The sequence below is a fragment of the Python bivittatus genome, unplaced genomic scaffold (genome assembly GCF_059951505.1).
Source record: "Python bivittatus isolate LINGU-HERP-01145 unplaced genomic scaffold, Pbiv_v1 ctg000960_np1212, whole genome shotgun sequence".
Lineage (NCBI taxonomy): Eukaryota > Metazoa > Chordata > Lepidosauria > Squamata > Pythonidae > Python > Python bivittatus.
In genome coordinates, this window is record NW_028277124.1 from 6,398,435 (window position 1) to 6,520,330 (window position 121,896).

The following is a 121,896-nucleotide window of genomic DNA, read 5'->3' on the forward strand; positions in this document are numbered from 1 at the left end:
CTTATTAGGTTATGAACAAAATTACAGAAAGGCATTGCTGGTTAATTGAAAAAACAACTAACTGTATGATAATAAGCCTCAATGGACATATGTGGCAGACTTTGATCCTAAGGAACCAGCCAACAAGTACATTTTGAATGCAAAAACTGTAAAACATTCTGACCGCAAATGCCAAAACTTAGGTTTAGTTTTGCATTTAGAACATTATGTTAATATCAATCCTGTAGTTAACTACTTTTGTTTCCTATTCTGTACTGCCTTTATCATTCTGAAAAGCAGAATTCTGACGGATGGTGATTTATTACAGAAGGGCAAGCTGAGGGAGCTGTTTTCTGACAATATGGGCCCGCAGAGTTCAAGGAAGGAACCATCTGGTAACTGAAATGTTGGTCTGCCTAGTAAACTGAGCCAACTGTACCTTCTGACTGAAAGGGTCATTTTCCAGTGCCATGACATCGCCCTGGCTGCCAACATTCACCTGGTTTTCTTGCAGAGTATTAGGGCAGTTTTCTATTTTCTTTCCCAGTATTGAATCTGCTCTCACATCTGTGACTTGCCTGTCATGATGACCTTCCTGGGCATGTACATTCCCAACATTATCCATCATAACATCACCGGTATGTCCAAGCTCCCTCACCACTACCAGGGAATAATTCATGAAGGGGTGGATTTCTCTGCATAATTCTAAAATACAAATGAAGTATTAATGCAGCATCAGGGGTTGTGCAATATGGAATGTGAAGGTTGTGTTATATGTGTTTTATGTGTGTTATGTGTTTTATGTGTTCTATGGTTTATATATTTTTAAAGCTGCACTGGGGTGGCATTTAATTTCATTGTACAAGTAGTACAATGACAATAAAGATTTCTATTCTATTAAATGTGGACCAAGTCGTCTTAAATAATAAATAAAGCTAATGATCTTGCTTCCTGCAGTAATCCAGAAAGACCTTAAAAGTAAAAAAATTTTTTTAAGGCTTTTGATTTATTATTGTACAATAAAATCTACAGATCAGTTCTGTGGATGAGAAACCATGTGAAAACTAGCATACCATAGCATAAGTATGACAACAATATTGGATCATTTCAGATGTATATGCAATTAATAATGCTTAGTTTCTAATACATGCTAGCACTAAAACTCATTATTGTGCTCCAATAAACTTCCTTTCTCCTTCTTTAAAAAAATGTGGCTTCAGAAGGAAATAACCTGTAATGGAAAGGTGGTAGAAGGAAAAGTTTTCTCCTGATGGGCTACTCAGAATGTGGATATCTCTCTGCCCTAAACTATCCCTACCAAGATACATGAGGCTCCAGATATACGTTGTTAGGAAAAATACTAACTCTGAAACCCACAAAAGGATGCAGTTTGAGGAGTAAATTACAGTTCAACAGCAGGAACAATTAAAGGGGCAAGCAGCTTCTCATCACCCCACCATTTTTCTATTCTAAAATAATCCTTCTTGTACAAGTTTTTTGTGGGGGGAAAGGGGCATTAATGTTTTGAACCTCTCCTTTTGATTCTTTTAATCATCTAACATTGCTCTCAAACATCCAATCTATTGATCTCAAACAAAATGTTATCTAATGTGCACACTCTTTCTAAAGAACTTAATTCTTTCTGCACAGAATTCTATGTTTACTAATGCTCAGCTCCAGTGGGATTTATGCCCAGTTCCTTTATGGCTCACTGTTACAGCTGATATGATTTTCTTCTCTGAATGCAAACACTGATATTCAAATATTAAAGATAGCCAGATAGTCCTCTGAATATTAAAAAATTAGCAGAATATTCTCTGAATGTTAGCTATCTATATTTTATATCCAATTTTTAATATACCTGTTTCCTACTTTGTCTTAATAAAATCCATCAGTATTGTTAAAACAAATAAGAGAAGTTAATAAATAAACCATGACTACTATTTTGAAGGACTCTGTCACTGTAAGCTACAATCTCAATGTATTAAACACCTTACTGAACTTCTGCTAGAAAGACAGAAGTGAAGGAGGAACAGTGATCTCTTTCTCATTTTGAGTTGGGAGGGTGGATGAAACTCACTGATTTCCTTCCCATTTGGGAAGGATTTATTGATCTGCATTATAGAACTGCTGTATAAAGCACTCTCCCCTGTTTTGGGGCATCATTTTTCTGATGATAAGTTTGCTAATGGTTAGTATGATAATATTTTCATTTCATTGTGCAGAAAGATAATTACATTTTTCAGGGTTTAAGAACTGAATGTGTTGATCCAAAGTTAATATCTATGTTTTAGCATTTGAGTATTATATTAGAAATATAAATGTCAATGGGCTGATGTATCATGAGATGCAACGTATGTTATTTAAATTAAAGGAAATGAATATGAAAATTTAATACAGGTGTTGCACACAGTGTCATCATCATCATTATCTACTGCTGCAGCAGGAGAAACTATGGTAGAATAAGGAATATGGATCAAAGATAAATGAAAAAGTTCCTTCCTTGCGTTGGAAGATTTATCCTCATCCTTTCTCACCAGCTACCTATCATCATCTTATAAAACATATTTCTATAATCTTACAGAGAAAGGGAGAAAAGAAGAAAGGTTGGTTTTGAAAGCACAATGCTGCTTCACTTCCACAAAACTGAAGGACACTTTTGTTTATGCAATAGGATCTAACCATTGTTTTGCATTCATTCATTCATTCATTCATTCATTCATTCATTCATTCATTCATTCATTCATTCTGGCAGCTGGAAGAAAGAGAAACAGAAAATCTAGCACCATGTGTGTGGGAGAGAATCAGAGAAAGTAGAAGCAAAATGAAAGTTCATACAACAATGCTTCCATTCCTATGACTTTAATTTCTCTACTTTTCCTCTTCTATTGTAAGAATTCTTAACAGTTCTATCATGTTCCATGATCAGCACAGATTAAATTATTATCCAGAATCTTGCTCATCACTGGACAAGTTCTTCCAATATGCATTTAGGGACTAATGTTGAACAATGCAACTAGCAGCAGAGGAAACTGCTGTATAGTTTTATAGGGAGTATAAAAACTATAATATAATATAATAATAAAAATAATATATGAAATACTATATAAAGTATTAAAAACTGTATAGTTTTATAGGGAGGCCATGCTCACTGTCATTCATGCCCTTGTGACCTCCCATCTGGACTACTGCAATGCACTCTACATGAGGCTGTCCTTGAAGAGCATTTGGAAGCTTTAACTGGTGCAGAATGCAGCTATATGGGTAGTAAATGGTGTTAGTTACTTGGTGCATGTAACACCATTACTCCATGAGCTACATTGGTTGCCAGCGTGCTTCCAGGTGCAATTCAAGGTGCTTGCTGTCACCTTTAAAGGCCTCCATGGCTTGGGACTGGGTTACCTCAGGGACTCTTTTCCCAGTTGTTTCTACCCATCCAATCTGGTCCAGCAAGATGGGCACGCTCTGGGTCCTGTAGGCCAGGAAAGCCGGTTGGCGGGGCCCTGGAGGTGTGCCTTTTCCGCCACAGAGCCCACCCTCTGGAACATTCTCCCTCCAGAAATTAGGATGGCCCTGACCCTGCTGGCCTTTTGTAAGGCCCTAAAGACCCAGTTCTGGGCCTGGGCCTGGGGTCCTGGCTTTGTGAAAGGTCCCATCTCCTGGTTGTGCTAACAACTGTCAGTGTGACTGCTTCTTCAGCTGCTATGTATTTTAATTTTTGTATTTATGATGGGAATTGTTTTTGATTGTTCCCTGCCCAGAGTTACTTTTTAAGATGGCCGGCCATACAAATTGAATGAATGAATGAATGAATGAATGAATGAATGAATGAATGAATAAATAAATAAATAAATAAATAAGAGCTTTCTCAGTATGAATAAGATAGTAAGTAGATGCTTGTATTTCTGGTATATTCTCTGAATGTCATTATTATAATTAAACCCAGTCTAGTATCAGTACTATGTTAACTATAGAAATGAACTGAAGAGGACAGGGAAGAGGAAATCCTTTTTTTCCCCCATGACAGCAGATTCTTCTTGTTCCATACATCAGTGGTACAGTACAATTGTCTTGGCCACATCAGAAGCAGCATTTGATCCAGTCAATTCCATTCTTTAAGCAATAAATTATTATTGTAGCAGGGATATTGTGCTACTGTCCAAGGCCCTGAGTATTCCAGCTGGATACAAAATGTTTTTAAAAAATACACTGATACTACTTTAGTGGTGATTGATAGTCTCCTTATCCAAAAAGTCCTGGATAAATGTTTTGTTCTAAAGAAAGGGTATACTCATTTAGCTACACATAAAAGGATTTGCATCTCTCAATTTTCTATAAGCCATTATATCATCAAATAATTGACAATTCTAGATAAACCATTTTTATTTGAAGATAGCAATCATGTATTGCTGAAAGGCTGCCATGTTTCTAACTGTGATTGGATTTTGATTGTGAGTAATTGCACTCACCCATGAGAGTGTGCCATAATCAGATTAGATTTCACAGCTTTGTACAGTTTGTCTAAAATATTCACACATATGTACATTTCTTTAGTAATTTTCACAAAGCCAGCATATATTTAAAACACAGTTTAAATTATGATCCAGTGGCTAGAATTAGTTCTTCTTCCTTCTCACCCTTGGTCATCTGACTGGGGACCCCAGAGCCCTTCCTGTGGCCCTGAGGAGGACTAGTCTGATGACAGAGTGACATGATAACTTGCTCATTTCCTCACTTTGATTAATAGTGTCTTCTATCATCATCCAACCACCATAACAAGAACAGACAATGGCTGAATGATTTTATGAAGATGGTTTAAGTCCCTAATGAGGAGCCAGTTGGGTCTACTGTCTTTAAGTCCAGGCTAGAAACCAGGAGACTGTGAGTTCTAGTCCTGCCTTAGGCATGAAAGCCGGTTGGGTGACAGGGCCAGTCACTCTCTCTCAGTCCAACTCACTTCAAAGGGTTGTTATTGTGGGGAAAATAGGAAGAGGAAGGAGTACTAAGTTTGTTCATCACCTTGAGTTATTTATAAAAAATAATAAAGGCAGGATTTTAAAAAATCTAAAAAAAAAAAAAGCATATTGATTCACCCCAATATGTTCCTTCCTCACTTTTTTAGAGAGTGTCTTGCAAGCTTTCTCAAGCAAGAAGAGTAACTTTTTATGGTGACTTTCCCTAAGTCCAACTTCAACACTTCTCCAGAGCCTAGTTCTTCTTACAACCAACTTGACATTGTCTTCTGCCATGTATAGACTGGATGAAAGAGAGCAATGACAACCTCTTCCCCCCTGGAGAGCTTGAACTGTTACTCCCTCTGTTATTCTTCCTTTCTACTGTAATTCCAGGAGGCTCATTTGCTACTTTTGATCTTACCTCCTGCTAGTATGGGGAAAAAAACAAATCAGCTGAGCTTCTAGACTGGATGAAGGGGTTGGAAACTAGAAATCAGGGCTTCCCATCGTCAAGTAGTATGTGTACAGGGGAAAACATTCAAAGAAAAGCATATTCATTGCAGACTTCCAGTGATAACAAATAGTAAGGAATCCCAGTTACCCAGCAGCCAAAATTATTTGGACTATTGGCTGATCTCAAAAAAAAAAAAAAAAGTAAGTAGGATCAGTGTATTGTCAAAGGCTTTCACGGCCGGCATACGATGGCTGGTGTGGGTCTTCCGGGCTGTGTGGCCATGTTCTTGAAGTTTTGTTTCCTAACGTTTCGCCAGCACCTGTGACCGGCATCTTCAGAGTGCAGGAGCACAGACAGCTCCTGTCTGTGCTCCTGCACTCTGAAGATGCCGGTCACAGGTGCTGGCGAAACGTTAGGAAACAAAACTTCAAGAACATGGCCACACAGCCCGGAAGACCCACACCAGCCATAAGCAGGATCGGACTTGCCAATATATGGATGGGAGAGCAGCACCAGGAAACTTTTAAGGTCTATATTAGATCAGAAAAGGAGGCCTAGAAGCAAGGAATGGCAAACCCCTTCCTTACTATTGTCAAGAAAATTCCAGCTCGACTTAAGAGAGCCTTTACCATTTTTAATGCAACTGTATAAAAACAGAAAAATACAATATGGAATGGGCTGAACATTCATCTCCTCATTCCTGCCGAAGAACAGCAGGCAATATGGATAACATTAAAATCAATAAAATACAAAATAAATTAATTGAAGACATTATCCATATCATTGTAATGAAGAGTTAAACCTTTACCCCTATGAAGCAACTTTTGCCGCTCTCAATTCTCCTTTTGCCCCTGTGACTGGAGCTATTGTGACTCCCTTTCAATGAAACGAATAAGACCCATTTTTGTTTGTTTTCCCTCCCATTTTTTCACCAGCTACAAATTGAATATACACACTTCTAAAATCCATCACCTGAGACGGCTGTCTCATTTTCCCTCATGGGTAAGTAACCATCCGTTAGGAGCAATCCGAACAGGATTAAATGCCTGGCTTCTGTCAGTAGTGATCCATTTTAAGCATACATGCCAAGGAAAACTGATTTGATTTGCTGTAATTTAATAGTGAAGAAGTTGTTGCCTTGATTTCTGAATAAGGTTCAAGTATACAGCTGATTTCTTTATTCCCACCAACATTCCTGAAGCATTTGCTATTATATGAGTGTTTATTGTGTTGGCAACATTAGACACTATTCAAAGATGTTGTAATTGATGAGGTGGATATATTAACGAAGACCCACTTTGATTTTTTTTCTTTCAGTAAAATGTCAACTCTATTACTGGTATGTCAACTCCATTACTGCAACATCATATCTATAATCATAAATCTTTTCAGCGCAACAAACCAAACGCTCACTTCAGTTGATTATAAGACATAAGCAATAGACGGAGGAGACAATGCTCTAGGTGTTAGTAAATTTCTTCTTTACAGTACAACTCTATAAGGCTATTTTCCTTGCATTATACTACGAGTGCTCTAAGACACACAACAAAGATTTAGCCTTTCTTTGTGAACAGAGCTTATCGGGTATATGTATAATAAATTATAGCACACTTGTTTCAGTGAAAAAAAATCTATTTAGAAGTGTTATTAATATGCCATGATTAATCAATTTAAAATCTTTAATTGGCCATAGTGTGTGTGTGTGTGTGTGTGTGTGTGATGTAAGTAAAGTTGCTTAAGTCTCAGTAACAGAGGCATAAAAACTATTAGAATAACGCATGATTTTAAAAGTTAATATGTTTTTGTAATCCAAAAATCCCAGCTATAAGAGAAGCCTGGAAAAGGAATGTTTATGTATCTTTCTCTCCCAGATTATATTTGGGATAGTTAACATATTCCCATTACATCCAGAAAGTTTAAATGCAGCTCACAATGTAGTCAAGGTTCACTGCTAGGGAAATTTGGATGTGGGTTGTTTTTATATACTGCAATCAAAATCCAGGGCATCAAACGGCAGCAATGCAGTTGTAAAGATGAGTTGCAGTTTTAGACCGTTTGCCATGCCCCTTCCACCTTTGGAATTGGATCAGTCTTGGCATCTTCCCACTAATACCCAGGAACATGAATCATAGTCCAGGCCATTGTAGGAACCTCTCCATGGATCCAAAAGAATTATACTAGGAACATCAGCACTGCCTATTCTACAGATGACCAAAAATAGCTGTTCTGTAAAGCAAGCTTCTCAGACTGGTGCTCTCTAGGATGCCTGGCTACTTGAGCCGAAATTTGGTATAGGAATGGTTCCCACCATTTTCTGTATGGTCTGATCTAACAACCAGACCCTAGAGTTAAAAGCAATGTTAAAAAACCATCTGATGCTTAATTTTTTTCCAGATGAGAGGCCATATATAAGCACTACTCACTGTCCATTTAGTTTTTAGCAGAATCCGTGGAACAACCCATTGTCATCTGAAGGAACTGGATAGCTGAAAGAGTTGCATTTGTTTCTGTTATAGACCTAGCAAGCTTTATGTTATTTATTTATTTATTTGCTTGCTTTCTTGCTTGAATGGAGTAAGACAAGTTTATCATATTTGGATGGCTTCAACAGCAAATATTACGTGAGTCACTTTCTGCTCTTGCAGCAAAACCCTCACATTTACCCCCTTAATAAGATCTGCTTGTTTTATTGGGGAGGATTTAATTGAGAATTGTGGGAGCATTCTAGTACATAGTGTATATGGTATTGTGCTGAGCACATGCATACGTTATGCATTAATTAATCCTTTCTTTAAGGCTTGCTTGTAAAGCTTCTCTCTCTACCTCCTTCCTCCCAAAGCTTAGGGCTACATTAGCATCCCTCCTACTGTGGCTTAAAAAAAATCATCTTAGACCATGACTGGGAATATAAATGGACAAGCAGAAGGTGGGGAAATGTCCACTGGTCAAGGTGGAACAGCTGCATGCAGGCTTGCGTTTGCTCAGCTTTCTGCAGCAGTGATTGTGATATTGGCTGGAACTGGTGGAGGGACAGACAGAAGCCAGGGCTGGGACAAGTGATCTTTCTTTGGAAAAGGATGATAAGGTAATAATGATTGGCCCAAACTCTTCACAAAAGCACATACCCAAGAACTGAGGGCTAGTACATGGAGGAGATGTCTCCTTCTGATTCACAGCCCAGGGATGGTGGTGGTAGGATCAAGGAACTTCCAGCAGACATCCCATTACCATAACTGGTCCCAAGAGCAAATTCAAATGTGACCCATTTGAGATTTATGCTATATTGTCTGCCCCTATTGCAAGGCAAGGAATCACAAAGGCAAGGACAGAAATATTTTAGTGCAGAGCTTGCTGAAGCATCTGCTCAGGAATCATTCAAGCTTCCTTGCAAATGGATGAACAATTGTCACCAACTAGCACCAAGGCTCCTGATTTTCTGAAGCACAAGAATTGCCTTGACAATGGTTGAAGTAGTAAATGGAGTTGGGGGTCAGGCATGCTATCACTCAGATGATGGTTTTCAATAACCAGCTACTCCACAAGATGGAGGATGCAGGTGTCTAGCACCTCCTGAAGTTGCTTTACACACTAACCACTCCCCCAGCACATGTCAGCATGCTTCCATCTGTATCTCAGTGTTGTCCCACGGCTGAGACAACTCAAGGGTGGCTTAAGGTGCTATGCTTTGAAAGGGCAAATTAACACAGTATGACCTCTGTATATGGTTGAACAGTCCAACGTATTCTCATTTCAGTGTACCTCCAACATCTTTAGGGAAACCAGTAATCTGGTCAATCAACTTATTTGTTTAAGGGAAAAGAAAATGGTTTCAGGAACTAGGGCTCTTCACAGCAAAAAGAAGACAAGGAAAGGAGAAAAGATTAGGGACCAGATGAAGTCCAGTACTCCCACCTGCCCCTTTGTGGTCAGTAGGTCACAACGTGTTAAAGAGCCAGTGCCATTGGGTTCACAGCTCCCATAAGCCAGGGAACCACCAATCACAGCCCATGGAATGTTGTACATTAAAGTGTTGCATAGCACAGACCCATCCCAAATGCACAGTAAGGGCCTGCTGTGGGGCAGCAAGATTTAGGGTGGCCTGATTTCCTGCTAGCTCTGGGATGGAAGGGAAGAACAGTAAAGCAGCCCTGTGGATGTGACCTAGATGACAGCATTTCCTCACATATCACCTTCAACAGAATGGAATGCAGGGAGGAAGTGCTGGGGCTGGTGCAAGCATCAGAGTGAACACCACAATTATCTAGGTCATGTTGGACATGTGGTCAGCCCTGGGTGATGTCCATGCTCCTTACTTACCACCCACACTGATATGTGGTGAGGAGGAAGCATATGTCACTGTTGCTAGCACCCATTTTATATGGAGAACTATGCATTTAACAAGTGTGGGCTACAGCAAAAAAAAGATTTCTCTTTTACGGTGGAAAAACAGTGCCATCCCCGGTTTACAGTCTTAAATGACTAATGCATGTTTACTTACAAACTGGTTCTTTATAGATGTAAGGGAAAGACTGAACAATTGTGTGAGGATTTAATGCTGGTTTAAAAGTTGAGTTGTTTTCTGCATGGATTATGTTTTTGTCTGTCTTTCCCCCGTTTTTCTGTTTGTTTTCCCACTTTGTTGTATCTCTTACTCCATTTCTGTATATTAAAGCAAATAAAAATTATTTCTAGAAGTCACAGTTGTCAGCAACTCCATGCTGTAGAACCTAGACATAGGTAGATACTATTTCATGTTTTTGACTCATTTGTTTAATTGGGTTCTCTTTATCTAGTTTTAGGACTTTTGTGGAGAACAGATCATGCTTTAGGTCCTATTTATGCAGAAATATCGAAAATTCAAACAGGTTCACAAACTTTTAAGCACCACTGTAATTTAGTGTGCAATTCTAAACATACCTACTATGGATTAAGTTCCATATAAGGTAGAAGCACTTTATTTCAAGAACACACATATGTTGAAATTTTGCTGTTTTAAAAGCTAACACTTGTAGTAATATCATCCTACTAATTCCGTTTTGCTGAACAAAGAGTATTTAAGCAAAGAATTACCCTAGATATAAAGTATAAGAAACTAGCCTTACGTCACCTCGAGTGCTCTTGCCTGTTTGGGATGGAGTGTTTTACGTCTTTATATGCTGGTTCCAGTAGCTCAGTGGTTACTTCACATGGGAAGGAACATCCCCTTCAACTGAGCCAATGCTTTCTATGAGCATCAGTGCCCTTTAGATCTCCTTTAACTCCTCTAACAGCACAGTCAGTACACCTCTTGCCTTGCAATTTTAATTTAATTAAATCTGTTCAATTTAGGCACCGTCTGACTCCAAACTGACTCTGGATGGTGTACAGTAAAACAAAGGGTGCTGATAAAACCTGGCAAAAACATTTTTAATTGTTAAAAATTATGTTTCTTTCCAACATTTTAATTATTACTTTTACTTTTACTTTATTATTTATTTTAAATATATTTTACATTTTATTTTAATTTTAAATATTTATTTTTTACTTCATTGGGTTTTCTTATGATTTTGAACACAGTATTATTTCAGAAGTTACGATCATAGTGACCGAGGTTCAGACAAAGCTTTTATAAGAAGTGGAATAGTCAACCTCTTTGGGGGAAAAGGAGACTGAAAGAATGTAAAAGTCTTATTCCAGATATGAGTCAAATTCTGAACTGTAAGACTTACAATATTCCATAATGACCTCTAGGCTGTCCTCATTGAAAGCACAGAAATGCTATTATATACATTGATGATAATGTATATGCTAATCACTGTATTATTATTATTTATTAAATAATAAGACAGATACATTTAATTATTAATTATTAAATTTATTAATTTAATTAATGCATTTTAATTTTTAAATTTTTTAAATTTTTGATTACAAAAAGAAGAAACATGCATCAAAGTGCTTTAACAAAAAGGTGAAAAAATAAAACAAAGAGAAAAAAGTGTTAACATATCATTATAACAATAAACAGTTACAATTCTATATATGTTTACCTAATACAAATATTATTCAAATATATATATATATATATTTCTAATAGTGTTATATGGCTATCATGTTTTTTTTTTAACTCATTGTATTCTGTTTAAATGAGTTCCATATTTCACTATATTTGTCCTTACAAAGGCTACGTCTACAGGAAGTCCGCTCATAAGTAGCAAGTGCAAATGGGTCTTCAATCCATTGAATAAATGGGGCCATACATTTATTTTTCCAACGCTGCAATATCAGTCTTTTGGCCATATTAAGGGCACGGAGAATTCATTTATGTTGTCCAGATGTCAAATTCCATGTACTAGTTCAAAAGAATATTATCCTCTGAAAATTTTAGCTTTTGTTGCACAATTATATTGATAGTGTCTACTACTTTCTCCCAAAACTTAATAAGTACAAAATGTTGTAAAAACATATACTTTAAAGAGGCATTGTCTTATTACATTTCCAGCAAAATACTGTTTCTGACAATCCTTCTCTATACAGATATAGTGGAGTCCAATACATTCTAAATATTGTTTTTTGTTGTATAAGTCATAGTTTAAGGTCCATTGACACACTTACTATAGTAGTTAAAACACTCTCCCATTGTCTGGACAATATAGAAACCTCTAATTCTTTATTCCACTCATCCCTTAACATCTGCATATCAAATTAATTTATTGATAACAAATATCTATACAAACTAATAGTAGTCATTTTAGTTTTAAAGGATTTAACAAACTGTTCTAATATCTCAGGTGTCTCAGAAGCTGAAAATGCTGCTGGTCCAAACAAAGTTATTAACAAATGTTGTAACTGTAGATATTACCACTGGGTTACATCTGATAGATGAGATATATCTCTTAACATAGAATACATTAAACATTTATCTTCATCACCTATCAGTTGGTCCAAAGTCAATATCCCCACTCCCATCCAATTTTTCCATATCACCATCTCTTCCCCAATTTTAAAAGTTGGGTTTCCCCCATAAAGTCAATTTGACATGGGAAAAAAGGTGAAATCTTTTTTTATTAGGCATTGTGTTCCATAGCTTTCTAACTGACAAAATTGTTTCCAGAGATATTAGAGTTTTAGTATATTTTGATCCTAATAATGTCCATCCAACCAAAGGTGTTATATATGTATATTCCAAAGTTTCCCAAATCAGAAAATTAACACTAATTGTTGGCTTCCAGTATTTAATACTTGACAATAGGTAAGCATGATGATATAGCTCCAGATTCGGAAGACCAAATCCATTGTATATAAACAGAGAGCAACCACTCCATTCTAGCACTGAAGATGTTACCTATCTGGGTAATGAAACATTTGCAAGAAAACAGCCAAGCTCAGAGAACCAAGCTCAGAGAACCCCAAGGACTCCACAGTTCAACCCTGAGCTACAGATATTCTCTTTTATTGGTACCAAATCCTCCCTCATTGATAATTGCATTTTCTGTAAAGATATTCTTGGAATTGAAGAACCCCATAGACATTTTCTAAACAAAGAATTTATTTTCTAAAAATATTTTCCACATATAAAAACTGGAATTCCTCTCAGAATATAAATGAATCTGGGAATGATATTCATTTTGAGAGCATTCACCTTTCCTGAAAGGATGAGGTTTAATGATTCCCATCTACTGATATCTGAAAAAAACCTCTCTATATATTTTATTTATATTACATGTTGCTCAGTGAGTTATATCCTTTGGTATAAACATACCTAATAGATTTGGTACAAATACAGAATTGATAATCCTTAAATGTTGGTAACCAATTTTTCACCTCTATTGGTATCAATTCCAATTTGGACCAGTTAATAGAGTATCCTGCTATTTTACTAAAGGCATCTATCATTTGCACCAACACTGGAATAGTAGTGTGAGGTTTAGAAATAAACAAAAGAATTTCATCTGCAAATAAAACCAATTTGTGTTCAACTGAGTTGTGTACTACTCCATAGATTTCCCTGTGTGGTCTAATAGTACAAGCCAAGGGTTCTACGCAAATGTTAAAAAGCAAGGGTGAAGATGGACATCCTTGTCTAGTTCCTCTAAATAGTGGAAAAGTAGGAGAAAACATACCATTAACCTTTACTTTAGATGTGGGTGATTCATATAATATCTTAATCCATTTTATAAATTCCAAAGGAAATCCAAATGTATTTAGTAAGGCAGCAAACATATACTGCTTGAGTGTTTTGTCAAAGGCTTTTTCAGCATCTAATGATAAAATTACAAATTGATCTTTGTTCTTACTCAAGTCTATTAAATCTACACTAGCCTAATGTCTGCTGCTTGCCTAGTTTTTATAAATCCTGCTTGATCATTCTTAATAACAAACAATATCATTTGATGTAATCTATTTGCTAGCACTGCTGTTAAAATTAATCAATGAGATTGGATGATAGTTACCACACTGAGTATGATCCTTACCTGCTTTTGGTATAACTGTAATATAAGCCTTATTAAATGCTGATGATCATACTTCCTTATCAAATATCTCTTCATATACTTGACAAAGTTTTGGCACCAAAAGATTTATAAATGTTTCGTATCACTTGATGGGGAATCGATCTAATCCTGGTGTTTTACCACTTGCCATTTTTAAAATTATTTGTTTAATCTCTAGCTCAAATAGTGGAGTGAATAAGATTGGTTATGTGTATCATCTAAATATGGTAGGTTAATTTTATTTTTAAAAGCCTCTATATATTCATTTATACATTCTCCAGTTTACTATATAATTCTGAATAAAATTTTAAAAATTGACAATTAATATCTTTTGAAGTTTTATACACTTCATCTCTTTCACCTCTAATGATTGGAATCATTGCCCTATCTTTCCCCCCCCCCACTTTAAACTATTAGCCAAGATCTTATCAGGTCTTTCACTGTTCTCCATGTATCTCTGTCATAAATATGTTAGCATAAATTCTGTCTGCTGTGATATTATAGTTGTTAATTCATATTTCTTTTTCTGTATTTCTCTGTACAAGACTGTAGATGGGCATCTAACCATTTATGCCCTTAACTGTTTCAATTCATCTTTCAAATTATTTTCCCTTTTATTTTTAATCTTATTTTTGTGTAATGCATAAACAGTAATCCTACCTCAAATGTATGTTTTATATGCTTCCCATTCAAAAATTCGGGCACTTGATGTTTCTGAATTCAAATCAAAATATTGTAAGGTCTCTACCGGCATTTGTTGTACAAATTCTTTATCATTCAAAAAGGAAACATTAAGATACCAATTGCTTGATACCATAACTGGTTTCTGAAACACACATTTCAAGGTAGTTGCACTCTTTGGAAAAGACCCTGATACTGGGAAAGATTGAAGGCAAAAGGAGAAGAGGACAGCAGAGGATGAGATGGTTAGATAGCATCACTGAAGCAATGAGCATGAAACTGAGCAAACTCAGGGAGGCAGTGAAGGACAGGAAGGCCTGGCGCAATATGGTTCATGGGGTCACGAAGAGTCAGACATGACTTAACGATTGAACAGCAGCACTATGATCAGATACATAACAAACATCAATGTTACATTCTTGAATTTGATGATATAAAGTCAATGATATTAAAAAATAATCAAGCCTAAAAAATTTCTGATGCACATTTGAATGAAATGTATATTCTCTTTTAGTTGGATACATTAAATGCCAGGGGTCTACTAAATTCAATTCTTCCGTATAAGTCTTAATTTTTCCCCTCACATTGTTTTTTCTGTGCTGGTGTATTTCTATGAAGCTCAGGATCCAATATTTCATTAAAATCTCCTCCTAGTTTTAGTTTATCACAAACACCCTCATGCAAGTGTTGAAAACATTCATAAAACATAATAGGAGAATCTAAATTTGGTCCATAAACACTAACCATAGGTATTGCAATCTCTGCTATTTTGGCACAAAATTAAATAACACCCATTTTTTTTTTTTTTAATCTGCGCTCAGTCGTTACCGACTCTGCAGTGACTGCTTGGACGAGTCCTTGCAGTTTTCAAAGCAAGTGTTTCGGAAGTGGTTTGCCAGAGCCTCCTTCCTAGAGCAGAGCCCAGCTGGCGAGTGCAGGAGGCGGGGTTTCCGTTGCTTCGCGCCCTTTTTGGGCGCGCGCGGTTTTTCGCGCTTACCGGCAACTGCTCCCGACTCCTTTTTTGCAAGGCGCTGCCAGCATTTTTCCTCCCATCGGAGTGAGAGTACCCATTTATCTACTCACGTGAGTTTTCGAACTGTTGGGTTGACAGGAACTGGGGAGGAAACAGGAGCTCACCGTGCTAACGCGAAGGCTGGACTCGAACCGCTGAAGCGTCGACCATTTCGGGCCGGCAACTTTCAGCGTCATTAAGCCGCTGCGCCACCGCGCCCCCCAACACCCATTTACATCAGTAATAATGTTGTTCATCGATTGGGAATCCTTTTTGAACCAGAATGGCCACATCTTTAGTTTTCGTCAAAGTATCTGTGAGATAAACTTGTCCCATCTAATTTTTCATTAATAGAGATTTATCCTGTTCCATTAGATGAGTCTCTTGTAGATAAAAAATATCTGCCCTTAACGATTTTAAATATGCTAAGATTACATTTTGTTTGTCGGATTCTTGTAACCCTTTTACATTTAAACTAACTAACTTCATCCATAAATTTTATTTTGGCCCACTTATCAATATTCTCCCAATACCAATTCATTTTATGACCTGTACCATATTTAAATATTTAATGTAGGACCTCCATAAAGACTTGATTTAACCTTCAGATCCCATTCTTTTACGTGTATATAGAATCTATACTTAGAGGGAAAAAAAGAAAAGCATGATTATGTGCATAAAAATAAAAAAAACAAGCAAGTAAAGAAAAAATTAAAAAATACACTCTTATTTGCAAATTAATTGAATATGATATTGGAATACTGTAGTTCTATCCCTCAAAGTTAGGGTTTTTTGGAACAAAAAGGGGAAAAAGAAGGAGGAAGGATATTTTGGAGATTTTATATATATTTAATTTTCAATCAAAACAAGATAATCTGTTGGCCTTTTTAAATACAGAGGAAGGTCCTGTGTAATACTGAATGGGCCTTTTTCAAACCTTGCTGTTGTAAAACCCATATTCAAGCACTAAAGCAAGATAACTTACTAATATGCAAATCTTACTAACATTTAATTATAAAAATGTGCTACTGTATTTTTTTAGATAGAAATTTATATTCCATTGTTCTAGTGCACTGAAACCAATTCAATAAAATCAATTTAAAACTATAATACATTTATAAAACTTTTGCCTTCAATTAAAATAAAAAAATGCTGTGATGATAAAACATAGAGCAATACCTTTGCCTGTTACCATTTTAGAAAAACTGCCAATAAAAGAAAGCCAAAAAAAAAAAAATGAACTAAACAAAGCAATATAGAGATAGTGTTAATAAATGATAACCACAAACCCATGGAATATCTGAATGGACTGAACATTTTTAACTAGTTATGGACATTTTATTGTTGAAAATTAAATGAAGTGAAAACTAACGTCTTAGACAAGAATATAAATAAAAGCAGGGAAAAACTAAAAGTGATTGGAAATCTTAGCTCATTGGATTATATATATCTCCTATATCAATAATATAATAATACAACTTGTTTCTGCAATGGAAAAACTTAAACTTCAGTAAAATAACCATGGTAAAAATAACAATTATTATTATTTGCCCTCATTCCATGACCAATAAGTAAACTAAAAAGTGGCTGTTTGTTTTTATCAATAATTTTTTAAAAAGTTATGGCTCATAGTGATAATTTGCCAAAAATAATAATAATAAGAAAAAGATTGTCAAGTATTTAAACAAAGGTTGAGTAGCCATCTCTCGTGGATGTTGCAGGAGTAGCTTCCTACACTGGGTAGTGACTAGACTTGATTATTTCTAAATTCCATTCCAACCCTTCATTCTGTGATTCTACCTTTTAAAATATATATACAAACATACTTTATTGTGGCCAATGGCCCAAAACAGAAAATACTACTAAAAACAATTAAATAAGACAACATTAAATAACTTCTTTCAAGGTGGTCGACAAGTAAACTGAGTTACAATTATGGAAAACCTTGCATTAATTGGTGCCTCATTTTCACTGCTGCTGCACATTATTTTGCTACAGTCCAAACTATAGAGAGACTGAAATCTAAAAAAAATCTAAAATTAAAAAGAAGTTCTCTGTTCTTCCACAATACTGATGAAGCAGGGATAAGATAGAGGTGTTATTAAAGTTCCTGTAGGTACAACAGTAAAATAACATTTTGGACTCTTGGACTGTTTCAATATCTGCAGTTCCACAGGGGCAAACACATTTCTCATATGGGATCTTAGAATATCTTCCTAAGATATTTTGCCAACAACTATTATACTTAGGAAGTATAATAGTTCCTTAACTTGGGGAACATAAGTACAGAGAGATAGCTGGCCTTTTCTCAAAATCCCTTTGTCACCCAGGTTCTTCTTCACTGTGCCAAGCTTTTTATTGGAACTCAGTATCACTTAATGATATCTCACTGACCAGAAGTTCCATCAGACACTCAGTGTGGGATGCTATGGTTGGGTGGCCAGGACAGTGCAGAAATAATTATTACTATACCTTCCAACTTGCTGCACTACAATCTCTCTCTTCCGGAGTTAACCAGGATAACCTCTACTCTAGCAGCAGACTATCATAGTTTTTTTCTGGGGAACTTCACTGTCCACATTGAGATTGCCTAGTTAGAAGTTTCAGAATTTCATGTTAACTGTGATAACCATAGATCTGTCCTGGTTAATATCTGGCCCCATGCATGCACTAGGGCACCTGCTGTCTTTGTATGCCATTCAGCTAACACCAGTAGTGGAACACCTTTCTGCAACTCTGTTGTCATGAACAGATTACTCTCTGGTCAGTTGTAGACTGGCAGTTGATATAAACCTCAGTAGAGGTGGAGAACTGATTAAAATGGTCCAACTAAGGCACCTTATAGATCCAAATGGTTTTCTGAATGCACTGGGGAGATTTCCCACCTTGTGTGCTGGCAATATTGTTGAGGCTCTGGCTGATCTGTGGAATATGGAGATAGTCTGGGCAGTTGATACGACTGCTCCCAAGTACCCTCTCCCCATTAGCAGAGTTCAGTTGACACCTTGGTTTACCTTGGAGCTGTAATAGATGAAATAGAGAGGTAGAAGGTTGGAACACAAATGGAGGAGCTCTTGTAATGAATCAAACATGAAGTGAAGCCCTCTTTCATTATTCCATAGTAGTGGGGGTTGGGAACACAGTTTAGTTTTCTTCCTCCATTGTGTCTGAGGAGAGGACAGCCAGAACACCTGAGACTTGTGATGAGCAATTTTCATCATTCTTTGCAAACAAAGCAAATCAGTTTATTTGAATTTTGTTGCAACAGGACATGGGGAGGTAACCTTGCCCACTGCCTGTCGGGTTTATATGGATTTTTTTCAGGCTGCAGATCTTGAGGATATGAACAGTGTGTGTAAGAGAAGTGAGAGCTACCACTGTTTCCTCAACCCGTGCCCTTCACTGGCTGATTAAAACTGGCCAGATTGGGACTGGCCCCATGGTTAAAGGAGGTGATTAACACTTCCTTAAGCACAAATACATTCCTGTATACTTAAAGGAGCCAGTTAAAAGACCTTTATTGAAAAAGCCCTCATTTGACCTAGAAGATTTTCCTAATTATAAACCAATCTCAGATATTCCATTCTTGGGTAAAGCAGTAGCCCCGTAGTCATCACAAAACCTAGCTATTTGCTTGTTTATTTGTTTATTTGATTTTTATCTTGTCTTTATTTTTGGTAAAGTCAAGGTAGTATACATACCTAATGGCCTCACCTCCTATTTCCCCCATAGTCATAACTCTGTGAGGGCTTCCGGGGAAGAAATGGCCAATTGAATACAGCTCTGTCCTTTACGGAGCTGACACCCACAGCAATTAGAGGAGTTGGCATTGATCCAGCTCTTCAGAATCATCTCTAGATAAAAGAGATTGCCAGGATCACCCACAAGTATTCCTTACAGAGACCCCCTGTGAAGAGACTGCAATTTAGCAATCTCTAGCAGGTGGAGTGCTCTGGGAGTCAAGGGAAACGTCGAGCTCAAGCCGTGGTGCAGAACCTTCAAACGGACACTAGATTTGCTTTACTTCCTCTTTTAACTAACATTGTAAACTGCCTATTTGTGATTTATTTGGCAGTTAAACACTTCCTGAAAGACAAGTTGCTGTACACTGGGAGAATTTCCTACTATCTGGGGAGAAAGAAGATTAAAGTAAGTTTAAAGATTAAAAAGAAATATTTTAATGTTTGGAAACAGCAAAAGGGAATTAAGAAAGTTGTTTAGGGACAATTAAGAGGCTAGATGGATTTGAAACAGCTTTTTAAAGGATTGTTTTAAATGTTTAAGAAAATACACTAAGTGAATTTGGATTTAATTGCAAGAAAACCTGCCCTGGGAAAGTTTTGCTTCTGAAAACAAACATAAGATAAGACAAAGCCTTCAAGGTCAGAAGGAATGGAGGCTAACAATATATCTCTTTTAACATAATGGAATATCCTTCTTTCAAAGAATTTTTAGCTGTTTGGAATCAGTGTGTCCAGGAACTATTTGTAAAATTGGGGCTAACAGAGGTTGTAGAAGAAGAAAATATTTTACTGGACAAAATAGCAGTGGAGGATGACTTGAATAAGGATTCTAAAATGGACTTTAAAGAAATGCCAGATTATAAGAGAGACATGGATGATATGGAAAAAGATGCTGTGGATCTGAAGATGGACTCAACGTTGCTTGATTATGAGAATGATATGGAGAAAGAAGCTGTAATGGACTGGAAGAGTGACTTTGAGAATTATCCTATTCCGGACACAGAGAAGGGAAATACTAAACCTCTGAAACTTTTTCTGAAAATACTTACAGTATGAAGAGAATGATGAGAGATTGTTATCTTGGGTTTAATTTGAAGAAGAGACTGAAGACTGAGCTTTTCAAAAAGAAGAGAAAGGAAAGTGGATTTATCAGATCAAGGTTAAATTGTCCATGTTGGATTGTTAATACTGAATTTTCTTTTTCTGACCAGGACTGTAAGATGATTATTTATACCTGTAAAAGTGATTTATTTGGTTTACTTTAAAATACATATGTGATTATTATTCGTCTGTTATATGCTTAAGGGGAGAGATCTTTCAGATTTCACCTCTCAGAAAAAACTTAGAAGCTAAAATGCAAAACTGACCTATTTGTTTAAGCTTAAAATATATAGCTTATTATTACTGGCACTCTTAATCCTTTTGCTGATTAGATTGATTGTTGAATATCTTTTATAATTCAGTTATTGTTTAGGGATGAGAAAGGGGATAAAGAGGGTTTCTTTTTTAGTAATAATAGAGAAGGTGTTAAGTTACTGTTAATACATATACTTGTCTGGAGGGAGGAGGAAGTCATCTTTTACATTGGTTTCTTCTCTCTCTCTCTCTCTCTCTTTCTTTTTCTTATTGTTTGTAGGTTTTTAGTTCTGTATTAGTTTTTATATATATATAAACTTTAATAAAAATATATTTTTAAAAAACTCTGTGAGGTGGGCAGGGCTGAGAGAGAATGACTGGTCCAAAGTCACCAAGCCAGCTTTCATGTCTGAGGACTAGAACTCACCGTCTTCCTGGTTTCTAGTCCAACATCTTAATCACTACATCAAACTGACTTTCTCTTTTTTTTTCTGGACTTATTTCACTCAAGGTTTTATTCAGGATATCATTCTGGGACTGCTTTAGTCTCCTGGCTAGAGGATCTAAGCAGGAAACTAGATGGGGATATTTTGACCCTGCTGTTTCTCTTACACCTCACAGTGGCTTCCAATATCACTGGTCATTGCTATCATTCCAATAGCATCCATCTGAGTGGTCTAGAAGGACTGAGCCTTGGCAATCACTGATTTACCATGGTTCTAGTATTTTCTGCTAGGAAGTACCCAAAAGGTGGTGCTGGGAAACAATTGCTTGACACCTAGGTCACAGAGCTATGTATTCCACAGGATTTCATTTTGTCTTCTGTGCTGTTTAATATCTATGTGACACCTCTGAGGAATGGGTCATTCAGAGGTCTGGATCAGAATGCCATCAATACGTTGATGACACACGGTGCTACTGCTCTCTATCTTTTAATTCCAAGGAAGTATTAAGTACTCTTGAACATTGCCTCATTTCAGTAAAGGGCTGGTGAGTGAGAACAAACTGACATTCAATACAAACAAGATGAAGGTGATGTTGGTAAGAGAAGCTAGACTCTGGGATGAAGCTTCTCCTGGATGAGACTGCAGGTTCACAGTTTGACAATGTTCCTTGCACCCATGGGGTGTCACTGGCTTTGAAGGTGGCATCTATGGCAAGAAGCACATTTGTACACTTAGAGCTAATGCACCAACTATGTCCCTTCCTGAGCCAGCTGAATCTCAACCATTGCAATGTGCTTGTTTGCTTTATTTCATTTATTCATTTACTTGTTGTTATTGTTATAAGGTGCCTTGACTGTTGGAATAAAAAGAAAGAATATACATTCAGCAATAAATAAATATACAAACCATTTCTTGTTCATGATCAGAACCCAACATTTAAAGATATTCCATCCCTGAGCCCCAACATTCTGAAGCTATCATGTCTAATAGCAATAAATACAACTATGACTTCTTAACCATCTTTTAAAGCAATATACACCACCAGCTCTCATTACAAACCATGGGAGAAAATTTAATAAATTGATCAAAAGAACAACCTTATCACATTCCCTTCAAAACTGTAGAAGAAAAAAAATCCATAATATATATTTCCAGAAATGTTGCATTCTGTAATTTATCTATTTAGACTATAGCTGAGGTCTCTCTACCAATAAGGCACATTCACATTCCCACTTTTATGTTTTGTAGAGTAAGACTCTAACTAAAAACTAGCCTGTTGCAGCTCTAAGGGAGAAGTGGAAAGGTAAGCCTGGCTCACCTCCTGCCCCTCTCCAAGCATCTTCTTGTTTGAAATGAGGTTTATATCAGCCTTGATCAGTTCTGACCTGAACTGGCTTCCAAACAGCTATCACAATGACAAAGCCTTCGTCTCCCATTAATCCCAAGTCCTCTGGGTCCTTCGATGGATTGTTGCAGTGTTTCGCGTCGCTGTTTTGGGACAAAGGCCATCATTTCTTTCAGTGTTGAGATAATTCTGCAGAAAATACATCCATGGTGATGACCACAGCAGTGCCATTTTAGACTTACAGCAAAGGACCCTGTGACTTTTTATTTGTTGTGTTCTGATGCACCTGCATAGCAGAGAAGAAAGAACCCAATTATTTCATGACAATATGTATCAAGCTCCTTCTAAAAGAATAAAGCCTTGAATAGGGGAAACAACTACCATGGAGGCTGAGTTCTTTTAACTATTTTTTAAAAATAAAGTATTAACTTCTTGTGAAGCTTCTGTTAAGGCCAACTGGTCCAGCCCTGGACACTTTTGCTATCTTTAATGCTATTTTATTGAAATATCAACCCCTCTGCATTTGTTTTCAAATGCATAATTACTGTACCACATTGAATAATGGCATATTTCAGGAAAATGACCTTCATAGTTACCTCAAGGCTTTCTGACTTAAGCACTGAATTATATGCTATTCAATTCTTTAACAACAATAATTCTGCCTGCTTTGACTTGTTAACTCAATAGCTTTACCCAAAGAGCTTAGCACTTCTCAATTCTTTTGGCTTGCAATTGCAGTCTAGAATTATTTTGTGAGGATTAGACCCAAGAAAAGCATATGCTTTCAATGTGTTTTGATAATAAGCAAGGACTTGGGTCACAATCCAGTGGAAAGCTCTCTTGGGGAGCCCATTGAAGGGAGTGGAACCTGCACAGAGCTTTCTTTCAGAATTTTGTTTCAGCTACTGCTATTACATTAGCTTCAAGCTCTGTGTGAGTCTCTCCACTTATTCCTGTGGTCTGTTCCAACTCTACAATTCCTTTCAGGTAAATGCAGTACTGTATAAGGCAAACAAAAATTGCCCAAATTGTAACAAATAGGCTATGATATGGGGCATCTTTCAGGAGATGGCCAAAAACTTCTCCAGTGTAATTAGCATGTTCCCTAAGCCTGTTTAAAAAAAAAAAAAAAAAAGTAAGTTCTGAAATCCACTTTCAGTGCCTAGCATTTGAGAAGAATCCTGAAAATCATATTTCTACGCTGACTAGTGATTGAGAGCAGACCCATTCTACAGCCAGATCCATGAACTTAGGATATTTTCTCTTACACTTTAATTAGTTTGCTTCCAATCATGTCCTAAGATCTCTCATCCTGCCTGACTCCAGGCTAGTGAGTAAGTTCTCCATGAGAACATAGACTAAGAAAGATGTTGCAGTTTATTTTCTTCCAAATGCAACTTTTCCCCCTCTCTGTGTATTTCCTTTATAGATACTTTTCATTTCTAACCATCTCACAGTTATTGTGGTAAGGATAAAATGAGAGGAGACCCTGTCCCTTCCTATGCTACCTAGTGCTACCAAGAGAAAGGTGAGATATAAACATTGTTTAATCATAATTTAAACCTGGAGGTTTGTGTATTCTGACAATGTCAATAAATGGATGGCTTTCTACTGTGCCTATTTTATTCAGAAGCTTTTACTATGCAGAAAAGGAAAGTGGGAGAGGCAGTCTGCACACATCTGAGCTTCTACCTCATTCCCAAAGTAATATCAGTTATTATAGTTCCAGTAGCTTGAACCATTATTTAAATAATTCTACTATTGATGTAACTCTTAAGGAGGCTAGGGAATGGAACAGTCCCCCGATACAGACATTTAACCTCCCTCCTCTGCAAGGTGGAATATGCTGGAAAGTTCCCTTTGCTATCTACTTAATATTCACTGCTACTATCCACACATTATTACCTCCTAGCCCTAATATACCACAATCAGATGTAAAATTTATGCCTACCGAGAAGGATAGGTCCTCTTTCCAGAGCCTCTTTTGATTTCTGTGAAAGTATTCCAAGCAGTCCAACTTGCATGACTGTCTTCAGCCAAAAACATAACTAAACTCCAGCTTGTTTCTCACTGAGTGTATTTATCAGAAAATCCAAGTGGTTTGTTCAGTGGCTTTTACAAGAAATGAAACATGCAAAATGCTTTCTGACATTGTGCTAAGCCATGATGGCCAGGCTCACACACAACACTGAATCATAATAGCTGGTTTCACACATCATGCTAAGCTAAAAACAAACCACACTGGGGCTTAGCATTAAATGTGAACCAGACCACTGACTTAACTAGTTAAGATTTGAATCCTAAAAATTACACCAAGGAATTTTCCAAAGGGGGCACTTGGACTTTGTGCCAGAAGATCTCTAATACTAGTTCCATGCCACCAAAAGGTAAAGGAGGATTTCACAAATAGGTATTTCAGTGGAGGTTGGCCAACTCTAGGAGAAAGACTGGTCACTTAGAATTTTCAATCTATGGCCTATTATACATCCTTCAGATGATTCCTGTGTATGCCTATTAAATATTGTTGAGTAATGGAGTGGGAAGGTTTGCTGCTGCATTGCTACATTCACAAGAAACTCTGAAGCACAAACTAGCCAGCTGCCTTTTGTCCTAGTGTGTTATGCAAACATGGATAGTATGGCTAGCTTATTGTTCAGTGTTCTGGGTGAGCTAGCAAATTGGTTTGAGTCAACCCTAATTTACCCAGTTAACCATGGGTAAGCATGTTCGATGTAAAGGCTGAAATTAGCAAGACAGCAGCTAGTACTGCTTAGACCAGATAGAACAGTTGTAAATATGGAGCAGGAACATTCCAATAATCTCAAGGTCCAGAAAACAATGGCTTGAATTTTGTGTTCTGCAATGAGCAGAACGTCTGCATATATCATGACTTCTTACTTGTCTACTCTAAAGCAATTTATCTACCACTATCAAGTCCTTGAAGGCCTGCTGTTATTTAATTCCTGAATGGAGGATTGAATTTCTAGAAGAAGGTAGATTTATATCTCTGACTGGCCTGAAGTGTGACATTGTGCAGAAGCAATAGTTGTACAGCATTATAGATATCTGAGTTTGCCCATGAATGGGAAAGATTATGAGGGAGATGTGATGTTTCTTCTATGCCTTTCATCCAGCGATTCACAATTATCAAAGGGTAAGTTTGAGGTCATACAATGTATGTCCTTCCCCATCCAGGACTATAGAGCTGTGCAAAGCCTTTGAAAGAGATGGCCCCTCTGAGCAGTCACATTATGGGCAAGGCTCACAGAAACTGTTTCCAACTGTGCACGATCACTTTGCTCTACTCACATCTTAACTGGAAAAGAGATACTTCATAGGGCCTTTTCCTGCTTGAACCTGACCATGGTACAAACATGCCCAATGTCTTTTTCTGTGCTATGTCCTTGTGACAGGACCTTAATCTCATCCCCTGTTCAAGCAATTGAAAATCAGGTCACTGAACTTGTCCTGCCTTACAGGTTTTTTTTACTATTTCCTATCTTCTTATAATTTCAAGAAACCAGCACCTGTTTCTACTGATAGAATCTTAATTCACATTTTTACTGTAATATGGACCAATCATTCCTTTCGTGTGTCCTTGCTATGAAACAATCAACTTATTCTGAACTGTGAGAAATGCTAGAAAGATATGAATTGAATGGGGTATTTACATTCTTCATGAGGAAAGGACAGTTTTTTAAAAAAACTGTTCAACTACGATGGGGACTTGTAGAGCCAGCCCAAAATATTTCATTGTCAAAAAAGAGTACCCTATCATCCAGGGGTATCCACAGGTTATGGTTTTTTTAAAAAATGGTGGCCGCAATGGTGTGATTGAAGCTGTCCAGTCAAAACTTATAACAGCAATACTCGCAGTTCCAAGATGCATCAAGAATGATGTTTTATGGTTAGAGACGGGTCTGATTTCTTGGGTGGCAGAGCCTGGTTCTATCTCCTTAATTTCTGGTTGAGATTGATTTTTTCTTCTGTGCGTCTGGCTCCACTAATTCTCAGAGACAGTTTTAAATCAACCTGGCTAACAAAAGCTAATAGCAAATGCCAGTCCTTATGACTTCCTTTGGAAAGTCTCTGTCCATTAGGCTTGAAAATACCAGGAGTTGTCTTAAACAAAATCAGAACTTAAACTTAAAATCAATATCTGGGATACTGATTTTCAAACCAGTTTAACCCTAGTATTCAACCCTACAGTTTATGAATTCTTCTCAAATGAGCACGTGCCATCATCTTATCTCTCTTCAATTCTAATTCTGAAATTTTGTTGGGCTTTCACCTTGGCCAGGTTGGATGCACTATCCTCTGCAGTTCTGTGGGGGCAGAATAAAAACATCCCTTTTCAGCAGTGCATATATGTGGAGATAGCTCTGTGGAATCCCTCAGCCATGCACTCCTTTCTTGTTCTCTCCTTATAGGGAATCAAGGAAGATATATATGTATCTCATTCTAAAGAACTACCCTGGTAGAGAGCACAATGTCTACCTGTCACTGCTTCTATCTGACCAGGACCCTAACATATCTTTCAAGTGATTTGGTGCTATCATTTGTTGTATCCATCCTACCTACGGTTGAAGTTTAGCACAAATTTTGGTGATTGCCACAGCTATTTGTACAACATTAGATGGGTATAGGGGAGCATAAAAGTTAGTATGCAGAAGATTATATCTATCAAATTACAGAGCACTCTAGTATGACGAACTAGATGCTCGTCAAGACTAGTTTATGGCACAGGTCATCATCTGACGAATTTTAAGCACTGCTGCGCAGAACTTGGAAAAATTGTATGTTGTATCAGGGTTGGTATCTGAAAGCAGCAGGGAAGTGTAGAATTGTCCTGTTCACCCTGGGAACTTACACAGTAATGGTGAGATGAGGCTAGTATGAATGTCTCTGTAGTACAGGCACTGGAGAAGCACATGTTCTGTGGTTTCTGTGTGTCCAGAGTCACAGGGGCATTGTCTCTATGGTTAAGGGATCTTCGTGTATCGGCCTTCAAGGACAGCTGAGGGGAGGGCATCCCACCTGAGTTATTCTGCTGTATCCCAGCGCCAGCCCAGGAGCAGATGGATAAATAGGCTTCCTTGGCTATATGGCTTCAGCCACTCCGAAGCTAAAGGCAGGGCAGGTGCTTCTGGCCAAGACATGCTGAAAGAAAAAGGTTTGAATCCACTGGAAGACATGTTATCTCTCTCTTTCTCTCTCCCTCTTCCTCTGCCAAAATATTTGGCCTGACCTTTTGATTCTTCCCAGCAGAATCAGAAAAGGGGGAAATGGCTTAGGAGTGTAAGGAACAACTGCTTTGTTTCTGAAGAAATGGGAGAGTGCCCAATTCTACTTCTGAAACATTAAGGTGCAATCCTACAGCAACTGAATTGAGGATAAACTCCACTGAACTAATGGGGATTAATGCTGAGTAAACATGGGTCATTCTGTTTGACTGCTGAGGCACTAGCCAAAAACTACCATCTGTGCTTCTGAAGTACTTTTAGGTAAAGATGAAGTCTCCTTCCAGTTGAGTTCAACTGCTGATGACTTCATGGACCATCCAGGTAGTTTTCTAGGCAACAGCATGGAAGTAGTTGGCCATTAGCTTCTTCCAGGATTTTAAGATATTTTTTTTTAACTTTCCAATCTAGGGATTTCCTAGTGGTCTCCTAACCAAGTCCTAATTAATTCTGCTTAGTTTCTTCTATGTGTGGGGAGGTAGAGCCCAGCCAAGTTTGGCTATGTACCTATCTTCCTTTACAACAAAAGGATCTTATTTCCTTCCTAGTCTAGTCTGTGTTGTGATTTTCCTCATCTGACTGAAGCAGCTCATGGGGAGAGAGCTGCATTAGCAACAAAGTGGCAACGCCCAGCAGGCACACTTGATTATCAGTTTGGGGAGTACCCTTCCTTGAGTGAAGCCTATGTGTGTCTAAAGTCCCAGACAAATGCACACAGCATGCTCTCCTCGTAACAAAGTTGAACTGTAAGTATGACTGTGTTCTCAATGTTAAAGGCACCCCCCCCACAAACCTATAATGGTATCTACCTACCTACCTACCTACCTACCTACCTACCTACCTACCTATCACATTCTCTGAGAAATGCATTTGCTATTTCTTCCTTCATGTTTTCTCAGGAATAACATCCTTTAAACTTTGAATGCCTCTTTTTAAGTATTATTGTTTTCAGTTAAAGGGCTTCTATGCTATTGTGATTAATATCACACACTGCAGTATGTGATGAGATCTTTAAAAATATTGGATTAAAACGAACCAGTTTTTTTTTCCTCAAAACAATTGGGTGCTCAATGTTTCCACTCTTCCCACCCAAGCAAACTGGGAAGGAGTAGGTGTACAATAACAGAGGGTAGGGAACTTATATGGTCACACTATGAGAAAGTAAAAATTGTGTATTTGCTCCCCCCCCCCAGTGGGATTCTATGTAAAATAAATTACTACAAATGCCATCATTTAGGAAAAAGGTTTTAACTATGGGGCTTTTAATTTTAATGGTTGAAAATATTTTCAAATGCCATTGGTACAGTTTATATATCAAATAATAACAATTCTCAACCGCGCCAAATTGCAGTTGCAATTGTTGTCACTGACTTTAAGTTGAGGTAGGTATTTTAAGGTGGAGGCTCACTCAAAACATGCTTGAGGAGCAAGTAAGGAAGAACCCGGGCCAGTGTCTTCATAACGGATCTAGAAAGGGCCTTTGCCAATGAACTGGAGGCTTTCTAGGTAATAAGCAATTAACAACTGAGTGGGGCTCTTGTATGGATTTGTTTGATTTATTTGATAAATAAATCCAGGTGCACACAAACCAGTTCTGAAGTGGGATTCTTCTCCATTTCTGAAGGCAAAAAAAATCCACTTCCTCTTCTTTATCTAACTGGCATTTGGCCATTAACCACCCCCTCCCCCGCTCCCCAGACATCAACCAAATATGCAGCAAATGTCAATGCAGTTTAATGAAAAGCATGACAATTAAAATTGCTTACATGAATTTGTATTCTAGAGTTAGAGTTTCAGCCTAAATTAAATACTTTAAATGGTTTCAGTGAAACCGTTTTAACATGAGCTTCTGTGGCTCTTTAAAGCACTGTGTTCTTTTTTTCCTGCTCCTCATCCTCAAAGGAACTTAACTCTTGACTTGAGCTCTGTATCGTAAGAGTCCTGAGAAAGATAGGCCTAAGTATACCATTGTGGTACATTTTTAAACAATAGAAACGCCCATGTCTAGGCTATGCCACTTCAAGCTGTAATAAGGAGGGAAAGCTTCCTTCCACATCACAAAGACTCTGACACCCAGGAACTGGTGTGAGCCAGGGTACTCGCCCATTACTTTAAGTGACCCAGCTCCTCTCCCACCTGCCAGCTTCCTCTTTGCCAGCTTGTTTTTCCCAGTCAAATAGAGATCAGTCAAGTGAGCCCCATCTGCAACCCGAAGTACTGTGGGCCAAACAGTACTGTAGTTGCAGTCTACTGTTGTGGGAAATTGCAGAGAAGTTGTTTCAGTTGGAAAACACCGGCAGTCTCCGGGCGATTGGAAACCAACGCGGACCTGCATTCCGGGCGCTGTCCGCCGGCCAGCCATATTTTAGCCGCGCACCCGACCCGCGGTGGATTTGGGCGGCGGCGTACGGAGAGGTACGTGAGTGCGCGCGAAAGAGGGAACGCGCGCGATGTTTTTCCACGCGCCTAGCTCCCTCTCCGACGTTTTAGCGCCACCCCTTCCCATTTTGGGCCGTGTCCCTTTTCCATGAAATACCCGTGAAGTATTAATATACAGAGAAGTTCTAAGCGTGGAGAGGGGATCACTTCTTCACTTTTATATATGCGGAGACCTCACACTCGGTAAATTACAGGATACGGCTTTCTTTCAGAACGGAACGCGGCGCTTTAGGGGCTTCTCACGACCGCCAGCAGCGTGGGCATTGCCTTAGTGGTGTTTCCCCGGCCCCAAAAGCTGTTACCTTACGGTGGGTCCTTCGTATCATTACCGCTAGGTCTCCCTGCCTCGGTGACTCTCATGATTGCTCTACCAGGCCCCTTGGAATTCGTGGCAACTTCGGGAGGGAATTAATCCTCTTCTGTTCGTCCTGATTAACGAGGTTAAGACAAGGGGACTCATTAGCCGCCATAGATCCTATATCACTCAGGTTTTCTCCTCTGCTTATGAATAGTGTGGAACCCCTCGACCTACGAGGGCTGAGGAAGCCCTCCATGGTCACAGAAGTGGAGGGGGCAAAATAGAACAAAGCACCTTTCCCATAATGAGAGAGAGCAGCCTCAGCAAAACGGGGAGTCCAGCGTCTGCCTACTGTCGCTTCAGACTCAACTTGTCAAAAAACAAAAATAAAACGAGTTCTCCGCTTTAGGGTCGGTATGGTTCAGATCCGGTAGACAGCTCACATCTCGCCAGCCACTGGGTCCGGCTCAAGGCATCACTGACTGTCTTCCCACTCTCCAGCTGCAAGTTTCACAGAAAGTCCAGCTTCCTAATGGAAACCCATTCTTTTTCTCTCAGGACATCGTTCACTGGCTGTAGCTAGGCTTCTGCAGTGACAGGCAAAGCTGTTTTGCTTCCTGTTCCCGGCTTTCTTCACTAGTGGTTTAATGCACCTCTCAGCCCTCTCTGTTTGGTAAAAAGAACCATCAATATTGTCCAGATTGTGGGCAACGTTCTGAGTCTTGGTACATGTGTCTTGAACTCCTGGTTGGGGGTCAATATTTTCAGGCCAATATTTGGTCAATAAGACGGCTGATATAAGAACCTCCCCCCCCCCCGCCCCAGTTACCTATGGGACAAGGGCTGATCATTCTTCCCCTGACACCAAAAGTACAGTTCTGGTCACACCCACAATTCATCTGATCTCACCTCTGAAAAGAGGTGGTGAAGCCCTGTGTATTTTTTTTTTTTCCTCTCTGTTGTAGCAAGAAGGTTGGATGGTATAAGACTGTTTAAAAACTGGATTGGTCAGCTTGGTCTGATGGGGGGGATGTCATTGGGCTTTCCTGGACAGTCTGGTGCCAGCTACAAGAAAGAAAGGGGATTCCTACGGGACTTGGTATAAAAATCTGTGCTCAGCAGAGGTTTCTTTCCACTTAGAAATTTCAATAGTTGAGGATGCCTTTAGAGACAAGTAGCCCTTCCTTAAGGACAAGGCCAGAACAAAACCAGTTTGTTACCACGGGATTTTCTTCGTGGTATCAGCACCACGAAGCTCAAAGGTCAACTCTGTTGTAGACAGGAAGCAATATTGATCTTGGCAGGATCCCCTTGGTGACAGTCTTGTTCCCTGGCCGGAAGTCTCTTGTTTTGGCTCCAACAAACCTGTGATTGGAGTGTTTGAACCAGTGTTTCCAATACTGAATTCTGTTGCCAGTGCCACCCTTCGGTTTCCCTGAGACTGTGTCCCCATTCTTGGGTTTTCTTTGGGCATCGTGTGGGCGCTTTACACCAGTCTCCCAGCTTGAAGCTTTCCAGATGCGTGGACACAATTCCCATAATGCCTAGGCCCCTGGCAGGGAAAGGTCTTTCACACTTTCAAAACACTCCCTTTACCTACTTCCCCACTTTTCCGACTTTTCACTTCTGGAAAAGAAGTCAGGATGGCTCGGCATCTTGTTTGCAGCCAACTAATTCAAGCAGGTCCTCCTAGTTCAACGCGTCACCCTTTACCTTGTGTGTGTGCACAATCTCCTTTTTTGAGTGTTCAGTGCGCTTCGCTGTCAGCATATCAGCATCTCAACAAGAACCCTATAAGGAAGGGTGGCCTTACTGCCCCAAACTACCGCCCCCTAGTTTGCACTGTTCCCTTTTGACTGTTATGGTTGTGCTAAAGGGCCCAAAGGAATGGCCCACCCCCTTCATCAGTCCAAGCGATACTACTTACGGGGACAGGGAAGTCTGCGGAACCCGAAGGCTCGCGTTGATCTCGACTGAAGAGGCTCTCAGGGGAGCCGCCCGCCCGTCGAGTTTAGCGCCTGTCTGAATCTGGCAAAAGAAGAACAGAGGGCTCTGGAGACACCGCTGATCTCCAAGATCGGGGTGGCCAACGCACCACCTTACTTGGCCAGGTTCAGAATATTCTGTTGGACACCCTCTAAGGATCTCCCACCGGTGCGGTGCGGTGCGGGAACTGGCAGAAGGAACCCTTCCAGTCGGGAGCTCGACCTCGCAGGGGAGGAGGGGCAGGGCTGAAGCTAAAGGTCTTTGGAAGCGCTCGCCAATGGACGCAGCTGGAGAGCCCCCGACCCCGCCACACCTTGTCGGACTGTCCTCCCAGCGTGGCGCGCGGGTATGAATGAAGAGCTGCTGGGAGGGGGCCTGCCAATCTTTCCAGACTCTGGAGAAGGGAGATTCGGGGAACCCCTCCCGCGCCGGAGAGGGCGCCAGGCGAAGAATCCGGGGCCGAGGGAGTACACGGGGGGCTGGCGGCTGGGGGCAGCGGTGTGGCTCCGCCCCCGCGGTGTCTGTCGTAAACCTGGCGCCGCCGGTCTAAAATACACGCCAGTTAGAGAGAGAGCGAAGGGAGGGCTGGCGCGCCGCCGCCGTCGCCTTCCCCTCCTCTTCGCCCCCTCTTCCTCCTCCTCCTCCTGGCCGGGTTCCCGCGCAGCGGCGACGGCGCTCAGCCCCCTTTTTCTCTGGACTCAGCAGCAGCGTCCGCCGGGCGATCAGGAAGGGAACCAGGGGGCTGCCCGGCGAGCCATGTCGCTCAGCCCCAAGCACACGACTCCTTTCTCCGTCTCCGACATCCTGAGTCCCATGGAGGAGACCTACAAGAAGTTCGGCGCCATGGAGGGCAGCCTGGGTGCACCTTTGGGCGTGGGAGTGGGCGCCGCCGCCTACCGGCAGACCTCGAGCTCAGCCCTCCCGCCACAGCAGCAGCACCCCATGGCAGGCCACAATACTGCCGCCTACCACCCCATGGCCCATGCAGGGGTCTCGCAGTTCGCTCACGGCTCGGTGGCTGGCTACTGCAACGGCGGGCTGGGCAACGTGGGCGACCTGGCGTCCTATCCAGACAGCGTGCGCAGCAGCACAGCAGCCTCCGGCTGGTACGGAGCCAACCCGGATCCCCGGTACCCCACCAGTAAGCGGGGAGGGGCGAGAGAGGGAGGGACTGGATCAGCTGGGGGGGGGTCTCTTTGCCGGGGGTGGGTGTGTGTGCTCTGAAGGGCGTCCCGTATGAAGCCCTCTTTTGGGGACTGCTCTTCCTCAAGTGTCCTCTTCCCAGACCTGGGTGAGGAAGTCCCGAGTTTGGGGAACAATTGGAGTTTCACAGTGGGAAGGAGACTTGTTGGATGTGCTCAGAGGTACTCTAGAATCCCAGGGCTGAATGGTGAGGAAAAGAAGCTCCTCTTCTCCCTTGAATGGAGTACCGTTAGCCAAGAGGAACCACTGATATTAAAGTGATTAATTTTGAAACGCCACTGGTGATTATGACCGCTGGTCACTGTCTCCAAGGTCGCCCCTTCTCTGTTTCTTGGCCCTGATGACAGCTTCTCTTAACCTGTGCCTGTGTCCTCAGTTTCCAGGCTGATGGGCCCGTCCGGGGCCATGAACATGGCCGGCATGGGAGCTCTGTCAGGGATTGCGGAGGCTGCCAAATCCATGGCCCCCAGCCTTCACGCCACTCCGCGGAGGAAAAGGAGGGTGCTTTTCTCGCAGGCCCAGGTCTATGAACTGGAGAGGCGCTTCAAGCAGCAGAAGTACCTCTCGGCGCCCGAGCGGGAGCACCTGGCCAGCCTCATCCACCTCACGCCCACCCAGGTGAAGATCTGGTTCCAGAACCACCGCTACAAGATGAAGCGCCAGGCCAAGGACAAGGCGGCGCAGCAGCTGCAACAGCAACAGCAACAGCCACCGGAGGGACCTGGCCTGTGCCAGCCACCGCCCCCGCCACAGGCGGCGTCCCCGAGGCGCGTGGCGGTGCCCGTCTTGGTTAAGGACGGCAAACCCTGCCCGCACAGCGCAGCCGCCTCCGCCGCCGGCCAAGCCGCCGCCAGCCAAGCTTCTGGCGCCGGGGGCAGCGGTGGGGCGGGCGGGAGTGCCACTCAGCATCAGCACCAACAGACGCAAGGGACCTCGCTGGGCCAAGCGCCGGACCTGGAGGAGATGTCCCCAAGCCCCCCTTCCCTGCATGGCCAAGTGAGCTCTCTGGCACAGATGGACGCAGCTGCTGTCGATTACAGCGGCGGCCTGGTCAATGCCAGCTTGCTCTATGGGCGGACATGGTAATAAGTCCTCCTCCCCAGCGAATCGTCGAGGTGACTCTTCTTCCCTCTAGTACTGCAGCCTGGATCGGCAGCTCCCTGACTTCTTTCCTTCCCCTTCGGAGCTCATCCTTGGCAGAGAACCTTCCCTGCTAAACCTGGGCACTGCGGGGGAAGGGGTCTCTCTCCCGCGCCAGCCTGCCCGCCCACCTCGGCTGCTCCAGGATCTCGCTCTGGCCACCCCCCCCCCCCAGTAGACAAGGTGACCAGACAGGGGCCTTCAGTGGCCAAGTGGAAAACCGAGGTGGGGAACGTTCTTAGATGCTCTGTACAATAGGTCCCTCTCAGCGGCTGCAGGGGAGGGGGAAAGCCCCCCTTGCTCTGAGACAGTCCCCGAAGTGGGCGAGGGTAGCTCCAGAAGTCGGTTGGAGCCAGGCTTCCCTGCGTACCTAGCTGAGAAAGGCAACTAAAACAAGATCAACAATCGCCTTCTGAAGTGCATCTTACTTCTGGTGAATCAAACCGAACTACAAATAATGCTAATAATAATTTTATCTGGGAACCCCTTAAGTGCAATCTCATTATTACTGATTGAGAGCTGATTGAATTGTAACTCAAGGTCGACTGGCGAACACTATCCGCCATTTTCACAAAAGAGAAGGGGCGACACTCGCGGAGAGGAGAAGGGAGGGGAGGAGACCTACTTGTATCACTGTACCCGGTAATGATATTTTTAAAGAAACTTTTTGAATCTGGGGGTTCAGATTTAAAAGAAAAAAAAAGATGTTATTGTCAAGTATTATTTAGTAGGGATTTGGGTGTATTACCGGCAAACATCAGTCAACTGTAAAGCAAACTACAATTCGTTCCAATAAAAGGTAAATGGGCTGATGAAATGAAGAGGAAATCATCCTTAGCACATATAATGTTACCTGCCTGTGGATTTCTTATCAAAGGTACAATGCTGCGGGAAGTTCTCCTGTGGAAGGAGCTGAGCAACAGCACGAACAAACTTCCCGGAAGGGTGTACCTACCTCTAATCATTTTGAACTTTAACGTTTGTAAAAATTTACTGAATTGCTAAGGGAGTTCTTAATCAAAGGAAAAGGTAGACATTGACGGGAGGCAGAATCGGTAGAGTTCTTTGAATCATGTAACTGGCGGCATAGAAAACAGATTAAGAAAAAAGATGGAATTAGCCAAATACAAACTGTGTGTGAGGGGAGAGAGGAAATGGAAAACACTTTCATATGAGTTCTTTCTCAGACTGCACTCCTAAAAAACAGGTTCTATGAATATAAAGTATTATACCACAAAAGGCTCAAAGGGTGAGGAGCGTTAGGCTGTTATCCTATACTCATCCTATAAAGGATAAATGAATTCAGAAAGATTTACTTTGGGGCAGTTAGGAAGACTGCATTTTTTTTTTTTTTCTGTTTAAAATTCCATTAAACTTTGCAGGATAGAAGCAGTCTCGATCATGTGTAAGATTGCAGCCAGGTTGCATCTTTGATGTGGCCCCAAGCAATGCTTTTACAAAATATTGTCAGTCATTATATAATATTTTTATTATTGATTAATTGTTTATCTGCTTGGATTTTTTTAAAAAATGAAGCTATTATTTCCTAATCCATCGTTTCTAAGATTGATTTGGTCTTAATTGTCACACAGTTTGTGAATAATAATTATTCTCATTTGGTCAGGAACAACCAACAATTTTTTTCCAGAAGCAGCCTGCAGTTCTATTTGTTTCGAGATGTAGCTTTTTAATAAGTAAAATGAAAGTGAAATAAGTTTGTCAATCGCTTTGACAAACTTGAAATGAACGCAAATTGAATAAAGTAAAGTCTGGGTTGGAATCTGATCATAACTTAGTCAAGAAGCAACTGGTGGAATTCATGCAACTAATAGAAATATCAGGAATACATTAACATTTTTAAACTTTAAAAAGGGCAGGGACAAGAAATTCTCCTGTGGAAGCTTCAATTAAGGGAGACACCAAAGATCAGTTTTCTCCATTCCTGTGAAAGGCTGGCTCCTAGGTGTTTCTGGGCAGACTATAATCCTTTAATATTCCAGTTTACGAATCTTAATGGGATCACTACCACCGTACAAAGCATTTTTGTTGCTGATTTAAATAGTTTTTTCTTCTAAGTAAAGCCGTTCAGCATAGGATCTTAAGAGAACAACTCCAGAGTTGTTGTCCGGCCCCCACTCATTTCAATGATGTAAGTGAAGGAAAACTTACCCTCGGAACGTGCCTTAGGAAACACGAAGTCCATGGAAACACACTGCTGGGGGTGGAGGGGTGGGACCCTGATTCAGATGAGCTCAGAGTCGGGATAAAGATTTTAGTTCAGAATAATGACATGCACTTCCAAATGTGTGGAAGGCAGGAACTGGTTCCTTTGAAATAACTTAGAAGAGGCCAGTGCGTGCCACCAAAATGTTGGTTGCATTTGTCATATGTTCTAAGTCTAAATAAAAGTATATGAGATAATACTCACCTGAGAGCAAGTCCCATTATATTAAGTGAGGTTTACTTTTGAGTAGATGTCCTAGGATTGCACTCCCCATCTCACTTAAAACTAGTGGATTTTAAAACGTCACTGCCTGGACTGTGTCTTTCTGAAGGAAGTTGGATTGCTATCCTATTTAGAAGTAAAAACCGTTGGTCACAGTAGAACTTCATTCTGTGTAATCATTCTCAGGATTGTGTAAAACTTGGGTTTCGGAACTATTACAATTAATGGGAATGTGTAGTGGGATCAAATTATTCTAAGGCAGACTAATTTTATTTGGGTATTTTAAGTTTAGGGTCCACATATAAAAGTGATCAAATAAAGACAATACCTTGTATACCTCAACATCTTAAAGTTGGAACTCCAAATACCAATTAAAGAGGAATGTTGTTCAGAGAACTGCATCGGATTAAACATGTTTGAGGTCTGGTTGAAATAAATGTGGGCCCGCACTATTATCTGGGTGAAACTTTCTTTGAAAGAGACTTGCTTGCGAATAGCACGTACGGGATTGGTTCTAAATAGCTTTAGTCTACAGTTCCATGCACTTGTAGGAAAAAGACTGATTGAACTCAGTGGAACTTACTTACCAAGTAACCGTGCTAGGATTGTGATCTAAGCTTAATCCTCTATTTCTAACCACTCGGGAGGTACCCTTACTGGACGCAATGGGACTTTCTTCTGAGTAGACGCATGTAGGATTGTGCTGTGGTCCAAGTAATCTGACAACTTGCGAATGACAGGGTTGTATGCTACAGTCCTCTTCTTCCATTGCCCTTATTTTGTTATTGTATTTATTATGTTGAATAAATGTTGGACAAAACATAGTTTAGCTATTTACTGAAGAACACCACTATATTTTTCTTGTGTAATAACGAAGTTGCTTACTTCCTTCGGACCAACTCAGCTACCTAGGTTGTTTTGTTATGGCGTTAAAGGGCCCTCCCTCCTGTCTTTCCTTAGCTATACTGTTCTTTAATATTAAAGAATATTAAAGGAGGAGAGAGGAAGATTGTGAGGGAAGAGAAAATTAGCTGCAACTACGTGCAAGTTGGTAAATGAACAGGATCTGAGCTGGGGCGGGGTGTGTGTGCAATTATTTGATCCACTAGCTTCAAGACAGAAATTTACAGAATTCATGGTTAACTGCTTATTCGTCTACCTTTATGCTACTGCTTTGCTATTGTAATGCTAAGTGAATTTGCCAAGAACCAAGCTCCCTGAAAGGTGGAGATAATTACTCCTGAGTGAGCATGAGATTGTAACATGGATTTTTTTCCCTAAATTTGGCTGTCTGAGTTGGCTTTGAACTCAGCTCTCTGTAGAACTCATTTCCAAATACTGTAAGGGGGAATCGGATTGGGCTGCATTTGAACGTGGGAACCTGTTCCGCTGGAAAGCGTTGTGTCTGAGGCCGGAGTCTGCATCCCTTGTTTGGATTTGGGATACCTTACTCGGACCCACAGACCATCGCTTGAAACTGCAGCCAGCTCGGTTAGGAGCCAGACCAAAAGCAGTGACCAAGTTGTTCCTTTGGCAAAAACAGGTGAGATGAGATAAGCGCTCTGCCAAATGAATGTTGTTAAATTGTTCGGGGAGGAGAGGTCCCACTGAACCCAAATAATAACAGAAGAAAAGGTGAGAATTTACATTTCAGTAGACCAAAGCTTGAAACAAGTTTTCCCTGTCCATTCAGTTTTGAGGAGACTTCAATTTATGAAGGTGCGATGCTTTCAAAATTGCAAGATTTTCTCTAAAACAAGTAGTTTACCCAACTTTATTTAAATGGGCAGGCTGGAATGCATTAGAAAGGAACAGAGTTTCGCTTGGCAAGAGCCCGATGCTGGGATAGGGCTCCCGGATGCATCGGTGGAGGTTTGCGCAGCAAAATTTTACAGCAGACAATAGAAAGAGTTCGTTTGGTTGGAAGGTCTTACTTTAAGTAGAAGATTTTTGCAAGGCCTTTTCCATTTCACCAACTAAAGGAATGGAGAAGATGTCAAATAATTTTGTGGTGTCTTAAAACATTGAAAATATATCATGACATAACCTTTAGTAGACCGCCATGCCATATGAAAACATCCATGTTCTTATTCTACGATTTTTTTTAAAAGTCAGAATGAGAAGCTTAGATGGAAAGGTGAGAAAATGGTGAAAATGAGTGATGCTCTTAAAAACAAAATCTTAGGATTAAAAAAAAACTAAATTAGTTTTTAAAATAAATTTATTCGAAATAATAATGACTATTAAAGTAGTCCCACAAAAGGTTTCCATCTTACGTGTGGGCTAAAAGTTTAATTTTAATCCTAGCTCCTTTTGTGTGTCTTACCCACCAAGACCCTGGAAGGCTTCTTAATGCTCAGGACGCAGCCGCCGGGTTGGGAGAGGGGGCTGTTTTGCCAAAAGGCCTCCTCATTTCAGCAGACTGGTACATGCCCGCACAATTTAGCTGCACATCTGAAACAGACGAAGCCCGGGTGGCAGAGTTTCTGACGACTGAGTACAACCACCAAGTCAAAGACACGTTGCAAACCTCTCTCCCGCCGCATCCGAACCGAAGTCTTGTGTCTTATACAGCGCCTAGCAGCAGTTAGGACGACACTGCTGTTAAAGTGCCCCGCTTAACTGCTGGGACTCTCCAATGTAGCAAACTATTCAAATTAGTCCTGGCGTGGCCTCCACGCCTTTCTGTACGTGTGTGCGCGTATGTAGGAAGAGCGGGCAAGCAAGCGAAACCCCGATAGCTACCTCCTCTAAGCATTTCTTCCTAATTTGCTTTCCAACTTAAAGACCCTTCTAATGAAAAGCAAAGCCGGCCTATTGCGGAGAGCTGCGAGCACTTCTTCTCACGAAGCCCAGGGAAAAGCTTTCCACCCATTCAGCTGCAGCATTTTTTCAGAGCGTTTGAAAGAAAGGGTTTTCTCCGGCAATTAGTGCTCGCCAGGCTTTTAAGGCGAAGACAAGCCGGGCAGCCTTCGCGGAGCTCATTATCTGAAGAGGGGGATAAGTGTCTTTGGAGCGGCCCGGCGAGGAAGGGGTCTCAAGTGGGAACAAAGAGCCTCCCAAAGTTCCTCTGCAGTGGTGGCCGCAAGTCAGCTGCAACTCTCGGGCCACAGCGCGCGGGGGCGGGGGCGGCCTTTCTTTAAAACAAGGCCTCGATGGCGGTCCAGCCGCCCAAGAATCGGCGGTTCCCTCAGCATAGAGGCCCCGGCGGGAGGAGGAAGGCGGAAGGGCCCCAAAGGTCGGGCCCCTTCCCTTGCAAGCAGTCTTGGTCTCGGTGGGGCTGCTGGGCCAGTCGCGAAGGCGAGTAGCAGAAAGCGCGCCTCGTTTGGAGGTGATCGCTCCTGGCGGGAAGGTCCTCTCGCCGGTGGAGATCGCCTGTCGGGGTGTGAAGGAAGAACGGAGGTGGGGCCAGGAAGAGAGCCCCCTGACCTCGAAGGCGGCCAGCCTCTGGGCCATTTGGGGGTCCTGGAAGCAGACTGAGGGCGGGACAGTCGGTTTCCCCCTCGCGAAAGCCACTTCTTGGTCAAGGATTATTTGGAAAGCCCACAGCTAAAGCGTAGCGTATCTCAAGACACGCTCTTCAGGGAGTGGTGTGGCTGGTTGCTGCTTTCCACCGACTGCACTTGTATAGTAAACCCAGTTTGTTGCCATAGCATCTTGAAATCTCCCATCCACGGCATATGTAGTTCCAGAGTTTGTAACGCTCACGCTATAGCCCCGAACTAGAGTAACTGAAATTGGAGGACCTTGTCTCCCACTAGTTTATATGTGCATGCTAACGTTTACTCGTTAGTCCAACTAAATAAACTAGTCTTACTGGAGTTAAGTATGCAGACCGCTGCAGCCTCAGGCTTAATATTTTTATTATTGTAATATGATTTGGCTGAGATTCCCTTAAAGTTTTTCTAGGGAAAAGGAATTCTATTGGATATTAAGCCTTGGGTGCACAGGGTCTCATATAGTCTTCCTCTAAAATTCTGCCCCTTCCCAGATTTCCTGGGACTAAATTCCAGGGTCAAAAAGCAGCCTTGCAATTTGGGGCTTCTTTCTTCACAGGCTTTCCTCCTCCCCCCCCCACCCCACCATACCATATATGTTGGCAGTGAGAAATTAAATACTCGATACTGGGTCCTGTGAATTGCTGCTATCAATCTGCATTTTTTGGCAAGAGCTTCTGGCAGCTTGTGCTAATATTTTCAGCCCATCCTCTATTCCTACTCCTCACTGTAAACATTAAGACTTCCAAATTATCTAAAAGGATGAATCTGTTGTTCCAGAATAATGGAGATTAGTACAGTATGCGGTAGACAGGACTGTAATAGCAAAGGTGAAGTTCTTAAGTTACCGTCTCATAAATAGGAAAAAGAAGATAAAAAGGATCAATGATAGTTGGAATAGTAGAGGAAATGTTTGTTCACCTATGTTGACTATTTTGCTTAAGAGGGAATTGTTAGGATGCCTGACCTGGAGATTTACCTGCCCCTGGCAGCATACCATACTTTGAATACTTTTTTCAATGTTAACTTTTCAGTGCAGTAACTCCAACTAATATTTAGAGTTTTGTTGTTGTTGTTGTTCAGTTGTCAAGTCGTGTCTGACTCTTCGTGACCCCATGAACCACATCGCACTAGGCCCTCCTGTCCTTCACTGCCTCCCTGAGTTTGCTCAGTTTCATGCTCATTACAGTTTTTTACTAGGTTGTTTTATAGCACTGTCTAATAAAGCTGTAAACTGTTTTGGAATTTACACAAATGAGAATTGGTAAATATTTGAATTCAACCCTGCTTCTATTATTCTGATTTGATGAGTAAGTACAATATTGGAAATATTGTCATTTTTATAACCTTCCACTGTTTGCTTAAATGTGCTATCCTGTACTAAGTGCTGCATGAAGAAAGCATGTGAATGCTTAGGTCTATCTCTCTACTCATAGGCAAGCAATATATGCTAGTCCAGAAATCAGCATAGTGTCACACATGTATCTCACCTTTTTTCATTTCATGACAAAATTCATATTTATGTTTCAAAGAGCAAGTATCTGCATTTCTAAGGTATTTCACTGGAATTGTAAACTGTACACCCTCATTCAGCAACCGCAATCCATTTCAGCAATTTTGTTAAGTGAATGGTCACTAAGCGAACACCTCTTTCTCTCTCTCTCTCTCTCTCACACACACACACACACACACACACAAACACAGATGCTGTGAAGATCGCTGGTTGTTGCCATCTCATTCAGATAAAGTTCTCTCATGCAGCTATGCCAGCATTACTCTCACTCTGGCATGCATTGTTGTCAGGCACAGAAATTTGGTTTAAGTGTGCGCATTGGTTGGAAAATGATATTTTACTTCCATTTACTACTGTGGAATTTGTGAACAGTCGCTAACCAAGGTAGTCGTTAAACAAAGAGTGGCTGTATTTGTTTTTAACTATTAAAAATTATTTCTATAGATGAATACTATACCAATATTAGAAAATGTGTTAAATTTAGCAATTCCTACAACACAACCAGAATTTAATTCTAGTTCTATCCTAAACACATTTAAGCTTTTAAGTTAGAGAAGCAGGAGAACAAGTGAAATCTAGAGATACTAGAATATGGAGTGTATCTTGTCTGATAGAGGTATCTTCCTTAAAACAACTTTTAAAGGCTCTTTCTCAGCCTGGTAGTTTTCTACGTACAGGATTTTTTTAAAAAAATCCACCAGTACAATTGTGTCATCTCCATACAGTTGTAAGAACTGGACACAAGTCCGTGAAGTCCCCAGGAGTCAAGTTCAACTTGAAAGAACTCTACTTCTTTAGGTCTAGAAAAATATGAAGAGTTTCTGAAAATATGGAGAGTTCCTTACCATTTCTGTTGGGACCTGGGTTAAAACTTTTCATTTTTAAAATTAAATCTGTGTGTTTAAGAACTAGAAGGCAAATTGCATGTTCATCATTCAACTTCTCAATAGTTAATTTAGATGGTTATCTAAAAATATATCCAACTATACTCCATTTGGAAGTGACACCGCAGTGCTCTCTTAGTCGTGGACTCTTGACAGAGCTCAATTCACAGATTCACAGATAAAAGGTAAAACTATTGAAAGGGAACATACAAATGAGCCCAAATTTATACAGTTTCTTCTAAGTTTTAGTGTTTAAAACTGCAAGTTGCTTTGGGTGCTTTCTTGAAAAAATGTATCTGGGATTAAATTCTGTTACTGTATTTACACCATCTTTGTCTAGTATGTCCCATGTAGAATTTTCTTGTGCTGATTCTTCCTCTCTCTAGTTCTGCCAAGAAACTATTTGTTGAAGAACAGTATATGCAACTCATAGTGTGACCTGAGGCTTTGAACAGCTCTTACTGGACAAATGGGGTATCCCAGATATTGCAAAAACATAGCTCTCAGAATTCCTCAGTATTGGTCATGTAGCTACAGTTATTGGAATAGTAATTCAGCAATATATGGAGAACCACACATTATTCACCTTTGTGTTAGTATATACAGGTAGTCCTTGACATGCAACCATTCATTTAATGACTGTTCAAAGTTATGACAGCACTGAAAAAAGTAATTTATGACCAGTCCTTGCACTTATGACTGTTGCAGTGTCCCTGCAGTCACATGATAAAAATTCGGGTGCTTGGTAACTGGCATGTATTTATGACAGTTGCAGCATCCCAGGGTCAAGTGATCACCATTGGCGACCTTCCCAGGGGGCTTCTGACAAGCAAAGTCAATGGGGGAAGTTGGATTCATTTAACAACAGCATGATTTGCTTAATGACCACAGCAAAAAGGTAATAAAATTGGGTGCGACTCACTTAACAACCACATCACTTAGTGCCGGACATTCTGATCCCAATTGTGGCTGTAAGTTGAGGACTACCTGTACACGTCTTATATACATCATTAAGTTAGGTGAGTTTTAGATGACCTTAAAGCTCGCATGCACTGCTTTTGGGAGGAGTGGAGACAAAAAAGTGTATAAAATTATTGTGTATAAAATTCACCAATTCATACTTTCCAAGCAAACTGATAAAATACAGTCTTGATTGAGCTAAAGTTAAGAATTCCTATATTTTTTAATACTACAATATGAAATAAACTACATAAGAACCACACAGATGCTATAAAAGCTGAAATATTTACTTGGGAAATTCAGTAGCCATATTTTTAAAGGAAGAAATTAAAACAAAGCATTTTAAAGGAAATACTGATGAAGTATTTAAAGTCTTTAACTCTTGTGCTTAAGCTTTGCAAGCCAAGGTCCACAGCTACATAATTTTTGTGTATTTTTTCAATGCTATTTTTCTTAACAATGCATTCTTATTAGGCATGCACCTAATGGATACCCTGATGTGAAGTTGAACAGCATTGGCAATAAAGCCTCTACACTCAGTAAAGACAGACCTGTACTCCTGCTTCATTATTCACATCAGAAAATCTGTTCATATTCTGAAGTACAGTTGTAAATCAACATACCCATAATATCAAATCTTACTGGTAAAAATGTACACATTTTAAAAAGAAAGCTTATCACCTGAAAAATACCCAGGTGATCTATATGATTATACAAACAACGGTGGAAAGTGGCAAACGTCTAATTCCAGCTGTATCTTCCAGAAGAGGGTGGCAATGGGTAAGGTCTTCCATAACCCTGCAAAAATAAATAATATGGTATTATTTTATTTGTTCTAGTCACAGCTTTTACCACAAAAGTAACACCCTCACCCAAATATTTATTATTCTGTAATGCAAGAAGCAAATACAGGCAAATACAGATAGTCCTCAGTTAACAATAGCAATTTGGACCAGAGTTGCCACTGCTAAGTGACATGGTCGTAAAGCGCAACGTCATGTGACGCTGCTTAGCGATAGCAATTCCAGCACTTCAATATTCACATGGTGACCATGTGACATTCTAGATAGAATGACACATGGTCACCATTTGCAATCTCCTACCAGCTTTCCCATTGATTTTGCTTGTTGAAAGCTAAGAAAGAAGGTTGCAAATGGCAATCATGTGACTGTAGGACACTGTGAAGTCGTAACTGTGCATCAGGTGCTGAGTGCCTGGATTGTGATCATGTGACTGTGGGGATGCTGCAATGGCCTGAATTCTGAGGACTGGTCATAAGTATCACTCGTTCAGCATCGTTGCATTCTGAACAGTTGCTGAATGAGTGGTCATTAACTGAGGACCATCTGTATGATAAGTCTGTTGTCTGTAAGCAGTTTTATATCCCACTGATCCGAATGAATGAAAGCTTATGCTTGTCTAATCTCATTAAATCAATCAACTCCATGTTTGGAGCTGCTTTTTTCATTTAAGTAAAAACCTGTAGCAAGTACAAACACAAGCAAACAGGATAAAGAATTATTCTTATAATGCATACTTACACGTAAAATTCATAGTATTTAGTTAATTGCCTTAGTTTTGAGCTGTGTTTTTGACTGTTACATTATTTGGACTTCAGAATGAAAGTTCTGATTCAAAATAACTCTTAAGAATGCAAAGCTGCATTGGACCAGTCCAGAGGCCTACATACTCTGGTATTCTGTTCACATAGTGGCTTACTAAATGCCTATGTGAAGCCCATGAGTATCTTGTGAAAAGTCCACAAGCAGGAACCTCCTTATTAGTATTTTCCAGCAATAGCAATTATTAAGAAGCTACAGCATCTGGTTCTGGAGGTAATGTTTAGCATCATGATGAATAGCCAATAATAATCTTATCACCCTTGGTAAATTTGCCTAATCCAGGTTTTAAGCTGTTCAACATCTACTGGCAGTGAATTCCACAGGTTAATTAAATGCAGCGTGAAGAAATATTTCTTCTACTCTTTCTAATTCTCTCAGCATTAACCTTAACAGGGAGACCTTGAGTATTGTGCTGAAAGAAGAAAAAAATATGTATCATGCATAATTTTATACTATAAAATATATATCTTATGCATATTTTTCTTAGTCTAAGTTCACAGACTAAGCCCCTATTAGAGATTTTTTCCTCAATGACCTTCTAAAAGTTGTCATTAAATCATAATTTTAGTTGTGACAAAAAGAGAGAAATTATTAAATACTTGGGGAGTCATCATATTTACTGCATTTAATTTGAATTAAAATTAGTTTTTGCCTGTCTACTTTATTTTGGCCCTTTTTAGAATCTGATCCTTGGTATATCACTCAAAGGCCAAGTGTGGCTCTGGTCTTCCGGAAAGCTGTATATACTTGTTGTAATCTAAAACTCACAAATGTACTTCACAAATGGTAGCTCTACCACTTTATCATTTAAATTGCCCTTTCAGCAAACAGATACATTCTTATGAAAACAGGTTCATGGTATCAAATAATTCTATAAATGCTCTGAAGAAGAAACATTGTAATTTCACACCATGTTCATTAAACAATGTTGATGTCTCTGCATAGAAGGTTTGAGGACTAAATCTAATCTTCTACATTAAGCTTGCTGATCCAGCAACTGCCATCCCAAAAGCAAGCAAGTAGATTGTGGATCTATTAGTAAGCCAAGTGATACAACCTCCTTTTTTGTTAGGAATTATGTTAACCATTTGAGCTTGGCAGTTAACTTAAAAGAGCACCCAGAACATTTTAAAATGAAACCCAAATCTGAATTCAACAGCTTTAGGACCTGGCATTCTTTGGAAAAAGATGAAATGAACAACATATGCCACTAATAATCACTACTATCTTGAGCATATTTTTAATTCTGCATCTCCCACATCAAGCAGGAAGCAACTGCTGATGATAGCCAGTGATGCAACATCAGCTATTCTAGATACTGGAAGAAGCTAGTATATTGTAGCTAGCTATTTCTTCTCTACAACTTTGAGATGTCTACAACTTTGAGATGTGTTTGTATGCACAGGACTTCAGCTTTCATTATCAGCACCCTCAACTGATATAGACAGCAGCTTTTGAACAGAAACCATATCCCAGTGATTCTTGCTTAAGTGTTTGGACAGCTCCCCCTGTAACTGTGGTAAGAAGCCTCTACCAAATGCTTAGGACAGCTTGTCAACAGCTTGCTACAATTTCAATAGATATTCAGTATCAGGTGTTCCGGGCAGGAATTGCTGATATGCTTATACTTTCATGCAATCATCCCAGTAATGCACAAATGCAAGCTAGAGATATCACTGGATTACTGTGTTTTGATGCTAGGAATGAAATGTCAATGGATCAAGGGGGAAAAAAATCAAGATTAGGAACACACTTTTCTTTCAGATTGTGTGCAATTCTGTATTTATAAGATAATGATTACAAAATGGGCTTAGACTATCTATAACTGACAGTGGAAAGAATTTATCTTTCTAAATTTAGCTACATGGACCCATATTAGGAAAATGTTATTCAAGAAACAAGCTTTTAAGAACCAAATTCAGCATGAGAGGAAAGGCTGAAAACCCTTTATATTGCTATCACTTTCTGGCTGCCTGCTATTATAAATACTATTAAATTCAATTACAAGTGGAAGTAAAAAGGTTTTCAGTTTTGGCAGCAAGAATGTTAAAATAAAGATGCTCATTTGTTAATGCAGATGCTGATGATAACCCAGCCCAAATCAATCCTCTGTAAGATGAAGCCCTCTTCATTGAAGGTTATGGATCACAACCTACCACACTGGTCCAGTACAGGTTGGCAGATAGATGTTTTTCAACTTCCCAGTCTAGGAGTAAGACAGTGACTAGCCCAAAGTCACCCATCTGGCTTCTGTGCGTAAAGGAGAACTAGAATCTGAGCCTCCCCTCTCTTAGTCCAGTACCTTAACTACCACACCACACTCTATCATTAGTATTATTGAGATTTATACAGTGCTTTCCTCCAGGACATTATGGTGGCATACTTGGCACTCCTCCAATTCCCCCCCCCCAAATCCTATGAAATAAGACCAGGCTAATCACTGATGATGATCCCAAAGCCATCCAGTCTGCTTCTGTGCCTGAGGATGGATTTTAATCTGGGTCTCCCTGATCCTAGTCTAATACCCTAATTACTGCACCATCCGCTCTACTACATTTTGAGCCTGTAGACAGGGATTGTTGCAATATTATTAATATTTTATTAACATGAATCACAATTCCTTCCTATCACTTATTTCTAGAGACTAAAGTATTTATAAAACAAAAGTGGCTGAGAATTTTTTTCTGATTGATGTAGGTGCCCCATATTTATTTATTTATTTATACAAAAAATTAAGTTGACAGGATGAGAATACAACAAAACATAAAGCAAAACTGAAGATTAAAAAAATTGAAGTACAATTACAATCCCAATTATCAAAACTAATTAGGCTAGCCCTGTCATTAGCATCCAAGTGCCTTGCAAAATAAACAGATCTTAAGGGCCAAAAGGTTGGGGGGCAACCTGTACCTAAGAAGGCAAAGTATTCCAGAGTGTAATGCTAGATGAGAAGGAATGCTTTCAATTCTCTAACCCCTTAACGCTACATGGGGTAAATAAAATAAATAAATCTAATTGTTGCAGAAGGTTCTATCCATTTACTACATCTCTTAATTTTCCACTGATACTTGGGTTGAAATATTTGAGTTGAAATAATTAGCTGTTGCAATATCTTGAATAGAAAAAGTTTGGTTTCCAACAAGAATGTTCTTATCTGACCTGTGGCAATGTGTGCAGATAATCCTATTCCTCTCTTATGAAAGAAAATTACAAAGGAAAGAAGCATTGTAATAGTTAAGAGAGATTTCTGGTTACTCAGCACTTGTCTTTTGAAGCTCAGTGTCCTGTTAGTATTAATATTTTTTTATATCAGTTTTCTAGAATTATTCATTTATTTACTGAGGGCCTAAGCCAGCCTGGCTGCATAGCTTTGATTTGTAGTTCTTGCATAGATAAATAAAAGGCTAGCTTTTATAGCTTTTATAGAGGCATAATAGATTTAATAAACCTCATGAGTAACTGAACAGATGGACAAACTGAACACTGACACATCCTACAATACCTTCAACCCATGGATGGCAGTAATACTATCAGGAAATCAAGTCTAGAGATATGGGACCAACTTATACCCGTGCTCACCTTAAGAGAACAGGTGTACCACACTGAGAAATCAAATTCTGCCAATACAATTTTAAAGGCAAAGACCAAAAAAGGAGGTATCTTATGCACAGCATCCAATGCTCCAGCCTTTGTCTTTTGTGATGACCCTCAAACTCAGAATGCCAGTTGTAAATTGGTTCTATCACCCAACTTATTTTTCTAGTAGTTATTATATTTTGGAATAGCAGATGCTTTCAACTAGATTCTTGATTAATCAATTAAGAGATCATTATGAAATGATAAAGATGAAATGGTCACAGTAAACATATATCCCAGTAACTAACATGGCCTTAATGATAGTTAAGTTTCTTTGGCTTATTAAATCACTAATTCATTGGATTTTGAAGTATCTTGTAAAACTACTAAAAGAAGCCAAATGTTTAACATACCTAATATAGCCCTTGAATCCTCAGGCCAATAACACTATATCCTATCATGATGAAGAACTGAAATGTTACTTTCTGAAGTTTTTCCTAACATATCTTCTTAGGAGACCACCCAAACATCACACTTTTTAAAAATTACCTGTCTTCCACGTTCCCTCCGATCACTGGGCCTTTGTGGATAATTCACTGGTCCCCCTGGACCTTGATATTGATTTTGCTGGTATGGTGAACCCTGGGAATGGGGCATGCGGTTCCAGGCAAGAAGAGGAGTAGCTCCAGAATTTCTGAAAGGGGCAAAAATAGAGATGGAGATGATAGTGTATTTATTTTTATTTATTTGAAAGCAATAGTTTTGCAAATAACTGAAGGTTACTGCATTTTTCAGTTCTGATTAGCATATAGTTTATTTACACATTTTGGAGCCCTTTTCAGTTCATAAGAATAAGGTCACTCCTTCCCCATTAATAGAACATGAAGTGAATACAGAAAAAGTGAAATGCTCTATGTTGTCCTTTCACTTTCACATATCAATTAGCAACAAACACAAGGATTTAAAAGTCTTTCTCAAATCCAGATTTTAAAGACAAATTAAAAGGAACCAGTCCATTAATGACTTTTCCATATGCTTCTGTGCAGTGATATGAAGAAGAGATTTAGGATAAATCACATCATCAGAAAATAACATATCAAGAATAAACAAGTGCAATAGTAAAGCTTTATTCTCTGAACATTCAGGCCACATTTGAGAACACATTCTTTCTAGTTAATTGCAGGTTGCAAATGAATTCTTACTGCAAAGTAGTTTGAATCCAGGGTAGGAGCATTAGCTGTTATATCTGTGCACCTCCATTATTTTATTCAATATGTCAGGAGGTCTGATCAGGAAGAAACCTTTTCAAGTTCTATTGATGCCAGTTTCAATTGACCAGTGACCTAGCAACGTAAGCACTAATTGGCACGGACAGACTAACATTTGCTGTACAGTTTATATGGGAACACAAATGCAATGTCTATTATCCCTGAGAATAGCATCCTAGATTGCTAACAAGAAATGATTCAAGTGTCTAGATCAACAGGTGTATGTACATGAATATGACTTATTAGAAAAACACACATAAACGCACACCTCAGAAAAACACATTAATACCAAGAGCTCCCTGAGGCAGGAGTTAATCAGTGTGACCAAAAGCTCAATTTTGAAAAAACAAGCAAAATACTGGATCATTAACAGTGTAAAAAAACAACAACCCAGGATTAACAAAATTGGCTAGCTAAGTAATTACCTACAACTGCAGAGAGTACTGTAGATACCAGCGTACATAGTGCTTGGAGAACAGACATCAAATGAACAATTGCTATTTGGGTCAGAATTTAATCTGTAAGAAATTACCATATGTGGTGTAAGACAGAGCTAATATTTTTTAAAGTTCTTTATGGACCTCTATAAAACAAGATGACTAAGAATTCAGAGAATTCTTTTTTGTTTGGTGAATTAAAGTCAGCTTTAGACAGGGTTGGATCCAATAGCATCACTCTGTTAGTGAATGAAGAACAAATTCTATTGAACAAATTCTAAGTATTGCCTCCTCTGGTCTACACACAAACCATCCTGGAAGTAAGTTTGAGATGTGGGAGGAAAAATAATGTTAGCATGTCACCTGTGTTTCCATCAAAGAACAGAAAACTACTCTAAACTGCTCTATGCACTTTTTGCTTCTTTCACCAAGGAGAAGCCCATTGAAGTACAATCCTCATATTCTTCTACAGTTCCAACATCCCAGCAGTGCATCCCCATTAAAGAACAGGGACTTTATTTTCCTGGGTCACTGATTAGCAGTGATAACTGAGCAATATTTTCCATGGTGGGCAGACAGGGATTACACTACAGAGTTGTGGGTGCTCAGGGGCAGAGCTGTACAGTGTGTCAGTTTCAGTTTAGAAGAGGTGCTTCAGAATGCAGCGGGAGCACAAATGCAGCACCTGTCTGTGACTCATTAAAGAAGATGCATCTGTTTCCAGGATTGCACAACTACAGGGGAAGCCTCCCTAGAAATAGGTATTTTAGCAGTTGAAGTGAATTGTTTGTGCTCCCATGTGTTTCTTCCTAAATGAATCCAAAGTACTAAACAGCCCTAGTTAGTAGTGAGCTTGGATACATGGATTGTTCCCTGACTCATGATGAACTGTTTTTTCTGAAACATGTTTTATATAACAAATTGGTGCTGGATCTAATTAAAGATCCATCAAGTCACACTTTTGTTACCAAAAGCAACCCCCCTGGGACGCTTAAAAGCAACAGTGAATATAGTGGTGTTTGGCCTCAGCATCTAATATCCACAGAAATATAATTAAGCCACGAAAAGTATCAACCCCCTCAGAAATAATATTGCAGAGAGAAACCAAAATTTTGGAAATGGTCAATCCATGTATCACCTTATAGTCTAAGAATAGCTTCTACTTTGAGTTGAATTCTATGTCAGATATGGAGACTATACAGGTAGTGCCCAGTTTAAGAATGGGTTCTGTTCCCAAGGGTTGTCAAATTTGTATGTAAGCCAGAACAGTATTATTGTATAATACTGTATAAGTAGTATTGTGTAATGAACTCGAAACATTGTGTATTTAACTCAAATTTTGCTACAATAGGCTCCATTCTTAACTATGGGTTGTCCCTAAACTGGGTGTTCTTAAACCCGGGGACTACCTGTATTTCAATTTTACAGGCTTATACATCAGAATCGATTCTTAGTAATTTGTATTGAATTTATTATAGTTCATAATTTTACTCAGTGAATTATACTGTGTTGACCATGGTTCTTGATACTCACTTTTACCTTAAAGCTTAACAGTGATTCTTAATCTTTTAAAATAATAGAATATATTCAATGATTTATAACCAGCTAATGATATACTGGAAAGCTATAACCTTCATGAGACATGTCTCTTGTTTATTCGTCTGTATTTTATTCTTTTATTTTTTCTCCATGTCTCTTTTTCAGGCTTCCTTATATATTTTCTTTAAAGAGTCTAATTAAAAAATACTGCAAGTAATTATATCACAGATCCAATAATAGAAATAATTTAATAAACAACCAAAACACTACTACCTCATCAAATGTTATGTATTACCCTACTATTCTTTCCTCATAATATACAGAGTGGCACAGCCATGATTCTCATTCAAGTACTGACCATAGTGAGATTACTGATGTGTATCTGAACCATTTCAATTTGGATAATCACAGAACATTTATTTGTCAATTACCACATCTGGGACTGTTTACTAAGCCAACAGTGTTTTTAAAAAAGAGAAGACAATGGATATATAATTTTACAATAGCATGCAACCTCAACCTAGAGAAATACAACAAATATCACTGTTTGGAATATTCCATCCTTAGTATTCTGTAATCTCCACTTTCAAAATGGCATCCAGAATAAAATGGAAGCAAAATGTAAAATATAATACTTTAAAACTTATATATTACATTTCTGTTTTATCAGTCAGGCTAGAGAATGTGTCTTCTGTGATTAACTACCATTTCCTTAAATACAACACCTCCCCCAATACTATTTGAAACAGTACCATGCATTTTTTCTCTTTAAAAAAATCTCTCTTTAAAAAGTTCTTGGTGAGTAGGTAGGAGGGAAACTGCTGAAATAAGTTTTCTGACAATTATATAAACTGATACGTTAGTTTAATGTATAATTTAAAATATAATTATCAGAAGAGTTACAGAGACCTGTCATGAATACGATGCAATATGGTTAGCAAACAAAAACAAACGAACCCCCCCAAAACAAAACAAAACTACTCTCTATCTTTATATCAAATTAAAATCTTAATCATGTAATTCCCCTTTTATGTTACCTTCTGCCCCCTTTGACACAGAAAAAGAACAATTTCAGCCAAGTCAACTACTTATTTTTTCTTCGTTAAATGTAGAAAAGCTCTAGAAAAGATTAATCTTGTCACAAAGAACCTCACAATGAAAGTATCAGAGCAGCAATAGTTTTTGGATTCAGTTTGCTGATGAAGAAGAAATTCCAATTCAGAAATATTGTATTGCCTTAGAAACATATCACTCAGAAAAATTCAATCTGGGATTCAATGAATATAATAAAAATCACAATGGATTAATTGGGAAGTACAGTAATATATTTTGTTATGAATTGTTTTCTTACACAATGGAACAATGCATCAAAATATGCTCAAATTAGCAATAAGTTTAAAATAATAATCTTATTTTGCACTACAGATATACTATAAATTATTCAGAGATATTCTTTTGCAAACTCCAGGATATCTGGTTTTAAGGGCACACAATCAGCTTCTCAATGAAGGACACATATACAAGACATCCCTTATTATCAAACCATGTCACATTCTCTCTGTTCCATGGTACTTATTGGACTGCAGATTCCTTAATCCTCCCCAGAGTCCCTCCTGTATTTAATTCAGTTCAGTCTTAAGTAGTTAAAGAAACTGTTTTCAGTAGCAACTAATAACTACTGACCTATAGTGACACGGCCCTACAATAGACTTGTCAGGCCTGAAAAAGCTGTACCAAAGAAGCTGATTAGGACTTCAAGAGGTCTGTAGCAAGAATCAATGGTTGGTCTGTGCTAATACTGTGGTTCCAACACAGAGATGATAAAAGTGGACCACCATTAGTTATGCCTCATTAAGTTCCACAACTCTACTAAAAAGAAATTTGTTTAGCCTGTCCAGAACCTAATGCAGTTCTGAGCTGCCTAAGCCAAAATTCAGTGCTGAATTTCAACGAAATAGAGACCACAGCCTGAAGAATGCTATATCCAAAGCAAAGTTAATGTTGAAGTTTTGATATGTTATAGAAAAGGTTTTCCTTTAGAAAATTTCCCCAACCAAAAAAAACCTAGAGATAGAAACCATGCCTATTTGGAATAAAAAATATGAAAAGTAGAAATTATAATTTACTCAAAAACTTCCATATATAATAAAGGAAAATAGTTATTTAAAACCTAAGATATATTTTGCAGAATATATGTTTCATCATACCTGTCAAATCTTTGTGGCGGTTGTTGAAATAGAGGCGTAGGACCCTGCCAGGAATCTTGGGACCTAAGATCTATAAGCAAAACAAAACAAAACAAAACAGTGTGACATTAAATTTAAACATTAGCATTACATTTAAATTTATACATTAAAATTAAATTAACAGTGTAAACATTAAATACAAGTGATGGCATATTTTGTTATAAAACAAGAATGTTAATAAAAACCTAGTTTCATTAAATAAACTTAGTATATAGTACTGTAAATATCTGACTAAAAAAGGAAGCTTCCCTTCGTATAATGTACAAGAGCAGGTTAGTTTCCAAAATTCATGGGGCGAGATTTAGTTCCAGAAGGAAGAGAATTAGTCTCTTTACCTTAATTAATTGATCTATTAATTAGTCATGTGTTTCTAATTCATCAATTAAATATATTTACACCATCTTAATCCAAACAACAGTATATAATACATCCTTACGCTATAAGTTATCATTGTGCTTGTAACTTATAGCCTTTCAACATAACAAAAAGCAATCTTTTATTAACTGAAAGATCTCTTTAGCACTTTTTTTTTTTTTTAATGTATTAGGGCTACCATATGTGGACTGGAGAAATCTGGACAACCTCTAGAAAATTCTAACTCTTTGCTTATGCTGGTCTATGATCACAAAAAATATTTTATTTTATTTGTAACTCTTTGCTGCCGTCTTTTCAGTCCAAACATGGCAGCCCTAAATATAATAAAACAAACCCCCTACCAAAGCAACGGTGATTAATGATACAGTCTTATCTATATTTAATGATAAGTAAGTCTTATTGTATCCAATGGTACTTCATTAGGAAGTTCACACAGAACTATTACCTAAAGGTTACATTACTATACTGTATACTGCTGACAAATGACAATGATTGTTTAAACAGCCATACTGAGGCCTACTTGGAGGCTATTGTCCACTTAATCCCTACCCTCACCCTTTATTGTCTATCCAGTTTTTTCCTTGAGGAAGCTATGTATCCTAGATAATAAGTACTGTACACATACTGTGATCTATACTACAAAACTATGCAGTCAAGGGTTAAGCTATGTATTTGGATGAACTATTGCTAATGACATAAAGCATTTCAGCTATCCAAACCACTCACCACTATCCACTTAAAACTTTCCTCTTACTACAAATATAAAATATTCAACAAAAACACATGACAAGAACATTACTTTAACAAGCTGTACAACTAAATGTCGCTATTCTTCTAAATAAATGGATCTGTAAGAAGCATAATCAACAGCTTCTTGGCTACTGTAGTTCAAAACATTTAGATTGTGTTTTAGTCAAAAGCTTCATGTTCAAAAAACATTATTATCTTTAGGGATGTTTAAGCATAACCTATTCATAGTACCTGATTTTAGGAGCTGTCCACTGGATGCATATTACGGGCAGTAATATACCTGTTAAATTTTAATATTCAAGGGCATCAGGGCCTAGGGATGACTTTCTAGAATGTCACATTGCCTTTCTTTGAAACTTTAAAAACTTGGAATATCTGGAAGAAAACCTGAGCATTTTTTCCATGCTCTGGATGGCTTATATTGTAATGGTCTGACCTGAACAAAAGGCTTTCATGGAAGTACTTGACCGAAGTGTATGCAGAGCAGATATGACCGCAACCTATCTTTGTAGGATGAAATTGATTCTAGTTCAGTTTTCAACACTGGTGATTCCTGCTTTGTGTATTATTTGAGCAAAGTAATTTATATTCAACAGGCACAACAACATAGCTTTTTACAGTTTTTCTCATGACTCTCTTTTAGATATTTGAAAATCAGATTTAAGCTTACTTATATGGCAACTAAACAGCATCATTATAAGCAAGACATGGGAGCACAACCACTATTACACAAAGCATTTCATTTCTAGAATTTATTCCAAAATTGAGCCCCAATTCTGAAAAGGATCTACTTGAGTAGGGAAAAAAGGAAATTAAGTAAAATAATTAAAATAAATACAAATGCTGTCCCACCCATGTCTGTAGTGCAGCCCTCAGAATACCATGCAAAGGATCAGAAGTTGCGTATCCTTGTTCTAATATAACACATTATGTTCTGAAAATATCTATTATGAAATATACAATTCCATATTAAAAGGCAATACTCAAGTATAGTTCTTATTAGTTGAAAAAATATAATGCTCATTTAGATAATAACAATGGAAAAATAATAATAATAATGGAAAAAAATAACACAATTTTTTACTATTCATTAGGGCTGGGTAAGAAAATAGGAGGAAACATAAAAGTGGGAAACACAAACACATAAACACAACTCATGATAGAAAAAATGATAGCTAGTAATTCATTGGTCCATAAAATGCAAGCAATTCCTTGAACTGTGCGGAGATTTAAGCTGCTCTTTCTAGTAGCGACTCAAGTGACAACTTGTGCAATCAGCATGGCAATCAAACTAAGATTTCATGTTTACCAATTTAAAAATGCTTTCCCCCCCTTGATTAATGGAAAGTCAGCTAATTGACAAGTTTCTGACTGAGATGAAAGTAATAAAATCATATACTCAAGATAGCAAAAACCAAACCTGTATTCACATAGTGCTTCCAGACTCCACTTGACTCTTATAAGCTATCAGCATATAATTATTCATCAGCTGAAAATTGGTACATCAATATCAAATCATGGAATGCCACCAACCCCTACTGCTAACTGAGAGAGCTTAAACAGAAATGACTACATTACCCTGCCATATTTTAATATTGATTCACTTATAAAAACACATTATGGCTTTTAAAAAAAGAAACCAGAAGTGAAGTAGAATTGAATATTTTTTTCCAAATAGATTTTGAGCTGCATCTTGACAAGCCAGTAAATCAACAAATATCTGTAACATGATTTCTCAAATAAACATCCCCTTCCCAAAGATACATGAACAAATATAGAGATACAACAGTGGTTTTCAACAGTGTTACTAGGAATTGTGGAGTTTCTTATTAAGATTCGTCACTGCAAATTTGGTTATCTGGAAGGACAGACTTGCTTATTTTTATTGATATTTCCTTCCAGAGTGAACAACCTGCTGCTCTGAAGCCTTTTTTCAGTTTACCCAGAGCCCCAATGACTACGTGCCAATTTTCTGTGGTATAATTGCCAAAAATTGGTGACACAAATTCTATCTGTTGTAAGGCATAGAAAATTTGAGAATAATCTGAAAGGGTGGCCTCTTCTCCATCCCATTTAATACCCCTGCTCCCACCAGCCATGGGAAATTGTTGTGCACAGATAAGTTACATAAGGTTCAGACTGAGATGTAATATATTTATACTGCTCTGAAAGAGGAAGCAACATAAAATGCGTTAAATAAATAAATATTAAAACAAATAATAATGGCTTGAACTGTGTATGTATCCTAGAATATTATCCCAAACCCCTCTGCAATGTGCATGGCATTCTTTTGCTGATAAGTTGATGTGGAAGATAAGATAAGATAAGATAAGATAAGATAAGATAAGATAAGATAAGATAAGATATGTAACATTGAAAAAATTGAAATGTTTAACAAGGAAACGTTGAAAATAGGAAAAGATGGTCAGTGTTATGGCCTTGCTGGCCTTGTTTTCTGAGGAGGAAGGAGAGCCAGGGGCATCTAGCCCTGAAGGGGTGATTGCAGCACTGTTGAAGCCAAGAGCCCGCCTCTAGCTGAGGCAGGCCCAGCAAGCCCCCACGACTCCCCGCCTGCACCCACTGACAGCCTCTCTGATTTTGATGTTCAGCCCCCCAGTCCTAAGCAGAGACTTGCTCGAAAGATACAACAGCAGAGGGCTGAGCTCCGCAGGTCAGCCGGACTGGCCAAAAGGCAGGCCGGCAGGAGAGCAGAGTCGAAGGAGTAATGTGCCTCCACTGGGCATCGGGGTGGAGGCTTGGTTCGGCTCGGCTTATTTATTGGCCTCCCTCCCGGGACAGAACTCTGAGAACAGCTTTTCCAGCCTTGGCGCTTTCATGTTCACCTTGTTGTCCCGTGTTTGAAACTCTGGACTCGGCCTCACCGTGTCTCCTGGATTCGTTGCTTGTTTATTGGACTCCTGTCCTCAACCCGTGCCAAGCCTGGGACTACATTTACACTTGTTGTCTTAAGATACTGGTAAAAAGGACTTTTTTCCTCTGAAAGTTCTACCTAAGCTTTGCCTATTGCTGGACTGGAGAGGCGTCCAGCTTGCTATCTGGTTGGCTAGCAGTCGGTAGTGCCGGCACAGAAAAGTCAGCTGCAGAGCTTCAGGAAAAGCATGCATCTTGTGATTTCAGTGGTCCAACCTGAGCAGACACTGACTAATTTGAAACTCATCAGCATATTTTCCATACATGGTTATCCCAAACAAAACATGAAGCTCAGACCTGAGGCAACAAAAAAACGTGGACAACTTTTAGCCAAATCACATTAGCTTATTTTGTACCATTCTATGAACCTTCATGGAACTGTAAGTTTCCTTTCAAGGTATCAGCTGCTATCAGGAATGAGAGGGAGGTAACACTGCAACAAGAAGTAGGATCAAATATAAAAGTAAAGCTTATTTTTAGGGTACAGTCCTCCTGGAACAAGAATCTTATAGTCCTTTTCATGCCTCACTGGGGCAAAATAAACTTTAGGGGGAGGACCTTGTTGTACCCTGTTGGTACCTCCTTATCTCATATATATTTTCCTGGGAATACAGTTTCTTTAGGGAAGCACCAACAGGTGCAGAGACAATTTCTCTGAAGCATTACGCATCCCAAATATCAAATGGGTTCATACAACTGCTGCCATTAAAAAACCTTGATTAATACTAACCAAGTTTAGCATGCTGAGTGAATGCAACCATCAGGTCTTCATCTGAACCAATGAATTGGGATCCATTTTGGAATGGCATCTATAATATTTACTCAAAATCTGCTATGTGCCCACAGGTACAAAAAGGTGCAAATTCCTACTTCAGATATATCAGTAATTCTTAGAATAACCCTCTAAAGTTGGCTAGTGTGATCATCAGCCTTGTTTAAAATATGGAGTGTAGAAAACACAAGGGAGTGACTGGTCTAGGGCCACCAGTGAATTTGTGGTTCAAGTGAACAGGATAATTCTCAGATCAACTTTTCATCCATGACAGAACAGAAGCTCTTCTGTGAAAAAATGCTTAAACAGACTCAAGAGCAGGAAGCTCCAGTGACTATCACATCTGAGACATCAGTGACAATGATGTTTCCGTCAACAAAGAAACTTGATAGAGAAGGCAAATGAAACAAAAAATAAAATACTTACTTGACAGCAGTTTGGGAATCTGTTGCTGTGGCCTGCCTAGCAATGGTCTATACGTGTTTCCTTGATTGTAAGCCCCAGGGGGACCAATATTACTGTAAACCCCACTTCCTGATTGTCCTCTGTCCCTTGACATTGCATGGCTGTAATATAGGGAAGAAAAACAAAAGAAAGTATTAATTTTCTAGGAAATAAATGCATCCAAATAAGCTCAGCTCCACGCGTGCCATGAAGCACAAAGCTTGCATTTCAGACCTGCACAAAGGTGCATTCCTAAAGCTCTGGACAAAGCCAGATACTGTGGACCTAGAAATATACCTATTCTGAGTCACGCAGAACCAGTATGGTGCTAGATTAGAGCCAGGAAGACCCAGGTTCAAGTGTTTTTGGGCCAGTCACTCTCTCTCAGCTCCTACCTCACAGGGTTGCTGTTATTCGGATAAAATGAATGGAGACCCTACGCCTTGAGCTCCTGGAGAAAAGGCAGGATGTAAACCTAACAATACGTACATGCATTATGCATATCTGTCACTATGGGAAACTAACCTTATATAACCAGCTTTCTGCACATAAAAATACTGTATATGCACACTGATTTTGTAAAGTCTTCCTCTTCCAAAGTAACTGGGAGGAAATAAGATTATATAAATACAGTATTTTAATCCATACAAATAACTGAAATTATACGTGATTCTTTACTTAGGGTAGAAAGAATGCATGATTCTACTTTGTCCTACCAAGTATAAAAAAGTTGCAGAGCCCACCCTAAAATCTAAACCTTAATTTAAGTTACCTTACTAACTTATAAAAAATATAATGATAGCTATTTCAAAGGGTAGTGAATTTTTTTGGATACTCTTAGATTCATCACTCATTTGCTTCATTTTTGCTTTCAAGTGAGGAATGAATATATCCGTTATGGTTGTAAATTATGGTTTCTTTCATGGAACAGGTTCACATATCATGCCAAAAAAACCATGATACGTAAATACAGTATTATTTTGGGAGCATCTGGCCATGAATAGTGATTAATTAAAATAGGCAAATTATAAATAAAATGCAGCCACAGACATTAACAAGACTCCTTAGAACACTGGAGGGGAGGGGGTACTTCTTGAGTTTTCACACACAACAAAGTTATGGAATGCTCCTGTGCATCAGGTAAGTAATCTGGTAAAAATCTTAGGAAATGCAAGAAAAAACAAGGCAAGAGCACAGTTAGCGCTGAGATACTTCAAATTTGAGAATACTTAGGGGGATTCAGAAAACATGCTTCTTTTTCTTTTTTAATAGTAACTTTATTAAAAATTACTATCACAAGTAATACAAACTAAAAAAATTAAAGAATAACAAGAAAAAATAGAAGGTACAGAAAAGAAAAATAGAAAAGAAAAATAGAAAAGAAAGAAAAAATAATATAGTAAAGAAAAAGAAAAGAAATATATAAATAAATGACTTCCCCCTTCATCACAAGTATAAACAACTTTAGTAACGTATCGCCTTCTCCTAAAATACGACAAATGATTTCTTCTTCCTATATCCCATCTCTTATCTATAAACAAATCCTTAAAATCTCATCATTTCACTCCTGATCAGCAAAAGTCCATTAAGGGTTACCAGAGATAACAACGTATCTATTTTAATCTTGATCAAATAAACCAACTTTATAGTCCTTCATTTTACTTTTAACAATCTTGATCTTTAGTCCCTTCAAATAGTGTCCTGGAACTTGATTTCTTTTCAATTTTTCTTTGTCCCTTCTCACAAAATTTTTCAAAACTTTAACAAGCCTCTTTTGTAAATCCAATATAGGAAAATTATCCAGGTCAGCCTCTTGGTTTGTTATTTGTATATTCCTTCTAATTATCAAGACATCAGCCTGTTTCTTTTGTATGTCCAGTGTAGCATCTTTTTCCATATCATTCTCGTAGCCTGTCGTTTTAAAATCCACATTCAGATCAGTCTCAGTCTTGTCCAGTAAAACTTGTTCCTCTTCCAAAACATCTTTTAAACACAGTCTATCTATAGAGGCAGACACTCTTAAAATTAACTTCTGGGTCCATTGTTCAAAAATATCCTTCAGTATGTCCAATGTTAAAATATTTTGCTCCATTCTGTATTAGTAAGTCAAAGTTAAGTGTTCTTGTACTTTAATTGTAGTCTTTAGTTCCTTCTAGTTCCCTCTGGTGTCCAACCTTCAAAGTCCCATTCTATCGGGTTTTTTTTTTTTTAAAAGAATTCAAAACAAGAGCATTTTCCCATGGGAAGGATTCTTATAATTAATTCAAAAATCTTATTTCAAATCCATCTGGACCCTTAGTCCATTTCTAACTTTCCAAAATCAAAGTTCTAATCACCCTTTTGGTGCTTATTCCCCCCCCCCCAATTAAGTCCTTAAACTTGTATTTAAAACTTATGTCGCTAAGGATTGAAGGAAACTCATCCTGTGTTTTCAGACTTGTCGATCCAAGGGTTCCTAATAGCTGAAAAGCAGTTAATAAGCAATTTCCAAAAGTGAATTCCGAAAGTATACGAACCCAGTATCCTTTTAAAGGTGCCAACCGCCGTTTGAGCAAGGTGGCTATTTCCTTGTCTCCCAGAGCTCTAAACCTGCCAGAGACCACTGTCTTGCAGTTTCTTCGCAAGGAGCAACTGTTTAGCGCACTTGTGGGTGATCTCAAGTCCTCTCCTTGTCTGGAGAGGAATTATGAAGAGCCGGTCTACTCACTGGCTCTTCATTCTGCCATGGTAGTTGGCTCTGCTTTTAGTGAAGCCATCTTCAGTTCACCAATTTTCCCCCAGAAGTCCCGTCATTCTCAAGAACATGCTTATTTTTTCAAAGAAGAAAATCAAGGTGTTTTGTTTTGTGAGAATATGAGAGTCCTACTAGACCAATTAAGGACCTATCTAGTCTATTCTATACCAACAGTGGCTAAATCACGCTTATGAATGGAATAAAATTCTCCATGTAGTGTCCCCCAATGATGGGTAGTCAAGAGGAACTGTCTTTCAATACCTGTAATTGATATTCTTTCTTCCATGAATTTGTCTAATTCCTAACGTAAAGCCACCTGAATTGATAGCCATAGCTACATCCTGTGGATTCATCTTTCACTAAACATAATGCAAAACATTAAAAACATTCACACAGTTTTAACCTGCTCAACATAAAGTGTTCAAACAATCTTAATTACTCAACAAAATGTATCAAGTCCAGTTTCAAGACATGAACATCTTTGTATGGTTTCCCTGTTAAATATGAGCAAATAAATGTAGATGAGTAATAATAATTAACAATAAAAAAAAGCTCATAACTACTTACCCTAATGTTCTGAATGCTGACTGGTCCAAGTGAACTTGCCTCCTATCACGGTTAAAGCCAAGCTGTGGTCTCCAGGTTCTGCCATCATTATTAGTTTTCTCCCAGTCACCTGGCTTCAGAACTGCTGCAGGTTTTCTGATTGTTAAGACAAAATAGTTTAATGTAATGTAACAGAGATGGAAGAGACCAGAACCATCTGGTCCAAATTTCAGCATAATACAGTTACATATATTCAATTATACAGCAACTGGTTCAAAAACATTTTTAAATAAAGATAGTGCAAAAGCATACTTACTTTGCCCCTGATAATACAGCTGCCTTAAAAATAAAGTCGTCTTGGAATTGTGGATCTTTAAAGTTGATACTAAGAACAAAAAATATTTGAAACAATTGTGATGATTTAATAAGACTAATAATCCAGCTCTATGAACAATTCTCGCTATTCCATTCCTTTTCAAGATATACATTTAACCAAGTGAATCAGAAACCAAGTCAAGCCAGTCAAATTTATCACCTGTGCAGACAAATGTATTCTACCAATCTTGTTTGCTTGCTCCTTATTTTGCAAGCAAAACCAAGATGTTTATCAGCAGACCACCTCTGACCTGATGTGTCACAAATTCCAGAGGCTAATATTTAATAAATGATGTAATTTCATGCAGATGCTTTCTGTGACTTTTCATTCAATTGCATGTAGGTAAACCTTACAACACATACGTAGCCTTCATCTCACAGAGGTCTTCTCATAAGGTACTACTGTCAATTGTATTGGCGGATCTAACAGATATATGGATTCAAAATGGACCTATTTCTTAAGCTTATCATCCCAGGGATTCTGACCTTCTTACAACAGATGGGCTGGTACTGATGGAAATAAGAAAAATCTATTACAGATTTCTTTTCAAACAAAAAATGTGAAAGGAATATGCACCAGCACAAACAAGCACATAATTTAAGGAATCTACCATGATCACTCTTAAAATCTTTCTCAGGTCAAAACTGGTGTACAAAAATGCATACATTTTGAGAAATTTGGTGTAAAAATGCAACCCTTCAAAAAATGCCAGCTTCTTTGATAGTGAATGTGAGTCATCAAATAGCAGGTAAATCAAGTTAGTAGCTGCATTCTTCAGGTGGTCCAGAAGTCCTACCATTTTTTGTAAAACAAGGATTGGGTATCCATACCACACATGTAATCTGCAACCACTTTTTTTTTCATAGCAGCCTTAAACTCTGTCACAATTTGGAGATACAATTTTCTGCTATTTAAGAACCCTCACCCCAGCCTCTCTCCAAAAACCAAGAAAAATAGAGATACTTATAAGGGAGAAGATCAGTCCAAGAGAAGGAGCTAGGTCCTATCTTCAAAGGCTCACAAGTGAGAACAATGGTATGGCTTGATTTGTATTTTGTGGCTTTAACAACTTGAAAATAATGAAGCACGTCATCTTTGAGTCAAAAGGTAAAAAGCCAACAGATATTTTTATGAACTGAAAGCAGCCTTTTTCTTGTTTATATAACTTTAGAGAGAACAGAAACTAAAACATGAAGAGAACTTCTTTTCTAAATTAATAAATTAGCTCTCTGATCCACCCTCCTAAGCTAGAAAACAAATCTGCCCAGGACTGGTAACTTATGCCTTTAAACACATTTTAATGTTTGCATGTTTCATTTAATATGCTCTCTTTTTATGTATTTTTAATATCCTTACAATATATTCTGAATAAGATAAAACTAGTCTTTTCATTTACTGATCCTTCAAAACACAGGATAAAATAGTCCCTTACATGGAGACTCTATTTTGGGAGATGTATTATCTTTAGTCAGCAAATCTTGAGATAGCAATCTCAAAGACATTTGGAAGATTTAAATTTCCTAGAAAAGGGGGGATTTGCTATAACAGATGTGCCTGCTTGTGTGAGACAGCACCATCTACTGTAGCTATCAGGACAGATAAAAAAAAGTACTAACATATGGTCCAGACTAGCAGAAAGGTTGTTCAACCAATTCAAGAAACATAATTTGGTCTCTGAACGAATGGCTGTAACTTAAGGACGACCTGTATTATAAAAACAATATCATTGAATGATCTTTATGTAATTTCAATAAATAACCACTGGTAATTTCATTGATTTTTGTCATAATAGGAATACTTTGGGAGATTTTCGAATATATTTTAGTACATGTGGCAATCTTTAAGTCAATTTAAATGTTCCTGTTGTAATTGGATAAGAGATCATGTGTCATTCCCAAAGAAAAAACACTTTTACCCAATTTTGGGTAATGTACCCAGGTTTGGGAAGCACTGCTATAACCAGAATTGAAGTTAAACGTAATATGAAGTGTCCTTTTAGTCACTTGAGAGTAGGCCTGATAGGAAAGTATTAACTCCTCTTGTCCATGAGAAGATAGAACATTTACCATTGTAACAATCTACAACTGTACATTAGATCAAAAGAAATATGCAATGGAAAGAGTAAGAATACGGGTAGGATGCCCTATCAAAAGTGGGAACTGCACAAGCATGTAATCTTTTTGTCTCCACATCCTATTCTAGTAGAGTTATAATTAGGGTATTCTGCTTTTGCTTATGATGGGGATGAAGCCTACAGGAATGGGAAATCCCACAGCAGGATCCCTAGCTTTGACCCCCCCCAAAAAAGATTATAGTAACCTCTGGAGGACTGCGTGGCCACAAATTACTTTGGGGGAGATGCATTTGGGAATCCTGTAATACAGGGGTCCTCAAACTTTTTAAACAGGAGGCCAGTTCACGGTCCCTCAGAATGTTGGGGGGCCGGACTATAGTTTGAGGAGAGGCGGAGAGCCGCCGGACCTGGCATACCTGTCATGTAGAATAGCCCGGCTCTGCGATCTCCCTCCTCGTGCATTGCCTGCAGCTCCCGACATAGCCCCGACACTTCCGCTTCTGACAGACAGCAGCGGCGGCCAATCAGGTGGGCGGGCCGGATAAATGACCCTGGCGGGCCGTATCTGGCCCGCGGACCGTACTTTGAGAACCCCTGCTGTAATATCTTACAAAGGTGGAAGCACTGATCCCTGTTCCAGCTTTGCAGATTTCTGTCAAAAAGATGCCTGCACTCCTATATCAGAGTGCATTGTATTTCTCTGAAGGGATCAAACTTCTACATACAGGTAGTCCTGGTTTAGCGACTGCCTCATTTAGCAACTGCTCGCAGTTACAGTAGTGATGAAGAAGTAACTTTGCAGCCAGCCCTTGCATTTACGACCTTCACAGGACTGAAAAGCAAAGTAAAGCTGAAGTAAGATAGTAAGCACAGTTGAGGTTTCACTTAGTGACTGTTTCACTTAATGATCAAGTTGCCAGTCCTAATTGTGGTTGCTAAATGAGGACTACCTGTATAGGCAAAGGCTACCATTCCTCTTCCATACCATGTCACTCTGGCTTTTTCAGAGATGGACCAATAGTATTCTGGATATTAATTCCCTAAACTAGAAGCAGTTCACAGTATTCCAGCTGTGATGTTCCAGATGAAAAAAGATTTAAACAATCTACAGGAGTGAAAGCAAAGATTTAGCTGGCCCAATTGTGAAAGGAGTTTCTTTGTTCTGGAATCATTTTTCCTGGTCACTGATTGTACCCTTTTGTCTCTGCTATTAATCAAGAGAAAAGACTGAGGGAATTGCCATGATTTAGATGAGAAATAGTTTTTGATTAAGTGAACCATCTCCCAGCACTCAAGACACTTTTCTTGCTGCATTACTATTCCTGAAACTAGTGCTCCCATGAAGAAGTGCAAGTAATTCATGGCGGAAACAGGTATGAACTCAGATGCCCTGGTGAGCTTGTCATTTTAACTGTATGGCTCTCACTGGGTTTTCCATAAATAATCTGTGAATCCATGGAATGAGGCTATGGTGGGCCTTACCACAGAGCGATCTCAGTATTGCTTTGGTCCTTCATGAGTGAAGGAATTACCTTCCTCCTTGGGGACCACTGATTTGGGAATAGTTTTATCCCCCACCTTGAGTATGTTTTCTACAATACTGTGGACAGAAGACATAGATGTTCCAGTGTAAGTATCTAAACAGCATTCCCAGTAATACTGGGTAGAGACCTGTTTTAAACAGGCTGTGTTGAGGGGAGGGGGGCATATTGCCTGATGGGTTCCTATCCTATCTGGCTGATTCTACCATCAACAGGATGTTGGGGACTCAGTATATTTTGCTGGGTATGAGGATCAAGATGGTGGGTTGATCAGAACTTGGACAGGAAGTGATGAAATCCAAATTGGGGGGGGGGTTCCCTGAGTTTCCTCTTTTTATTGGCAGTAGAGTGAAAGCTAAGAGATAAGATCCATCTCTGGATCTCCCTTTGTATTTTCTATGTTTTCTGTTTTTGCAATTTTATTTTTTTTTGCATTTTCTCCCTCTTTTGCTCTAATGAGATCAAGATGAAGTAGGAGGGAATAGAGAAGAAATGGAACTCATTGGGGTTGGGAATCCATTTGTCTCTTGTTAGAGATGATTTGTCTCCTTTTTTCATCACTGGGCCCTCCAGGGGTTGAAGTTTTGGCCAGCAGCTTACTCAGTAGAGAGCAAGGCCTGTGGAGCTGCCTCCCTCGGTTGGCAGGGAATAGGGTTACAGTTAGAGTGACCTTCCTAGGCAGTGGGTAGAAAGAAGAGGGCTTTTAAAGCCCAGAAGTTCTGATTTAGGAGGACAAGACAGCATGGGGCAAGTATAGTATGAGGCAAGAACAATCCACGAGGTTCACATGCTCCCTTGTGCTGCTCTGCGGAGTTGCTGTGGCCATTTATAGCTTTCACTGCCTCTTCTTCCCAAAAGCTGGAAGGGAAAAGCCAGGATTCTCTTTCACATCAAAGATGGTGGTAGCCTGAAATATAGCTAGTCTGGCACCTCTGAATATATAAGAGGGAACATAGCTCTTAGTATCTACCCAACATTCTTGATGAGAACAGCTTCTTGGCAGACTGATCCCTAGGCAATCTGATCCTGGCAGCCATTTTTCTTCCCACCAAAGGATTACTGTGGGAGGCAAGCAAAGACTAAGGGGTTATTGTGTCTGGATAAACTTTGTTTAAGGCTTAAGCCTTGCCATCTCATAGAAGAAAGGAATTAATTCTTTCCTATGGATTCAAGAAAACATTGTTTTCTGAATTAAAATGGAAGGCACACTTCAGTCCCACAGTAGATAGATTTACTTTTACAGAGGATAATAGAAAAAATGACCACATCATTCAGGAGGCAATGGCCTTTTTCTACATGAATCACAGAATTGTATTTGTCTCCTGACATGAAGTAAACAAGATCAGAGAAGTGAATAATCTGTGGATACAGTAAACAGACTCTTCTGTAGGTGGTACTTTGGAAGAATCATTTATGTTATTTCACGTGATTCACTAGTGCAATCTTATGGGGAACACAGAATGTAAACAAATATACAGCAGGATTATGAAGTTCCCAGATGACAAGATAAAGACAGAGATAGGCCTACAAACCCAAAGCACCAAGAACCTGTAATGTAAGGGAATCACCTCTTTATTTTCTTTTCTACCTATCTGTAACACCCAGTAATCTTAGATGAGAAGCAAGCCAGAATTGGTAAAGGGGGGCATACTATAACCTGAATTTACAAATTACCTTATGGCAGAATTCTGTGTCAGATCACGCAGCAGTGGCACAGGAGATTGCACTGACCTGATGGTTAAGGGAAAATGGAAGAACTGTTAATTTAAACATAAAAACCTTTCCTGACTGCAGAGAATGGTGGAACACAGATAAATTGACAGTGGCCATAATCCAGAACATCTGCCTTTTAGAAGAGAATAGACGTAGCTCAGGGTTGAACTGTGGGGTCCTTGGTGCTCTCTGAGCTGGGTTGTTTGATTACAGATTGTTCGTCTCCTTTGTAGTTCCTTGAACACCAACTAGCAGTCAGAAGACGTGATGAAAACTCCTTAATTTCACAACACATGGACAGGCTCAACCATAGTTTCAACTGGGAAACTGTGAGCATCCCAGACCAAGCTAAATCTAAAAACCCTAGGGAATTCCTGGAAACTTGGCACTCAGACACATCAGCCATCAATAGACACATAGAGATAAACCACATTTACACACCATTCAAAAGAGACAATAAGCAAGTTAAGAAGGAAACAAAAAGGCCAGAACACACCCTCTTCAGCAGCCTACACTCAGATAAGCAGGGATTAACACCAGACAAACAATCAAGCAGAAAACAATATGCTAATCAAGGTACTACCAAGGAGACAAACAATCAAGCAGAGAAACAATCAAGCAGAAAAAAAAAATACCCTAATCAAGGAACTACCAAGGAGAAAACCACACCTCCACCAACACTGGCAGGGCAAGCTACTGTATATAAACAGGGAGCAAACCCCACACCCACTAGCACTGATGATGTTACCCAGTTGGGTAATCAAACGTTTTCAATCAAACAACCAAGCTCAGAAAGCGCTGAGGACTCTACATTTGCCTTTTGTGCAAAAGGACATTTAAGTGATCTAAGTGACCAAATTCTTTACAGATACTACAGAAATATTTTAACGTTCCTAAGACAAACATCTCAAGCAGCATAGTTTTAAATGTGTGTTACTACAGAAAGAATAAAAGCAACAGCAATTTGCCTCAATTCAAGCAAAGTGAAGATAAGTTAATATTTCAAAATGTCAGGTCTGTGATATGTCGTTTTAAAGAACAAACAGTGCACAAAGTAGAATGATCAACATTCCTTTTTAAACAAGAATATGAAAAGGTACAATTTAATAAAAACAGAGCACTTAATACCAGAGCTTCACATCAACTCAAGTACGCTATTCTTTAAAATACTTAAAGACCCATCTTCAATCCCATGCTGCAAATAGAGTCCCAGTTTGGGTATCTTCATTCTATTCTCCCATTTCTGCTCTGAACAAATTTCTTATACCACATCTTTTTTTTTCTCAGTACATATTCTACACAAATTTTTCTTGTACTTATGGCTTAATGACAGCTTTTTTTTCTACTTTATCTTTTGAATTTCCTGCTTTCATTTAAAAATCATGTTTTTGTATATACTCATTATTGTGTTCAGGAATTAATTTAATTTCCTATGCTTCTTATGATAATGGGAAAGTTATAGATGGCTGGAAGGGGTTAAATTGTGTTAATCATACAACTGTTTTTAATAAAACATCTCAACTTGTGTGCATCAACTTGGGTTTATACTGTATTATCAGCCTGAACATTCAAGAGTATGCAAACTTTTGGACCATTTTATTATTTCCATTATTGCTACAGTTTAATGATTGTACTATTTTGTGATGCCTAATAGTTTACTTTGAATCACATTACAAATAAAAAAAGTGTTTTGTCTGATCACTCATGTTTACTTACAAAATGGTTGCATCTTACAACTTCTGCAAGGGGTATGTAAACATATGAGCATAACTGTATCTCTCATGGTCTTAGCCCATCCAGTAAGATGAGGCAAAGTTGGTGTGCTTTGAGCTCCTTCAATCAAACAATGACATCTACAGTGTCAGGACCCAGGAAGTGTGCCTTCTTTGTCATAGTGCCTGCCCTCTAGAATATCACCACCCCTCACATCCATTTAGCTCCCACCCTGATGTTCTGCAAGTCTTTGAAAACCTAACTGTTCTCCCAGGCCTTGGGATAGGGTGTTTAAGGCATGCTGGTGGCTGATTGCTGTGCAGTTTGTCTGGATGCTTGGGCTCATTTTATTGTTTTTTATTGTTTTCCTATTTTAAGTATAAGCCCCCAGAGTCATCCTGAAGTCAGGTGACTTCTAAATCTACAAAGAAGTCAAGTAGGGGCAAGAAGGATGCATTTTTCCCATCTAGGTCTCAGCAGAGGCCACCACAAAAATGATGGATGCCATCTTGGTCCCATGAGTAGGGCTGAATCCTGTCTGAAAATCTGTCTCGCTGACACAAAAACATAGGCAACTCCAAACAAACAGCTCCCTTCCAGGCACCAAAGCTCTCCACTCCCTCTTTATGCTAAACACAATACTCCAGACCACTATCTCCAAAACGTTCAGAAACCAGCAGAAACCGAGGTTACCAACTCTTAGAACCTCAGAGAGTCCACTAGAGACTGCAACATTAATTCCACCACCATCTTCAAATACCAAACTTAAACTACATAGAAACACAAATGAATTACAAAAGTGCAGACAATTCAGCAATGCCTAGAACATTCGTGAAAAAAGAAATGATTCTAACTGAGTTAAAGGCTTGCAGTGTGGAGATAAGGGAGGTCAACCAATATTACTCCTGTTCCCAATATTACTGGACTGCTGGCCAGTGGCCTTCTTTAAGGTAAGAAACACTCTTCCTTTTAGGAAGAGCTGAAGGAGTAGACTCCTGCCTCACTGCTGTGACTGTTTTGCTCAGCATTTTGCTGACAAAATCATTCATAGTTGCCAAACTCTTGACTTTGAATCAGCAGCATCTGACCATGTTAGCTAGGACTCCTTTTAGTTTGTTGACTTTGACAAAGTAGTTGGGATGTTCTTCACCATGACCTCTGTGACCTTTGGATTCAATCCATACTTCTCTTGACTACTGCGGACAGCTGGAGGAGCATGATGGTCTGGACTTGGGAGATTGGCAACAACTTACTTTGGGAGGTGGTGCTGCTCATGGTCTGGGAAGGAGGCTGTGGTCCATCATCCACTGAAGAGGCTCTTCCTGGATCTGGCTATTTTTGATAACTATTGTCCAAGATGGACATTCAGCTGCAGAGTGCTCTAGGGTAAGAAGTTTATCTATACAGGTAGTCCTCCTCGCCATTCGTTTATTTATTTATATTTGAAATTTAGTCACCGACCATCACACTCAAGAGTGACTCTGGTTTAGTGACTGTTTGAAGTTACAACAGCGCTAAAAAAGTGACTTATGACCGGTGCTCAAAGTTACGAGTGTTGCAGCGCCCCTGCAGTCAAGTGAGCGCAATCTGGGTGCTTGGCAACCAGCTTGCACTTACAGCAGTTGCAGCATCCTGGCGTCATGTGATTGCCATTTGTGACCTTCCGGCAAGCAAAATCAATGGGGAACCATGTGATTCACATAACAACTGCATGATTTACTTAATGACCATTGCAAAAAAGGTCATAAAATCGGGTCTGGTCATGTGATGATTTGCTTAACGACCACATCACTTAGCAACCTAAATTCCGGTCCCAATTATGGTCATTAAGCGAGGACTACCTGTACACTTTTCAGTCAGAATTCAGGCATGGGCATGGTCCTGGTCCTGAAGCAGCATTGGTAACTCCAAAGGATTACCTTTGTTAGGACACAGATGGGGATAGTGCATCCTTCTTAGGACTACTTGTACCTCTTGGCAGCCCTTAGTACCAATGACCGTGCTATCTTTCTGGACCAACTGCAGGTTTGGGATTTGAGACACTGTTTTGCAGTACTTCCATGCTTTGCTATGGTGATTCATGTTCTCCTCACCACCTGCCTAGACTACTATAACATGTTCTACAAGAAGCTACTTTTGAATACCACTCAAGAACTACAAGTGGTCCAGAATGCAGTGACCTATGTATTGGTAGGTGCTGAGTGCTATATCCATATTACAACAATTTTGTAGGTTTTGTACTGGTTTCCAGTAGGTTTCTAAGTGCAATTCCAAGTGTTGGTTTAACTCTATAAACCATTTCAGCTTGGAATTTATGTACTATGAACTATCCCCTCCAACCAGATTGAACTTGTCTAAGTAGTCTCTCTCTCAGGACAAGTTTGTGGTTATGTGTATGGGATTAAGACCCAGACCAGACATGTTGTTTCTCCATGATACAGATCCATGGCAAGCCCAGTTGTGGCGACAGAAACATTAACTTGCTCAGTTATCTGGCATCAATTTAAGCTAGTGAGTCCTGAGGAACTGGACAGGTTACTCTGTGCTGTGAACGCAGCAACCTGTGGACTGGACCCATCCCTCCCAGCTAGTAAAAGCAGCCAGGGAGGTAACTTCCCAATGCTTTCGAAAGAGGCATTTCTCTCCTCAAGAAGCCAACCCTTGACCCAACTATCGTGGACAACTACCACCCAATCTCCAACGTGCCTTTTTTAGCAAAGATGATGAAGTGGCGGATGCACAGTTACAGAGATTTGTGGAGGAAAGGGATTATCAGGACCCTTATCAATCAGGATTCAGTTTGGGGGAATGGCTCTGAAACTGCCTTGGGGTGCCTTGCTTAACGACTTCTAATGAAATTGGGGTGCGGGAGTGCAACCCTCCTGGTCTTTCCTGACTAGTCATTGGCCTTCAATACCATCAAACATGGACTGACTGCAAAGTATTGGGGGAATGCCCTCCTTTGTGGTTCTCCTCCTTCCTGAGTGGTAGATTCCAGTCAATGATGGTGGATGGGAAGAGGTTGAGCCCATAATGTTATAGGGTGCCACAGAACTCAGGGGGCTGAGACTGAACTCTGCAGCACCCCATCACAGAGTGACTGTGGGTTCAACTTCTCTTGGCTGGACAAGTGATGCAGTGGACATATTGACTTGGTGCCTGGAGGCTGTTAGAGTCTGGATGGGGACAAACAGGCTTAGATTGAAGCAAGATGGAGTAGCTGTGGATATGGAATTCTTCTGATTCTAAAGATGTCTTGCCTTTAATTCTGGATAGGAGTCATATTTCCTTGGATGGAACTGGTTCACAATATGGGGTTTTCTTGGACTTATAGCTCTTGCTTAAACATCAGGTCGAGGCTGTGGCCAGAAGAGCCTTTGCATATTACATTTTGTGCTCCAACCGCAATCTTTCCTGGACCAGGAAACATTATATGCAGCCATTTGGGCCCTCAACACATCACAACTGGACAACTGCAATTTGCCATACATGGGGCTGCCCTTGAAGACCACCTGAAAGCTTAAACTGGTTCAGCATGCAGTAGCTGGTTTTCACGTTTAAAAATGTACATGTCTCAGGGCCTGACTACCTCCCATACTATCAACTCTGGTGAATCTGCCCATCCTGTAAGATATGGGACAGAGGTCCTGCTGGGTATCCCATCTACAAAGGAATACCATTTATAGGGGTCCCAGAGCAGAGTCTTCTCAATGATGACAGCTTTGGAACAGCTCCTGTGGAACAGCTTGCCCCCACATATAAGAACCACTTCCTCTGTACTTAGTTTATGAAAAGAGGTGAAAATGTGACTCTGGCAGAAAACAGTGGGGGGATGTTAGATTTTTGTTTACATCTGCTGATTAGGGCTACTGTTGCTAATTTGATGTTGTTAACTTTCATTTCTATTTAACACTACTCATGCTGTTTTGGAGTAGAGTGGCATTGAAATATCAGAAATAAAATTCTTGTTTGTTTATTTACGAACTTTATAGGTTACTCCAATCTAATACAACTCTGGGCAGCTTACAAAATACAACAGTAAAATATAAAATAGAGAAAACATCAGAGGTTTGGAAAAAACAATCATTTAAAACAGAACACCATCACGCACACTGTGTCAGCCCAACAAGGTAGACCAGACGAAGAAACTAACGTCACATAGATCAAGACTACAGGTAGTCCTTGACTCATGATGGCAATTGGAACTGGAGTTTCCATCACTAAGCTATGCGGTAGTAAAGTATGACCACACCACTTAGCGACAGCAATCCCTGCAGTCCCGGTTGCCATTATTAACTTAATCCCACGGTCATTACGTGAGGCAACTTCCTGCCAGCTTCCTACAACCAAAGTCAGTAGGGAAGCCAGCAGGAAGTTGCAAGTCCCATGCCTGCAGAGGGGCAAGTGACTGCTGCCGGGTGGGGGAGGAAGTGAAGGGGTGCATGGGGGTACAGGGGAGGGTTGGGGAGGGTGCGCGAGAGGTGTGGCATGGGGAGGGTACACGTGGGTGAGGGAGGGTTATGGATGGCATGGGGTGTGTGCGAGAGGCACCATATGGGTCAGGGAGGGTGCATGAGGATGGGAGGAGGTGCATGAGAGGCGTGGCAAAGGTTGGGGACAGTGCACAAGAAGTGCGGCGCAGGGAGGGTGCGTGAAGGGGAGTGTGAAAGGTGTGGTGCGGGTCAGGGAGGGGATGTGTGAGAGGTGCTACACAGGTCAGGGAAGGTGTGCAGGGGTGTGTGAGTGGCTGGCATGGTGTGAGCACAGAGGGGCTGGGGGAGGGTGCACGGGTGGGAGAGACTTCCCCCAGCAACTTGTGACCTTCCCTGCCGGCTTCCCTATTGACTTTCTGGGGAAACCAGCAAGGAAGGTTGCAAATGGTGATCACATGATCGTGGGGCACTTGGCAACCAGTCATGACTGTGGGGATGCTGGGACGGCTGGAATTCCGAGGATCAGTCCTAACCACCATTCATTCAGCACCATCGTAACTTGGAACGGTCGCTGACTGGTCACAGGTCGAGGACTACCTGCACTTTTATTATAACAGCTATAGCAACAGAATCTTGCAAGTCTGAATGCGTTTCCCCCTCCCTTAATTTATCTTCATGTGAACTAAGGAGGGACTTGTCTGAGCAGTTTTCTCAAGTTATTTTCTTGGCTTGGGCTCAAGCTCCTCTTATTTGACCATTGCTTTGGTAATGGCTCTTCCTCCTGTTCTTCAAGGTCATTCCTGATTCCCTCTATACTCAGGGCCTAGGGACAGAGCCAGGCTTAAGAGCTCATTTAAATACACAAAGATGGGAAAATAGCATTCCAGAAGGCAGGCACCATATCAGAGAAGGCACATTTCCAGGGTGTCATCAGTTTGCACTGTTTAATCAATAGGATCTGAGCATGCTGACACTATCAGACCATGTGGGATGGGAAGAAATGATGGTGGGCCCTCAAATAACTAGGCCCTATGCCATGAATGGCTTTATATGTGATAACCAGCACCCTGAATTGCACCCAGAAGCTTACTGGCAGCCAGTGCAACTCACAGAGCAGAGGTGTCACATGGGCATTCTGTGGTATGCCCATAACTGCCTGTGCTACTGCACCAGCTATAGCTTCTGAGTGCTTTTCAAGGGCAGCCTGATGTAGAGCAAATTGCATTAGTCCAACTGGGAGGTGACCAAAACATGAGTGATGGTCTAGGCATAGGTGCAACTGGTACAATAGATGAATTTATGCAAAGTAGAACCAGGGCAGTCACACTACTCCCTCCCTGCTGCATCAGAGGTCACCCACAAGTGTGACCAATGCTGTATCGGTACTATGCCCCAATATGAAACCAGACTGATAGGGGTCTAGATAATCCATATCCTTCAGGGTCCTCTGAAGCTGCAACCCAACCATCTTCTCAACAACCTTCCCCATAAAAGGGAGGCTGCAGACTGGACAAAAGTTGTCCGGAACAATTGGGTTCAGGAAGGGCTTCTTGTGGAGGGAGTGCATCACCACCTCCTTCACAGCTGTAGGTACCCGCCCCTCAAAGAAGCAAATACTATCACATGGACTCAACCACATGTCTCCTCCCAGGTGGCCTTCACCAACCAGAAGGGGTATGGATCTAATTCAGAGGTGGCCAGGGTCTTCAGCCTGAGGATCCTGTCCAATTCCTTGAGAGTCACAGGTTCACAGATAGCCAGATCAGACCATACTTAAGTCATATCAACAGGACCAGCCTAGTCAGAGTCCAACTTTGAACAAATCTGAGAAACTTGATCCACTAGATGTTCAGAATACTACTCACAGCAATCCACTAAAACCTTCTGTGACCCATCCCTCCCAAGCAAGGAAAAGTGGGTTGCCAGGTGACTACCTGCAGACCCATGTGTAGAGAAATAATTATGTTTTGCTGCCCTTATTGCCATGACATAATCTCTAATCTGGACTCTTATTTGTGTTCAGATGAATTCGCTCTTTGTCTTCCTTCAAGAGTGCTCTAGATGTCTCTTTTGATATCCCATCTTCCAAAGGTCCTTGGAAGACCAATAGGATTAATGTGCAGTAAGAAGCCACAGAGGGGCAATCTAATCCAGGGCTCCTATTTCAGGCAGCAACCAGAGACTCAAGTCAAACTTTCTATCAGAACCTCAGGACAAATCCCAAGCTCCCTCTGAAACCCTCCTGGGTCCATCAGTCACCTGGGCCGACTGATCAAATAAATCCTCTCTCTCTATAAGAGAGGGCAGCACCACCAAGGCAGAAAGCAATAAGAAAGTGATCTAACTATTGCAAAGGATTGGTGGTAAGATCTTTCACTCCCTCATCACACTGCAATTGCCCTGAGACAAAAATCAAGTCTAACGTGTGACCCCTGGTATGTGTCAGTCCTTCAAATAATTTGGGTTAGGTTCACAGTTGTCATAATAGCCATAAACTCTCGAGCTATCCTGGACTCCACGCTGCAAAAAAGCAGACTGAAGTCCTCAAAAGTCCACTACCAACCTGACAATGGAATCTAGTAGCTCAGGTAGGGACATCATTATGCAGCAGGGAGGCAGGTATAGGAACCACATCACTAGCTGATCCTTAGAGTCCAACTTTGACCCAAGGGGCTCACACTTGGTTATCTGAGGTGCAGAGCCTCTGAAAGCCATTAAAGACTTGTGGATTACAACTGCCCCCTGCACTAAGGTCACGACTGGTGTCAGACCTGGAACCCAGGTGAGCAGATCCCTGAGTGGGGAACCACCCTCTCATTCATCAACCAGGTCTCAGTTATGCACGCCAGATTGGCTGCCACATCCACAATCAAGTCATGGATGACGAAGGTCTTAATACAGACCAACCTGGTGTTCAATTTCAGCAGCTGGAGCCCAAGGCCACCAAAGACCTGATAACCTAGTCTTGAGGCTGAATTTTGAAGGCTGATCACCCAGGCTGCTAGGAATGGTCTTCCCCTGGAGGCAAGACTGGCTCTATCAGTAACAGACTTTTGGAAGATAGTTAAAACTCTATTATTCCAGAGGGCTTTTGGCTGTCAATGTGATGTTGCCAAGGTTGTGCTGTTATATTTATATTGTATTGCAAATATTCTAACTGTTGTACCTTATCATTATTGTGAACTGTCAAGAGTCACAACAGGGCACATTAAATAAATAAATACCCCCCCAAATAAATACCCTCCCAAAATAACACTCCTAGTGATTTCCCACATGGGATGCCATCTTGTTTTTTGGGGGATGGGTCTTTTACACTGTTATTTTCACAATCATATATTCATTTTCCAAATGTTCCCATCCAAAGCTGATTTTCCTCATCATTCTCCTTCTAAAGTGACTGGATTTTTAAAAATTCCTTCTTGACAATAATAATAAAAAAACCAAATCAGTCTTATCACATACATTGATTTGCTTCTTATCTACACTGTGATAGCACTTGATTCTTAAGAATGAAGCTGGAGTGAATTAACAATGAGCAATTTGTCAGTAAACTAACTGCAATATAAGCTGTACTTACTCATCTGGAAGAATGGGATTTTCATTCAAGGTAAGCTTTCCCTGTATTCCATGACACAGTTCAGGGGGTGTGTCTACTGGCTTTTGAGGAGTAAGAAAATCCTGATTAGCTTAGCCAAACTAGCTCTAATGATAATTATGCAGTTGAGACGTACTTCTTTTCGTACATCTAACAAATATGACGTACCTCTTTTTCACCAGACTTATACAGTTCAAGAATGAAGTCATGAAGCTGATGATGTTTCCCAACAAAAAGAATATCACCACCAAGACTATTTCTTCTGACTAGAGAAGAAAATGAAGTAATAATACTTCATTAATAGGAATGTTTAAAAGGAGTAAGGTTAACAAAGTAACACATAGTTTACTGTATGCATTTGCAACACAAAACACCATTTATTTATTTATTTATTTATTTATTTATTTATTTATTTATTTATTTATTTATTTAGTATAGCCGCCCATCTCAAACCAGTGACTCTGGGTGGCGAACAATAATTTAGAATACTGTAAGAATTTTGCCTTGATTGTGTGTGCTTAGTTTACAGTATAGCTCAATTATGCTCTAGGGGGGAGGAGAACATTTATTACTCTTAAAAGTAATTTCTGCTGTTTAATCACTGAGATGGCTAATTCCATAAAGTACATGCTGTCAAATGGGTGCATTATTAACACTTTTTTTACAAAATCAAAAGCATGGGAATCATACACAAGGACTTCTGATTACATATGGAGTCACATGAATTTTATACCCTTTTATAAAGGGAATCAAGTATTCAGGAGAAACTAAACATCTCTCTCCTGCACTCTCCATCTCTTGTGACTGCTTGTCAATCTGAATAACAGATCATGTAATAAAGGTGCTTGGATGCTTGTCAGAGTTAGTAAGGAACATGTCTATATTCTGCTCTGTTTTTCTTCATTGTCCAAGTATTTGACATGAAGGGCTATAAGAGGTTACTACATTCCACAATTCCAGGTACAGATTTTATGACTGATTGCCATTGAAGGGAAATATAAATAGTTCACATGTCTAAAAGTGACAAAATGCATTTTTATGTTGAATTTGTAGAACTATTTTATCAAAGATGCAAGAATAACTAATTCCTCTTAGCACTTGAGTTGAGTATTTGATGTAAACTTGATCACAATGTGATTCAAAATTATCCTAACAAAAAGAATATTCAACTTAAAATGCAATGTGGGTGGGTGGTGGGAGCATTTTTATGCTACAGATAATTAAAAGGACCAAGATTACAACAGTATAAGATTGCACAAATATTTGTTGTCCTAATTACTTGAGAATGAAACAAAAACAGATTGATATCTTGTACTTATATATAAATATCACTACCAAAATTTTCTGTTATCAAAACCTTTTTACAATCCTGCAATTCTTACTTTCTTCAGAAGTGAGGTCAGGATACACCTGTGACAGAGCAGCTCTCAGACGGCGCTCATCAACAAAAGGCAACAGAGCAACCCCTAAGAAAATAAGCAATTGGAACTTACATTTCTCTCTAACAGCATCAAGGAGAAAGAAAGTTTAAAGGATACTTGGGCAAATCAAAACATAATTGTCTTTTGGATTTCAAGAGGAAGAGATAATTAAGCACATATTTAGCCCTTCCACTAAAATCAGAGACTTGAAAGATTTAACTTAAGGTCATTGACTTTCCTTGAGGATGGGAAAAGCAGGAAAAGAGAATGCCCCCTTATCTACCATTTCCCCTTCCCAGAAATGCTAGAACAATTTTCAATAGTATTTTTTTTTTTAGTGAGACTAAACTGGCATTTATCTCTGTACCCAAACAGATCTCTTTTAAAGACTTTTTGTCTTATGTGAATAGTCTATGGAGCTAAAGAAAAAATAATGTACAATCTAAGCAAATGTAACAAGTGTTCAGTGTAATCTGGAGACATCTTAAACTACATAAATTAAGAACATTTCAAAACTGTTTGACTTTGGATTGATTATGTTCATGACTGAAGCTAAGATGTTAAGTTAAGATACACCTAATAAAAAGCAAAAAGATAGCTTGCAGTTAGGGTTAGGGTACCTATTACAAATACTGAATTTCTGAATATCCTTATAAAAGTACAAAATAATTGCAAAATCCAGTAATTTATTTTAGAGTGGCATTCAATGGGTAATTTATCAGTGGAGCAGCACTACAGCCAAGCACATTTCCCTGCTTCCTCCAGAGAAAATATGGGATGAGGAGAAAGAGAATGCAATGGAAGAAGAGAAGAGGACAGGGAAGCCCCATGTGCAAGTAAAGTCCTCTTGCATGACCCTGGGCAGAACACATAAAACACAGCATTTCATGCTGATTTTTCTATTTTAAAAACTATTCAAACAGCTTATAATTGAGTATTTAAAATGCTAAGTGGTTAATTAATTATATTTTAGTCACAGCAATAAAATGCCATATAGATACTGCTGAAATTACTATGTATCACAGCTTATATAATTTGTAACATTTATTTGTTATTTTATAAAATCCATCAAGAAAAACAGCACACAGAAATCAGTTTGGCAACTGCTAGCAAACCTGGTTAAAAAGTCTTTCCTGTTTTCTTAAAATTATTCCCAAGACTAACCATACAAATATTGACTTCATGATAAAATATTTACCTTGCCAAGCATATTTTTTCCCATTCAGATCAATAGCAAAATCTTCAGGGTAGAAATCAATTATACTTGAGTCCTGTTTTTAATAAAGTATTATTACAGTAATTTAGAAATCTGTGGAGTGTTGGATGAAGCTACTTATTTTTTTTTTCTGAAACATAATGAAAAGAGCATATTTTTTTAAAAAAGTTTACCAACTTTTCTAAAGTAGAAATTTAAATAAAAAAGTACATTTTCAAGGTGTCAGATTTACACTTTTTAACCTTAAGCCCTGAATTGGGGTCATTAAACTAGCTGTAGAAGCGTATGTATGCATTCATCAATATCTTGCCTTCCTTATGTCCCACTCCCCGCCTCCTCCCAAATCCCGAGCCTGCTTTATGGTAAGAAAAATAAACTTTCTAAGTGCTTGATAATTTGGGCACAAGTATACATTAGAGCTTGCAGAAATAGCACTTGTGGCACATACCTTGAAGAGCATGGAATTAGCAGGAGAATGGCTGGGCTGCTGAGAAACTCAGAGCTTGGTCTAATCAGATCAGAGAGGGCTTGACTTCCAATCCCTCTCATCCATTCAAAGCAAAAGGAAGGGGTGTGATCGAGGAGAGAACTTGCCCATTGGCTGGTTGTTCCCTCTTCCACTTTCATTCTATTCAAGCCTAGTCATCCCTTCAAATGTGAGCCAGAGACTAAAAAATCATGCACCTTTCTTGCCCCCTGCAGCCAAAGCAGCATCTTTTTTTTCCAGGCAGGAATTGGGGCAGAAACTATTGAAATTTAATAGCTCCTGAGTGAACATTAGTGTGGTTAAAGTTCCATTTTTATATCCTTCCCGTTATTTGTCTACCCAATGTTCCAAGAGAAAGGGTAAATTCTCATTACACTAGCAAGGAAAAAAGCCTTGCTTTCTTTCCTTATTCATCCCATGCCTTCATTACTGTAGACCTCATAAATACAATTCCTGTTTAAAAATTCAAATATTTAAAAAGTGGGGATAAAATTGGAGATATTTCCCTTCTTCCCTCAGCTAATGCTGATATTCTGAATGGCTTCACTAATTGTGTGCTGAAGTGAAATGTAACCACAAAAAAGCAATAGCTAATTTGGTGCCAGTGAACCCTGGAAAATTGAATGAAAGGTTTTGGCAAATAGTTCCTTTGGCTGCTTCTTCTGATTTACCAACCAGCTTTATTTCCCTTTTTCAGAGGATCCCATGTCCACTGCTTTTTCCTCTGTAGCCTGCCAAGCAATCTTCTTTTCTCTGTCACCCCCATTGTGCTTACAAACAAGAATTAGTGCAGAAAAATGTATTTTAAAGGGTGGCTAAACAGAAATAAAATCAATGTATCACTATCAGAATAAATCCATATATTTTAAGGAGTAATTAAGGTAGGAATCCATTTATTTCACTGGATGGACGAGAAATAAATTAATTGCTAAGTATAGTACTTTAAATGTGGCGGCCGTTTTGTGATATCTACTCTACCACAGGTGCCACTTTATGTTGGTTCTCTTCACATTTTCTCAGAACTCCAAAGGTCCCTCCCAACAGACTGCCTACAGTGGCCATAAACATTTCAAGCAGATGCAGTGGTTCAACTATATTTTTATCTTCAGCCATAACATTCCTTTGCAGGCATAATCTCAGCGTGGGAATCTAATATAGATCAAATTAAATTTGGGTTGAACTGAAACAGCCATTTGAGACCACACGAGTTCCAACTGAAATATTTACAATAGGTAGTTACTCAAATAAATAATATCCATATTTTTCAGAAAGCTATTGAAGTAGTTGAGGGAATATTAATGCAAATAATCAAAGTTTGAAGAAACAAATAAACAAACAAACAAAGACCCTTTAATTTTCTTACTGGATCAGTCATAAGTTTCCGCCATGTTGGTGGGAGGAAATTACCACTGGCAGCTGGAAAGACTCCCATCAATTGTTCAAGAGGTTTGAACTATAAAAATAAAAGTCAATAGTAGTAACTGTTTAAATTTCCCAATAAATCTTTAGTGACTGAGATGAATTATAAACAGAAGCAATAAATCTTACTGGTTTGGTTCCTTTCTCAAAATCTGAGACCATGTCTGCAATCCCTTCAAAATCTGAAGCAAATGGTGCATAGTGGAAAGGATAATACCATTTCCAGGAAGCGCATCCCTAGTTTGGAAAATGTAAGAAGTATTTATATCAAAGAAGACTCAAGAACCCCTTATTCTCTGTTTTAGGAACTTAAGCAGTGCTGACAAACATTTGACTTTTACAGCAGAATAGTAACTATTCAGTAAACCTTAACTAAACTACCTGAATTATTAGACGCATAAGCAACCAAATATATACAATTATTTTTTGAAAATCATCTTGAAACATTGGGCTACTGATATTAAAATACACTATAAAGTAGTAGCTGTAAACCTTTGTTCTCTGCAGCAAGTAATTTTACATTACTATTTGCCATAATGAAAACCTAGTGCAGAATATTTACTGTAATAAAAGAACTTCCATTTCTAAAAAAAAATATTGCTGCTTAAAAGTTTTTATCAATATAATGAATGGGTAAAATAGCAAATCTAGCAATTTCAAACAATTACAATAAATACAGATAGCTCTGTTATACTAAAATGTAAATGTTATTTATTCCTATACTTTACAAAAATATATCTGGAAGAAGCAAGACTATTGATAAAAGAAAAGAGAGCAACATAATTCAGTACCCACTAAGAAAAATTATTTTGCCAGTCTGTCTAGGCTGACCTTAAAAATAACTTAAGACTGACTCTAGTACAGGCAATCACCTCTTGGGAGAGAATTTCAGATGGATTAACAGAAATACTTTGTTTCTGCACTCATTAACAGTTTTCACTCAAATCTTTTTTTCCCCACTGGAACTGACAAACATATTACTGGATATTCCATTGTATCTGGCCATATGGCTGTAATAAACAATTTGATTTGATTTGATGTGGTATGTACATCAATTTGTTAAAATGCTGATCAAAAGCTGTGGTTGAACTGGCATTACACGTTTGCAATGGAAATATCAAGAGATATAAAAGCAAAAAGTATGTTTCCCTCAAGTGAAGTTTCACTCCTACTGACATGTAGTTTTCTTGGCAACAATACAGAAGTAGTTTGTTATTGCCAGGCAGAGGGAAATCTGGTGATAGAAAATCATCTGGAAGGAGATCTTGGGGAATAAAAATCAAATTCCAAAAGTAAGTACCTGATAATAGTATCGGAGAACCCAGCAAAGCCCTTCCACATAAGACTGTACAACTTTACGACGAAACTTCTTATCGTTGACATCAACATCAAATTTATTCTTGTAATAGCGCTGTTTCCAGCCAGCTTCCCATAACCTACATAAAAACAATTGTGAATCTACATAATGAGCAACTCAAATTTTCAAATGGCTTCAACAAAAATGTAGAACAGACTTCACTAACAGTAAAGTGGCTTAAATCACAGTACTATACAATTAAATCAGAAGATTATACAGGTAGTCATCGGGTTATGACGGCAATTGGGACCAGAATTTCGGTCGCTAAGTGATGCAGTTATAAAGCTCAGTAACCTCAGGACCACATGGGTCATTAAGCAGGAAGAAGTGAGAGTCTCAGGCAAGGAGCAGGGTGGGGTGAGGTTGTGGGCTGCAGGCAGGTGCTAGGGAGTGCAAGTGGGTGGGGGCTGCGGGCGTGCTGTGGGTGGGCCCATGCTACAGAGTGCAGGCAGGTGGGGGGTGCTACAGAGTACGAGATCCCAGGAATCTTGTATTCCGTAGTGGGGCTCCTCAGGAGAAAAGGAGTGGGAGTGACTTGTAGGAGCGACTTGCAGGAGCAACTTGCAACTTTCCCTGCTGGCTTCCCCATTGACTTTGGTTGTGGGAAGCCAACAGGGAAGGTCGCGAATGGCAATCACGTGACCGTGGGATGCTGCAACTGTCATAAATGTGGGCCAGTTGCCAAGTGCCCAAATCATGATCATGTGACCGCAGAGGTGCTGCAGTGGCTGGAACTTTGAGGACTGGTTGTAAGTACTTGTTCAATGCTGTTGTAACTTTGAATGGTCGCTGAACGAGTGGTTATAATTCGAGGACTACTTGTAAGTCACTACTAATATATACTGTTTTACCAGTTTTCCCCAAACTATGATCTCAAACCCACCCATCCATACAAACCCATGTAGGGTATGTATACCAATCCCCTACATATTACAGCAGTTCATACTCCGTAAAAGCTACTACTGTCAGCTCTGCGAGATAGACCATACAAAGAAATTTAGACTCCACAAAAGGCTAAAAACTATTTTATTTAGATTGGCCATAGTAACACAATCTTACAAGCCTGATTGTGCTTCCCCTCCTCCCTCTTTTATATTCATGTGAATTAGGGGGATGTCTGTGATGTGTTTGCAATCCTCCACATCGTTTGGATGTAAGCAATGTTTCCCTTTTTGTTGCTTTGATAACGGATCTTTCCTCTATCCGTCAAGGTCATCATCCTCTTTACTCTCTACAACTATAGATCATTCTTCAGTTTGTTACATTTTAGTACACTTGGCATGCAAGAAAGAACAGATGAAGTTACAAAGCTGTCTTATGCAGAGTCAGTCCTTTAGCCCTAACTGGTAGTCACTTTCCAAAGTCTTAGGCCTGATATACTGAAAGCTGGTCCTGAGAATCTTTTAAATGGAAGTTCTGAGAATTCCTTTGTAAATGCAAGAAGCCTGGTTTATACATAATATGTTCTTCAGTAATAGACAAAAAACCCTCACTAAAATGCTAAATGATCTGATTATAGAACTTTAAGAGTTAAACCATTCCATTTATGCTGTAGAATGAGATTCTGTTCACAAAGACTGAGCTGAATATTGAACCTCTAGCCAATCTGGTGTTTAGTCTCAAAGGGAGTAGCAGCTTTTAGGAAGAAAACCAGCATGCATACTAATGGAAACACTTAAATTTAACAGCTATAGCCTACACATCTCACTGGAATTTACTGAGTATCCCAACTCTCCACATTAATTATTGGTGGATAAAAAGATCATGGAAAAGCATTAGAAGGTGTGGCAGATGCAAGGTAAATAGTATTAATGAGACAATCTCCCTTTTGACAATGTACTAACAAAGTATGAAATGTGATACCTGACATTATCTTCAGGCTCCGGTTCACTGTCACTGTCCTCTGCCTTTCGCTTAATTCCTCCTGCTGGGGATGGCGTACCATCAGACGTGAAGCTTGAATTAGGAGAAACTGAAGGAGTCTGGGGATGTAGTTAGCATGCAGGGAGTTAGAGAAAAGGTCTCATTACACTTATCAAAATTAATATTAATGACTTTGTCATAAGGAACAGAAAAAAATATGCATCTATTTTATTTAACTATAGATACTGGAATTCGAAAGAACAATGTAGAAACTAGTTCCGTACTCCCAAGGGGATCTGGAATAGTGTTTCTCAGACAGCAAAATTTCATGGCAAGTAACAAACCATTTTTAAATTGAGGAACTTTCAAAAGCAGATTCTGATATAATAATAGATCCTGATATTCAAAAGAAAAGGAAAAGCATCCTATTAACTATCCCAGCCACATATAAGGACTACCTTATAAATTACTATTTTAGTACATATTAAAAGCCTACATTAATTAAAACCATAATGAGTGTCTATACCTTGATTTTACTTCATGTTCACAGTAGAAGTATATGCTAGGAACTAAAACAAATCAAGATGATATGTGTGCATCAAATAGAACAAAAGTTTGTAAAGTGTATTCATTAAAATCATAAGGAGCCAACCAAACTAGTAAAATGGTTTATACTTTACAGTCTCAAAGGATTATATCTAGAATAGAATAGAATAGAATAGAATAGAATAGAATAGAATAGAATAGAATAGAATAGAATAGAATAGAATAGAATAGAATAGAATAGAATAGAATACTTTATTGGCCAAGCATGAGACATACAAGGATTTACACAAGAATTCCAAACACGCATCTATAGTTTTAGCCCAGAAGCTCATCAACCATAGCTTTCCTTGCTCTTTTTCTTCCTACCCAAATCTGCTGTGAAGGATCCTCAATGAAGAGTTAATGTATGTGTGTGTGGGGGGGGGAGGGCGGGGGTAATATCCACCAACAATGTTAATTCTATTATTCAGTGAAGATCATTGGCTACAACCCAAATTAAGAATTTAGACTCACAAGTTTAATAGACAACAATATATTACCCATAACATCCTTCCCTCTGCTCCAATTCCTTTTGCACAAGTAGTTGTTAAATGGCCTGCATCCATTTTTTACTCATTACTTTGGGCTGTGGACATTAGAGGCAAGGTCAGGAAATGGGATTAAATTTCTATTCTTTCAAGGCTTTTACACTATCTGGAAAGATTAACAGCTGAACAATAACGGTCCACTTTTTAGGCAAAAAGTGTTATTTTCTAATCAATCATTAACGTTTCTCAAAGTGAAGGGATCTGGAGAGAGTACATGACTTAGACTTCTAATCTCACTTTGGGTTGAAGCCATAGTTGCAAGGAATTGAGGCCATAATGGAGTCAAGGCAGGAAAGGAAAGATCTACATATGTAAGTTGGGTTTCCTAGAAACTGAGCCATCAGTAAGCAATTTTCCATTCATTACCTTATCTATACTTATTGAAAAATAATCACTTACAGTGTTTTGTCTGTCCTGCATTCTCATTTCATAGGCTGTGTGTCTTGGATTGCTGATTGGCTGATGGCTTGACCTATTTCCTCTTCCTAATGGTTGTGGGGTATATTGTCCACCAAGCATAGAATGTTGTTCCCTCTGAAGTGAGCAGACAAAAATTAACATAAATGCTGATGATCAGTTATGAGAGCAAACATTACATAAAAGTGTAAATTGTCATGTTTAGGCTACACACTTGGTGATATTAATTTTCAGATAAATATGCAGTAGCTAAACATTCATATTGGCATATTCTATTTGGCTCATTAATAGTGTAACCACAATCCTACTGGGGTTGGCTGAGATGCAGTAGAAATGCCCTTCTGCCAGTAGAGAGAGCTCGGCTAGAGTTCAGAAAAATATGTGGATTAAATAATCGACTTGATTATAAAATTACAACTTTAAATTTATTATTGAAAACTGGCATTCATTCAGTTTAAAACTATGGACAAATACATAATAATGCTTTATTGTTATTTGGGATACATACAGAATGCATTTCAAGTAATATGCTCAAGTAGTTAACATACAGCAATAAAATAAAATATGATTAGTATGATAATAAGCACATTAGGAGCATTGGAATAGTTATATACTATTCTAGTGATTCTTGAATAGAAAACTTCAGATGGTTATCAGAACAACAGTGAGATTATATGTTATATTACAATTAAGTTGGCAGTTCCAAATCTATTTAATTAAGAATGTAACAGCATGAGTCAAAACATGTTGATACTCTAATAAGAATTGTAATTTGTATACAGATATGGTTAATCCTACAGAATTATTAGTGCCATTGAAGACCATGGTGGTTGGAGCTGATAAAAGGGCACCAGGTTGAAGAAGAATGATTCAATAATTATAAGAAAGTTTGCATCAATTGTAAAAGCTATCTCCTGAGTTAAGCTGCCCTTTACTCAATGGTATATATGAGAAAGTGGACGGACCGAGGTAAAAGTGTCAGGGTCACGGAGAGATAATAGGAATTCCCAATTATTCTCAAGCAGTAAGAAACCATATTACATTTTAAAATTATTATCAAAAGGTAGCAAGGGTTGGGAAAAAGATCCAAATGTTGTCAAAAAGGAAGATTGTGAATGATATCAAATCAATATGACCACAGGCTTATCCATAATTGTATTTGGGAATAAATAAAATTTAGTGCAGTGGAACTTCTGAGAAAATATAGAAAGCATTGTATTTTTGTGCCTCAGATGTAAATTAGCATCTAAGGACCATATACTGAATGTGTTTGTGTATTCAAATAATACTCTGTATTGCATGGAAAGTAATTTTTTAGACTGAAAAAAACAATGCAAGGCTTATTGTTCAAGTTTAAAAAGACCACATTCCTAAGCAAGCCAATCCTTGAATATATACATGTTCTTTAGAGTCTGAATTTATTCTCTGTGGCTGAGATTCAAAGAACGGTTCAACCAGTACACAGATGCTCAGGGAATTAGTGAACTCGTGTTTCTATCATAGTTGCACCCATGCTGCATTAGAAATTATCTAGTAGTTTGTAGTCTGGATCTGAGAATTAGGATTCAATAAAAAGAAGTAAAAATCCCACTGAATGAATATAAATACTGGAGTATTTGCAGTAGCTCTTTGAATTTCAGCCTAGAAAAACAGCTACAATGTTTCATTTTTATTCCTAACATAACTTTAAGACATCTCCTTCCCCTACCCCAAGGTAGCTGTTACTAAATTGTTCCAATTGTCTTAAAGACATGATAAATCAATAGGAGTAGGAGATTTATATTCACCTTCATTCTTTTTCTTTTTTCTTTTTGTCTTCTTTTGAAATTTTCCTGTGTGCCACATAAAATATATGGAAAGTATTTATTAGCCTTTGCTAGGAAATTAAAATATTCAAATAGACATTGTTCATTTTTGCTAAACAATCATTTTGCAGGAGAATCCTTTTCCGGCTTCAAAGTATATTGCTCTTCTAAACTAATCTGGAATCCTATTAGACTATATACATGCAAACTCTCAATTACCTAATTCACAGATTTTACAAAGTGGGTCATGTTCAGATCATAACACTTAACTTCTCTGGATGCAGTTAACAAACTATGGACAGTTCCATTTAGTATATTATGTCAGCCAGAGGCTTTCACTTACTCCTCTCAGAAAAAACAGAAAAATTAGCAAAAATTGGTCATAAAGAAAGCTTACATGCACATAAACACATACACACAGATTTTAGACATACTTATTCCTAACTAACCAAAGAACCAATGTTGTAATTTGAATGTTTTTCCTTAAAACCCTCAATTCATGTTAATTAGAAGCAATATAAAAACAAAATCTTGAATCCAATACAAGTTCATTAGCAGCTTACTGAGGCAAACTCACTTCCATTTGATTTACTGTAGAATAGAATACTGTAGAATGAAATAATCATACTTATTCATTTTTTTTAAATTGCTGGTAAATAAAAACACATACAACCGAGTTTCATAACAGCCCTTTCACCTCATCATCTTTTCGCTTCTTAAAAATGCTATCTTCAACTTCTCCAACAGCCAACATTATCATCTGAACTCTCTCCAAGTTGACATAACCATTTTCTGTAAGATAGCCCTGTAAATTGCAGAATACAATTGTAAGTAACTTTTCTCCTGTTTTCTCCATGTTACTATATGAAGAGGGTGGAGGAATTACTTACTCCAGTTTTGTGCACAACATTTTTATATATGTTCACCAGGCGATCAATTGCTCCTTCCCTGCAATACAAGAACAAGATTATTTCGCCCATTTCTTGGATGGTGTCATTGTAAGGGTTATATTCAAGCTGTTATTCTAGTGATGGTATGACATCTGCTGGCAGAACAAATTCTTCCTCCCTCCTCCATGCCACAGTCTCTAAATCTACTCTGGAAGGTTGGGAGATTTGGGGAGCAGATTTGGGGCACACAGAACGAGGAGAGCAAAGAAAAGTTCTACCAAATACAAGGAAGTATGCTTGTGCAACACTAAATTTAGCAGAGTTTGAACCACTATTTAACTATTAACCTGTGAACTTACTACTGACTGCCATTCCCTACTTCTATAAAGTTTACTGAGTCTAGAAGGGACAGGTACATGGGAAAATACTTAATTTAATTTTTGCACGAGGCTCTTCTAAATCCCCTGTTGCATAAGGCAAAAAGCCAACAAGCCTACACACGTGACTAAAGAGCAGCCTGCTACTAAATTAAGAAGAAATGAGCCAAGATTCACAACACACAGCGAGCAAAGTCTCAAAAAAGCTGGAGATATCATGCACTATAATTAAGCAAGACAAAATAGCAAGGTATTTGAAACTCATGCTTTTCAAAAGCCTTGTAAAGTTCACTGGATTTGGAACAGCAAGAATTCTATTATGAGCAGGATCCAAATGAGTGAACAATTAAATACTGAAAACCCAAGGGAGCTTGTGTTTCTCAAACAGCACTCTCCATTATAAAACAAGAACTTTCAAAACAAGATTTAATATGACACAGATCTAAAGAACAAGAATAATTAATCATGCCCAAGTTTTATTTTTTTAAGTGCAATAATCAATACCTATCTAACAACATTTAAGTGTTTCTAGATATAAAGTTGTTTCTCTTACCTGATCTCTAATGAGGGTAAATGAGGGAGAAAATCATTTCCCACAAAGAAACACATGAAAACCCAGTCATCGATGCTTCTTTCAACATCAAAAGTGAAAGGCAAGCTGGCCATTGTTAGCTCTCTTTCCAAATACTAGAAGTTTTTTAAAGAGAGTGAGTGAGACACACAAAAATGAAGCATTTTCTCAAGCATTAATAGAAATCAAATGTCAGATGTCTACAAGTGGGGATATTGTGAATGTATGTCTGAGAACACAGAAAATGTCGTTTCCTTTCCACCAAGCAAGCGCAGTCCATTTCTTAATCAGAAGGCTAGGAGCACAAGCAGCAATGTTCCCCACCAGCCTGAATCTCTATAGGATATTGAGTCAGAACATCAGAAATTGATTTGGAATAAATCACTGGCAAGTATTTATTCCAAATCAATTTCTGATGTTCTGAATTCCTCTCCAGTAATCTTGCATATTTAAAACGTTTCCATCTCCCAACTCTTTCTGTTAGTAGCCTAGGGGTTGCTTATTTATTTTTGCACTCATCTTTTCAAAGGAAGGTTTCATTTGCACTAAAACATAGTCCAGCCAGCAATTTGCTTTTAATTTGTGGCCTAAAAAGGCTACAAAAAGTGTTCTAAGCAGCATTTCCATCCCATAAAAATGTCCATTCTAGAATTTTTTTCCCCCACTACAGCATGCACCTTTACAGGCAAGACACTAGACTCTGGAGAGGCTATGTTTACCTTTTAAGGTAAAGAGTCAGAATGACGGAGGTGCAGGAGCTAGCAAATGGAAGACTTAGGAAGCCAAAGCCAGTGCCTAATCTAAGAGATACAAAAGGGCTACTGAGAGGGGATTAAAAGTAAATCAACTGTGGCGAAACTGGGTTTATTGGGTCAAAGGCTGCATTATTTTTTTCTTAATTTATTCTAGGAATAAAATAAGTATAACTGAAAATTTTACTGTCACAACCCCAACATTATAAGCTTAAGCAGTTTTATGGTGATGATAACATCATCTCTCTCTGATCAGCTTTTTTTCCCCTGCTAGCACAGTATCTTAAAGAGAGCCAGTTTGGTGTAGTGGTTAAAGCATCAGGCTAGAAACAGGGAGACTGTAAGTTCTAGTCCTGCCTTAAACACGAAGCCAGCTGGGTGACCTGGGCCAGTTACTCTTTCTCAGTCCTAGGAAGAAGGCAATGGCAAACCACTTTTGAAATCCTTCCAAGAAAACTGCAGGGACTTGTCCAGGCAGTCGCCAGGTGTCAAAAACGGACTAGAAGGCATATACACATAGTAACTTGAGTGTGGAGGGTAACTATAGTCTGTCCACTGTTCACTCAGAGGACCAAGTGTTTGTAAACAATTAACTCTATTTAACAATCACATTATATGAACAAATAATATGGGATACAAGTTGCTTCTGTTTTTTACCTTTCCAGTCCCTTACTCTGGTCAAGTGTCAAATGCCTCCCTTCTCACACCTCTCTCAAGTTCTCTTAGCTTCCCACCAACTTAACCCTTTCCTTTAGCAGGATTCAAGTAATTTGTCATTTCATCATGACACAGGAGCAACTTGCCTTACAGTCATATTTAGCTGCTTAATGGGAAAAATGCTGACAATGAACATAAACAAGAAGGCCAAGACCTCTGGCTTCTCTTAGCTGATTGTCAGAATTAAATTCTTGGCTACCATGGCAACCTTGTTTGCTGACTGCTGCATAACATCTCTGCATGTTTACTTAGAAGTATCTCAGTGTGTGCGATGGATCTTGAGACCCATTGCACAGGCCAGCCGTCTTTGTTCAAAATACATCCTAATATTACTTACTTCTCTCAAAACACATAAGCGAATAAATATAAATTCTTGTTCCATACCAGGAGGACAATCTGCAAACTGATCATGCTGCAGAGATGAAAAATGACATACCATTTACGCTAAGATTCATTTTGAAATATCTTGTCTTGACAGTACTGCCATAAAGTAAACCTAATAAAAATTCCTCTAAATTAACTAGCATTTGGGAAGTGAGCTTCAGACTGTGGCTTCAATTATAAATTTAAGTGAAATCTTTTTTTATAGCACAAAGTTTATTCAGAAAAAAGTCCCAGTCTGTTCAACAAAAATTATTCTTAAAGTAAATATGTCTAGGAATACATGCCCAGTCTTCTAACACTGATCCATCCTTTGTTCACTCTGGCCACACCATATTTATGTACATTTTGCATTTATGCAAAGGTAATTCACCCTCATGATCCACCAATCCAAGATGAACTCTGTTTTTATTAGGTTTACTTCAGAGCAATACTACATTCATACAGAAAACAGATAATGGCTTAGCATCAACTATGGTCTGTTGATAACATCAGTCACAGCTTGTTTCCCCTCTCCTTTTTTGCTTATTCACCGATAGTATCCCAACTATCCCAGCAGCATAAGAAGCAGGACAACTTTACCACCATCCAGCCTACTTGCCCTGGTTGGCTTTAGAAATAGCCTGGAGGTCTCCTTGGAGACTTTGTTTTTTGGAGTGGTCCACATGGTCATAGAGGCACACTTCCCTTCTCCCCTTCTTAAACATATCTTATTGGGTGCTTCCTAATTATGCTGCTTTATTTTTGCCTGACATTAGAAATAGCAACTGAAAACTAAGAAAGTTAACAGCAGTTACTGCTTCCCAGCTTTCAAGTTATCTATTACATTAGAGACTGATTAAAATACAAGGTTCTTAATACTGATTTTCTTCTCTCAAATTCTAGAGCAGGGTATAAGTTCCTTGAACACAGTTGATTTTCTAGCACTGGAGTCTTGCCTATTGATCAGGGCTCTTGGAAGTTTTGTTTTTTAACTAATAATTTCCACAGCCTGAAAAAGTTTGAAAACTCCTGCTCTGGTGGCTATGTGGTACATAAACAACGTAGGCTGCCAAGATCAGTTATAATAGTTCCCTGGTGGCAGATATTTGTTAGCTCAATGTTTTAATATGTGCTAAGCTGATGCTAGCTAAGAGCCTTGAGATTTACTTAGCAACAGAGAGAGAAAAATGTTTTACTGGTGATAAAAAGGGGACAGAAATCAGTCCTTCCTATTCCCTTTGATAGTTTATCATTTTTCATTATGTAGGCATAAAAATCAGGTATCTTTGCCAGACTGAAACAGAGATGTGATGGCAGAGGAATTCTGAAAAAAGTCCCCCTTCCCCAGTAAGGCCTCTGTTTCTCTCTCCTCACCAGATTTTTTTTTCCAAAAAGGGGGATTATGAAATATATCCCAGTACTTTCAGTTTAAATAGGAACTGTTAATAATAACAGAGCTTCAGATTCAGAAATTATGACTGAATGTAATTTAATGCAGTAAATGACAAATTCTGAACTGTGGTTGTTCTCTCCTCCCTAATTTTTCCCTGAAAATTAGATTTTTCTATATCTGTTGGATACAGAATAAGATGACATCTACAGGACATGTATTTTTGTTTTCATTTCACCATTTCTTCTGTAAATATATAATGCTGCATGTTGATTTTATTGCTTTTGTCTAAGTTTAACTGCTGTTTAGTTTTTATTGTTCATTTTTTAATGTAGCTAAACTGCACTGGTGGAGGGTACATTATAAAGAAATACTTTGTTTGTTTTATCTAATATTAGAATAATATTATTTTTTACTATTTGCCTCTCCTAAACATTCAAAAATGAAGAGGTGCTATATTTCAAAAGCAAAACTTGTTGCTTTTTTAGTAACAAAAATTAAAAACATTTTAAAGTATATTCAATAAATTTATAATAACTGTCTGAATAAACTCTACTTTCACACCAAACTTACTAATACAATCAAAGCAAATTATTCATAATACATTTTATAAAGCAATGAAGTAACACAAAGGATATTAAAATTACTTCATATATTTCCAATCTTCCCCAAATTTCCAGTTTTGCAAAATGAAAAAAAAATGGGGCAATATATATTTTCCATTACTTCAGATATCCTGAAAATTCTACACCTCTAGACCAAAGCTATGTTATTTACTTATAATCCTTGTTAGATGTTATGAAAATATAACTAGGTCCCTTTCCTCACAAAACAGAGACAAAAGGCCTAAGTAATTTGGACAAGGCAAGAAGAGGGTGGCATGGAAGGGTGAAATGGTGAAGTCAAGCCATGTGCAGGCAAGGGGTTGCCTTCTTAGTTCCATGGATCCATGAAACTTTGCTGGGACACAGGAACAAACCAGACATTAGTCACCAATGCTTGGTTCAGACATAACTAGAAAATAGTAACATTTGAACAGTTAAATACAGGACTCCTGGCTGAATCATTACAGCAAACTAGGTCTCATACATTACTGTATCTTCAAACCATGGTTTCAAATAGAGCTTTGCTGCCAAAAGATCAACCAAATTTATTGCCTGAAGTAGGTTCAGATATTCAAGCAAAGGACATCAGACTAAATGAATCCCATGATGAGCCAGGACAATAAATACTGCTAGGTGCCTCTTTCCTTACAAATGGTTCAGAACTGCTGCCATCCCATGATATATGTTAGATAAAGCAACTATTTATCAAAGTTCAGCTTCATGGTTAAACAAAAACCAGTATAAAGCACCTCTCAACCTTTCACTTTGAATAGCACACTAATTGTAATGAAAAGGAGTTAAGTAAATTCAACCTACCTCCCCTTGTTTTTCTTTTGGTAGGCCTTGACAGTCCTTAATTTCATGTCCAAATTGGTTGCAAAGACCACATGGCTTAGGTTTATTAGGCTTAAATTCTTCTCTGATTATAGTAAAATTTGGTTCATGAGTAGCTAATCCAAGCATAATGAGGTCAGCTATAAAAGAAATAGAACAAACCCCAACCATTAATAAGGGCCCAGTTCAGATGAGCCACTAAAGCTTTGGAGAACTAAGCATAAGACATGGGCTTGTTACATTCTCTTCTCCCCAACTCTTGTGAACAATTTACCAAAATTAGCAAACTATGGTTAGAAATACATACATGCCAGAAGGGAGTGTAGTAAATAAAAAATGGAGGGAAGCCATGTGCTAGGAGATACAGGAAGAAATTATAATTAGGTGGATCATCTGAACTGACACAATATGAGCAGTGGTTTAATATTTAACCCCAGACAAATGAAATTGTATTTAAAATGATAGCACACACTGAACTGGTTCACACACATTCTTCTTTTATTACTAATACAGAAAAACCCAGAAATGGACTTACCATCAGCACCACATAAACAATGGTGAGTGTTTGGGTCATGGTTTGGTTGGGCTAAAACAAAAGAACATTGATTCATTATAGAGTTCTGATATTTCTCAACAAAAGATTGTTTAGACTCATACTTAAGTCTTATATTTAAAAAGACCCTATAATATTCATAGATGCATCCCTCGACTCTCAAGAAATAAGAATGGCAACAAATAAAATGCAATCTGGAAAAACAACAGCTAGAAAGACTTTTCACTAAAAAAAATTCACTAGAATACTAAACACAATGCTATATTAGCTCCAATCACTGCCATAATATTTAATTACTGTTTTGCCATTTAATTAAGCTCCGAGTCATGGAAAGAAGTTGATCGATTATGTGCCAGCAAGTCAGTGTCGACTCTTAGTAGCTACAGAATTTTTCTCCATGATGATCTGTTCCTAACCTGGTCCTTCAGATCTTCCATCCATTTAAGTAAAAGTACAGATTTACCACTGCCTTCTCCTGTGCAGTATGAATTGATGCCTTTGCCGTTGTCACTAAAGTGATCATCTGCCTCCAGCATCTTTCTATATCACTGCTGCCCAATATAGATGCCTGCTTGTTTTACCTGGGCAGCTGGGATGACCTTCATGCTTTGGGTGACCCTGCTGGGAATATATATTCTTGGCATACACTCTTGGTGTTTTTCAATCATCCCTCCCAGGAATACCCACCCACTATAGCAGGACTCGGTGGAGTGGGGATGGAAGGAAATAACCAAGGGTTTAATTTCAACATGAGAGAAGAATCAACATAATCTTAGAGATCCATTACATTTTTCATCATATAGCACCATAACAGCCAGGTCAGCAGCCCAAGTAATTAACTTCTTCCAAAATATTCTATATTTATATAATCCAATTGATTTCTGTATGGCTCACAAATATACTTCAATGGAAATACAGTATAATAAAATGCAATATGATAACAATAATATTGAAATACATTAAAAAAATTAAGTTAACAAAACAAATAGCAGCAATGACATATTAAAAAATAGGACATGTGAAATCAGATCAGAGACAATGAGAAGAAACAAAGCATGCATCAATTTATCTGGCTAGCCAATTGTCAGTGAGCATAGATTGCCATGGATTTCAAATTCTGCTGTACGGTTTCTCTTGCCCTTCTCTGTCTGTCGATGCAATAACTTCCCTTCAAATAAGGCATTGATTATTGTTGGACAAAGATTTGAAGACAACCTTTTTACATTAGAAATACACTACTATATAAGTCAATTTTTGAATCTCTTCAATTTAGCCTACCTTAGTATTTTAATCAGAAAGACTATGCTTATTTCTTAAGTCCAACATTTTTTTTGACAGAGTGGAACAGATTTGGTTATTTTTTATTCCATTGCAAACACTGCAGAAACAATGAGATATTTCATAAATGAGAAAAATGCTCTAGAATTCTCCACCAAAAGAATATATCTGAAGAACGAATCTTCCAAAAAGTTACACATTTTTAAGTTTACTATCTCACTTCACAGATGCTTGATGCAAGTTTGTTCATACTCTAATATGAGGTATACATTAGTTACGTACTGTAAAATTGGGTATATAGTTTAAGTTGCTATATAGACTAATATCAAGAGCTCTAAGCCATTTTTTGTATTTTTAAATTTTGACTGTATATCTTTGTTTAAGCTATACATGCATTAAACCCATTACAACAGTCACATGAAGAACCTCTTATTGCTCAGCACACATTCATTGTCTATTTTAACAAATACTGATGTATAAAAATGTACAGTAATAAATTCAGATCAAACTGCTCAAAGCTATCCTATAATTCTAGCAAATTGCATATTCTGCTGTAAAAAGCATAACACCTTTACCTCTTTGCCTTCGTATGTAATCCATTATTTTGTGTTCACCCTCACCTGGAGCACTTGCATCAGATAAAATAACCTATCAATAACAAAAGGAGGAAATATAAGATGTAGGTTGAAATATTCAATACAGAGTATCATCATGAAAATTATACTAATGCTTATTTGGTACAATATTTTCCAAATTTTTGATGCCTTGGGCATTTTTTAAAAAAACAAAAATTGGAAGAACACTGTTCTTTATATTCTCAAAAATACGTATCACCTCAAAAACACTATACACAGATCTGGGAGTTCCGGGGGAAGCATGGCGAACTGAAGACGTCTCTGTGAAAGTGGAACCGATGACCGTGGCAAAGACTGAACTGAATAGACTGGTTCTTCGGAATCTCTCTGGACAAAGAGAGGACAGAAGATCGCCCACATGTGCTCCATATGGCTGCTTCTTATGAGGAGACTGCAGGACAGCAGTCTTCCTCGGGTTTGAGTGGCGGGAGACGAAGGGATTAGCCATCTTGCTTGTAATTGTGGCAGAACCTTTTAAAGGACACTAAGTTCATAAGCCTCACTTTCTCATCACTTTCGAAAACTGCCTATTAATCATCTTAAAGCTATTACAGACCTTTGGAATGACAAGTCTGAAAAGTCGCCGGGTGAGTTTAGCTTCAACTCTGAACAAAAGAAAAATTAATTATAAGCTTAAGAACTTAAAGAATTTGAAATAAACAGCAAAAAGCTAAATATGATCTTTTGATCTAAGAAAGTTACAAATGGACTAAAGGTTGGGTTGAATTTGGAAAATCGACTTTTACTGTAAGATTTTGGAATTAACTATAAAAAAATAGCTTCTAGACACTAGAGGGGAATAAAGATTCTAAGTAGAAGGGAAAAAAATACAAGCCTGCTTTTGGTGTTGGTTAGTACTTGGACTTACAAAATGTTCTAATATTGGAAATATTAAAGGAGATCTTTGAAGAATGGAGCCAGAAATTAGTAGCTACAATATCAACAGTGTCAGTAATGATGTCTGACTCTATGGACAGACTATGTTCAAAAGATGGTAATGAGGGAATGACAGATGTGGAGCTAATTTTGTCTGACAAGACAGAGAAAGTAGCAAAAGTAGAACTACAAATGACAGGCCAAGAGAATGATTTGGAAAGGATGTTTTATTGGATATACAAAAGAAAGTAGCTGAAATTTTAAAAATTAAAGGGGAAATACAAATGACAAACCAAGAGAATGACCTGGGAAATGTTTTCTTATTGGATCTACAAAAGAGGCTTGTTAACCCTAACCCTTGAAGAAGTCTGTGCAATGGAATAAAGAAGAACTGAAGAGAAATCAAATTGTATGACAATATTTGAATGAACTAAAGATTAAGACTGTTAGAAGTAAAAGAAAGGAATATAAAGTTGGTTTATTTGATCAAGGTTAAAATAAGACATATTTTGCAAAGATCTGGCAACCCTTTACAGACTTTTTGCTCACACCAGGATTAAAAAGTTGATGTTTTATGTATTTGCTTATAGATAAGGGATGGGATATGGGATGAAGACATATCTGTTTGTAACCTTATAGGGGCTGAAGAGCAACTAAATTTGTCTATACTTGTTATAATGAAGATTGGAAGTAACTTCTTTATATATTATATTATATTATATTATATTATATTATATTATATTATATTATATTATATTATATTATATATTTTCTCTTTTTCTTTTTTCTTGCACTTTTTATTCTTTCTTTCTATTCTTTTTTTCCTTTAAGTTTAGTATATATTAGTTTTTACTATTGTAATCAAAATTCTTAATAAAAATAATATACAAAAAAAAAGCACTATACCCAGATCCTTTTTGCAATTCTAAACCAATCTAGTTCTTAACTACACCGCTTTGTCCAGTTGAATACTTTCCCAGTAATACTTCTGGAATACACCCATGCCAAACAACTATAAAACAATCCCCATGAGACTCCTATGTTCAGTCAGACCATCAACCAATTTACCTAGCCTTGAAGATTTGAACTCATTCAAAGTAAAGAGGTATTCCTTTTCTAGGCTTCTATCAGTATCAAGTTTCAATCCTGCCCCTTTCACTTCCTTACTCTCTTGCTTCTGGTTGTCACTATCACCCACATAGAATAGTCCTTTGATTCTCTTCCTTTTCCAGTGTTGTTTCTTGGGCCAATTCTCACATTAACCATCTCCTTTTAGTCCAAGAATCCTTAATTTTCTATGAGCTGAATTGAGAATATTCATTATTCCAATCCTTACTTTTTCCCTGAATACCGTTTAATGTATAGATACACATTGTTTTCAGGAAGGAACACATAGATGTCACAAGCACTAAACCCATCTTCTCACACTATCCTTTACAAGGAAGAATTGTTTTCTCTGTTTGAATTTATTTGCTGAACTCCAAGTAGTTCTCCCTGTTCATTCAACTAGTGATTCAAACTTTCTCCAATGGGATTATGTCAAACAGGGAGGTTTCACTTTTCAAGGCACAGCAGGCTGTCTCACAGTTCATATGTTCTAGCATATAGTTTCCCATCCCCTTGCAATGCCTCTTCACTATGAAATTTAAGATGTTCAAAGTTATGACATTTTGAAAAGGAAAACATCTGCAGGTCTCACACAAGCCTAAATTATGTATAGTTTCCTAAGACTGATGCCTGTGCTTGCTACATTAGATATTAATTAAAAAATCTTGAGATCATATTAGTTGATTAAAATGTTATTTGATAAATACTTAAACAAAACATATTCCTCCCCACCCCCCATTTCATATCTGACATAAGATAGGGGGAAAAAAGTTCCTGAGCAACAGCTTAACAGTTATCCTATCTAAAATTCATTTACATTAGGAAATACACCTTGGAATTACAGTCAAGAGAGTGAAACTTGCCGTTATTTTTTTCCATCCTGGATCATTGTTTAAACGATCAGCGATATAATACTGAAGACATTTAGCAAGATTGTCCATAAATTCTGTTCCCTATACAACAAGAACATAAAACAATGTTTAGAGACAAGATTGGGCAATTTTTAAAATATAAATTTTAAAGCAGAACACAAATATCCACTAGTTTGAGTGGGTAAAAAAATGAAGTTTCTGAAGTTGTGAAAGCATACTACTAAACACCTGGTTTGAGCATGGGCAGGATAACTTTAAGAAAAATGAATTTTGTTGAATCCTGACAGAAATTATAATGAGCATTTTTAGCCATAAACTGAAACTGATCTTAATACTCACTCTAACCTGGCACTATAGAGTTAATGTACTCTATTAATATGAGCAGGGTTGTTTTAAAATAGTTTAACAAATTACAGGCACATAGAAAATTTTCATGCATATGAACACAGTAGGCTTAGCTTAGTTACCCCTGAACTTGCATAAACATATACAGGGGCTCCTCTCCCATAAAAAATGTGACTGTAATCTTCCCTTTTTTGTTTGTTTGTTTGACATTTTTTCAGAACACACACAATGCATTGGCTTTTCTTGAATGGAACAACGCAGAGAAAAAACTTGTAAGTACATTTAAAGTTAACTATAAATTTCCAGTTCATATTATAGCCAGAAGACACCATCACACCAGTTTGGATAATGTGGGAAATCTAACAAGAAAGCCATAGTCAGTTTTAAAAAACGATGGCTACATTGGTCCACAAAAAAATAAAAAAAGATCCAACATATATGATAAAGCAATACCTTTATTAGGACCATCATACGGCACAAAAGTATGTCTAAGTGTTTAAAGTCACTAGAATTATTCCTTAGGCAAGATGTTACAAAAAGCAACAGTTTATACCTAGCAATCAAAGACAAAAATGGATGATATTCCAGATTCTGAAAACACCAAGACTTCTAATATTGAATCTGCCTTCTGCCACAGGCAAAGCTCATATGCTTCTTATGGCAGAAAACAAGAAGAAAGAAACTGGATGGGAAAAAGCAAGCATCCAAAAATTAGGTCAGATGTATCAGCTGTGAAGTCTGCACTTTAAAAGTTGTATCAAGAAGATCTGCAGTCATGTCAGCTGGGGGAGAGTGGAAAGTGAAAAAGGAAGCTACTGGCACATTTATGGCTAAGTCATAAGCTATGGTTACCATATCATCTGAATGTGCCCCAAATGACACCTGAATCAGAAACATAATTAACTGTCATCTTTGCTGCTATCTTCTTTCATAAGATGTTCTGAAACTGAGTATTTTATTGCTATCCTGTAAGGGGGAGAGGTATAAGTCCCTAGCAAATCAAGAGATATTTTGAACTGACGGATAATCTGTCTCCAAGCCATGTCTGTACTTACCTCCAGGGTTCTGTAGACAGAAGAATTTTCTTCCCTCTCTCCAACCCACTTCACTAATCTAGCATTTTCCCTTCCAAATTAAAGATGTTATACAGACAGTGAGGTGAATTGGTCTAGAATACTCTTACTCTTATAATCTGAATCTGACAAGATCCTGTTTCCAGATTTATGAAACATGTCACTGCTATTAAATTATGACATTGCCCATAAGAACCATATGTATCTAGCATTGTGCAAACTTGAGTTTTGAGAAAAAGTAGGTTCTTATTTTAGCAATTTTTTTCTTCCTAGCGTTTTCCCACAGATGCAGAGTCCCTTTTTCAGATCAACCATATGTTGATCCATTGGTTGTGACAGGAATTTACGACTGGCTTGTCGCCTGAACCTGACATTGTGGGCTGAGAGAGAGAGTGACTTAGGCTTTTGTGCCTAAGGTAGGACTAGAACTCACAGTCTCCTGGTTTCTAGCCTGGTGCCTTAACCACTAAACCAAACTGGCTCTCCTCTTATTTTAGCAATTGATATGCTGAATTATGGAAAGACTTCTGTTCATCCTCTCTCCCCATACAAACCCAGCCCAAACAAAGTATTTGACTTGGGAATACTTTTCTCAATAGCATTATTGTCTTTTGTATGTGGCAAGGGACAAACATGTGGCAAGAGAAGGGGAGAAGTGCACATGAGAAGAACTTTAGTGATACTATGACACATTCAATTGAGAGCTAGAGAAAAAAAACAGCACAAGTGCACCTAGAGGTATATCTTTTGACCTTTTATTCTTCCATTTATGTCTTGCTACAAGTTCCTACTTGGACTTGACACTGCTACCACCGCAATCATTATAGCATCCTGAACTCTAAGATTTTTCCTAATTAGTTCTGTATGTAGCATTTTAGGTGGCACCTTCACCCTCTGCAAGTGCCAACAGTCTTCAGCAATCAGAGTCTGGGATGACACTTAGAAACCCACAGCCAAGCAGTAGTTAATCAACTAACAGACTGTGACTATAGCTATGTCCAGTCTCAGTTTGGGAGATAATAGTAGTCCTACTTACTGGAGTTATGCAATTGCTGTCAAATCTTTCCTTAATTTCTTCTGGAGGTAGAAAGCCACCTTTAAAAAAATATGTAACAGAACTGAAGACTAATCTGACAGAGAAAATTATAAGATGGAAGAAGAAAGACACACATTTCATATCATTAATTTTTAACCCATAGCATTTTACTTTACTGGGAACTCTATTACAGAACTCACAATTAGATCTGATGAAAAAAAAAACCCACCTATTATGACAGTTCTAATCCAAACTAGCTGTTTACTCAATAAAAATGTCTTTACTATTCGGTGGATCTTATCCCAAGTCAAGATGTCACAAGATTCCAGTCATAGGGTTTTAAGTGTAAATTATAATTGATATGTTGGGAGCTGACCAGAATCTTGTGAATAAAGGTAAGACAGAAACTGTGCAACTCAATCAATCATGCATTTGCATGACTATTTTGCTTCACTAGATACAAGAATAAGTAAGGACAATAAGAAGCATGAAAGAACCCCTTCTTCAAATTACCTATTAATGACAAATATTAGATTATCAATTTACCTTTCCCCAAAATTTCTTGTCTAATTCTCTGCTTCTCTTCTACACTCTCTACTCCTTCTTTTGATGCTCTGAATCTTCTGGATCTTTGTTGATTCATCTTTGCCCGGGGAGCCTAGAAGAAGAGTATTAGCATTATCAATATAACTGACATTTTTCTTATTTTTCTTCATCTTTTTATTAAACCTATGAAGTCTAGATTGAATCACCATATTTGAAAGTTTATATATAAATTATACAGGCACATGCACACACACAAACAGCAGTATTTATAGACCGCCCCAATATGAACAACTCTAGGCAGCTTTTAAGTACTGTTAAATACACAGTAATATTAAGAATATTTTATTTGCTTCAGTTAAACGAGAAAAATCATAATTATTACTGACTTTCCCATGTGCACAAGTCTCCATAAATAAATGTGCAATAATTAAATATGCTTTCACTGTAGTCTACTGTGCCTCAAAGCTTTGTCACATATAGTGAAGCAGTGATATTAGCTAGTTCACATAAGTGGAACTAAACATTAAACTAATGTTAAAATACCATTTTTTCAAATGTCTGTTTTGCAAAGAATTATTTTTTCCTAAGGCAGCCTCACATCATTCAAAATGTTTTTTTTGGGGGGGTGGGGAATGAATAAGTGAACAATTTTTTTGATACTTACCACTCCATCTATTGCCATGTAGAGAAGCCGCCTTGGTCTCACAATGTTGAATAGCCTGTCAATATACTCAAAAATTGCAACCATCATTTCATCTTCATTTTTGGGTGCTGGCCTGCAGTGTAAGGAACCACATTAATATTTCAAATACTACAAATGCTGACTCCTAGAAAGTAAAAATAAATTAAAAAAAAAAGTAAAAACGTCACTTACTTGTCCTCAGGATGTGTACAAGGATGGATGATGCCATTCATATCTAAGTACAAATTATCAAATTCCACTTCATTGGGGTTTGGCTTACTGGTGTCAACTGGAATTTTGATGCCATTGCATTCTTTAGGCTGCAAACAAAAAATGATAGATGACTCTGAAATATTACGATCATATTCTAATCCAGAAGAAAATAAACCATATTCAAGGAAGCCAAGCAAAAATAGAAAGGAAAAGAAACAGAAGAAGGAAATAGAATTTTTAAAAGGAGTAAGACACGGCACCACCAGCACATGGCTATCTTTTTTGCCCCTTACTCAGGTTCCAGTATTTTTGACAAAAATATAACAACTTTTGAACAAAACTATAACTTAGAGACTTTTTAAAATACTGCTTAACATTTAGTTTGGCAAGACTATGGACAAATGGGATATACATCTACTGGGATCTGAAGCAGAGAAAGTGCTAGTTCCAGTGTGGGCACATCCATCATATCTGTCAGCGGTTCCTGTACAAGGCCAGAAAAAGGTGCGGCTTTTTAAAGGAGCTGTGAACACATGTGATGAGCATATCCCCATCAGAGCTAAAGCACTTTTCCTGTTTGGATCCAAATAGCTGTATATCTTTACAGTATATTATCATTATGATTTTAAAACATAAAATTATTTTATACCCAGAGTATGACCATTTTAAAGCAAAGCATATACAGTATGTAACACAAGCTAACAATGCATCTATAATCTTTGTTCCAGAGAAGCAAATTGGCTGTGTGCATACGCACACACCTACACCCCTGAAGCAGCCTCATAAGCTTAGAAAAAAATCTGATTTAATTATTCAAACATAGGTGCTTCATATGCACTCTTACATCCAGTGATGTAATGGATGGCATGAGCGAGGAGGATACTGGAATGGAGGATCAAGGTTATCAGGAGGGAGGGGGAACATTCCAGAGCAAGCGCTTTCTCAGTCCACAGCAGGAACGTGGGAAGACAAAGAGGGTGAGGACAGCCCCTCCCTAGAGTCTCACGGGGTATATCCCCACTAGTTGCTTTAGCATAGGTTTAGTCTGGCAAGATTCTGTCTATTAGGAGCAAGCTAATAAAGGAACTACTGTATATTGGACTGGACTGTCTCATCGTTGTTCTTGGGCTGGGCCTGACAAATGACCCACTTCTTGCATAGTGTCAATAAAAAACATGTAATAGCAACACTCAAATTAGCATGTTTCTTAAAGCTAAGGACAAAAGTTTTATGCTGCTTATTCATAAACAATACAAATGTATTGGAACATCCACTGTTTGTATTGTCTCCTTATTCCTCACTGCAGATATTTCTATCTGCAATCTCACATCTCTCTGCACACTAACCTAAATTAGCAACTAGTCTTTTCCAGAATTGTCTCAGACTCTAATAAGGAACTTTGCAGCCAAGAAAGCTGTTAAGTACAAGGACCCTATTAGGAATAATGTGAACTCAGTCTGTTGATCCCTGCCTCAGCTGACTGGATGGTCATGGTTTTCATGCTGAGGACTTTCAGAATGATAATCTAAAATGCTGCCTCAACATGCCATTGGCTTCATAAATCTAGGAAGACATGCTTGATTTGATTTTATCAGCTAGACAGTAGAAAATAATTTCCAAATCAAAGTTTTGATGTCAACTTCATTTCATGGTTATAAAGTTGGATTTCAGCTACCTCATTCAAACCCTGCCAACACAGGAAATCTGCTATTACAGTGTTCCCTGATAAAGCCTAGGTCTATATTTTAAAGAGTCTAATGAAAGAAAGTCCATCACTTTATAAGGAAGTCTGTTCCACTGTAAAACATTTCATACCATCAGAATGGGTTTTGTAAGGTTAAGCAGAATATGTTGTCTTGTAATTTGATTCCATTTGTTTAGATCCTAACATCTAATACATTCTTTGTTCATGTCCTAACTTCTAAAGCAACAGAAGTTTCAATAATGTTATCTAATTCCAGGGGTCAGGGGTCTATTTTTAATTCTCAAAAAATAATGGATTCCCCAGTATGTTGAATATTGACATTTCAGAAGCAGCTGATAGGCTGCTGAAGGCTCTGAAATCAGTGCAGCTTTACGAAGTCAGCACAGCTTTCTAAAGGCTCAGGGAGCCATATGTAGGAAAAGTTCACCGCAGAAGCTAGATCCGAAAAGGAGACAGTAAACGCGAGGTGCTTCTGCTTTGGCCGCAGGGGCTGAGCGCAAAAGGCAAAAGGTTGGTGAGGGGAATTGGGAGAGAAGGCAGCTGGGAGAATGAATACTTCCAGGGGTGGCTTTGTGCGGCAGGGCTGGGGCAGCTGCAGCTTCATGCTGTGCTACAGCTCAGGGGCTGCTTGCCACCCCGCAAGGCATGGTGCAGGGCAGCCAAAAGGGGAGAGATGGGGGGAGTTAGGTAGGTGGGGGGAGTTGAAGTGCAAATGCGGGAGGGTGCCAAGCACCTGAATTTTGATCACGTGACCATGGAGGCACTGCAACGGCTATAACTTCAGGCACAGGTCATAAGTCCCTTAGTTCAGTGTTGTCGTAACTTCGAAGTCACTGAACAAATGACGTAAGTCAAGGACTACCTGTATATCTTGAAGATGTCAGGCTAGGGATCTGCATTACTAATCAGTAGTACAGTGGTACCTCTACTTACGAACGCCCCTACTTACGAAATTTTCGAGATACAACCAGCTCCGGCCCCAAAAATTTACCTCTACTACGAACTTGCCTCTACTTACGAACCGGATCCGCGGCCATTTTCCCTGCTGCCACGCAGTCGCGGCTTCCTGTGGGCTAGATTGCGGTAGCAAGGAGACGTTCGGTGAGGCTTGTGGTGTGTTTTGTGGCGTTTGGAAGGTTTTTGTGGCATTTGGAAGGTTTTTGAGGTTTAAAAATAAAATGCATATGTTTCAGAACTGTTTAGCCGTATTTACATTGAACCTTATGGGGGAAATTTACCTCGGGGTGCGACCAAATTCGGAGGGTGGATTAGCCGTATTTACATTGAACCTTATGGGGAAATTTGCCTCGACTTGAGACCAACTCGAGTTGCAACCAGAGTCACGGAACGGATTAAGTTCGTAACTAGAGGTACCACTGTATATTGAAACTGCAAAGACCCCAGTGCATGTTTTGGCTAAACAGAGGTCACAAATTTGAAAAACTGGAAGATCTGTTAACTAGATGGCATTGACTCACACTATTCAAAACTGAAAATTAAATGATATATAGCAAGAAATAAAACAGCAATCTTGTATTTTCTATAGTAACATGAAGTATTTCTTACCTTTAGCTCCTATTAGTGAATGGCTCTTTACAGTATATAAAATTGGCTCTTTCCTAACCATTTATTCACTTTACTAGGTAACTCTGGATTAGTAGAGCCTGTCACTCAAAGTCACTTAGCAAATTTTTTGGCTACTAAGTATTGGAACTTAAATCTCTAAGTTTTTCTCCTAAGACCTTAAGTTTTCCTTTGAATCTTTTCAAAGCATTACATAAAGGCAAGGACAAAATTCATAGCATTATCATAAGAAAATTCAGGTAAGAGAACTAAGTTACTCTTGTTTCTCAGTAGAATAGTCTTCAGTTTTTGTTTTTTAATGCCTAGGATCAAATTTGAAACTATCCAATTTATTGCTATTACGGTATATAAAATTACCTAACTATAATTTCTATTTGTTTGTTGAGTAAGTGCAAAAACTGGGCACTCTTGTAAACATGTATAATGGGCAGAAGCTCAAGAAACAATCAGAGAAGTGTATTTCTATTACAATTATATTATTCCCAGGATGTACTGATGTAAATTTATCTGTTACTTTTTGTTGGGCTCAGAATTTATCCAAGCTGCAAAATCTATGTTTAACTACAGTTTCATTGCTAGCTATGGTAATTTTTTAAAGAAAAATCATGCTCTTTCTTAATTTCACTGCAACTTGAATGGGAAGTAAGATTCAGCACAGACTACCACCCCATCTACTTTTGTGGCCCTAAGAAGAAAAACAAGAGATTTTGTTTTGACCAATTTTTTTCAACTGCAAAACATCTGAACTGTTGAGTTTTGTTTCGATGGGACACTTGGAATGGTCCAACAGAAAACTTTGAGTGGAGCTATTTGTTTTGAATTCAGAACTTTTTTCTTTTTTACTGTGCAGCCAAAATAAAATAGATAAACTCTATTCTTTTCTTGATGGAATAGTTGGTTGCAGAAAATATTGTTTGTTTTTAAAATAAGTGTTTTTCTCTAGGACTTGTGAGAGAGAGGTGGCTTGAGGTATACATATCCATATTCTCAAAAATGGACATGCATTAAAAACAGCACATAATGCTTTCTTCTAATTCAAATATTCCCCCAGCCCTGTTTTTAGTTTCTAGAAGTTCAAAGCTCTTTGAAACAGCTAAAATTGAAAGATGTTGATAAAATGCTGTGTGTCATGATCCCATCTTCCTTAGACCCATAACTTATTCAAAGCTTCAGAACTAACTTTCTCACAGATGTCTCTACTTCAGCTGATAGAGTCTTTAATATTTATAGTCTTTAATATTTTATAGCTGTCCTAGCCTGCTCAGGTTGGCACATTAAAAATCAGTAGCATAGTCTGACTAGATGTTACACTGTAAAGTATAAACCAAATTTATCCAAGTCCAAACACAAATAGTTCCAGCTGGTAGAAACAGAGAGGGACAAGGAATTGCCTCCTTCTGTTTTGTTTTGTTTTTTAGATTTTTTTATCCCACCTTTCTTATCTTTATAAATAAGGTGGTGAACATATCTAATACTCCTTCCTCCTCCTATTTTCTCCACAACAACAACCCTGTGAGGTAAGTTGGGCTGAGAGAGAGTGACTGGCCCAAAGACACCCAGCCGGCTTTCATGCCTAAGGTGGGATTAGAACTCACAGTCTCCTGCTTTCTAGACTGGTGCCTTAACAGCTAGACCAAACTGTTCATTCATTCTCAGGCACTGACATTTCCAGAGACTGGGTGGCCCTTGCCTAGTTCCAGAATCCAAATCATTAGCACGCCAAGACTAGTTTCTGACTCTATGCTCTTTATTCTCATTTGAAGAATGCATTTCTAGTTGGTCCCTAACAATAACTCTTATATAGAATACCCTTTGAAAATTCTGAAAACCTACTGTGACTGAACAGACTGACTCTAGCTACTCTAAGGAATAAACTACAAATCATTTGGGGTGGGGATGTGGAATAGAGAAATTACTGGAAAGTTATTCCATTCATAATTAACTAACATGATTAGATGATGGAGAACATTAAGATGTATTAAGGAATGAACTCATTTCAGACACTTAACAATTTCATTTTTAAACTTCATATGCAATTATTGAACTTCAAACTTTGTGAAAAGTTAGCTGTTGTGAACTCCAGTATTCATGTACTAAGCATGGGAAACAGGATCTTTGCCTCAGTTGCCTGGTGTCCATATGGTGCCCAAAGATAACATGGAAGCCATGACACCTCACAAATGTTTTAAAATAGATAAAATTTTACAGCATGTGAGGTCTCAGGTAGCAATAGCTCAGATGGGTTTCAATCTGTTTAGGGGCTTTTACAACATTGTACAAGATTGTGTGGTACTTGCTAGTGCTTCAAGATTGCCAGCCTCTGCTCTAGACTGTCCTCCTAACATATGGCCTTGTCAACTATAACCATATTTTGGGAGGCATTTGAATTTCATTATGTATTCTTTGATATTTTTATAATTATTTTTATAATTTTATAATAATAATAATATTTGATGTCATTAAGTTATACTAAATTCTACTTACAAAGCAAAGAACAAAAATACACTTCAAAATAAACAGCACTAACATCTGAATCTAGATAGGCAGAATTAGAAGAAAAGCATGATGCATCCATTAATATTCTGTTTCCTTAAAAGGGTGTAATGGATGATAATCATGAATTTTGATGGAATTAGGGCCATGATGCATTATTTCCCCATTTAAATTATAATTACTCAATATTTGTATTGTTTTTAATCCCAGTTATATAATGGGGAGTTGGACATCACTTGAAATCAGATGAATAAAATGGTCCTGTAAATAAAATTAAATAAGTGAAAGATAGTTAGCTGCACCACTTCCCACTCATATCTTTGGGGTTTTTTTTTGTTACTGAGACTAAGCTACTTGCCCTCAAATTTCCATGATTTTTAAAGTAATATACTGGCATAGACATCAAGCCACAATAATGTTAAAAAAATATCATGACATCATACAAACTTTGCATTTCCATGCTGTAATGACATCATGATGTCTGATGCAAGCATGTAAATTGCATCATCTGTGCTATGGCATCATGATGCACATATCATCCTTTGCCTCTCCATTGTCTTCCCTATGGATTCCTATACATATCTGACCTTCTTGTGGGGGGCAGAGTTTTTTCTGCAATGCTGAATCCCCTATTTTGTCTGTGGGATTTTCATGTCTTATTCACCAATCAAGTTCATTATGTTATTTTCATATATATAATAACAGCATATGACTACAACATTCTTATAGGTCAAGATGCAAAGTGACTATAGGACTCATTCATGTGTAACACCACTGTTCTTACATTAAAAATCTCTATTTATCCCAGCTTCCCAACCTGTTTATACAAATACTAGTCTCTGATTTTAATTTAACATGTGTTGTTGTGGTTCAGTCATTAAGTCATGTCTGACTCTTCGTGACCCCATGAACCATATCACACCAGGCCTTCCTGTCCTTCACTGCCTCCTGGAGTTTGCTCAGTTTCATGTTCATTGCTTCAGTAATGTTATCTAACCATCTCATCCTCTGCTGTCCCCTTCTCCTTTTGCCTTCAATCTTTCCCAGCATCAGGGTCTTTTCCAAAGAGTCCTCTCTTCGCATTAGGTGGCCAGAGTATCTGAGCTTGAGCTTCAGTATCAACCCTTCCAATGAGCAGTCAGGGTTGATTTCCTTTAAAATTGACTGGTTTGATCTTCTGGCAGTCCAAGGGACTCCTAAGAGTCTTCTCCAGCACCATAATTCAAAGGCATCAATTCTTCGGCACTCAGCCTTCCTTATGGTCCAGTTCTCACAGCCATACATTACTACTGGAAAAACCATAGCTTTGATTATGTGGATCTTTGTCGGCAAGGTGAAGTCTCTGCTTTTTAATATGCTGTCTAGGTTTGTCATAGCTTTCCTCCCAAGGAGCAAGCGTCTTTTAATTTCATGGCTGCAGTCTCCGTCTGCGGTGATCTTGGAGCCCAAATAAATAAAGTCTGTTACTGCTTCCATTACTACCCCTTCTATTTGCCAGGAATTGATGGGTCCAGATGCCATGATCTTAGTCTTTTTAATGTTGAGTTTCAAGCCAGCTTTTGCACTCTCCTCTTTCACCCTCATCAAGAAGCTCTTTAGTTCTTTCTGCCATTAGGGTGGTATTATCTGTATATCTGAGGTTGTTGATATTTCTCCCCACAATCTTAATCCCGGCTTGTGATTCTTCCAGCCCAACATTTCTCATGATGTACTCTGCATATAAGTTAAATAAGCAGGGTGACAGTACACAGCCTTGTCGTACTCCTTTCCCTATTTTGAACCAATTGGTTGTTCCATGACTGGTTCTAACTGTTGCTTTTTGGCCCGCATACAGATTTCTAAGGAGACAAGTAAGGTGGTCTGGCACCCCCATCTCTTTAAGAATTTGCCACATACCATAGCCTATTTAATTTAATTTAAATTTAATTTAATTTAACATACCATAGCCTATCCTGTTCTAGCTTTTAAAACTGAATCTATTGAAACTATAAACTCATAGTATGGGAATTAAATAAAGTGACTTTTCATTTTTAGCACAGGAAGGCAAACATGACTTAGATGGATGACTCATATGATTGGAATACAGTAATCAAAGGATATAATCTGTTCAGAGTAAACTACAAAGAGAGAAAAAGTTGCACTGTACATTAAAAGTATCCACACATGTTCAGAAATCCAAGCAAGTAATCTTGGTGATACTATGGAAAGTATCTGGGTTAAAATGAATAAAAGCAATACAAGTACCACAAACAACTGTATTACAGCCCACTCAAAAAAAACCGCACCATGAAGAATATAAGCATTATTGTTATGAGCATTTCTATCAAAATAAATTGAAGACAAAATAAAAGCAGCACCTTTCTACTATTGACTATTCATTGATTCTGAAGATGTGGATGGTTTCCAGAAGCAAATTGCAGATAATTCAAAAGGGCATGAAGGCATAGTGATGCAGTCTTTAATTACTCCAACATCTGTTGAGAGACAGCTCTAGTCATTCAGAACAATACTTGCCTGGCTGATATCTTCTCATTCAGTAAGTGGTGGAAGATACAGGAGGTTCAACTATCCTTCAGTTAAGCTTAACCAACAGGGAACAGTTGGTCAATGAAGTGGAAGAAACAGAAATACCGAGGGAAAGTGACTATGTGATTGTGGAGTTCTTGATTTTAAGGGTAACTGAGGATTTCCAGGAAAGCAATGGCAGACTGAAGTCATTTCTGCAAGAGAGCAGCCAACAACCACTGTGAAAAAAGGAGCCAGTGAATGAATCGGCTCCTCAGAACCCCTCTTTGGATCAAAGAGAGGACTAGTATCACCCACAAGTTTGCTCCATACAGAGGCTCACCCATGAAGATCACAAAATAGTGATCTCCAGTTGGTTTGAAAGCTCTGGGAGCCAGGAGAAAACCATCCTGCCTAAGCCATAGTTTGGTGCCTTTAAATGGACACTGGGTTCGCCTACTTCCTCTCTTACTAACCTTAGGAAATTGTTTGTTATTGATCTTTTGGATGTTATGAACCTTCTGAAGGGCAAGTTTCACTACACTGGGAGAGCTTCCTTCTATCCTGGATGAAAGAAGTTTCATGTAAGTTTAAGGATTAAAAAGAAAAAAAAAAATTGGAAAACAGCAAAATAGAATGTTGATTCTGGAAAGTTAGGGGGCCAGACAAACCTGAAAGAATATTTCCTGTGGGTTGTTTACAATTTTATAAAAGTATATATGAAGATTTTGAAATTAACTGTAAGAAATACTCCTGTGGGAAAGTTTTGCTGATTGGAAAATAGACATATGATAAGAGGGGACTTTGAAGGTTGACTAGAGGGAACCAGAGAGAACTAAGGATTACAATTAAAGGAGAAAAGACCTATTAATACAATGAGCAATATTATCTGACTATAGAAAAAATTAAGGTTGTCTGGGAACAATGTACTTAGAAATTATCTTCAAGATTGTCTGCCCCTATAAAAATGGATCTAACAAAGGCTACAGAAGAGGAACAGATTCTCTTGAACAAAATAGAGACTGAGGCTAACTTGAATGTGGATTTGAAAATGGATTTTTAAAAAATGCCAAACTACAAGAGTGATATGGAAAAAGATAACGTGGATTTGAAAACGGATTTAAAAATGACAGATTATAAGAGTGATATGGAAAAAGATATCACAATGTATTTACAAATGAAACTGGCTGATGTTTTAATAACTAAAGGGGACGTACAAATAACAAATCAGAAGAGTGACTTGGATAGACTTCTTATCTTGGATTTACAAAAGGGATGTGTTAAACTATAGAAGCAGTTTCTGAGAGGAGACAAAGAGAAAATAATAAATCAATCTGTGGGATATTATTTGATGGGATTAAAGATCAAACTTTTAAAAAGTAAACGGAAGGACTATAAAGTGAATTTATTTGATCAGGGTTAAATTATATGTTGTAGTTTCTGGTAGCTATTAATGGCTTTATTTTTTTTTTAACCAGGATTGAATGACGGGGCTTTAAAGATTTGTTTATAAACAGGGAGAGATTTATTTTGCTTTATTCCTCAGAGAAAGTGATAAGTTGGAACACAAAATGGATTTATTTGATTAAGGTTAAAATATACATATATGTTATTATTTCTGGTAGCTCTTAATGGACTTTTGCTGAATAGGACTGAATGATGAGTTTTTCCAATTTGTTAAGTGATAAGAGATGAAATATAGGAAGAAGAGTTTTTTAAAAAATTATTGAAATACTAGAGAGGGTGCTAAGTTACTGAAGTTCTTTATACTTGTCTGGAGAGATGGGGGAGTCATTTTTTTATAGTTCTCCTTTTCTTATTTTTTTCCTTTTCTTTTCTCCCTTTGCACTTTTCTTTCTTCACTTTTTATATTTCTCTTCATTTGTACTAGTCATTTATCTTTGTATTGGTAAACTTTAATAAAAAATTTTCAAAAAAGATTTTAAGTGTAACTGAACTGATTGTAATGAAATGCTTCTCTTGCACTTCAAGAAAATAGTTTTTAATAGATTCAGAGCAATGATAAGTAGAATTGCATGATAGGAGAAGCTGAACAGGAAATAACTGAGCACAGGTGAGGCTTCCTAAAAAAAGAGAAACAATTCCAAAATAGGGCAGAGAGGAGAAAGAGAGAGCGAGAGAAGGAAGACAGTAAAACAAGTCAATTAGACCGTGCAGAAACACAGGGCGGGGGGAGAGACAACATATAGGGGGTGGAAAAGGGGCTAGATCATCAAGGAAAAGTACACAGAGATAGCCTAGAACTGTAGAGATAATGACAGACATGTTAAAGCTCAGAATATGCTGAGTATGGAAAATGAGGACAAAAAAAGGCTTTTAAAGAAATATTTAAAATACAGTAAAATGATGAGTAGCAAACAAAAGGTGGAACTGCTCAACTCCTAATTTGCTCAGTCTTCTACAACAAGGTTTTCCACCAATCAAGTCCTAAAGGTTTATGAAGCATTCAATCGAATTTCCTTAGGACTCTTCGATACTGCAAAATGCAGTCTTGAGGGTTGAAGCTAATGTGCCAAGCATTAAGGCCCAGGCCTGGACCAAGATTCTAATCTCAGGACTTAGAATCATGTTTGACTCTACTGGCCTGATGCCTCTGCTGTTGTCAGACAGCTACCAAGCTCATTGGCACCATACCTACATGGAAGAACTTTGCAGCCTTGGCCTCTCTCCTGAATATTTAGGCCAATTAACCCTGGAGAAGGCCAAATCAATAACAAAAGAAAGAATTAGGGACATTGGTCGCCAAAAGAGAGAGCCAGTTTGGTCTAGTGGTTAAGCCACCAGGCATATCAGATTTCAAATGACATAATAGTGATCAGGATAGCTAATTCCTTGTAAGAGAGAAATAAAATTCAAAATGGTTTTGATATGCTAGATATACGGTCTGAAAATATCACATAAAAAATTATGCACTTAAGAAATAGAAATCAAATACATAGGTATAGAATAGGAACATCTGGTCCAGTAATACTAGCTTGTGAAAAAGATCTTGGCATAAAAGTCCATTCACATTCAGTTTCCAAACTGAATAATCACCAACATAAAGAAGGTAAATGCAATTTTAGGCTGTATCGACATTAGTATACTTTCTAATTCATACAAACAAATTGTCTCACTATGTTGCCCTTGCATACTGTATACAATTCTGGGATTCACACTTTAAGAAGAAACTAGGATAGGTACAAAGAAAGGTAAGAATGATCAGAGGTCTGGAAACAAATCCTACTTGGAAAGATTGAAGGAACCATGTTAGCCTTGAAAAAAGACTACTGAAGAGGACATGATAACACTCTTCAAGTACAAAATAAACATACCAGTCCCGTTTTGCCACAGATGACAGAACATGGAAAAATAGCTTTAAGTCAGCGGAAGGAGATTTCAGTTATACGCTACGAAAACAATCTAACAATAAGAGCAGACTGACATGGAAAGTAGAGAACCAGGCTTGATGTTATAAAAGGCCCCTTCCAACTCTAATTTTATTACTATGCTAGCCAACTTATTGTGTCAGGCTTTTACAAAAGCAAGAACAAAGAATAAGAATGTTTAATAACAAGTTTAACCTGGGAAGTTTACTGTAGAACACCTTAAGTAGCAGCATTTTATTAACAGGCTTGACAGTTATGAGGCAATGTGTGTGCAAATGTGCTAAAATCAAGCGGTACTTCTGCCTACTCAGCATCCATTCTATTTAGGCTTTACGAAACTCTGCCAGGTTCAATAAAGCTAACAACCTATCTAAACAATGATTTTTCTATGAAACTGATAAAAAAGAGTATCATGAACCCCCTGACTTTAATCTCCTAGATCCTCTTCAACATGAAAATAATACAGCCAACCGAAAGCACTATATGAACGGTTAGTAAGCTGGAAGAGCCTGTTTTGCTGACTTTTTGAAAACCAAAACATGCTGTACATCACTGTTGCAAAAACTTAAGAACCACCGACTACAAAGCCGGACAAGTAATTCCACGAGAAAGCGCCAGCGGTGGTTCTCCCGAGACCCAACATCTCGCGAGAGCAATAACCTGCCCGGAGAGATCCCGCAGCATTTCCGTTTTTCCTCTTTTAGGCCTAATCAACGCGGGCTCAAAAGCCGCGGCAATGCAGCGCCAGCGGCCATCCCGCCAAAGGCCCTTCCTCTCTCACTCACCTTTTCTTCTGTGCAGGACACGATGATCGAGGGGTATTTGCGGCTCAGCCACCGGAAAAATGCCGGGACCCCCATTGGTCGCCCCGAATCCTTGGACGCGCAGACCGTTCCGCAATAAAACCGGCGACGAAAGATGTCCGGGTCACCAGGTCACCCCTAGCACGATGGGTAAAGGACGGAACTGCGCAGGGCGTAGGGTAACGTGACCAGTGACGTAATTTCTCCACCTCTCCTGGTCGAAGCGAACGGAAAAATGGTTTCAGTTTCGGGTGGCAGGTGGAGGAGCGGGGGCACCTCGCAGCGGGAAAAGACGGGCGGATGCGTAGTATTGCATTGGGTACTCATTGATAGCTAGTAAATTAAATAATACTGGCCGGAGGGCATTTCGGGAAAATCGCTAGCATATCCGTCGCTAAATTTACGCTCTATTTTGCCTGTTCAAAAACTACTTTTTCTAACTTTACCAACTGGCTTACCGCTCCCTCCATACATCCGAATTTGGCATAGTGTACTCCGTATTTGAAGTTATAACCCACTGGATTGCACCCTTGCTCAATCCGGGGGCCCGCAGGTGAACTGGCCTTCCGTGCCCATCATCAGAATTCTTGTTACGGAAGTTCCACGCATCTGGCATGGAACTGGATTGTAGAAGGGTGCTGTATTGTGTGTTCAGTGAGGGAATCCGAATCTGTGGTAGAGCACTTCCCCCCCCCCCCCCCGGGCAAACTCAAGATCTGTATTGGAATCTCTCCTTAACAGGAGCTGCTGGCTGGAATTGAAGAAGTAGCTTTGCAAGAATGCTGCTGCTGGACCAGAGGCCTACTAGTGAATAACACAATGTCCTTCTTTTCCATTATTTTTGTGTATGTGATTGTGGTGGACAGGGAGACATATTGGTAACACAGTGGGGGTAGCCCATTTGATTAACTGTTTGTTTAGAGTAATTTAATTTCAGTGGAAAATATTTAGCTTGTGCATTGCAGGGTAGAGAAATCTCAGTTGCCTGATTTGCACAACTTATTTTGTGATGATTTACATGTTATTTATAGAATAATTCATTAACCAGCATGTTGCATATACTCAGCCAGTTGTGATTCATTAGGGCAACCAGATATGGGCTGCAAAGCTCCAGGTCATCACTAGATGAAAGCAAGAGTTTTAGTTTTTCTCTGTTATCATTTGGACATGAGAATAAAAAAATAGATCTTGCAAATCAGAAGAGCAATGGCCATCATTGTGTTTAAATTACTTCTCTCACTTTGATCTTCATAAACACTGTAAATTTTATCTGGGGGCGGGAATACCCTGAGCAATTCATTTGGTTGCTCTTAAATGTTTTCTCCCAGTTTCCATAGTTCATTCAGCTCATAGCGAATACCCAAGCCTATGATAATGAAACAAGCCAGGGATTACTGGGAGATGGAAAATTCCTCTTTAATGGGATCAAACACTAGTAATAGCTGATTATCAAGCCTAATTTATGGCAGTAATGCAGGCAACAATTAAATGTTTTCTACCAATGTATCAACTCAGTTTCATTCAGTGGAGTCTTTGTGGGGGATCAAAGTCTATGGGCTTTTACCTGATGAGTGGTCTAACAGAGCCCTTAGTAGTTCACTGTGACATATTTTCAAAACACTTTGAAGTCAAAAATGATTGTACATTGTGACTTAGATTCTACAGTTTTAGCATATCAAAAGTGCTACACAGTTTTGGCATGTAAAGTACTATTTGATGTCTTTGCTTTTAGAGCCTGATGTTGAGAAAAATATATTTGGAAAAATTCAGGCAATCATCTGCTTTGTCCCTTGAAGCTTCTAAATCTACTGCGAAGGAGATGCTCAGCTGAGTCCACATGGTTATGTATTCCTTTTTACTAGTAGTTCAACCTTATTAAGGCGGTAGTGGGAAGCTACTACAAAAATAATTGTACCCAGAAGTTCTGAATAACTGTAGACCAGTAGCCAATATCCCTTCCTTTCTCCTTTTTCTTCTGGTACAAGTACAAAACCATTTGTATTTGACTTCAAGTTCATCTTTACTGCAGTCAAAAGCCAACCATATAAATTATTTGATTAATACTAACCATATTTCCCATATAAATAAAACTCTTTATCACTAACCCACTATTAAGAAATTAAGATGTACTCCACTAAAATGCACCATGTGGTGATAGCTGTTATTATCTCCTCCCTAAAGTTACAGGCTATTATATGACATCTTGCCAAGCTGTGACTAATGTGCAAATCCTTACCTATTAAAAGTACATAAAGTTTAAATCAGGTTTCTATGGGCTAGAAATCTGACAGGATCACAGTAATGTATTTAAGTTGACTCTCTCTATAACAATTACAGTATAAAAGCACACAGATAACGTTTTCAATTGCTCCTGATTCCCAAAGCAAAGGCACTCTGTATATGGAATAAGAATATATCTGCCCTGTAGAATTGCTGAAAGAAACATATCACATCTTGTTTTCATAAATAGTCTTCGTTTAAATGATACCAAAGTGAGGAGATAGAGAGCAGATTTCTTTCTAGGGCAAATAACCTGGTCTCTTAATTGCACTAGACAGGCAGTATTTAACTGAAAAATCTATATCCGCACATTCCTCTGTAGATGTTGCTACTTGCTTGTAGCCCAAGGAAAGAGACAATTTGGGGTAAGTCTGCTGAACATAGCTTTAACTCCATGGTCTGCTGTAATCTGGATAGAAAGGTAATAGTAAATGTTAAGGATAGCAGACTGCCCAGAAAAATTATTTTCAGCCACTAATAGTAATTGTAAACAAAGCCATTTTATTCTTTGAGTCCCTTTAATATATTAATATTTTAACATGAAAGCTGCAGTGGAACTTTTAAGCTAATTTTTGCTTCTCTCTTATTTTTTCTAAGGTATATATTTTCAGCTGTAAATTGAAAGTCTAAAGAAAACCAGTATGGTATAGTGGTTAAAGTGTTGGTTTAGGAATAGAAAGACCCAAGGTCCAGTCCAGAGTTTTTCAAACCATGTTCTGTGGAACTCTAGGTTCCGCAAGAACCTGATGGATTTCTATCAGACTAAGGACAAAAAAAACAAACCCTCAGATGCAGCCATGTTTTAATCACTAGAGCTTTCTTCTTGATCTGGGATTCTGAGATTTTTTTTTTAACTTAACATTTTTTTAAAACTTAATTGTGGAAGCTGATTGGGTGACTTTGTGCTACTCGCTCTGTCTCAGTCCAGCCTATATCAGGGGAATGCTATGGGGAAAAATAGGAAAGGAGCACTATGTATGCTATTGTCAGCTCTTGAACAAAAGGCAGGACATAAATAAATAAATTGTGATTTTAAAGTCTAAGCTGTTCTGGGGATGCTTTCTTTAATGACAATTTTAAAAATAATCTTGTACAGTTGTACATTAATGTTTTTACTGAATTACTGTATTTTATAATAGGTACTTCATTAAATTACTGTAGTGATGCACTTCATAATCAAAATATAAAACTTTTCTCCCCTCCGTAATACTTTTATTCAATAGCAATTTTCTGTGCTTACTATATATACTCACAGATAAGCTGAGAATTTTAGGTTCCAAAATATACCCCCAAAATTGGGTTTGGCTTATCTGCAGACCAGAACTCAGATTTTTTAAAGCCCATCATGGTTTTAAAATTGCAGTTTAGTAAACGATGACATAACAGTTTGCAGTTTCCTGCCTTTCACTGCAGTTAAACATTCAAGGGTTGGCTTACCCATGGGTAACACATTTTTCATGGTATTTTGGTTGAAATTTTGAGGGTTGGCTTATCCGTGGATGGGTTTATCTGTGATTATATATGGTAAGTTAAGTTGGGAAAACACATAACACATACATAAATATAGCTCCCAG

General features: G+C 38.5%; 2 protein-coding genes across 3 annotated transcripts; one reads left to right on the plus strand and one right to left on the minus strand.

Annotated features, from left to right (window-relative positions):
• Positions 1-33,158: 33,158 nt before the first annotated feature.
• On the plus strand, positions 33,159-34,691 carry NKX2-4 (NK2 homeobox 4). 2 transcript variants are annotated; one of them, XM_088131463.1, is made up of 3 exons: positions 33,159-33,543; positions 33,982-34,454; positions 34,527-34,691. In XM_088131463.1, the coding sequence occupies exons 1-3, from the start codon at positions 33,159-33,161 to the stop codon at positions 34,689-34,691; spliced, it is 1,023 nt and encodes a 340-aa protein (XP_087987589.1). The 2 variants fall into 2 exon arrangements, with proteins under 2 accessions (XP_087987589.1, XP_087987588.1); XM_088131462.1 differs by having other exon boundaries at positions 33,982-34,691.
• Positions 34,692-44,311: 9,620 nt separating this feature from the next.
• XRN2 (5'-3' exoribonuclease 2) lies at positions 44,312-118,183 on the minus strand. Its single transcript, XM_007421396.4, has 30 exons — positions 118,025-118,183; positions 105,543-105,670; positions 105,333-105,444; positions 104,669-104,780; positions 104,123-104,181; positions 101,660-101,749; positions 98,754-98,826; positions 96,883-96,933; positions 96,330-96,487; positions 93,493-93,567; positions 91,669-91,802; positions 90,739-90,796; positions 90,546-90,653; positions 89,831-89,875; positions 88,026-88,160; positions 86,494-86,612; positions 84,574-84,709; positions 83,403-83,510; positions 83,218-83,307; positions 81,350-81,422; positions 80,113-80,196; positions 78,899-78,996; positions 78,713-78,792; positions 68,951-69,007; positions 63,602-63,670; positions 63,307-63,441; positions 59,988-60,127; positions 54,695-54,764; positions 49,793-49,937; positions 44,312-44,843 (listed from the first exon to the last, which is right to left on the minus strand). The coding sequence occupies exons 1-30, from the start codon at positions 118,097-118,099 to the stop codon at positions 44,787-44,789; spliced, it is 2,874 nt and encodes a 957-aa protein (XP_007421458.2). The 5' UTR covers positions 118,100-118,183; the 3' UTR covers positions 44,312-44,786.
• Between the last annotated feature and the right edge of the window lie 3,713 nt (positions 118,184-121,896).

Excerpts from the sequence above, each read along its gene's own strand:
- NKX2-4 (XM_088131462.1), top strand. The coding sequence starts at position 33,159 with ATGTCGCTCAGCCCCAAGCACACGACTCCTTTCTCCGTCTCCGACATC. Across the intron at positions 33,544-33,981 it reads GGATCCCCGGTACCCCACCA|TTTCCAGGCTGATGGGCCCG; the intron begins GTAAGCGGGGAG and ends CTGTGTCCTCAG.
- XRN2 (XM_007421396.4), bottom strand. The coding sequence starts at position 118,099 with ATGGGGGTCCCGGCATTTTTCCGGTGGCTGAGCCGCAAATACCCCTCG. Across the intron at positions 98,827-101,659 it reads CAGGATGGAAAAAAATAACG|GTTATTTTATCTGATGCAAG; the intron begins GCAAGTTTCACT and ends TGTTATTGATAG. Across the intron at positions 88,161-89,830 it reads AAAAAAGAAAAAGAATGAAG|AGGGAACAACATTCTATGCT; the intron begins GTGAATATAAAT and ends TGCTCACTTCAG.